At 37.4% G+C, this 144,179-nt stretch overlaps 1 protein-coding gene across 1 annotated transcript; it reads right to left on the bottom strand.

Annotated features, from left to right (window-relative positions):
• Positions 1-95,384: 95,384 nt before the first annotated feature.
• On the bottom strand, positions 95,385-95,981 carry LOC149172539 (uncharacterized). Its single transcript, XM_089426355.1, has one exon. The coding sequence runs from the start codon at positions 95,979-95,981 to the stop codon at positions 95,385-95,387; it is 597 nt and encodes a 198-aa protein (XP_089282481.1).
• Between the last annotated feature and the right edge of the window lie 48,198 nt (positions 95,982-144,179).

Below are 144,179 nucleotides of genomic sequence, written 5' to 3'. Positions count from 1 at the left end.
TAATATGTTATATATTAATTATAATTTATTTTTTAATAAAATATTAACTATATTTATAATATTTTTACTATTATATTTAATTTATACAAAAATTAAAATAAATCATAAATTTTATTATAAATTTATGTTATAATACATAAATATTTTTAATTTCTTTTGTTATTAAAATTCAAAAAAAAAAAAAAATCATTAAATATTATCATATACACTTTATATATACATTACATACATTATTTATAATGTATATAAAGTATATATTAAGTAGATTCACTCAAAGTTTTATATATATATTTTTTTGTTATTAAAATTCAAAAAAAAAAAAATCATTAAATATTATCATATACACTTTATATATACATTACATACATTATTTATAATGTATATAAAGTATATATTAAGTAGATTCACTCTAAGTTTTATATATATATATATATATATATATATATATATATATATATATATATATGAGATATGCATAATACGACTCGCCAAAAGTTCCACCAAATCACAAAGAGACTTTGGTTAAAAGGTTTAATGATCTTATCTTCTCCATTATTTGTGTTCTTCAATAAATCAATTTAGATCTATTTTAACCTTATATCTATCAAGAATCAAGAGGGATCAAATCTTTCGAGGTGAAAACATTTTCACAATTCTTGCACTCAGAAAAGAGGTTTGTGCCTCGAGAGGAGATAGACATAATGCGACTAGCCAGAAGTTCTACTAAATTACAAAGAGACTTTGATTAAAAGGTTTAATTGTGTTACCTTCTCCATTGTTTTTTATTACTTAGTAAGTCAACCTAAATTCATTTTAACATTGGATCTATAAGACATCAGGAGGGATCAAATCTCTCAATGTGGAAACATTTCCTCAAATTTTCACTCAAAAAAGAGGTTTTTACCTCGAGAGATTAAATCCCTCTTGGTTTTTAATAAATTAGGGATTAAGATGGATCTAGGTTGGTTTATGCATAATTATATTTTTTAGGGTTGAAATTATATGATTTGTTTTTATGATAAATGTTTATGTTTACAATCGTTTATGCCTATACATCTCCCTAGGTTGTAGAGCGCCTCTGGGTGCAATGAAACAAAATTGAATAGCAATTATAGTATGAAGCTTCAACTTTTTCATCTCATTAACATGTATAGGTTTGAATTTTTAAATGGTTTCCATCATAGCAAAAGTTGATAATTATTTGATAAATTAATTTTAATTTTAATATTTAGGAATGCTTTCAGATTTGAAAATATTCCATTTCACTTTTCCTAAAATTGCATCAATATTTGTGCATACTTTAATGAAATGGTATTGATGGAACATAAGAGAATACATAGATGCATACAATTGGTTTAATGTTGGAGCAGATATCATGTTGCCTGTTTTTATGGGGCAACAAATATCAATATATCTGTGGGCATATATTATCATGAATTTGAACCTATATTATCATTTTAGTTAGAATGGTGGTCTAGGTCATACAACCATGTTGATATCATCGCTCTTTGGGAAATATTGTTATGTGTTGAGGAATATTATATTTCCATAAATGACTATTTATTCAGAGTCTATATGTTTTCACGGATTGCAAAGTTTCCATTGAATGGATTAATGATAGATCCTCCATTGAAACTCATATGCTTATCAATGGGATAAACAAAATTCGATCGTTGACTCGTCATTTCAACAAGGTGACCTTTTCCCATATTTACATGAAACATAATAAGATTTTTAATGCAGTCTCGAAGATGAGACATAAATATTTACTAGGGGATCACTTTCTCTACATACAATATGCACAAACTATAAAGGACTAGAAAATTTCGATATACATGAGCTCTTTTTAATTTCCTATAATACTTTTCAATGCATCTTTTGAATACATATTTAGATAATGTGTTTATTTATCATATACATATAGTTATGATAAGTTTCTTTTTTCTATAGACTTCATAAAAGACAAATATTTAATAAAAATCCTCAATATGTGAATTTTGAATATATATATATATATATATATATATATATATATATATATATATATATATATATAGATATATATATATATATATATATATACTCTTTTTTAATACAAAAGCTAGTTGATTTTCCTTTTCTTAAAAAGATAGAGTAGATTAAACCAAACTAGCTAGTTTCAAGCGTATAGGGCCATCCAACATAATGAAAAATGTGCTATTTATTTTTAATGTTTTGATAAGAAACATTGCCCTTTATCTTTCACCCAAACTACAACATTAAACACAAAAAAATTATATATGAACGCATAAAAACCGTGCTTAATATTCTGCCCAAATTACATCATGAAAAACGAAAATTATATGTTTGGCATTTTTAGGGAGAAACTCCTTTATATTTTCGCCGTGAGCATCAATATTTAAAATGTGCTTTTAGAAGTAACAATTAAGACAATGTATATATGTTGTATAGTTTAGGGAAAATGTATGATACACAGTAAGTTTCTTTTTTTAATATATTAATAAAAAAAATCTGTGATAAATTTTTTTTTCTAAATAAGTCTAAAATTTATTACTGTAACAAAATGATACAAGGAGGCTCTAGTCTCTGCATTTCAGAGCAAGGTTCATGGCATAAAGTAGTAAAAACTAAAATTAAGATTGTCCAGAAGTGGGAAATCAGTAGAATCCAAAATAATTTTGTTTCCCACGCAGGGGAAACCAACATATGAACATGGAGCAATATTCTATTAAATTCATTTTCATGACTAACTATTTTGCTCAAAAATTCAAAAGTAAACCCATGGGCTTGGTTACCGGGAACCTGAAATCTGAAGATGCGTGGTGAGTTAGGTGTCATTTGGTGCTGACGGTTGTTCTTCGATAATGAAACACCTATAGGCGTTGAGGTCGTCCTCATCTTTTGGCAGTGCACCTGCATCATCCTTTGCCACACGTTCTCGATTCTGCTCCGCTGCAAAAGGCTTGCCCTGATCATTATCTCTCTTCTCCATTGTGCAAGTGGGGTGTCCTTCATCGCTAGAAGGCTCCTCTTGGGGACTGTGATGATAGCCTTGATGAGTGGACGATTCAAAGAGCAGTGGTAAATGAATTGAGTTGAATGAATGGATTGCTGAGAGCTACAAGGGATATCAGTAACTGGAATAGCGGTTTGCAAAGGCGGGGAGTGGACAATGCAAGTGCGGCCTCTACCACTGCGAGTTTCAATATAACGCACTGAGAAATAATTTGACGAGGGGCGAAAGGAGTCTGAGGTTGTTGAGGGCAGAGGACGGAGCATACTTCCTCTGCTGCTACCCCTTCTGCTATGCATTCGTTGGCACAGTCGAGGCATGATGGCGTGGGGATGAAGAAACTGCCTATGAGAGGTCGGAACTGAGCGGAGATTTGGGGTAGAAGGCTCAGAAGGATCAGAATCGAAAGTCAAGTTGCAGATCAAGCTCTGAGAGTAATGGTTTCCCTTTCCAAACTCTATGCAGCAGAGAATGTTACATCGCCTGCCCATTGCAGTACGTGAATTTGGCTCCACTGCAGCTAGGGGGCACTTGCAACTCAGAGGCAAAGGAATAGAAACAGAGGAAGTGGGTCGAATTTTACCTGAGGGTTCCATGATGTAGAGCCGAGGCGGGATGGCGCTGGTGAGTTGATTCGAGCGCCGCATTGAATGGCACTTACCGATGCTGTGAGGCCGGTTTATTGCTTTGTGTGCAGGCTTACGGGTGGCCATGTGGCTATGCCATTTGCAGTCCTATTCCGTTGCCATCAGATCAATCCTTATGTACACCCACATCCGGGAAAAAAATATGTGATACATTAATTATAATAGATCTTTTATATTAAAATATTAACTTTATTATACTTTTATATTTAATTTATAAAAAATAAATTACATTATAATTATAATTATAATTATTATTATTATTATAAATTTAAATTATAATACAAATAATTTTAGCATTTTTATTAATAAATTTAAAAATCATTAATTATTATTATAATCATGACATATGATATTTATAACAATATAAAATATAGATAGAATATGAATATATCTATATATATATATATATATATATATATATATATATATATATATATATATATATATATATAAATAATATGACTAGCCAAAAGTTCAACCAAATTACATGATGTTACGTTTTCCATTGTCTTTGTTCTTCAATAAATCAATCTAGGTCTATTCTAAACCTGGATCTATTAAGTTTGTACCTCAGGAGATTTGATCCTTCTCATGTTTCATAGATTAGGGGTTAAAAAATTTGCATCATAGTAAAAGTTCATAATTATGTTATAAATTAATGTTTATTTTTATAATAATACTAATAATTATTATTATTATTATTATTATTAATATATAATAAATATATTTTTAAATTAAAATTAAGTTAGATATTAAAATTATATAAAATATTTTTTATTTGTAAAACAAAAGCTTTTTTTATTTAGCTATTTTATTATTAAATTTTATTGAAATGTATTTATCTATTCTATTTGTTTATAATTTGAATTTATAAGTTTATAAAAGAAAATATATATTGCTAGCTAGCTCAGTATGGGGAGATGTACTATTTCTAAATGAGTGCAAACATTTTAATGTCAGCTCAATAAAAATTTAAGATTAGGGAAACGTTGTAATGCCTGTAAATGACTATAAACATTTAAATGTTGACTTAATAAATATTTATTTCAAAGATTATATATATATATATATATATATATATATATATATATATATATATATATATTTGGTTTAGATTTCATATTTCATATGACAACTCTTTATATCACATCAATTGATATGAATAAATAAATATGTACTCATGTAAATAAATATATTTACTTATAGTTACTACCTACCATAATTTAAGAATCGCTTCCACCAAATTAGGTAAAATTCATATGTAACCAACCTAGACCCACCTTAAATTTTGGATCTACCAAATGCCAAGAGGGATCAAGTCTAGAGTTAATATGGATCTAACCCGGTACTCTTGCATTCCATAATGTATTTCCTCAAGCCCTTAAATAGGATTCAACATAACAAATACCATGGGCTATGCAATATCATGAGCTTGTAAACCATAGTAATTTTATAGTTTAATTTAACACTATAATTTATAGTTAAACTTATAACTAATAATTTTATTTTTTATATTTTTATAATCTTAATTATCAAGATATTTGCACATCTTATTTATTTATTTATAATCAAGTCATAATGATTTTGTTGACATTACAACATCACTGCCATTATGGGTTGGAGAGTATCTCCCAATGCAATTAAACATACTTACTAGGAGTTACTACCAACAATTATTTATGTGTTTCTTAGCACAAAAATAGGTAGAAGTAAAAAATTGATCATTATTTCACTTAACATCTATTATAATGATAAAAAAACATATATAAAGTAAGTATGAAATAAAATAATAATTATTTTTTATTTATTAAGTTTTTACAATTGAAGTACATAGAAATGTTGATTTACACTTACCAATATATTAATGATGACATTTGATCTGTAAATGATCTGAGTTGACTCAACTTCTGGATTTAACGAAGACCTTTTACTCCTGTGATGTGGTTATAATTGCATTTTATAAGCACATAAATGAACATATATGCATGCTTAAGCAAATGGAAACATAAGGACGATCAACAAATCATAAACAAGAGACATTGATAACGAAGTTCGTCTAGTGTGGACTATGTCTCTGGGCCCGATGTCAAGATGGTGTTCGCCTATTCATTAAGTGTTGGAATGGTGAAGATGTACATGGACTATGTTTTCTGTCATATAAGGATATGTGCCCTCTACATGAGTGGAAAAGTCTCTCCATGAGACATTCCACTACAAGAACTATCACTCATAATAGACCTCCTATTAACATGACATAAACTTACACATGGTGATAATGAGTATCCCGCCATCATGACATCAAAGGGATCTCAACAAAAACACTCATGGTGACAACGAGTATCCCGCCATCATGGCAACAAAGAGATCTCAATCAAAACATACATAACAATCCATGATGAATACATCTCACATGAAATAGACACAAAGACTCTGCATCATACATCAAGCAGGAATTGAAACAACATAGTACATCTCACAGCAAATGATCAAACAAGTACATGACAACAACACTTCATATACCTCAACTCTGATGTTGGGTGAAGAATAGAATACTCGGCTGCTAGATCTAAATGCACCATCGAAATTGTGGGGTCGAATGGCATAAGATCAACTGTCCACACTCTGAAATCTTACATTGTCACTCAAATCTAGGAAATGGCTGAAAAATAGAAGGCAGCTGCAAAAACCGACTGCATCACTGAATTTTTGTCGTCGAGAGGTGTAAAATTGACTATCCGTTTATCGAATTCTGACACCTAAAAAATATGGTTTTGTAGGAATCGTTTAGATTCCCCCGTGATTCTCTAAAGATTCCCTCCTCTGGGTTGAATGGAGATCTCGAACTCAAATAAAAAAATGATCTCGTCATTCTGAGAAGAATGAGTATAAAGTTGGTTGCATTCTGGATCTAGGAAATTTTAGCCTCCAAGGAATATAGAAGATTCCCTTAAGATTCTTGAAGATTCTCGAAGGCTAGGAATCTGCAAATCCACTACTCAAAAGGTGAATCCAACCTCGCCATTGCATTCCTTGCGAAAATTTGAGAAAAATTACTGTAAACTTGATTACATTTTGACAAAATAAATTTTTACCTCCCAAGGAATCGTTTTAGTGTTTTAAGATTCTATGCAAAAATTCTGTCTCAAAAAGCATGTCAAGGTCCCTCCTCCTGGAACTACGTCATGGTTCCACTACACGAAACTCCGTTCTCAACACCTCCGTTCCATTTCATCCATGTCTTCATTCCGTTCCCTGTCCTCTTCTCTCTCCATATGAGAAAATAAAGGTTTAAATATAATTTCATGGACAAACATTTTAAAGAAGCACCATTGGCGCATTGGTTAGGGCAGAGTGTTGGAGGCAGAGAGGTCGAGGGATCAAATCTCGACCCCACCAAAATTCACGTCATGTTTATTTTGTTTGTTTGGCATACGGTTTGTGTAACCGTTATTATATATATGGTGGTCACGTTGTTATGGTTTCGTGCTATGGTGAGGGTGCGTTTTAAGTGGAGGCGCCCGAGTGGTGGGCTTGCTAGGTTGGCTAGGGGGGTTCAAGCCCCATCGCCTCTGGAATTCTTACACATGGCACATGGTGTGGGTCAAGTCCACTAGAGGTGGCCCGCCCATTACACAACGTAATACACACACACACACACACATTCTATTACATTGGCTATATGTTGGTTGGGTCCGGCGGGGGTCACGACCTGTCGGCCCTTTTTTCTTTAATATATGGTGGTTTTGGGTCCGATGGAGGTGGCAGGCATCATGGCCCACCACCTATATATATATATATATATATATATATATATATATATATATATATATATATATATATATATATATATTTTAGTAATAATATGTCTTTCCTGATTCATATTAGACAAATTAAAGAGGAAACAATTTTGCCTGCTCTCGGGAGCTAAGTTTCCACGCCGGTTGACGGTGAATTTGTAGGAAACTTAAACCTGGCCCACTACCCAACTTTGACCGCAACTTTGATTGGCTTTATCTCCTCCATACAAGCTCAGATTTGAGCGTTGTTCACACCGTTCGAATGAGGGCGCGAGCACTTCTATTTGGTTCTGGTTTGGGAGCAATCTGACCACTTTGAGTTCTGACCCTTTCTGAGTCCTCTTGGACTTCTGCATGTGTCTTGAGCCACCTAGACCAGTAAACTACCATGGATATTCCACCAGATAGTTCATCATAATAGATCTAATAAAATAATATTTAAAAAAAATAAATTCTACATTATTAAGTTATATTAGATTTCTAGACCTGTAGATTTTACTATTAATATTCCATGCATGTGAATGGAAATTATGCATAAAATAAATAATGTCAAAATAAAAGCTCAAAAACATATTTGAGACAAGATATGCTAAGGGAAATCCTTTCAGGAGAGAAACCTAGCTAGAAGGTGAGATCACTCCATTCTCATTCTCTTAATGGAAATATGGCTGCAAATATAAAGAAGTATGGTTTGTGGCCCTTGGGCTATTACAATGAAAAAATAATCTTTATGTGTTCTATATCATATCCCTCTTGGCTATTTTTTCTCAGCTATGGAACAAATTCACTTGAAATAATTGAACCCCTTTTCCTTCTAGTGACTTAGTTATAACATAGCCTGATAACCTACTAATGGTTACATTGGACTACCACAACTCTTAACCATAGTTACAATATTAACTCTTCTATATTCTTCGACATCATAATCACATGGCTAACCCCTTTTTCATGAATAATGGAGGTTGACATGACATCCTCTTGAATTATAATGGTGAAAATAAGAAGGTAGACTTCTGAGTGTCATAGCTTTCATATACGGACTCTTATTGATGCAATTCTTGCATCGCTGGAAACATCTTTGTGTGTAGAATAGTATGAAAAGGTGCCATGCTAAAGAAGGAAAATTTTACCCCCAAAAAATATCATTTTATGCCTCAAAATTTTCTTGGAAGGTTTCAAGCCTTGTTTTACCAAATTGGGTCCCATGGGTAAAAATGGTCTCGTGAGCTAATTCGTCCACTTTTTCCACTAAAAACATTGAGATGGATGAAAAAAATATAATGACCCAATCTAGATCATACCTCCCCATTTTGGGAGGATTTTGGTCCCCAGAAGCTTATACTAAATGAGTTGAGGAAATTTTTCCTCCACCTTCTCTCTGGTGTACCATTTAGCGTTGCCAAGAATTTGTCCTTTCATCCCAATATGCCAAAGGTGAAGTTGGCATTGTCTTGTAGTTTTGGACCTCTTATACAAAATTGTGTCTTCTATCAACTCTTCCTGAGGATCTGGTGTCAAATCCTCCACAAATGGTAGTACCTATTCCTCTTCCTAATCTAGCATGGAAGGCTCATATAGTTTCACATTCTCTACCTTCACAATTGAGTAGATGTGCATATATGGTGGTAAATTGACTCGATATGAATTATCACCCACCTTCTATAGTATCTCAAAGGGACCATACCTCAGAGCCTTCATTTATTACTAGGTCTTTGTAGCCTCTCCTTGTTCAACTATAACCATACTTTGTCTCCCATGGTGAACGATTTCTCTATCCTATGTTGATCATTCATGGCCTTATAATTCTCCTACAACTTTGGTAGTGTCTCTTGTACTTGTATATGGATCTACTTGATCTCTCTATAATTTTTTCTTCCCTCAAGGCATATCTTGTAAGATCTCCCCTCACTCCTCCTTTTTGTTCATATCCACTATCTAAAGGTGAAGGAAACAAATAACTAAAACAAGTCTCAAATGGGGACTTTCCTATAGAAGTGTGGACTGATTTGTTGTAAGAATATTGTATATACCAGATTTTCGTCCTAGGTCATCATATGGTTCTGGTTGTATCCCCTCACAAGTCACACCAAAGTCCTATTGACAAATTTTATTTATCAATATGTTTATGGATGGAATGTTGTAGATCTCTTCAACTTCATGTTCATGTTCTCCCACAATGTAGTCTAGAATGCACTGAGAAATCTTGTATCCTTTTCTCAAATAATGCTCCTTGGTATCCCAATGTGCACCCAAACGTATTCAAAGAACAACTTTTATGTTTCCTTCCCACTGATAGTATTTTTACTGGGCATCAAAACACACATCTTGTTGAACCTATCAACTACCACGAATAGGTACTCATGTCCCTTCCTAGGTTTTCGTAAACCTCCCACAAATTCCATGGAAATTCTTTCTCGAGGACGAGTGAGTACAGGTAAGGGATGATATAGACCATGTTTCTTATTTCTAGGCTTGTCGATACAATAAAGTGGCATCTTATGATGAACCTAGCTACCTTCTCTTGCATCTTAAGAAAATACACATATCTCTACATGTTGACCATGGTCTTTCTTAAACCCAAGTTATTTTCAATATTGGAGGTGTGAACCTCTCTAATCAACTACAATCGCTCAGCTTTAGGAATAAATTTCTTATGTAATATGTAGAGTAAATCGTCTTGGAGAAGGAAGTCAACAGTGTCGTCACCATTGTACACATAACTCTGACTCTGCAACTGTTGAAACACCTCCCTCAAGTCCTCATCCTTTGAATATGACTCTTTGTATGCATCATGGGTGAACGGATCCATGTGCATAAGAGTCCCAAAGTTGTGATCTTTGATGTAGGTGTCCTTGAGAGCATATCAAGCGACTTGTTTTTACTACCCTTCTCTTACTTGATCACCAAATGAAATTGTTGTATAAACCCCATACACTTGTAATGCCTAGTCTGTTGTAGCCTAATCTAGGATTTCAAGTATTGTAGTGGTTGGTGATTTGTGTGGATTACTATCTCCTTTCCCATCAAATAGTGCTTCCACTTTTTAACATCTTGCATCGGGGCATATAGCTCCTTGTTGTAGGTAGGGTAGATAAGAAATGCCCCATGAAATACTTCAGATTGGAAGCCATTATGAAACCAGCTCAAGAAAAGATAGAAAAGATAGATCAACGCCTTAGAATTCAGCCTCTTCGAGGGGGCAACCTCCTTTACATTACATAAATGAACAATTTTTGGATGATTCAAATGAAAAAACCTCCTTTCTATATATAGGAGTCTAAGGAGTCACAATATAATCCAGCCAACCTAACAATAATAATATAAAGCCACAAAAATAACAATAGAGGGATTCTATGGGGCACAGTACTAACAATATGGGGGAAATAGGGGCACAACAATATTAATAAGGGGTATAAATACAATAGTAATGGGGTAATCACTAGTATTATAGGGACCCAACTGATGACCCCCAAATTTGGTAACATTTTGGGCTCATTTGGCCTAACTACCTTTGCTCAATCCTTCATTTTTCATAACTTATGCATCATTTTTTAGTATGTTTATGTCATTTGTACGAATAAGGGCAGTCACTATTCCTAGGTGGCTAACACGTGCTCATTTCAGGTTTTTTGACACATGATTGGAACAAAACCGAGCAGATAAGGGCCAGGAGACAGCCAAGATGGGGTTGAGGATTCGTAGGAGGGTTGTCCACAGCATTAAATGGCCTTCCTCGGGATCTTTACCCCCAACTCCAAGCTCCAACAGCGATCACAACCGGATCTAGAAGGTAGCCAAACGGATTTTGAGGAAGCAGCTGTTCACTCCTAGTTTGGTCAGCCAAGTCCCACTGATTTAGGAGGCCAGCTTGGGGCCTCGTGATGTATAAATGATAAGGCTTTAGCCTTCGAAAAGGACTTTTGAAACATTGTTGCACATTCTGCACTACGAGCTGCTAGCTTGGTTTTGCTATTTTGTAGCCATTATTGGCATACGTTTTGACTTATGATTATTATTTCTTAATGGGAAGCAGTCAGATTTGATCTCTGTTCTGAGTTTTTAAAAGGAGCCATAGCTCTCGAGGTTGGGCCCAACCTGAGAGCCTAAGGCCTCCTTCTTCTGTATTGTTATCTTTTCTTTCAGCATTATGGTTCTCTTTACATGCATTTGAAACACAGTTTTTTGGGTTAGATTTCGTGGTATGGTTAAGTAGGTTATTGTTAGAAGATAGAGTTGCTCCAGATGTTTAGAATAGAGTAAAGAGATTAGAATTGATAAAAGCTCCAAAAAAAGGGTTGACTGTACTCTCATTTTCACCTCTTTCTAGGGGTTGGAATTGCAGACAATGTTACCCACCAAAAACATTGGTTTACGTACTCATGCAATCTTTGGTGCAATATTTTCGTTTGTAGTAGTTTTCCATGCGCTCAGACCTCTTGGAATGTTTCTTTTCTTCAGTACCATACATGGTTTTCTTTAGAAATAACGTTGTTGTTCATTGGTTCCATTAAACAGTTAGGACAAATTAGGAATGTTTTGATTATGTTCAGGACGTGGATGATTTGGTTTAGTTTATATTGTGCAGTGCAACTCCATCCCTCTCTCGTCCTTCTAAGCCTTGCCCAGGCCAACTGCTCATCTCCAAATTCGACCCCTTGTCTCTCAATTACTCTACTGCCCACGACATCCTACCTCTCTTCTCGGCCTTCCACTCCCTCTACCCTCTTGAAGACAAACTAGTTTTCCACATCCTCTCATGACCTCACCTCCCTGTCACTAAGTCATTACAAACCCCTCTCATATCTCCCTATCCATCCATGCAGCCTTTTCCACTCACCCATCATCCAAAATCCAATCGTAGAACATCCTGTAGGAATTACTGAACATCCTGTAGAAATTCTGAAACATCCTGTAAAACCCCTGCAGACTTCCTGTAGAAGCTCATAAACTCGGTTTCTGGCAGCCAAACTTTGTGAAACTCTCTGGAAGGGTGTTAGGAACCCCTTAGAACCTCTCTAAACCTTCCCAACCTTCTACAAGCCCTTCTCCTCCTTGATCCACCTCTGCACAGTAAAAACCTAGTTAAAAGCACATGCATGATAATTCTAATAACTGAAACAAAAATACAAACAATGTTTTCTTCAGATAGAGGTAGTCTAGACACATGCATTTTACCTTCATAGAAGTAATGACATCTCTTTCACTAGTTTGCATTCCCATCTTTGCATCAGTAAGACTAGCTGGTAGAATTAGGGTTTGCTAGGGTTTGTGTTTCTTGCGGCTTTCACTTCCTTTCTGCAAGTAGATCAACTTCCTTTGAGTTAGCTTTCATCCATCAGTTAAAAATCTTCTTCTAATTGCTCATAGAAGTTGGCTTGAGCCCCTAGCGGACTTGTGCCAGCTGACCAAGTGACAGTTGCGGCACGAGCTAGTACTTGTGCATACAGCACCGTCACTTCCAAGTTTGTTACGAACTACCGGGTTGATAAAATTAAAGAAGGAAGCTCCAGGAGTTGTAGCATTATTGCTACAATACTGGAGCCCACCATCTTTTTGGCGCCGTTGCCGGGGAAGCGTCAGAGTATTAGTGATTGTTGCTTTTCTTCTATTTTCCTACTCTCGCCTTCTACTAAGTAGTTTATTTCATTTCCATTCTGCAAAAGTAGCATAGACATTTCCTGCTTTCATAGATTAACATTTCAATTCCGCAATTTCATTTTTGCAAGCGTAGATTAGCATTTCAATTCCGCAAGCATAGCCTAGCATTTCATTCCTGCAATTTAATTTGAGCAAAATAGATTAGTTCTTTTATGCTTTTATTTCAATTCTGCATTCCCATTTTAGTAAGATAGTTAGTTGCAGTTCAATTTGTTTTAGTTTTGCAGGTACCAGAAAAAACAAAAGCAATCAAAAGCCTTTCCATTTCATGCCTCGTAGAAATCGGGATAAAACAGGAAAATTCCTACCCAACACCCCCACCACATCACTGAGTCACCCTTCTCTCTTCTTTGGTGACAGTGATCCATAAGAACCTATAGACGAACCTCCTGAGATATACGAAGATCCTATAGCAGAAGAAGAGTTAGAGAACACTCCATCTGAAGCTATGGCTGACAATAGGGGAGGAGATGAGAGAATTGAAGGCGCCTTCCCCATCCGAGAGACCAATGGAGACATGAAAATGAAGAACATCAGCCCCTCCGCTTTACCTCACTTCCATGGACTGACTACTGAAGACCCTGATACCTTCCTGTTTGAGTTTGCCGTCTTTTGTCGAACCTATGACTATACTGAAGATGAGCAAAAACTTAAACTCTTCCCCTCTACCCTTAAGGATGCGGCATTACGCTGGTTCATGGGCTTACCTGGGAACAGTATCACCACTTTGGCCTAGATGCAACAAGCTTTCAATACCAAATACCGGGACTACTGTAGGTTCAAGGAAGCCAAGGGAGAAATCTTTCGGATGACCATGGGGAATGATGAGTCTTTAGAAGATTACGAGGAAAGGTTCCAACTTAGCTATAAACGGGCCAGGTGCACACTTGACCCTGAATCCCTCAAGTTGGTCTTGCTCCGAGTCCCTGAAGACCTCCTAGATACCCTTCACATGCTAGCTAGAGGAGATATTTACCAACTACCTCATGAGGACATAAATAATGTGTTTAGAAACCACTCTAGGGCAGCCCAGAAAAGAGGTAGAGGAAACCTCCTCTCAGTTGGTATTGCTTTCTCCAAACATGAGTTTACAAATCAATTAGAGGACCTCAAGTGTGAGGTGAGACAGACCATCGCCATGCAACTTGATACATTCCGAATCCAGCAGAAGAAAGAGGAAGCTGAGAGGGCTTTGGATATCTTCTGCCCTAGGTGTACAAGGAAACACCCCAAGAACGAGTGCCCATTACATTCGATTGAGGTATGTTTTGTTTGTGAGGAGGACCATCCCACAAACCAATGTCCAACCTTACCTAGGCTTAAAGCCATGTATCAAGGGACAGAAGCGCCCACTGAACCTCTATCTTTCCTCAACCAAAGGAGGCCACATGGACCTAGACCTTACCAACAGGGGATGCAAGGGACGCCCCACGCTTATTACAGCCCCAACCAATCTGCTCCTATGCCTTCCTGGGGTCCCCCTACTCATCCTTCCTGGTCTATGCCTCCTCCATGGTCTTACCCACCTGAGTACCATACTCAGCCCACTACTCACTCGTTTCACTCACATGCCCAGTCACAGCCTCAGTGGAATGCACCTCAATCAGGGTGGAGGCCCCAGTACAATACTCCTCCCGCCATTTTGCCTCCACCACTAGCTCAACCACAACCATTACCTCCTTCTCCTCCAAGGCAACCCCAAATTCCTGCTCAACCGAACCCAAACCCCAAAAACCGATAGGCCCAACAGGTATATACTGGGGAAACATCATGCCCTACCTATGCTGTGGAGATCCAGGAGATCAACCTGCGATCTAGAAAGACTCTTTCGGATCGCCAACCTCCTCCCTCGGAGGATGAGGAAGATAAACAAGAAAGTGAACCAGAGGCCATTCCACCCTTTCTGAGAGACTAACGGCCACCACACAACCCAACCCAGAGGAGGATGAGCTTCTGGGAGAACTCAAACAGTTGTGTGTGAGAATAGCACTTCTCCAAGCCATCAAAGATGTACCGATATACAACAAACAGGTTAATGAAAAGTGTTTCAGACACCCAGGCAGGCGAAAAAGAGATGCTTCAACCATCAATGTCATAGGACAACTGTCTGATCTTATGTCGGGGCACGCCATCTGCCCAAAGTATCTGGATCCTGGGAGTCCTGTAGTCGATGTCCACATCAATGGGACCATCATACCTCACACCTTGATTGATCTGGGGGCTGCCATTAATGTGATGACCAGGGATACCATGCTCAAACTCAACGTTCAGGGTTCCTTGAGAAAGACCTCGACAGTCCTGCAACTAGCAGATCGCTCCACCGTGACTCCCGAAGGGATTGTAGAGGATGTCTTGGTCTCTGTTGACTCTTGGGAGTACCTTGCAGACTTCTTGGTTCTGCAACCAAAGGCAAAACTTACTGGATACCCTCTTATTTTGGGAAGGCCCTGGTTAGCCACTGCAGATGCTTACATAAGCTGCCGTGCAGGAAACATGACCATCAAAAATGGTCCTATGTCCAAGCAGCTAGTCCTGTACCCTCCTGCCCAACCCCTATTAGAGCATGACTTACCACTTTGGTTGGAGGAAGGAGAAGAGGATGAGGTGTACTCAACACCTTTGTGCACCCTAGACACCACTAGGGGAGGCCCCCCAACCGAGGATGATTTGATTGAGACCTTGATCCAGAATCCACCTCCCACTACATTTTCTTTAGAGGAATTGGTGGAGGATGCCCAAGCCAGCACCTTAGTGGACCTTTGTGTGACCAACCCTGTCCCTCCCAGAGTAAAAAATGTGGAGTTCAACCCTGAGAGAATGTTAAATATCAGCTCCTACCTATCTCCTTCCTAGGAAAAGGATCTGTGTAGTCTATTGGCCAGTCATCTAGATGCTTTTGCTTGGAGCTATAAGGAGATGAAAGGAATCCATCCTTCGGTCTATACCCATCACATCTACATCAAAGAAGATTTTAAACCGGTTAGGCAACCCCAAAGGAGAATGAATCCAGCCCTTAAGGACATCGTCAAGGAGGAATTGTAAAAACTGTTGGATGCCGGATTCATTTACCCCATCTCGGATAGCGAATGGGTGTCCCCTCTGGTGTTGGTTCCCAAGAAAAATGGGAAGTGGAGAATCTGTGTGGACTACCGAGAACTGAACAAGGCCACCAAGAAAGACCATTTTCCTCTACCATTCATAGATCAAGTGTTGGATGGACTGGGAGGAAAGAAGTTTTTCTCTTTCCTAGATGGGTTTAGTGGGTATAACCAGATCCAAATCAGCCCGGAAGACCAAGATAAGACCACCTTCACTTGTCCTTAGGGTACCTTTTCTTACCGAGTTCTTCCCTTTGGACTATGCAATATTCCTGCCACCTTCCAGAGAGCCGTCTTGAGCATATTTTCTGAGCTGGTCCATGAATTGGTGGAAATCTATATGGATGACTTCACTCCTTATGGGTCCAACTTCCAGGAAGCATTGTCCAATCTCGGAAAAGTCCTAACCAAGTTCATTGAGATGAACCTATCCCTTAGTCCTGAAAAGTGTGAATTCTTGATGACCGAAGGGACCATGCTAGGCCATACCATTTCTTGCCAAGGGTTACAGGTGGATCCTAACAAAATTGCTCTCATCAAGAAGGTTCCACCTCCTCAGAAGGTAAGAGATGTTTGAAGTTTCTTAGGTTTAGCAGGGTATTATAGGAGATTCATTTAAGAATTCAGCAAGCTAGCCTCGCCATTGTTTAGCCTCTTGGCAAAAGATGTTGAGTTTAAATGGACTGACGATTGTTAGAAGGCTCTGAATGAATTAAAGGACAAGTTGGTGTCTGCCCCAATCTTGAGAGGTCCAAACTGGGCCCTACCTTTCCACATCCACACTGATGCCTCGAACAAAGCCATAGGGGAAGCCTTAGGACATGTTGAACAAAAACTTCCATACGCCATATACTTTGTCAGAAAAAACTTATCCAAGGCATAACTGAATTACACTGTAACTGAGAAAGAATTCTTGGTCGTGGTCCATGCGCTGAACAAATTCCGACATTATATCACTGGATATCAAACATTTGTACATACTGATCATGCTGCAATTAGATATTTAATGAATAAACCGGATGTGAATGCTCGTATTATTAGATGGTTACTTTTGTTGCAGCAGTTTGATTTGACTATTGTTGACAAGCCAGGTAAAGAAAATGTTGTTGCTGACCTTTTGTCTAGATTGGATTTACCTGCAGGTGAGGATGGAACAGTGGATGACCAGATGCCAGATGAACATATGTTTGCTATCTCAGTACTCTCTCCATGGTTTGCTGATATAGCAAACTACCTTGTCTCAGCATAGTTCCCTCCGAACCTATCCTCAAGAGAGAAGAGCAGGATCGTCAGGAAGAGTGCCTCATTCACTTGGACCGGGGGCAACCTGTTCAAGCTTGGCCCTGATCAGATCTTAAGGCGTTGTGTAAGGGAGGAGGAAGTCTTTGATATCCTCCTAACCTGTCATGACGGACCTTGTGGAGGACATTTTGTAGCCAAAAGGACTGCCTTCAAAATCCTGCAGGAAGGCTACTATTGGCCCACGCTTCATCAAGATGTCAGAAGGTATATCAGCCAATGTGACTGATGCCAAAGGATGGGGAAACCGACTCCAAGGGACGAAATGCCTCTCCAACCTCAAGTGACTCTTGAGCCATTTGAGAAGTGGGGTATGGATTTTGTGGGTCCAATCAATCCTCCTTCGAGGCAAAGTTCCTACATCATTGTGTGCACAGACTACCTGACAAAGTGGGCAGAAACCAAGGCAATCAAAGTAGCGACAGAAGAAAAGGTGGCCGAGTTCTTAAGAGAGAACATCTTCTATAAATTTGGCTACCCAAGAGAGTTAGTCACCGATCAAGGAAGCCAGTTCACCTCCAACTTAATTGAAGACCTACTCGCTCATCACAAGATCAAGCATAGGACTTCCACCCCCTATCATCGTCAAGCAAATGGGCAGGTGGAAGTCACCAATAGAGCATTGGAAGGGATCTTGACTAAGGTGGTGAGCAGCAGTAGAAAATATTGGGCAGATCGCCTGGTTGAGGCCATGTGGGCTTACAACACCACTTGGAAGACCGCAACCGGCTTCACACCTTATGAGCTGGTCTATGGGAAGAGAGCTTTGCTGTCAATTGAGTTCGAGTATAACACCTTGAGGATGGCAGCTCAGCTGGACCTGGATCTCAGCCATGCCCAACAAGAAAGGTTATTGCAGCTGAATGGATTGGACGAGCACTGAATGCAGGCCCTTCTCCACTCCGAAGTGGTTCAGCTTCAGAGGAAGGTGTGGCATGACCAACACCTCAATGACAAGCAATTTCAGCTGGGAGATTGGGCGCTGTTGTATGATTCCAGGCATAAGGATTTCAAGGGGAAGCTGAGAACCAGGTGGCTGGGACCATATGCAGTGGAAAAATGTAATTACAATGGGTTTGTTCTTATTCGGACCATTGATGAGGAGGCCATCCCCATGCTTGTCAATGGGCACCGACTAAAGATCTATAGGAAACCTCTTTCAAGGCAAGAATTCATCAAAATTGTGGAAAAATCAGTGCTGGTCATAGAGAAGGGTTCTGCCTCTGTTTTGGGCATACCCTAAACATCTCAAAAAAAAATAAAAAAAAAAATAAAGATCCTTGGGTGAAAACCTTTCTGAGGCTCCCAAGGCAGATGGTAGGGGTGAAAACCTCATTGAGGTGTCCCTGCTGTCTTCTGAAAATGTGTGAAAAAAGACCCTTGGGTGAAAACCTCTCTGAGGCGCTCAAGGCAGATGGTAAGGGCGAAAACCTCATGGAGGCGCCCCTGCTATCTTTCAAAAAAAAAGAAAAAAGCAAGCAAAGAAACAAGGAAAACAGGTTCAAGATTTGATAATTCATGCAGGTTGCAGGTGTTCCATGCAGGAAAAGAGGTCCCTCAACTCAAAGACAAGTGTCCCTACTATGCTACCAGGTGACCTCACTAGCACTCCCTCCAGAAACACTCATCTCTTCCAAGGTCTGGGCATGATTTGATCACAGTTTAGCCTTCTACAGGAAGCTACAGGACTTTCTACACGAAGTTCTGTATTTCTACAGGAAACTTCCTGTAGAATCTTTGGATGGCCCAGAACCGACTGTGTGGGGAGATCTAACGCCCGAGGTCCGATACGGAGGCATGCAAGCTAATTTTTTCTCCATCACGCACTGCTGTCGCCTCCTTCTACCTCCCAGTTGCCATGCAATGGAAATACCTGCACAGTCAAATCAGGACATTGAATTATCAGAGGAAGCGATTCTCAAATGGAATAAAGGATGTAGAGACCCCATGCGCTACTTACCAAAGCCATCCGAGGACCCTGCGACCGTGACTGTGATGCCACTGTCTCCACCGTTTCGGCATGCACCCGAGGAGGACAAACTGCTACAGGACATCCTACAGGAATCCCGTAGCCGTTCATCCAGCTAAAGTGTACACCATCAAGGCGCCTGCAACACATAGAGCGGGCACATGCACCATCTGCAGCCAGGTAAAAAGCTTCGTAATCAGCAGCAGTCTGCAAGGAGGAACCCCCATGCCTGTGCATGAAGCAGCAACGAACTAATCCATCACTCTCGTCCTGAAACCTGAAAATAACGTCGTGGCCGCACAGGTAAGTGCCTCACCCTTTTTTCATCAAATTACATGAATAATACTATAAAATGTTTGCGAGTGTGGAAATGAATGGGTTGAGCAGTCGGGTAGCCATTCAACTGGCCACAATGACCAGTCCGATGGTCTCATCAGATTCGGAAAGTGTTGGTCATGTCAAGCAAAATGGGAAATGGACACGTGGGAAGCGTCCAGTCGGGGAGAAGCGGCGTTTTAACAGAAATGGCGGCGGTAGATATGCAGGGAATGATGCGGCGGTTAGGCAGACTTTTAGTGAAATGAATAGGTGACGTCGTCCAATGGTCCGGAAGGGACAGCTCACCCCCGCACCATGAATTCTGTAGGGATTCAAATCTACCGGCTAGATCATCACTCCACTCATTTATCATCAACTGTTTTGCAGTCGAGTAAGCGTCCGAATTTCTCTGAAGATCATTACTCCAAGTCTTCTTCTTGTTCAAACGTTTGGTGGTTGCACAGAAGGCGCAGAACCACTGACGTGCTCTTCGGAACCTCTGCGCGACTTCTACAGGAAGCTGCGCTACAGGAAGCTCGCCGCTACAGAGAAAATCGATCTGTTCACGTCACAGGTGGCGAATTGGGAAAGGTAAGCCTGAACCTGTTCCTCCCATGCCATTGGTTTGAAGGGTGGCGAAGTCGACGTCCTCAAAAAAGTAAAACTACAGTCTGGGCACAAAATTGCAAGCGTCGTCTTCCTTTTGCATGAAAATTGTCGTCGTAGTATATGCGGGATTTTCTACAGGATGTGTTTCGTAATTGAGCCCCTATTGTTATAGACATTTTTGTGCCTTAAAGCATTGAGCATGAAATTTCCATAATCTAAGGGATCCAAAGTCCCTAAACATGTTGTTCCTACCCCTAGAGGAACAAGGCTAACAAACCACAACAATTCACAGAAGTTCTCCACCAGAAACTGCTCAAAAACAAGTCAATTTAGGATCATTTCAGTGGCTACACTAGCTGTTTGCGCTGAATGTCAAAGCCAACACTGGCTACCTGTGCTAAATGTCAACTGGAACACTGGCTAACTGCACTGAACGAGAATGGACATGTGGCAGGCTCATTTCTCAAGGTGTCAAAACCCAGGAAGCTTCTAAAATGACACTTGCCTCAGGGAATTCAACTGGTGATGAGTAAGAGGTTCCAAATCTCCAAGTGGAAGGAAGAACCTCCAAGTGGACTCAAGAACTGACAGAGGGAGAGGACACTAGTCAGATCTCAAGCTGACTCATCCTCTCTCCAAACATCTATATATGGATCTCTCCTCCATGAGATCTAGAGGCTGGAATTTTGTTATTGCAAAGAATTGTTGTTGGTTTGAGAGTGGAATCATTGGCTGCTTAATGCTTTGAAGGGGGTGAAGATAGGAGTTCCATTTGCTGGGAAGGAGATGCTGGATTGGAGCCCTCTGGGTTGTATCTCTTCTTGAACCTTGTTATTCATCAATAAAGCTATCTTGGTTTCTCCTATATGCTGATGTATTTTTGATGTATGAATGCATTAGTATGTTTAGTTTATTTCTAATCCTAAACTAGTTATGAATGTGAATATCTGTCTTTGTGTAGTGTTCTTCTCTTGTCGCAAGTAGTTGTTCTCTTGTCGCAATTAGTTGTTCTCTTGTGATCTTGCAGGAACTCGTTGAAGCTGGACAAGCAAGAAGGCAAGTAGCTGTGAACACCCAAAGAGAAGAGAGACCGGATCGAGGGACAAACGGAAGACACCGGTAAGTCTATTGATCTCTCTTCTTTCACATTTCATAAAGGAAGAAACCAGAATAGTTGTACTCATTTGTTGCTAAGGCACTGTCACACCTTAGGTGGATAGGATCGTCCTGCATAGGCATTTTTCCCCACAACAAATTTGTGACTCCACTGGGGAAAATGTTTAGTCATTTTATTTGTGTTTCTATCATTGTTTGTTTCATAGACTTGACAGCAACAATCGAACTGCATCTTTCCTGGATGCAAAGTAGACAGTTGCTGCTTTGATCCAATTGTTGGACTTGTTTATGATCTGAACAATGGACTCACAAATGATTTGATGATCCTTGTGATAGATCTTAGTAGCCCCTCAAAGCATCCCTTTGATTACACCTTGCTTGTTGCTTTTATTTGGCCTGAAACAGTGAATTAAATAGCAATCTGTGACCCAGAACCTGAGGGAAACGAGAGTTTCTCCTTCAGCGCAGACCCAGTGAAGGGATTCTGCATTTCAACGCAGGTCCCGTGAAGGCTACCTGCGCTGAATGTCAAAACCCCTATGTTGAGGTTGCGCTGAACCAGTTTGTCCTTGTGCAGCTGGGGTTCTCTGCTCTGTTTTGCCTTGTTTTGATCTCTTATTTTTGTAGCCTATAACCAGCATAGGTATCAGTCTGATAACTCCTTTTCTCTGCTTAGATTCCGCCTCCTTTTGTACAAAAATACTGTGAGTGTTTTTATGTGTTTGTGGCATCATTTACAGTTTTCCTTTGCATGAGTGAAATAGTCATCCTGTAGCCCTTGATTCAGATCTATTGATTGTGATCTTAGAAGAGAGTTCAATGGCTTTTTGCAGATTGATTATACATTTACTTTTGCTTATTGGTTTGAATTTGTCTCTTTTAAGTGTCGAAACAAGTCTTTATTTCGAAAATCGTTAAGTGTTGTAATCTCTTCTACCCTCTCTGATTTCGAAAAAGTAAACTTGTTTGTATTGATCATTTAAAAGCAAATTCAAAGTTGTACAAAAAGATTTCTTTGTAGGCATCAATACTAAGAAAGCGGAAAACAAACACCTGCATTGTGCATTTGCATTCTATAATTTGCATGTTGGATTGAGGAAAAGTGCATTAGAGTGTGCTGATTGCTCTTTGAGAAAAGATGGTGTCTTTCTTTTCCCTTAGTAGCTAGGATTTTCAAAGTTGAAAAGATATAAAGCTTGCTTATCATCTTTAGACTGCATTTAGGAATTTGTATCATACATCTGGTGGTGAACCTTGAAAGGCAAACTTCTAAAAAGATCAACCTAAAATAAATTGAATGAACTTAACAATGCTTTGCAACATAACACACAACATAGAGGTCTAGGCTAGAGACGTGTTCCGGCGTCGTTAAGCCTGGTGACTGTCGATCTCGTGGATGGTGGGTGATTCCTCCTGAGGGACGATAGCGCCAGTACGGATTGTGCTCCCACGTAAAGTCGTTTATATATTGGGAGACCCCTATAGGCATAAAACCTTTATCCTTAGGAAGCCGTGTCGGCCGCCCTACTGATCGCAATGCACTGAACACAGCATTCAGGAAGATCGACCGCCCGTACCCTAAAAGGTATTCTGTAGTTTTGCGAAAAGTTTGGCACACCCTCTGCCTAGAACTCCATAGCAGTTCCTTTTGGCCTTTTTCAGACTCTATAACGGAAAAAGTCCATCCGAGCATTTGTCACTTCGGGCTCGTTAAAACATCGAAGGATACTAGAGTCATCTTTAGCTTTTTCTCGACTCTTTAAAACTGAAAAAGCAAGTTGTGTCTAAGCGTCGTTAAAAATTTATTTTAAATGGAACAATCACCCTTTATTCCTGCGTTGATCTTTAGGTTGAAAAAATGGAGCACACTAACCAAGGAATTCCCCTTGGTGAAAATCCTAGTCCCTTCTCCTCTTGGGGAGATGTTGGTGCACCCCACATCGCCACATTGTCGCTTCCAAGACTGACAATTGGCCTGCCAGTCTGGCTCTTTTCAACCAATGTCATTCAAAACACCACCATTCCTGAACAGTCGAGTCAATAGTTATACCAGACCAGAGTTGCCCACCAGCCTTCTACTTCATCTTCCTCTCCTCCTTCCTCTTCGCTTGACGGAACTGGTAAAACAAAAAACCAGGTTCCTAAGGAGAAGAAGGAAAAGAAGAAGAAAGAGAAGAAGAAGGAGCCAAAGGTGACTGGGGGCAAACAAGTGTTGTCTGACAAAAATCCACACACAACACTGACCAGGCCTAAATCGCGATGTGTCATATGCAAGGGAGACCACTTCCACAGAGATTGTCCCTGCATCCCTCAGATACTAAGGGGCTGGTCTCCCTGTTTGCACAATTCGGTAGCGTCGACCTCTGATAGCCATGTTGACAGCTTGCCGTCGACTAGTGAAAGTGAAGTCCCAGGACAGAGAGGGAAAGCTAGATTTCCCTGCAAACTGTGTGAAGGCGATCACGCCATCCACCGCTGTCCCTTCTTAGACGAGGCTAAAAGAGTTTTGGAAGATCGCCCGATTCTACGAGCGCAGATTCCTCGTGGATATCAAAAACTCCTGCCAAGTCCTTCACTAGTTGAGAACCCGGCTGGCCCGCCCAGGTGGTCAGACGAAGCACCTATCATTGAATATGAACTGTCTGGATCCATGCCTGACGAAAGTCAAAAGGTTGAGATGACAGTTGACCCGGTTTTGCCTTCAGAGGCTCTATCTTCGAATGATACCATCACAGAGGAGAATAAAGACGACACCGTCCAAATTCTCTTCATCAACACTAACTCTGATGAACAAGGGGGCAATGCCTCCATTACTTTATCGCAGGAAGGAATTTCGTCAGAGCGATATCCGGCCGTTTATTAGGTCCCACCACCAAGCAACCTGGTTGTGTCCTTTGACTGGAACCAACTAGGCAGACCCCGGTTGCCAGCAAGCATACCATTCAAAATTATCGTTCAAATATACAGAATGGTAATGGCTGGCACTATCATTGATGAGGGGGCATCTGTGAGTATCCTTTCCTCTATTGCTTGGAAAGCGCTTGGTTCGCCAGCGCTTTTGCCTGAAATGAGAAATCTACCAGGCTTTGATAAAGGAACCAGTCGACCTCTAGGGATCCTCCCCAATGTGCCCATAACATTGAAAGGGAAGACCGTTCAAATGAACGTGATGGTCGTTCAAGGACCCTTGGATTATAACCTACTCCTTGGACGAGACTATATATATTGCATGAGAGCTATAGTCTCCTCACTCTTTAGAGTAATGTGTTTTATGCACGAAGGAAGAATGGTCAAGCTCGTAGACCAACTTTCATTTCCCGGATCACGCATCGCAAATAGTCATGTACCATCCCTAAATGGTCTATTCACGCAAGAAGTGTCTCAACCCACGGTCCTTCCTCCTGATGAGCGTGAGTAATCTGGGAGGATATGACTGGAACCCAGGGGGCATGCGTCCTGGTCTGCTTTGGCAGGAAAACTTTGGGTATAGGGTAGGTTTCCGTGGGGGAATATGACTAGTCCATACCCCGTCCGTCTAGGAAGAGGGGTTGTTCTAGAATAAGATTCTTTTGTCAAAGTTATGTGAGTTGGCGGGCATCGTCGCTCACCTTTGTCTATTTCAGTAGACATTGCCGAGGAAGTGTTTTGTTTGAAAGATTAACGAGACAATCTTTGGGTAACCTGAAAGAGGTAAGCCTCTCTCGTTAAAAAACAAATTTTTTGATGGAAGAGAAGTAGAGGTAACCTTGAAACTATATTTTATGCCTGGGGGCATGCAAACCTTTTGGAGTGCAAGCAAGGGGCGGCTATTTATTTTTTTAAATTTTTAGGTCCTCCCTTTAAACCTGTAGGTCTAACCCTTTAAACTCGTAGGATTAGTCGTTTCCGAACTTGCATAACGAAAGGATGCGGGGCATAGCTTTGTGAGATGAAGCTCCATAAAAAATAGAATCTCAATGAGACACTCATATCATATGACTGGGTAATCGATCTGTTTTAGCACAAAGTTCATGCTCGTTAAAAAATAAACGCAAGATCCGAGCAGTTTTAGAACATAGTTCATGCTCATTAAAAAATAAACATAAGATCGAGCAAATGTTTCCACCCGCGTTTAAGCTCGTTAAAAAATGAACTATCCCGGTAAATAACCACTGTGAATGTAATATCATCAGCCATTAAAGCCTTGGTCGTGTTTGCACCGTCACCTCCACTTTTCATTGGCCGATCGTTCACCTCCATATGTTTGTTTACCCATTTTGAGGAACAACTGCGAAGAGTGACTTCACCTAGCCATCCTTGTGACACTGCTGTGATTGGAAAATTCCAACCTGTACCTAGAATCAGCTGCTAACCCTGTTTATCACTCGTTCCTCAAAAGACGAGTCTTCTTTAAGCTCTTTTCAACTGACTCGTAAAATATGAAAAGATTGCCGAGTCCTTGGGCTTCCAGCTCGTTAAAGGGACAGGAAGAGCTATCCCTCCTCTAGATTTTAATCTTTTTGGACCTGAGGGATTATTGCACAAAAAGATCGAGCGCTTGTTTTATTCGGCTCGTTAAAACTATCGAAAACTCATCCCTTCTGTATTGTTTTATACTTTTTCGGACTTAAGGGATTAGATGACGAAAAATGAATTTTGGAGTTAACTTTATGTACCTTTTCAGACTCTCTAAAAATGAAAAGGACCGAGTTATCCTTGTCGTTAGACTCGTTAAAATCATTAAATAGCGACAAACTTGTCTTTAGACGAGAACGAGTTTCACTATCACTAGGCTCGTTAAAACATAGCGATGGGCTTGCCCGAAGAGCAAGTTATAGAAAAAGCATATGTTATCCTCCTCAAGCTTGAAAAAAATAAAGAGGTACTGGTCAGCAATGACTGGGGAAAAAATGGGAGAAACTAAAGAAGACTTTGATGGTAGCAAGTCGCTCTTGAACATGACACTTTTCCTCCGTACCACAATCAGGTTGGGTTGTTTCATTCACCGGTCACATCCATGGTCTTGCCATACCATCCATATTTGGGGTAATGCTACCGATCCATCGTATCAGTGTCGCCACATGTTCAAGAGAAGTCGTTCAGAAAAAGTCAACTGTGTCCCATCCACTGCCATACATTATCCTTCATCCTTTCATGACCGCCACCCTGAATCATATGTCACAGATCGTTTTCACCTCCATTAAAATCATTAGCTCCGTTCCATGTCACTGATGTGGGATTCATTAAGGCCCTCCTTTGACGGATCGCTTCTTGTCGACATCAGCTCATTATCCAAGAAGTTGATCTAGGAACAACCCCTTCAGTACTTTGAAGCTTTCATGCCTCAATGGCAAGTTTCTCACTTCCGGCGATAGGTATACATCAATGACCTTCGACCGAAAGATTTTACATGGTGTTCGACGCCAAGTCCTTTATTCACACCACGTGAATTGTACTGCAGTACCTTGAGGGCCATTATCATTATCGGTGATTCCTCTCGCGCTTGTTAACGGTTTACATCATTGACCGGTAATTGAGCGATGTCTTTCCATGTTCGACTTCAGAACATTTCTCACATGGATCGACTTGTACTTAGAGTGAAGATCGAATGATTTTGAAGACCTCAGATCTAGTTGCATCCATCCGGGCTGCGATATATATTCAGGAAAAGATAAAGACATTGACATGTACATCATTGCAGCAGATAATCATCCTACTCAAAGGATGATAATTTCATCAAAATTATCAGTCTACCATCAGACGGTTGTCTGTTCTATGTACAGAAAAATGAATTTATAAAGCTGAGCATGGGAATGCTTGCCTCAGCTAGATCATGAAAGCAGTATGAAAAATAATGTAATGTATTGTATTGTATTACAGGTCTCCTCTCAGCATTGGATGAACTTCAGATCCCCCTGATAAAGCATTTCACCTGATAAACAGCCTCATAGTTTAGGGGGAAACTGTTATAGAAATTTTTGTGCCTTACAGCATTGATCATGAAATGTCCATAATCTAAGGGATCCAAAGTCCCTAGACATGTTGTTCCTACCCCTAGAGGAACAAGGCTAACAAACCACAACAATTCACAGAAGTTCTCCACCAGAAATTGCTCAAAAACAAGTCAATTCAGGATCATTTCAGTGGCTACACTAGCTGTTTGCACTGAATGCCAAAGCCAACACTGGCTACCTACGTTGAATGTCAACTGGAACATTGGATACATGCGATGAATGAGAATGGACATGTGGCAGGCTCATTTCTCAAGGTGTCAAAACCCAGGAAGCTTCCAAAATGACACTTGCCTCAGGGAATTCGACTGGTGATGAGTAAGAGGTTCCAAATCTCCAAGTGGAGGCAAGAACCTCCAAGTGGACTCAAGAACTGACAGAGGGAGAGGACACTAGTCAGATCTCAAGCTGACTCATCCTCTCTCCAAACATCTATATATGGATCTCTCCTCCATGAGATCTAGAGGCTGGAATTTTGTTATTGCAAATAATTGTTGTTGGTTTGAGACTGGAATCATTGGGTGCTTAATGCTTTGAATGGGGTGAAGATAGGAATTCCATTTGCTGGGAAGGAGATGCTGGATTGGAGCCCTCTGGGTTGTATCTCTTCCTGAACCTTGTTATTCATCAATAAAGCTATCTTGGTTTCTCCTATATGCTGATGTATTTTTGATGTATGAATGCATTAGTATGTTTAGTTTATTTCTAATCCTAAACTAGTTTGAATGTGAATATTTGTCTTTGTGTAGTGTTCTTCTCTTGTCTCAAGTAGTTGTTCTCTTGTCGCAAGTAGCTGTTCTCTTGTGATCTTGCAGGAACCCGTTGAAGCTGGACAAGCAAGAAGGCAAGTAGCTGTGAACACCCAAAGAGAAGAGAGACCGGATCGAGGGACAAACAGAAGACACCGGTAAGTCTATTGATCTCTCTTCTTTCACATTTCATAAAGGAAGAAACCAGAATAGCTGTACTCATTTGTTTCTAAGGCACTGTCACACCTTAGGTGGATAGGATCGTCCTACATAGGCATTTTTCCCCACAACACCTGTCAAGGCTCACCTGTAGATAGCCGAGAAGTCACGAATTGTGTGCTTGATAGAGGCATAATTCTATGCTTTGTCTCAAGAAATCCGAAAGACCCATCTTTTGATATGCACCAGCCACCTCCAGCTAACATAGCAAGCTTTCACCATGTCGGGTGGATTCATTAGGAAGGAACCGACAGACTCAAAGAAACTAAGGGAAAACCCTGAGGTGGTAGAAATGTTCTCTTGTGCATGATGGATGTCGTTCTGCGACAAGCTTCAAGGGTATGATGATGAGGTGGTAGAGGAATTCCTGCGAGCTTTGAAGCCAAAATAAAAAATGCTGGCCGTTGTAAATTTCAGGGGTTTGAATCTCAGACTCACCCCACAGTTCATCAGCAGAGTCACTGATCTCCCAATGGGGGTACCGTAGGATAAGGAGGAGAGGAAATTAGGCCAGAAGGCTAAAAAGGAGTTCTTTCTGCCAGAGGAGAAATTCTCAGAGGATAAGAATGAGGTTCGCAGAGCTATACTACAGCCACTTTGGAGTGAGGTCAGCCTCCAAATTATGAAATATATCACGTGCGAAGGACGATTCAACATCATATATGGGTACCATTTCCGGCTGCTCACAGAAATGAGGCACCAAATGGACCTACCTTCAGAAAACAAGCTAAGTATTCCTTACTTCCTCCTGCAGTCCATGACTGAATGTGCCACCAAATTACGAGAGGGCACGCCAAACCAGGTAGCCCATCATGGGCTCATTAAGCTCCTCGTGGAGGATGCACTCCACACATACATCGTCCCTCTCTCGTGGGAAGCCTTCTGAAATCTGACTAAGAATGGCAATATCAAAACGTTGACCGAGGAACTCACTTCCTCTAGCAGCGAGGAGAAGGAGCCAATACACACAAAGAAGAAAGGGAAAGGCCAAGAAACCGCGGCCAAAGCACCGAAGAAATAGCAAAAAGGGAAACAAGAGAAACACCAGCTTTCCGAAAAGGAGGATGACAAATCCACATTGACACCCAGGGAGAAAAGGTTACAGAGTAGGGTGGAAAGGACTGAACAAGTCCACGTCAGTAAAGGCACCTCGAAAGCAGCCTCAACCAAGTCAAAAGGAAAAGCACCCTCAGCCAAACAGGCTAAAACAGTGGCACCTGTTTCTACAGGAAAACCAAAAACGGCTTCTACACGAAGCCAGAAATCAGCAACTACAGGGCCTTCTACAGGAAGCCCTGAGGAAGGAAAACCAAAGGAGAAGACAGCTGAAATTCTTGCAAGGGAGGCAGCAGTCGTGCTGGCCACCCTTAGTACCCCTCCTAGGCTGAAGGAAAAATGAAAGAGGGAGATCCCTCTGTATTTCAAAGCCAGGAGAAGTGTGAGAATCAAAACAGGCAGGCCCCAACCTCCATCCAGTAGCCCAATTACTATAGAAGACACCCCTACCTCGCCAAGGGAGAGGTCCCCCTCAAAAATATCAGTCACTTATGAGCGGGGGAGCCCGAAGACAACTGCTTGGAAGGAGAGAATGGACAGATTGGCTTCAAAAGCCCGGTTACAGGATGCTGAGGTCGTTCTACAGGAAACACTGGTCCGGCTTAAGGAGACAGAGAGGATGGAGGGAGAGGCACCCACATCACCACTTAGGGAAGTCGAAGTAGAGCCACCGAGGGAGGAAGCGAAAGAGCATATTCCAGAACCTAGTCCCCAGCCAAGCTTGAGCTCATATTATAACTTCTTAGAGGCTGGAAAAATTATCCCACAAAAATTCACTATGCCACTTTTCTTTGCGTTGGAGGAAGAAAGAGTGAGAACTCACACGTGGATGAAAATAGCTAAATCAAAGAGAGTGGCATATATAGGCCCCTTGGAGGAACAACTCAAGGAGGCACGAAAAGAATTAGCTATGGCCAAACACGTGGCAAACAGCCAGCGGGTGTTCCTACAGGAAGAGAATGAGAAACTTAAACTGCAGCTACAGGAACTGAAGAAGGAAAAGGGCACATCATCAGGGGACACTACAGCAGAACATCAAGGCAAGGAAGGACTGCAAGTTCGTCTTGGGGAGCCAACCTCGCATCTACAGGAAAGGGAACTGCAAGCACAAATCGAGATACAAGCTCTCAAACAGCAGTTGCAGCAAAAAGAGGCACAATTGGCTTGCATGCCCAGTTGGGCCATGGATGCTCTACAATGTAGACAACCGGCCAAATATTATGGCCTGTACCTATGGGACCAGTGGCTGCAGTTTCAAATTAATGCATTGGCACAGAGGGGTATCTCCCAACTCCAAGACCTCTAGCAATTCACAGAGTTATGCAATAGTGGTTCATCAGAAGACAAGGCCCTTCCTAATGTGACTTCATGGGATCCCAACACAGTTGTAGGGGATATGCAGTTGATGGCATTTGCCTCATGGTTGAACCATGAAGAAAAGAGGGCAGCAGAGGTCAAAGAGGTCATGGACCGAGAATTACATGAGCCACTGCTGATTAGAGTAGAGCCATGGGATCCCACTTCATTGATATCGGCCCACCAACACTTAGCCACCAACCCTCAAACTTTATTGTAATACATGGATCAGTAGGATCAGGCCATAGCACATTTCGAGGATATGGAGCGATCATTAAGGGACAACTGTGTTCATGCTTGCACCTGTCGATGGAACGCATTGTCCCACAGCCTTAAAATCAGAGAATATCACACTCCAACTCGAATGAGGGAAGCTCTAGCATGGGTGCCCCTCTACAAGAAGTCCATATAGAACCTCCAAGCCAGCTGGATTGGCCTCAAGCTAAGCCCACCTCTGCTGTTAGGATTCATGGAAGGCAGCACAGAAAAAGAAGAACATAAGCAGTGGGAAGAGGTGGAAAGGAAGGCTGGGTTCCATGCCAGTGAGGAGGAGACTACTTCAGAACCCTGGGATGTGAGGGTGGCGGTGGAAGCAATGAAGGACGAGGAGCTGGATTAGTTGCTCAGGGATGAGCAATCATTTTAGCTGGGAGGTGATGATGAGCCCCAAATTTGGTAACATTTTGGGCTCATTTGACCTAACTACCTTTGCTCAATCCTTCATTTTTCATAACTTATGCATCATTTTTTAGTATGTTTATGTCATTTGTACGAATAAGGGCAGTCACTATTCCTAGGTGGCTAACACGTGCTCATTTCAGGTTTTTTGACACATGATTGGAACAAAACCGAGCAGATAAGGGCCAGGAGATAGCATGATGGGGTTGAGGATTCGTAGGAGGGTTGTCCACAACATTAAATGGCCTTCCTCGTGATCTTCACCCCCAACTCCGAGCTCCAACAGCCATCACAACTGGATCTAGAAGGCAGCCAAATGGATTTTGAGGAAGCAACTGTTCACTCCTAGTTTGGTCTGCCAAGTCCCACTGATTTAGGAGGCCAGCTTGGGGCCTCATGATGTATAAATGATAAGGCTTTAGCCTTCGAAAAGGACTTTTGAAACATTGTTGCGCATTCTGCACTACGAGCTGCTAGCTTGGTTTTGCTCTTTTGTAGCCATTATTGGCATACTTTTTGACTTATGATTATTATTTCTTAATGGGAAACAGTCAGATTTGATCTCCGTTCCGAGTTTTTAAAAGGAGCCATAGCTCTCGGGGTTGGGCCCAACCTGAGAGCCTAAGGCCTCCTTCTTCTGTATTGTTATCTTTTCTTTCAACATTATGGTTCTCTTTACATGCATTTGAAACACAGTTTGTTGAGTTAGATTTCATGGTATGGTTAAGTAGGTTATTGTTAGAAGATAGAGTTGCTCCAGATGTTTAGAATAGAGTAAAGAGATTAGAATTGATAAAAGCTCCAAAAAAAGGGTTGGCTGTACTCTTATTTTCACCTCTTTCTAGGGGCTGGAATTGCAGACAGTGTTAACCACCAAAAACATTGGTTTACGTACTCATGCAATCTTTGGTGCAATATTTTCATTTGTAGTGGTTGTCCATGCACTCAGACCTCTTGGAATGTTTCTTTGCTTCAGTACCATACATGGTTTTCTTTAGAAATAACGTTGATGTTCATTGGTTCCATTAAACAGTTAGGACAGATTAGGAATGTTTTGATTATGTGCAGGACGTGGATGATTTGGTTTAGTTTATATTGTGCAGTGCAACTCCATCCCTCTCTCGTCCTTCTAAGCCTTGCCCAGGCCAACTTCGCATCTCCAAATTCGACCCGTTGTCTCTCAATTACTCTACTGCCCACGACATCCCACCTCTCTTCTCGGCCTTCCACTCCCTCTACCCTCTTTAAGACAAACTAGTTTTCCACATCCACTCATCACCTCACCTCCCTGTCACTAAGTCATTAAAAACCCCTCTCCTATCTCCCTATCCATCCATGCAGCCTTTTCCACTCACCCATCATCCAAAATCCAATCGTAGAACATCCTGTAGGAATTACTGAACATCCTGTAGAAATTCTGAAACATCCTGTAGAACCCCTGCAGACTTCCTGTAGAAGCTCATAAACTCGGTTTCTAGCAGCCAAACTTTGTGAAACTCTCTGGAAGGGTGTTAGGAACCCCTTAGACCCTCTCTGAAGCTTCCCAACCTTCTCCAAGCCCTTCTCCTCCTTGATCCACCTCTGCACAGTAAAAACCTAGTTAAAAGCACATGCATGATAATTCTAATAACTGAAACAACAATACAAACAATGTTTTCTTTAGATAGAGGTAGTCTAGACACATGCATTTTACCTTCATAGAGGTAATGGCATCTCTTTCACTAGTTTGCATTCCCATCTTTGCATCAGTAAGACTAGCTAGTAGAATTAGGGTTTGCTAGGGTTTGCGTTTCTTGTTGGCTTTCAGTTCCTTTCTGCAAGTAGATCAGCTTCCTTTGAGTTAGATTTCATCCATCAGTTAAAAAGCTTCTTCTAAGAGCTCATAGGAGTTGGCTTGAGCCCCTAGCGGACTTGTGCCAGCTGACCAAGTGACAGTTGCGGCAAGAGCTAGTACTTGTGCATACAACACCGTCGCTTCCAAGTTTGTTACGACCTACCGGGTTGATAAAATTAAAGAAGGAAGCTCCACGAGTTGTAGCATTATTGCTACAATGCTGGAGCCCACCACCAACATGCCCCTCTCCTTCAAAAAAGTGTTGTCCTCAACACTTGAGTAGTTCTTGATACTTCTGCATAAAATTCTCATCCTCCCATGTGGAATCTTCAGCGGATAAGTTCTTCCACTTGATAAGATACTCTGAAATTGAACGATTCCGTAGCTGTCGAGTTCTTGTTTCTGTGACTACTTCCGGTCCCAATATAATCTTTCCTTCCTCGTCAAGTTCTGGCAATATTGTTTGAACTGGGAGCTTGTCGCCTATAACCTTCTTTAAACATGAAACATGGAAAACTGGGTGCAATCGAGAAGCTGCAGGAAGCTCCAATTTGTATGCCATAGTACCAATCTTTTGCAACACCTTGTATGAACCATAATACTTTGGTGATAATTTATTATCCTTCTTAGCTTGCTTGAGGGACATTTTCTTATATGGTTGTAGCCGTAGGAATACCCAATCACCTACATCAAAACTTCTTTCACTGCAATGTTGATCTGCCTGTTGTTTCATTCTAGTCTGTGCCAACACGAGGTTATCCTTTAAGAGTTGGAGGACTTGTTGCTGATGTTCGATGTGATGTTCCACTGCCTGAACCTTAGAATTTTCTCTCAAATATGATGTGATGGATGGTGGTTGATACCCATAAAGTGCCATAAATGGGGTCATTTTTGTTGTTGTATGGAAGGAAGTGTTATACCACCATTCAGCTAGAGGCAACCATTTGACCCATTGTGTCTGTTTATCAGATACAAAGCAACGAAGATATCCTTCCAAACATTTGTTTACTATCTCAGTTTGCCCATCAAATTGAGGATGATAAGATGAGCTATGAGCTATCTGAGTACCAAGACAAGAAAATAATTTTCTCCAAAAATTTCCAGTGAAAATGGGATCTCTATCACTTATAATAATCTTTGGGTTTCCATGCAGCTTTTGAATTGTTTCCATAAATGTAGTAGAAACTTTACTGGCTTTAAATGGATGTGATAATGCACAAAAGTGTGCATACTTGGTAAGTCTGTCAACTACCACCATGATGAAACTTTTTCCCTCAGACTTGGGTAAACTTGTGATAAAATCCATTGAAACCTCCTCCCAACATTGGCTTGGAATGGGTAAAGGTTGTAATAGACCCGGTGTCTTAATTGTTTCCACTTTATTTTGTTGGCAAACCAAACATTCCACCACAAACTTTTGAATATCTGATTTAAGGCCATCCAAAAAAAATTCCTTCTTAACCCTGTGGTAAGTTTTTAGAAATCCTGAGTGCCCTCCTAAGGGAGAAGTGTGCAATTCCATAAGAATCTTTTGTTTTAGCTGGGAATTCTTACAGAGGTATAAGTGATATTTGTACCATAACGAATCATTTTTCCAGCTAAATGTATCAGTCTATCAGACGTATTGGAATCTTGTTGTAGCTTTCGAATAAGTGCCCACTGGTTGGATAATAGAAATGGCACACAACAATGCTTCCACATCCTCATCCTTTCTTGAGAGTGCATATGCCACCACATTTTGCTTTCCTTTTTTGTAGATGATTTCAAAGTCATAGCCCAACATCTTTGTGACCCACTTTTGCTACTCTTCAGAGGATAATCTTTGTTCTAAAAAGTATTTAAGGCTATCATGATCCGTTTTTACCTTGAAGTGTCTTCCCATAAGGTAGGGTTGCCATTCCTTAAGTGCATGGAGTATTGCCAACATTTCCTTCTCATAAATAGCTTTGCTTAAAAACTTTCCCTTGATTGGACGACTTTCAAAAGCAATGGGTCTTTCATCTTGCATTAGAACAACACCAATTCCATTTCCTGAAGCATCACATTCCAAAATAAAGGTTTTTGTGAAGTCTGGTGTAGCTAAGACGGTGCTTGGCACATTACCTCTTTAAGATGTTCAAAGGCCTTTGTTGCTTCCGGAGTCCATGAAAATGCATCTTTCTTCAATAATGTTGTTAAAGGTGCTGCTATTCTCCCATAATTCTTAACAAACTTGCGATAATACCCTGTCAACCCAAGAAATCCTCGCAGATGCTTTATGGACGTGGGGATCTTCCATTCCTTAATGGCTTTAATTTTGCTAGGATCTACCTTAAATCCTTCATGAGATATAATATGACCCATATATTCCACCTCCTGGACTCCAAAGAAACATTTGGATCTTTTTGCATATAATTGTTTCTCCTCCAATACTTGTAGCACCCTGCCAACATGTTCAACATGATCCTTCCAAGACTTACTGTAGATTAGTATATCATCAAAAAATACTAACACAAATTTTCTAAGGAATGGTTTGAAAATTAAATTCATCAAACCTTGAAATGTTGAAGGTGCATTGGTAAGGCCAAAAGGCATGACCAAAAATTCATAATGACCCTCATGAGTTCTAAATGCTGTTTTCGGAATGTCTTCAATCTTCATTCTGATTTGATGATATCCTGAACGAAGATCCAACTTGGTGAAGTAAATTGATCCATGCAATTCATCCAGTAATTCATCAATGATAGGAATGGGGAACTTGTCTTTAATAGTGAGCTTGTTGAGCTCCCTATAATCCAGACACATGCGCCATGATCCATCCTTCTTGTGCACCAATACTACTGGAGTAGAGAAAGAACTTTGACTCGGTTGAATTATACCAGCCTCTAGCATTTCTGTAACCATACGTTCAATTTCACTCCTTTGGACATAGGGATATCTGTATGGCCTGATGTTTGGAGGAACACTTCCTGGAATCATATGAATAGAATGATCATGATCACGCATAGGTGGGAGACCTTTGGGGGTCTCAAATACCTTGGAATGATTTTCCAGGACTTTTTGGAGATCTGGAGAAATAGATGATTCCGATGTGGAAACATCTAGCGAACATAATTGTGCAATTACACCTCTTTGCTCCTTTTTTAGAAGCTTTGTCATACCATTAGAGCTGATTATATTTCCTGGTTTCCCTGCAATACCCCTCAATTCAACTTCCTTGCCTTCCGCGGAAAATTTGATGAAAAGTTCTTGAAAATTAAAAGCTATTGTACCCAAGGATTGTAGCCATTCGACTCCTAGTACAACATCAGCACCTCCCATTGGAATGGAAAGCATTGGGCTAGTCAATACATATTCTCCCATTGATAGCTTGATATTATGGCACTTTCCAGAGCAATTTATTGTTCCTCCATTTGCAATCATCACTTGACACTCTAGTGCTGGATATAGGAAGCAATTCAATTCTTTTGCTACCCTACAATGAATAAAATTGTGGGTGCTTCATGAATCAATTAACACTATTACCTTTTTCTTCTTGATTTGTCCTTCTATCTTGATGGTTTGAGGAGTGGTAATTCCCGCCAATGCATTACAAGATATGGTTGGATTTATTTGTTCTTCATCTAGGCTTTGTTCATGGAGTATATCTTCTTCCTTTGACCTTTCTTGCTCCTTTTCTTCTTCCTCTTCACAATTTATGTAGAATAATTTCTTCTCAGCACACGTATGACCTTTAGTGTATTTGCTATCACAACTGTAACAAAGCCCTTTTGCTCTTTTTTCTTCCAATTGTTGTGGTGTCAACCTTATAGGTTGTGGAAGACTAGGGGCAACAACACTTCCATCTTTATAGTTGTGAGTGGTATGCTTCCTAGTTGCCATAATTTTGCTTTCCATTTTTCTTGCCAACCTGAATGCCTTCTCTAATGAATCAGGTTCCCAAAGGTGAACATCATGTTGGATATTATCCTTTAAAGACCCTATGAACACATCAATCCTATGCTCTTCTGGAATATCTTTTACCCTTATGTTCAATTTTTGGAACTCCTCAGTGTGCTCCATTATTGAACCATTTTGTTTGAGACTTATCAATTGGCTAAAAAAAGTGTTGATTTTTGTATCCTCATAATGTGCTACCAATTCTTCCGTAAAAATTGCCCAAGTGATAAATGGTTTACAAGAGCAAAGCCATTGATACCATACAAACTGATTTGGTTCCAAATATAAAGTTGCCATACGTACCTTTTGTGTGTTTTGCACATTATTGAGATCGAAGAATTGCTCCATCTGTAATATCCATGTGGCGGGATCCTTGCCATCAAACTTCCTCATATCAATTTTTTGAATATGGTGAGTCTTCAATCCAACATTAGCATCTATGGAATCATTATTAACATTTCTTTTGTTCTCATCATGAGTTTCCTTTAGTACCCTTTCACCCTTAGGGACCATTTCTTGTAGCAACCTATTCATATTTATCTTCAATTCGTCCATGTCTCTCTTCAAATCTATCTTTAAATCATCCATCTTAGCTTCCACGTCAATCATCTTAACTTCTACGCCTTTCTTTAAAAAATCCATCTTAGCTTCTACACCTTGCTTTAAACCATCCATCTTAGCTTCTTCATCTTTCTTTAAACCATCCATCTTAGATTTTGTTCCTTTTTGTGCAAGGGAAATTTTTTTCACTTGGTCTTGTAATTTTAATATATCATGTTGCATTTCTTCCTCTTCTTCATGAGTCATGCTAGAGCTTTCAGGTTCCTTATTAGGTGTTTGAATTTTCTTTCCTCGGGGCATCAGTTACCGATAATAATGCTCTACTATGCCCTTTGAATTCCTTCAAAATAAATTTTCAAACCAAGCTTAAGCAAAAATTTACGAAAATCTACACACCTTTTTTCACATTGTAGGAGCTCGATATTACCTTTGATTTATCTCTGTACTTTCCAATCATCTAGTTCTAAATTTGTGAACTCTAGTAGCCCTCTGTGTCCTCTTTCCAATGCCACAAGTCTGACCCAAATTGGATTCTCCAAGGAAGAGTTATGTGAAATATCCCACAGTGACTTGCTTATAGACTAGTTCAGTAGAGCGAACTTGTATGGCGTGACACGTGTCACTGTTTTGACCTTTGGATCTAGAACATGCATACAAGAAACTACAGTCCATCCTCTTTCTATACCTTCTTACGAAATTTCAATCCGATCCCCAGAGAGAACGTTATGACGATTTTCCGCAGGTCACCAAGTTTGAATGAAATTTAGGAGTCTGCAAAAAGACCAACTTCCTCAGATCATATCTCCGCAAATATCGCGTGAAAAGCTATGAAATTCGGACCCATTGTTCAGCGTGACTTCTTCTCAAATGGGTCTTTTTTGTGACTTCTGAAACGTCACAGAAAAAAAGTTATAGCGAACATTCCACGATGACCTGTTTGGAGCAGCGAAACCCTAGAATCCAAAGCTCTGATACCAAATGTTATGAAACCAGCTCAAGAAAAGATAGAAAAGATAGATCAACGCCTTATAACTCAGCCTCTTCGAGGGGGAAACCTCCTTTACATTACCTAAATGTTCTTGGATGATTCAAATGACAAAACCTCCTTTCTATATATAGGAGTCTAAGGAGTCACAATATAATCCAGCTGACCGAACAATAATAATATAAAGCCACAAAAATAACAATAGAGGGATTCTATGGGGCACAGTAGTAACAATATGGGGGCAATAGGGGCACAATAATATTAATAAGGGGTATAGCTACAATAGTAATGGGGTAATCACTAGTATTATAGGGACCCAACATGCCCCTCTCCTTCAAAAAAGTGTTGTCCTCAACGCTTGAGTAGTTCTTGATACTTCTGCATAAAATTCTTATCCTCCCATGTGGAATCTTCAGCGGATAAGTTCTTCCACTTGATAAGATACTCTGAAATTGAACGATTCCGTAGCTGTTGAGTTCTTGTTTCTGTGACTGCTTCTGGTTCCAATATAATCTTTCCTTCCTCGTCAAGTTCTGGCAATATTGTTTGAACTGGGAGCTTGTCGCCTATAACCTTCTTTAAACATGAAACATGGAAAACTAGGTGCAATCGAGAAGCTGCAGGAAGCTCCAATTTGTATGCCATAGTACCAATCTTTTGTAACACCTTGTATGTACCATAATACTTTGGTGATAATTTATTATCCTTCTTAGCTTGCTTGAGGGACATTTTCTTATATGGTTGTAGCCGTAGGAATACCCAATCACCTACATCAAAACTTCTTTCACTGCGATGTTGATCTGCCTGTTGTTTCATTCTATTCTGTGCCAACACGAGGTTATCCTTTAAGAGTTGGAGGACTTGTTGCTGATGTTCAATGTGATGTTCCACTGCCTGAACCTTAGAATTTTCTCTCAAATATGATGTGATGGATGGTGGTTGATACCCATAAAGTGCCATAAATGGGGTCATTTTTATTGTTGTATGGAAGGAAGTGTTATACCACCATTCAGCCAGAGTCAACCATTTGACCCATTGTGTCTATTTATCAGATACAAAGCAACGAAGATATCCTTCCAAGCATTTGTTTACTATCTCAGTTTGCCCATCAGATTGAGGATGATAAGATGAGCTATGAGCTAACTGAGTACCAAGACAGGAAAATAATTATGTCCAAAAATTTCCAGTGAAAATGGAATCTCTGTCACTTATAATAATCTTTGGGTTTCCATGCAGCTTTTGAATTGTTTCCATAAATGCAGTAGAAACTGTACTGGCTTTAAATGGATGTGATAATGCACAAAAGTGTGCATACTTGGTAAGTCTGTCAACTACCACCATGATGACACTTTTTCCCTCAGACTTGGGTAAACCTGTGATAAAATCCATTGAAACCTCCTCCCAACGTTGGCTTGGAATGGGTAAAGGTTGTAATAGACCCGGTGTCTTAATTGTTTCCACTTTATTTTATTGGCAAACCAAACATTCCACCACAAACTTTTGAATATCTGATTTAAGGCCATCCCAAAAAAATTCCTTCTTAACCCTGTGGTAAGTTTTTAGAAATCCTGAGTGCCCTCCTAAGGGAGAAGTGTGCAATTCCATAAGAATTTTTTGTTTTAGCTGGGAATTCAAGTTAGAATATCTGAAGAGGACATTTCCGAAACCACATTTAAAACTAAACAAGGATTGTTTGAGTGGCTTGTTATGCCTTTTGGTCTTACAAATGCTCCAACTACATTCATGAGAGTAATGAATGATGTATTGAGATCACTTCTAGATGACTTTGTCATTGTGTACTTAGATGATATACTCATATTCAACAAATCCAGAGATGAACATGTCATGCATGTAAACAAAGTACTTGATGTCTTGAGAAGATAACAATTGTTTTTAAAGATGTCAAAGTGTGAATTTGGCAAGACTTATTTAGTGTATTTGGTACACATTGTTAGAGGAGGTGAGTTGAAGATAGACCCCTCTAAATTTAGTTAATTCTGAATTGGCCCAATCCCAATATAGTTAGAGAGGTAAGAGGGTAGCACAATATTGGAGAAAGTTTATTGCTAATTTTTCTTCAATCGCATATCCATTACATGCATCGACAAGTGTCAAGAAAGTCTTCCATTGCGGAGATGTACAACAGAAATAATTTGATGAGTTGAATAAAAATATTAGTTCAATACCGATATTGGCTCTTCTGGATCTTAGACAACTATTTGAGATTCAAACGAGTGCTAGTGATTACGCCATGGGAGCAATTCTTATGCAGCATGGTAAGCCCATTTCATTTTATTCAGAAATTTTTAATGGAGTTGTAACTAACTATCCCACTTATGACAAAGAACTTTACGCATTGGTACAAACTATCAAAAAATGGAAGCACTACTTGATGGGAAAGGAGACCATTATCCATACTGACCATCAACCATTGTAGTACTTACAGTCACAGTCAAATTTGCAGCAGACACGGAATTTCAGATGGATGGGTTTTATACAACAATTTTATTTGTTTATTAGGTATAAAAAGGGAATCTAGAATAAGGTAGCTGATGTTCTTTCAAGGCCTATTGTAAATTCATCTATTATACTCAAGCATAATTCTATTTTTCATGAAATTTACATTGAACAATATCCATATGATAGTGACTTTCAAGATGTGTATGCAAGCTTGAGTTAAGGAAAACAAATTCAAGAGTTGGATTATCATGTACATAATAGTTTGTTGTATCACTTGGGAAAGTTGTGTATTCCACAAGGAGAAAGAAACAATTTCATAAGGAAGGTGCACACTTCATTGATTGTTGGACACTTTGTCTAGGCAAGACAATAGTGAATCTCCAAAGGTATTGTTATTGGCCACACATGTTTGAAAATGTTTCTCATTTCATAAGAGGATGTTCTTTTTTTGCAACAAGTAAGCCTAGCAATAGAAAACTTGGATTGTACACTCCACTTCTGGTACCTTCACATCCATGGGAGAGTATCTCAATGGATTTTGTAGAAGGTCTTCCATTGTCAAGGAAAGGTCATGATTACTTGTATGTAGTTGTAGACATGTTCAGAAAAATGTGCATATTAACACCATGTAAAAAGAAAATTACAGCTGAACAAACAACTCATCTTTTCTTCCAAAACATTTGGGTTCATTTTGGTCTTCCTACTTCTATTGTAAGTGATCGAGATTCTCGATTTTTTGGGAATTTTTGGTCAAATTTGTGGGACATGATGGACACAAAGTTGAAGAAGAGTACTACCTTTCATCCACAAATAGATGGACAAACTGAGGTGGTCAACAAAACATTCATTCATCTTCTTAGAGGATATTTCAGCAAACATCCCAAGTTGTGGGATGAATAGTTGCATTAAATAGACCATGCATATAACAGGGCAAAGGATTCTTTGAAAAACACATCGCCATTTGAGGCATGTTATGGGTACTTGCCAATATCGCCATTAGGCTTCATATTTGAGAAAGATCTCGCCATCAATGGTCACAATTAGATTGATAAGGCAAGCAAGTTCAAGGAAAAAATTCAGTTGATACATCATACAGTGCAGGAGCAGCTTGAGAAAAGTCAAAGCAACTACAAAGCAAGGCATGACAAACATTGGGTTGATCATAAATTTCAAGTTGGTGACGAAGTTTGATTATATATTAGCAAGGAGAGACTTCAAGGGGAAGGTAAAAATATTAAGTCAATCTATTATAGTCCTTTTATAATTCTAGAAAATATTGGTAATAATGCATTTAAGCTTGATTTGCCTCCTTATATGCAAATATACTATGTTGTTAATGTTGAGAATTTGAGATTGTTTAAGCCTCCTTTGATTGATGATCAAGGAGAGCATGTTCAACTACCATGAATAGATGATTTCTTTCCAGAATATATTGATGAACTTCAGCAAGATCTCATACTTGACAGAAGAACCAGGACTTCGAAAAGAGGGGATGTTGAATACCTTAGAGTGGGATTCAAGGGACAAAATCCTTCTAAAGCCAAATGGTTGCATATTGAGAAGGTGAGGGAGTCGTACCCTCACTTTTTGAACAATTAATAGTATCTTTTGGGGTCCAAAAGGCTTCCAGTGGGGAGAAACGATCAAGTGCTCAATATTTAGCTCAAAAATCAAAATTCTTAGAATGGATTGTAACCTAAATGACCGTGTCCATCTTAAAAAATGATCCCAATGCAACTTGTTTGACTGAAAACCGAGTTCGTATGAGGAAGTTATTTTTTTCTATTCACTTTGCTAAACATGTGAAATTTGCAAAAAAAATACACAGTCATTGCACAGCCAGCAGTCTGTACTGCTGATGTGGAAAGTGACTGTGTAGGGTCAATTTGGTCAACATTCAATCGCAGTTTGAGAAATGACATATTCTCATTTGGTTTCAGATAGGTGTGTTGGCATAGTTTTGATTGGTTAACATTTGGGCCAATGAGAGAATGCCACTTGGCAAGCCCAGAGGCCACCATGTGGCACCTCCCAACAGCCAAGGAAAACTCAATCGTGGAGAAACTTTTTATTGGAGGCATTGGGGTTCAACCCCTTGACCTCCCTCCGCAGACCAAATCCTTCTACCAACTTCGCTACCAATTGTTTCTTACCTCTATAGCGGACCATATATATTTAAACAGTAATGATTATTGGTATTATGGTTAGGGGAGGGACAGGCCACAAGCCAACCCTCCCCATGTGAACATAACGATAGTCACCACAAATAATTATGGTTATCTTAACCGTCGAGCTCCAAAATTATAATGATCTCCCCATGCGAACGTGACGATGTCACACCCAATAGTTAATGCGGCGGCTCCAACGTAGACCATGACTTTGATGGTTAGTGCAATGTGAACGGATCCGACGGATATGGTCAAGGTCATCTAACCTAGTGGTCATCACTACGAATCCGTGATGTTAACAAACCATGACATATGTCACCTCCGACAAAGCTGCCAATGGTTTCAAAAATGGTCAAGTTTATTTGTGTAATTAAGCGTTAAACCCGGTTTAGTATTCAACTAATCTAGAGTTAAATATGAGATTAAATTGGTGGAGTTTTGGTGGTTCCGACATTGTTGGTGCCAACTCCTAGTTTAGCGGCCCTAATTGGAGTCATTCCAGTTTTAGAGTAGCTTTTCAGGGAAAAAACTGTTTCATTCATAACTGGAGCATTTTTTGACCAAATTGAGCTCAGGAAAAGGTGTTCCTATCTAATTTTGACATTCTGAACAAATTGATGCAGGTATCAGGAGTTGTAGATCTTTGTAAAAAACCATTTTTTCCATATTGAGCTAATACAAAGGCCCAAGCCATGGAAGTTGGACCAAGGAGATGTAGCCTAAGAGGGGTGAACTCCTTCATCAAAACAATGTGTTAAAGTGTCTCTTTGATGGTTTTTTGTACTTCGAATGTCTGTTGTTTAGTACTTGTCTTTGAAGCTATTTTTTTCATGTATATCATATTAAACTTGATGAAATTTACTTATTTCAATCACTAAACAACCTTAGGAAACTCATGCACAAGAAGAAATGAACAAGAGCATGTTTATAAATCTATAATTTAAATTAGCACAACAAAACTAACATTTAATAATAGATGATTGGGCCTCCTGTTTTTGAAATTATATGTATACTAGCAATTTCGCCAGTTGTTTCAAAGGAAACGTCATAAGGAATAAATTCGAGAAGCATTGTGACATATAGAAAACCATTGAAGATAAAAATTAGTAAACAAAATATATCCATGTAAACAGTTGAATCCATGAAAGGCCCAAGTATTGGCAGATGAATCTTATGTAAGATGGGTTTACCTTGAGCATGTATGTGACAGCCTCAAAACCTGAACAACAAAAGGAACGACGAAAAGGACCTAGACTTCCATAGGATACCACACACCCAATGGGAAAATAAAAGTGTTATTGAGTTTTAAAATAGGAAAAAGATTGTACGTCTGTGAGGATGGTCTGGAAAACGAGCAAGAGGAGAAAATACAAGCCAAATGAAATTAACCATTAAATAGATAGTTCTCTTGACAAACCACATTAGCAAAATGACAAAAATTCAACTCAAAATCAACAGCTTATGTTATGATTTGATCAAGACCCATCATCTCTATCGTAACCCAACTGTAGCCCAAGAAATCTCAGAGGATTTTTTTACACGAGAAGGGAAAGAGTTTGAATCTCATCATCTGCTATCTAATTGGGTTCAATTAATTGCAAATTCCTCAAATAAAAAAACTAACTTGGAAATTCGTCCATCAGAAGAAAAAGATCCATATATGAAAATAGGCAATGCTAAAGTTTTCCAATGTTGCATTAAGAATATGATCTGGCTTTAGAAATACTCCAAAGGATTGGCATGGAGAGCTACCAGACTTATAGTCTCATAATCTGTTAGTGATCCTTGAACATTATGCACAACACATGCAATGGCCATACGTAGGAAAAACAATTTACCTTTCACGAGAAGAGCTTGGGGAGATCTTGGAGCTTTTAGGCAAAGAAAAAATGGGTTGAGTGTATCATTTTTCACAGTTAATCATTATGTTTCTTGAAATTTATGGAAATAAAATATCTAAAAACATGTGAAATGTCCAAAATTTTTTGGGCATTTTGTACCTAGAAAGCTCAAACAACAAGTGGTCTTTCTAAAAATAAATATACCACTTTGTAGTTGTTAGAAATGAAGATGTTCCATGGTCAGATGGCACAATATGAAAAAATATTGCAAATAATCGAAAGAACCAGTTATCAATAATAGATAAATGCGGTCAAAGATTCCAATTTGCCATTAGTAACCAACATACTCGCAAGTACAGTGGAGGAAAATTAAAATTTATGGGCTAGTTTAGTATATTATTTTAAGACTGTTGTTTGCTAATGCAAATAGATAAGAAAAATCACTAAATATTGTTTTAAAGGTATGACATGAAGCATCAAATTTAAGAACAATAGTTTGGTTAGAGCACCAATATGTTTTACTATTAGGCCCCTATAATACACTAGTATTATGTTTGGGGGAACACTTCCTGGAATCAATTGAATAGCATGATCATGATCACAAATACGTGGGAGGTATTTGGGAGTCTCAAATAACCTGGAATGATTGTCCAAAACATTTTGTAGATCTGGAGAAATAGATGATTTCGATGTGGGAACCTCTAGTGAACATAATTGTGAAATTACGCCCCATTGTTCTTTCTTTAGGAGCTTTGTCATGCTATTAGAGCTAATTATCTTTCCTAGTTTCTCTGCGATACACCTTAATTGAACTTCCTTTCTTTCCAAAAAAACATTCCATGGAATGTTCTTGAAAATTATAAGTTATTGTACCCAAGGATTATAGCCATTGACTCCTAGTACAACATCAACACCACCCATTGGAATAGAAAGCATTGGGCTATTCAATACTAGTATGAAGGAAATTCTAAGAGGCTACCTTTATGAACATATTTGTAGAAAAGGTAACCAGAATATGTGTCTAGAACAAGTTCCAAGAGTGTCAGGATGTTGGGATGCCTTACCTTCCCGTGCTTCTCCAGTTATGCACCAAGCTTTCAGTAGCTTCCATATTTGAAAATTTTGTCACTCCAGTTGATATTCTTCACTGAATAACTAATTCCAAAAGGCATGAAAAATTTGTAATAGGTACTAAACTTGTTCTTTAGGAAGACATTTTCCTGATCCAGAGTGGATTCAGAACCCTTTTCAAAGGCAATACTTAGCCTATGGATACTATTTGGATGAATAAAATGGCCTTCAATCTTACGGAAAGTCAATCATTAGCTTGTGGATACTATTTGGATGAATAAAATGGCCTTCAATCTTATGGGCTAGTTACACTTCTGGGATTTTCTGATCACCGGCATGAAATTATTTTCTGACCAAAATGAACAATCCAACAACCACAACTGTGAAAAAAACACCTGTAACAATCCAATCCTTCGTCTAACAACTGCACCATCTCCTTCAGGCTGCGACTTGGAAAACAATTTAACATGCAAGGCCTTTCAAATGGGTTGATATCATTGTTATTCATTTGGAATGGAAAAATATTCTTTATCTCAACAACACCTGAATTTGAGAATGAAAGACCAATATGGGGCGTAGAATTAAAAACAATATTTGAGGCAATTTTGTGCAACAAGAAAACTGGTGCAGAAATGAACATAAGAAACTAACCTAAATTAACTATTAGGTTTTTTATTATCCTAACTATTAATCCATGGGTCTAGAACTTTTCAATCATTTAACTTTCAATCGAATGGTTCAGACAAGTACACGGTGGCAGTTGGGGGAGTTGATTTCCAAGGGGAATGCCTTACGACATATTTAATCTAGCATAGTTAACAAAAGTCAACCATAGGAACCATGTTTTGGAAATTATATGCACAATAGTCAATTGTAGTTAAGCATAGTCAACTATAGTCGACATGGGCATAAAAATTAATATACTCATAAAAGTTACTCACCAACCTTTTTGTATATATGTTGAATTTTCAATAGTAGTTGGTTTTGTGTGCATAATCGAAAAGGGTTTAGTGTTTTAATAGAAGTAGTTTCTAGCGGTTGGTGTCATGGTTTGAAGCCTATGGATACACATTACAATGATATATCTATGAAAAAGTAAGTAGAGTAATAGATCATTTCACTTATGAGCTCATTTTCATATTGAAATCCAATACTACTTCCTTTCTTGTGAGTGAAGATGAAGGTGAGTCTAGCCCTAATTTCACTTTTGTAACAAGGTATGAAACATTAATGTTTCCTCTATGCACTTTGGAATTTCAGTATTAGTTGAAACTGATTGATGCTTTTTTTCCTTCTAGCTAATTGCCTATCATTTTAAACCCTTGTTCTCCTTGTTTTTAAAGTTAAAAACCAATGAGTTTCTAGAAATTTAGTTTTTGGAGTTGATCGATCCCAAAACTTTGTTTGTTGAGTATCATCTTATGCAATGACTATTATTTTTAGTTGAAAAATTAGTTTTTCCCATCTTTCTATAAAGCCTAATATGAGCAATTAGATCCTGAAGGTTGGAGCATTCTAGTCATATGATAACTAACTAGTTTTCTCTCTATGAGGAGGCAGTGGTATAGTGGAATTCCAGAAACATATAGGTATAAGCTACGATTCGTATTCTCATCCAATATTTTCCTAAAGAGAATGAAGATTGTTATCAAGAAATCTATAGCTTTTACTTCGGAGATATGGCCACATCACTATGCAAGTAGATCATTCTATTTTCTAAATCGATTCAAAGATTATATTTATATAAAGTAAAAAGAATAATAACTTGTATTTAGATTTGTTGCAAAATTTATCATAGAAATTTTTTATTGGTGAGCATTAAATGTTTAACATTACATTTATGGACATTTCAATTTATGTGGGTGCTTAAAATTTGACTTTATATCTAGCTTAGTTTTCAAATTTGACATTGGATTTCATTTTATGTTTCCAAGATTTCAAATTCCACATTTGATTTCATATTATACTAATGAGAATCCAAATTCCACATTCAATTCCCAATGTTCAATTTAAATTCATATTCACATTCTATTGCATAGGTACAACTTGGACAACTAGGTTGCATTTTATTTCGATTTCACAGTGAATTAACTAAGAATGACATTAGGAGGACACATAAGAGGCTTGGATAGTCAAAAGGTGGGGTTTTACCAGGCATGAGGTTTGGAATTTTTCTACTTTCTTATGAAAGCTCATAAGGTGGATTTGTTTTGTTCAATTTTGATTAAGCACATAGTGGAATCTTTGAAGTGAATAAGGTATGTGAAGTTCACAAATGTAAATTCTTGAACAGTAACAAATTCCTAGAGGTTTGTACCTTTTTTAACTAAAACAAGTTCTTGGTGATCTATAAATTCTTGAACTCCAACAAATTTGAGCATATAAAAGATGTAGTCAAGCTAAATTTTTTTTCCTATGTGTTTTCTGTTTCACTGCAAGTTAATATCTTAATGATAATAGTAATTCTTAAATTCCATTTCAATGTGTTGTGGGTTTCATTTCAAGTTAATATCTTAATGATATGAGTAATTATTATGGGTAATATTGATAGAACTGTGAATTCTTATTTATGCATAAAGATTAATGATTTACAAAAACATTAATAACGAGATATATTAACCAGTACGCCCAATAAACTAATGAGGCACATTATCTAATAAACTTGTAAATTCATCTTAATAGGATACATTAATAATTGATAGATTAAAATTATGGTCATAAATGTATTGATAATTTGTGTTGATAGTCTCCCATTAGAGACAATACTTGTGTCAAATGCACCTAAAAACCCAATAAATTTAATAGCTACAAAGTAAAGTTAATATCTACCAAGTGAAGTTAATATCTTGTGTTATGTATAGCTTAATTTAGTGGTTTGTAGTTTGATGATTGGTACTTCTATGCCTTGCATTATATATTGACACTTTACAAAACCTAGTATTGAAAAATTCATCATAATAGTTTCATTTATTATTTGGTTCTTCTACACAATTTTAGAGTTCCAACCCATTACTTGAGCAATGAAAGAATTTCAACAAACCAATTTTTTCCCTTAAAAATGAATATTTCAAAAATGGAAAACATACATTGACCAATGTAAAATTTATGCAAGTCATTGTGCTGGAGTTATTAATTAATTTATGCACTTCACATATCAATTCTTTAGTTTCTGCTAAAGCAAGAACTTAAGATTTTATTTGTCTATTGATCACTATTAATTTGGCATTGACAAATGTAGGTTATATTTGTTTATGCAAATTTTCCCAAAACATAATTATGTCGTAACATGTTCCATTGGGATGAAATCCCCTCCTATATTCATTATCTTCCGTATGCTCGTTTCATATAATGTTAGACAATTCAAATGTCCCCCACCATTAATCCACAACCTATGAACTGTTACTTGACTCCTTCATTTAGAAAACCTTAACTAACCAACTCCTTTGATATGAACTCCCCTCGTCTTCCATGTTATTAGTTTTCATGTTTATGTACACTAAATTGGTTGGATGAAGATGTTTTGTTTGTTTATTTTTTCACTTATTTATTTGTTGCAGTGACAAGTAGTGGCAAGAGGAAAATAATCTTCTTTGAAGGGTTGGTTGTGTCAGAGTACTCATGAAGATAACATGATGAAATGAAACACGAATTTTGCAGTAAGTGTCTAATTTGGTTGGTTGGGAGTTATTTTAGGTACAAATTATCATGACAAAAAAAAATTGGAGCCCATTTTTGTGGAAAGGTTCGACAATGGACCGATCTACTTCGCCTGCCACTCTTGGGTTCATTTAAAGAAGGATAATCCTGAGAAGATAATCTTCTTCAACAGTTTGGTTAGTTAGAGTGCTCAAACTAGACATTAGATTTGCATATTTTATAATTTTTTTAGAGACGAAGTCTACTAGGGTCTACCTAGTTTGGTGCATAGTGTCATACTAGTTTTCCATGGGTTGCATTCAGAACATATGTCAAGTAAATTTCCCTAGTAAGGAGGAATAAGGGATAAGGTTACGAATTGAAATTATATTCATGAACTTAGCAGGCCCTATAGAATCTATGAGAGAAAAAAAAATATAGGTGGAAATTTTCTTTGTTCTAGCAACTGAACAAGCTACACACATTTTGAATAATTAGGAAACTATGTCTTGATTGTGCAGATTACAATCCCAACATGGTTCATGTCAAATTTTCATTTTTTCTTGTCAAAAATTTGGGAAGACAATATTACAATTTTTTTCTCTTTTTGAAATCAAAACAACCATAAGTTTTCTTCAAAAACTATGGATGGGCTAGAGGATCTCCAGTAGAATGACTTGAAAGATAATAGTGGAGATGGAAAAGGTGAACATAAGTAGTGGGATATAATTTATGACTATGTGAATTACAATAATTTAGGGAACATTGATAAAAGTGAGGATCTTGCAAGACTGATTCTTTAGGATGGTGATATAGCTTATCCAAGATGTCGTCGCATTGGTCGTCCTCCTATGAATACAGGTGAGGGTTTCTGCTTTTCTTTGTAGATGTAGGTACTGCATGAATATTGGTTTTAGTGATAATAGGCCTTACGATTCATGATACTAACATGATCCAAATTGATTTTACTTTGATTATGCATTCTTATATTCAAAAATCATGTCATGCATATTTAAAAGGTTCGAACGAAGGGTTGAACTAGTAAATGAATAAAATATTAGAAAAAATAAAAAATGTACCACCATTGACCATGAGAACTACCATAAAGTTTCCATGATACTTTGACATGATCAGACTATAAAGTAAGTAATTGAATAGTGCATGATTTAGATGTTTGACTGAACTTGACCTTACCTACTTGGATATTTATATGACTATTTCTAAGAATTCCCTTAAATTGTATACATTTTTTAGACTAATTAGTTATTCTCAAGTTTATCTATTATTCATCCCAACTTAATTAGAATGGCATTAGTCTTTCATGTTTTAGTAGATTTTTTCATTATGTACGAATTTCAATAGTGCACCATACCTTTTCGTGGTTCATTTGTATGAAACTAAGAGCTTGAAGCTATGATTTTCTTCAACTTTATGGGAATTTTTAAATGGGCTGCATAAGAGTTTTCATAAAAGCTCATTTTATAGTGTGATATTATGGTTTATGCCTTCTGTTCTCTTTCTGATATGATATGGTGATTACAAAACTACCTTTAGGTTATAATTGATTCTTGTTTTAACTTCAAATTGTTAATATTTGAATAACATACCAACATATTTTGCTACCTTGCCTTACTTATACTATTCTTTTACATAATATAGCCATAGTAAACAAAAATAAAGTTAATAATCTTTAACTACCTTAAACAAAGAACACCATCTATTGGGATCTAGACAACCAGATCTAGTGTGGGTTTTCTCCCCATCTATCATGAGATTTTCCCATGAAATTGAATAGAGATATTCGCATGAAAGTTTCCTCTTTGGATTCTGTTCACACAAAATTATAAATGGCCATATCAATATATTATTTTCAACTCCTTTTTCTTGTAATTTCTAAAACTGGTTATGGATTGGAGACCCAAAAAATTATTGTGAATGAAAAACATATAAGACTAATAATGGACATGGAGATTAGATATTTTTGACATTTATGGGACTCGTCCCCACATAATTCGTGTGCATTGGAAGACGATCATACTCGAAATTCGTAATATGTGAATAAGTTCCCACATCCAAGTCTTAAAGAAGTGTAGAAGACCTATCATGCTACTTTATATCTTTCACAAATAAGATAATGGAACTGAAATATCTTCATAATTTTTTAAAAGATGGTCGTTCTTTAATTTTTGTTTTACCAAGCTTTTTCATTTTTCTTTGGTAACTTTCAAATGCAATTTCAACTATATGGGGTTGAGCAATTTAGGGTTCCCTAATAGTAGTACAATTCTTATAGACAAATCCATCTACATAAAGGAGACACAAAAAACTTTCTACTATATATTTTCCTTGGGATTATTCCGTAACTTGGTGATAAATGGAGGCGAAGTTATTAAATCTTGCTTTATACTGGAGAAATACTCCATGGAGTTAAGTGCATCTGCATATGATAGAAAATGGTGCTTTAATATGCATGCCTTACATGTAGACTTGCTTGCAAGGTATGTGGTTTGATTTGAGACACTTAAGACATGAATTTACTTTCATATTCCATTCTCCATGAATACTTGATGAATCTGATGGGATCTAATATTGATAGAAGGAACAATCAAATCCTTTGATATGAGATGCTACATTAGTTGGAAAAAATGGAGATTTATTCTATTGACGAGCACATTGTAATGTATTGATGGATCCCTCACAAATAGGTCTTCATTTGACAATAATTTTAGTTTCCTAAATGAAAATTTAAAATTTTTAACTCTATCACTTTTATATCACCCATTTTAAATCCCATGTACACCAAGACCTAAACTTCGGAAAACAAAACAATATTTTCCTTGCCGTATCCAAATTCCTAAGGGAAAAGGAAGTGGTCAATATGCTCCAAATTGCATTAAAGGAAATATTTAACCAACCTTAAATCTTAATCGGAACTAGTCTAGTTCTTTAAAAATGGCCATTAATGCGAGGAAATGTTCTTTGGATTGGAGAGTACTGCCATTTGCCTACTCATTTTTATCAAGAAAGTAGACACTAATGCATTGGTAACTTGTAATGCTTATTTCTAATCGATGTCTACTAAAATCATTGTAGAATATTAATGTGTTTCATAGTCTGTATTATTCCTTCCTTTAGTTAGGGTACTCTACATAGGATATTTCCTAGTAGCTAGGACATTACATATGTTGTCATTGCTGCTCCCATACTTGTATTTAAGTGATTTTCCCATACAACTTATCAATTAAGACACTAAAAAGGGTGTGTGATGGTCAAAACTTATTATCTTAGTATGAATTTCAATAGAAACACATCCCTAAAATTTTGTCATCTTTTTACACATTCCTACCACTTTTATGATCAAAATTTCCAATTACTTGCATGGTGCAACTACAAGTTGTCTACCTCAGAATCCACAACAATAAACCATGGTAGCCACAAAAATATCATAGCATAACTTAATGCTTTATATATGATAGAAACTAAATGAAACCAAAAACCAAAACAATGTTATTCTTCTCATTACATCACAACCTCAAAATGTCACTCAGTCACATGCAGACTCATCATCAGATCTACTGTAAAAAATTAATGCTCCAGATCCTTTCAACTTCTATTATTCTTCCAATATGGATCATCTCCATGAGTGAACCCATGATCTTAAAGAGCTCTCTAAACTCTTTTCTACACTATAACCCAAGATCTTATTTCCCAACCTCCTTTGTGAAGGGATACACCTCTTCTCTATTTTAGATCCCCATGGTGATCATCTTCTCATTTTCTTGGATATCCCAAAATTTCAACTATTGAGCTACCACAATTTATCCATAAATGAATTTGGATGCTCCTTTCAGAGGCTCTAATCCTCTATAAAATCTGATCATATAGTTAACTATGCCAACTAGGTCAACATTATCACCAATCAGCAATTACCATTTGGAATATTACCCAACTTATTCCTAGGTATTTGTGATGAGGTCCCTTTGTCCTTCTACTGAGTGCTAGGAACTATAGCGAGAATTCAATAAACTAGGAATCTGGAATGGAAATATTTTTGGGTGATGCAGGATAGTTTATACAATTCTATCAACACTTCTTAGCATACTTGTTACATACTTGTCACAAAAGCCTCATAAATTGATCCAATGGAAAATTGCATCAACTCATGGTATTAATCCACCCATGTTATTCATCCACCGATGTAATTTACCCATGGTATTGTAAGTGGCATCCACCCATGGTATTTATCCACCCATGGTATTCATTCACCCATGGTATTTTCCCATGGTATTGTGGCATCCACCCATGGTATTCATTCACCCATGGAATTGACCTGTGGTATCGTGACATCCACCCATGGTATTCATTCACCCATGGAATTGACTCATGGTATTGTAACTGAAAAAATACTATTGTAAAAACTACATTTTCCTTTTACAAAATGTGACTTGTTATTTATAGTATTTTTCAAATACAATACCATGGGTCAATTCCGTGGGTGAAAAAATACCATGGGTGGATGTCACAATACCACGGGTCAATTCCATGGGTGAATGAATACCATGAGTGGATGTCATAATACCAAGGGAGAATACAATGGATGAATGAATACTGTGGGTGGATGTCACTTACAATACCATGGGTGGACAAATACCATGGGTGGATGCCACTTACAATACCCATTTTAATAAAAAACTTATTTGTGGGGGACAAAAATTGTCCTTTTACAAAATGCGACTTGTTATTTATGGTATTTTTCAGATACAATACCACGGGTCAATTCCATGGGTGAATGAATAACATGGGTGGATGTCACAATACCATAGGTCAATTCCATGGGTGAATGAATACCATGAGTGGATGTCACAATACCATGGGTGGATGTCACTTACAATACCATGGGTGGATGCCACTTACAATACCATGGGTGGATGAATAAGATGGGTGGATTAATACCATGGGTTGATGCCATTTTCCATTTGGATCATAAATAACCACCCAATACTGCCTCAAGTTGGCGTACTCTCCTATGACATATTTCTCTTTAGGTACAACTATCATTTCTTAAACATATTTTTTTGTTGTACAACCTCAAATTCCCTACCTCTATCATCTTCATGCATTGCATTGTCCCCATTGTTCGTAACCTTCGAATCTATGCACAAACTACATGCAACGTTCATCTCATCGCTTTGAAGGAAATACTCAAAATATTCTTGGTCACTGATCTTTTGTACTTCTTGATCATAATAGAAAGCATTTACATACTCAATCTTTCATATTTTCAAACTCAACACAAAACGTATTAGAATAATCAGAATTTCCCACATGCATCTTTTACAATGGTTCTATCTCTTTAACTCTAGTTTTCTAGATTTTTTCTTGCAAATTTTATGTTGTAAGCCCATTCCTAATTTCTTCTAGAATGCACATAGCCACATGCCGTCTTTACTCATAATTGGCATTCTCCACAACAATCTGGGAACAATCTTTCTAGATATTATTACATTCATGTACTTTATTGTTAATTTTGTCGTCAATGTAGACATACCATTCTATAGATTTTATTTTCAACATTCTAATAAATTCTTCACATTTTATTTTTCCTTCTCCCTTCACATCTTGTTATCTTTTATTCAGCTTCTACTTAGCTTCTAAGGCAATCTGATGTGCCTCTCTATGAGACACCTCCTCCCACTTATCTTCACTCTTATAAGCCATCTTTGGATTTTCTTTCTGCCATGCCCCATCCAAGGTATGCATCTCTTTTATATAATATAACCTCATCCTCATCTTCGTGAAGTTTTCTCTTACCTCCTTGGACTCATTTTTTATCTTTATCTATTATATTACAATCACTTTATTACAATTTTCTTTACAAATCCAAACACATCTTACCTAGTCACCACGTTGGAGTTGTCTCTTTCTTGAAAAATTCTACAAGACAGTTTTTTTGTTAGTGATATGCCTTCCTCCAACACAATTTCCCAACACTGTCCTTCTTGGAGCTATTCTCATTGTAGGTTCTTCCCACTTTGATATGTACATATTCTTTGCATATCCTTCCCTTGTTGCAACATTGAAGTGACAAGTGCATCTAGCTTGGCTTATTTCAATAGCTCTATTTGTATGATTTTTTTTATCAAAATGGTGTCATTAGCACTTGTTTCTACAATGTTACTTCCATTTCACTTCTCATTTACATAAGATAGATTGTCTTATCTCTAATGGGAAATTTCACTGAGTTCTATTTCAAATAAATGATATGGTAATCCTCAGCCATTTTTCATGTTGGTTTAATCTTCAAAAAAAGGTTAGTTTGGTTCATTTGCTAATGTTTTTACTTCTTGATGCACTATTGCTTCTATCTTGCGAGATTTTCACATTGTGTTTATGTTCTCTTTAAATTCTTCTCGGGTTAGACTCTAGGGAGTGAGAATCCTTGCATATTGTAGCTTGATTTACATTTTTATTGGAGTTATTTTGTCAAAACTAATTTTATTTCATAATGTTGTTGAACTACTCTTTCAACTATTATTCAAATAAATCTAGACTAGTTGAAACACATATTTTTTCAATAGATGTAAAATATTCATATCTCAAATGTTGTAGGTCCAACACAAAATGGTGCAAGTAAGGAAAAAAAGGCCCTTCTTTTCCATCTTCTCACCATTGCAAAATAATGTTTCTTTCTTTCTCTCTTTCTCTTTGTGGCCTCTTGTAGTTTAGTTAATCACAAACATGCCTACAGTTCATAAAAATAAAATATTCAAAATCAATGGTTCCAGTTCTTCGATTAGAAAGAAACACTCAAGAAAACAAACAAGGAAAGAGGAAAACAAAGAAGCTTGGATTTTCAAAATATGCATGTATATGTTTGTATGTACACATCCATGTGTCAAAACACATGTTGGTTGTTATTTCATGCTCATGTTGTTTTCCATTTTCTCTAGTCACAACTACTCTACTACTGACAAAAATAAATGAAAGTCAGCTAGAATTTAGGATTTTTCAAATACTTTTTTTTATCATCACATGTATCAACCTAACAAGTGATGGCTCCATGTTAGGGGCATGGGTGTAGAGGATCCGAGTCAACCCCATGGTCTAATACTTGTAATTAAAGATTACCCATATGTTGCTAATAGTCTTTTTATTTGGTATACCATAAAGGAATGGGAGGAAGACTATGCTTCCATCTATTACTTTGATTCCAACATCGTGTAAATTGATATTAAACTTCAAGCATGGTGGGATGAAACAATAACCAAAGGGAATTATGATAAAATAAATGCATCTTTTTTGCCAAACGTGTAGGCAAAGGAAGATCTAATAGGGATCTTAACTACAATAATCTAGGTGGCATTAGAGTAGCATGATGCTTTAAATTTTGGACAATACCCATATACAGGGTATGTACCAAACAAACCCTATATTATGAGAAAGTTTATCCGTAATGAAATAGATCCATTGTGTAAAATCTTTCTTTCAAATACTAAAAAATTCTTCTTATCATCAATGCCAACTTAGCTCCAAGCCACCAAAACCATGGTTGTCGCTGACACTCTCTCAACACATTCACTAGATGAAGAGTACTTGGGCGAGATACATGAGACTAAGTGGACTAATGATGGAAGAGCACTAGAGGCCTTTTGAAGTTTTTTTTCCATAATTTAGGGGGTAAAGGAAATCATACATCAAAGAAATGAATATTTGAGTAACAAGAACATGAATGGGATTGGCGTACTTCCTTACGATTTATTGCTTCCATCATCAAGTCCAAGGGTAACTGGTCATGGTATCCCCAATAGTATTTCAATTTAGTTATCAGGATGAACGTCTGATTTTTCCATATTTTGGGTTTCAGAACTTGTAATGCTATAACATCAAGATGATTCTATGTATACATATATGTCTAAACCAATGAAATGTGTTATGTCCTATAGATAAATTGAATGTTATTATTCATCTCCTATTCAAAAACATGTACACAATCCAACAAGATTCAAATGCACCAACACATCTTAAATTTCATCAAAAATGAAAAACTTTTGTTTGAAGATAATTGTTTGACACCAAAATTTTTATAATGTATAGATTGTAGTTGCATTCATATTTAAGTCTATGCATAAATTGAGCCTACTAATAATTTGAGAGTCAAAGTGTGAATGAAAGAGAGGTGATGAGAAACAAAAGTACACTAATAACAATCTAACACAACACACTTCTTTTACTAGAATGTGTAACAAGTACATTATTAACAATCTCAACTAACGTAATTATGATAAATGAATGTGTATTACAATGAATTATGTTGTATGTATTTATAAGTGTCTATAATATCATCACCCTACAATTCCTTTTATAATAAATCCTTCCAAATTTTATAGAGAACCATTAAGATTTATCTTACCTTATCCATTTGATGCCTAAATTCAAATTTAACTCAAGAATTATTTATTTCCCATGCTCGAATTATATGTTGCATTTTTGTCATTTATCAAAATTAGCGCTAACATAAAATTTATTTTGCATGATCATGAACGTCTTGTGAGCATCATTACTAATAGACACACATAATAAGATAAAACACTTTATATCATATGGCATTATCATAGTTTCTAAAATTTTAATTCAGAATGATTTCTTTTAATTAATACATATCTTTTTAAATTGTTTTAATGTTAAATGCGTATAATAATGATATGGTAGTTGTATAGTTCCAAGGAGCATGGTTTTATGTGGTAGAGAAAGTGTTAAAAAAACATTTCTTATACATTGGCCACTTACTCAACACCTAGTAGTGGTAGGATTTTTTGAACTTCATAGATTTATAAAATGTATATGGATCATCTTGTTGATACTTTCTAAGTGAAAATATAACTCCTAGTTGCCCAAGTAGTTCCATAATCATGAGTTAAGGAATAAAGTCTTGATGATTTGTCCTTATGTTTTTAAAGGTAGAGTTGTGTTTGTAAATTAATATGGAAAACTTTTTTGAATTCAAGTGCGGAAATTAATTTAACAATAGCATTAGTTAACATTTGAACTTCTAATTTTCCATCATTTATATATCTAAAATTTTTAATTCTCCATTTAAATCCTTACAAGATAAAGGAAAGAAAGAGATCCCAATTATAAAATATTACACACTGACAACAACATTAATATTTCTCTTTTACTTAAATTGGGCTACATTCAGATCACATAACATATCAAATCACTTTTCATCTATGCTCTTTTTCATATGCTACATGTTTCCTTTGCAACATTTGGTGCAATTTCTAGTTTCTGTGTTCAATGATAGGGACTATGCTACCTTGCACCACTTGTTTAATATGAAGATGTCTTTGGGTATATGGAATTAAATACATAAATGCATTGTCAAAGTTTTGATTAGAATTGGCATTTTGAGTTATCAAGCACCCAGAGGGATCAAATCACTCATGCAAACCTATTTTTGGAGTGCAAAACTTGAGGAAAGGTTTGCTAATTACAAAATCTCTTCCACACACACACACACATATATATATATATATATATATATATATATATATATATATATATTGATTGAAATGAGAGATAGTTTTTGGGCACCATGTGGTATTTATGAGCTATGATATTGACCCATAGTATTGTAACAAAGCCTATTTACAAGTTAATAATATCCATGGTAATGTGAGAGTAAATATACATGGTTAAAACTATTGTTATATTATAAGTATTAAGTTTTAAATATGATTACTTAATTATCATTTTAATTTCTATGGTAAAACTGATCTTAATTTATAGCTACTATTTATATCTTATATATGTTAATGTGATAAAGTGTTTAGATATATTTCAAAAGTAATTATAATCATTTTTTTAATATTTAATTAAAAAATTGCTATAAACTTAAATTCAAATAAAATATTTTGATTGCGAAATGAGATATGGTTTTTGGGCATGTGGTATTGATAAGTCACGATATTGTATTGGACCATGGCATTGTAACAAACGTCTATTTACAAGTTAATAATATCTATGGTAAAGTGGGTGTGAATATTCATGATTAAAAATATTGTTATACTATAAGTTTATTGTAAGTGTTGAAGTTTTTATGCACTTATCAATTAAATTCAGATATGGTTATAGAATCATTATTTTAATTTGGACTTGTCTTTAGTGTGACATTTTTAACTTTCCGATGGAAACACTTGAGGTGAAATCTTGATTGGTGTCATTTAACCTGGTTTTTTTCACTATATATATGGATTTAGCACCGTGAAAAACCTTGGGGCACTTGGATTGTGCAACGATTACCCATCAAACTTGTAATTTCAATAAATTCCTGCAGCATTTTAGAGAAATTAGACTGAAAAACCCACAGGAAAAGGTTCCAAAAGGTCTCACTAAAAACAACTCATTTTCATTTATAAGGTAAAATGAATCTTAACGTATAAATACTAATATATTTTAATGTGATATGTATATTATGATTTTTTTTATCTAAAAAATTATTCGTAACTTTATTAAAAACAAAATTAAAATATTAAAAAATTGAATTTTATTATTTTAATTATTTTTAACCTTTTACACACATAACAACATCTCCCCCATGTTGGGATCTATATTACTTTTAATTTCTTGTTATTATTATTTAAAGGGTTTGTAAATATTTACAATAATAAATTGAACATATTAATATACATTCATAAAAATGTTTAAATATTTCTTACATTACATCTACACATCTCCCTTATAATATAGGTCATTACATCTACACATCTCCCTGGGTCATTACATGTTCACATCTCCCCTATAATACAGGTAGAGCGCATCTCGCCACAATAAAATTTTGATATAAATTAATAGTTGGTTTATGCTCAACGTTCAATGGACATTCATGAATTTCATTTATTGAATATTATATTATGTCTATTGGCCATGGATGGATTCAATTAGTGAGTGATTTGTCATGAAATATATTATCTTTCCTTTAGGGAGAACTAAAGGGTGTTAGTAACTTCAATTTTCATTGCAAGTGATAGACCAATATAGTTTTATGTAATAAAAATATGGTTGTTGTAGGTCATTTTTTACTTGGAAATAATGCTTACATTAGTAAATAGGTAGATTAGTTTGTTGGTTTTGTTGAGAGATTTTCTTAAGAAGCAATTCCTTGTACTGAATCTATTGGATCTCATGGCCACTATTTATGTGGCTTGTAATTTGGTTTTTTGTTGTAGAATACGAATTGATTTGTGAGTGATTGTTTGCACCATGTCTACCCTTCCAATTTTCTTGTTGGTATCAGAGCTTATACTAGCTTAATTACCTTATGGGAAAGCTAGGAACATGTGAGAGGCATGAGAGCTAAGTCTTTGTACATAGGTTAGTTTTACAGTGTGTGAAAATTTATTATGTTGTGAATTTTATTTTTTCGTGTAGATCTATGCGCTTGTGTCGATGGTGCATGTGAGAAAGGCCACCTGGAGAAGGAGAAAGTGATTGTATGCTAGCTCTGTTGTATGCATAGAGAAAAGAGTCACAAGTTATTGGCCCTGTATCTCTTGTGTGTGGGAGCTGCTAATAAGCCATAATCATTTCCTTCAGACGAAATCAAACTCATACCCAGAGGATGTTATGAAGGGAAGAATCATATACAGTGATATGGAGACTGGAGCCCCTCTACCATAAAATCTATTGTTATGGTTTATCTTTCATTTCCTTTGTGTTTCTCAGAGAAAGTGCAGTGGCACCATCAATTGCGCCCTCTCCTCTCTGTATAGATGTTCCAAAAATTAAATGGTGGAAATGGCAGCGAGATAATATGGGTTATGAAGCTACAAACTTGCATCTGTGATTCACCTGAATTTGGGCTTCATAGAGATATGGGATAGCCATTGAATGCCTTATATCAAAAACAATAGGCAACATCACTGTCACCATCATTATCCACATCATTCTAGAAATCAATCATTTTCGTCTGTTCTGTTCGATGCAATTTGTATGTTGACTAAAGACATGGTAGCCTCAATGGTGTTAAAGAAGTGTGGTAGTCGTGAATAAACGAGAAATGATTTGTGAAGCTTTATTTATTTATTATTATTTTTTTTCTTCGACAAGTCATCGGTTGATACAGATTGAACTATAGTGATTTCGGTCACAAAATTTAAGATCTGAATCATGTGAACTATGCATTACGCACCAAAGTAGATGATGATTCAACACTTGTTATCAACATTGATAGGAACTTGTGGTTGAAGCAAATTATTATCTATGGAAATTCAAAGGCAATGGTAACATTTATCATCAGGCTCCAACAAATATACCACATCCCCAACCAATTTTAGTGCAATGTCCAAAAACTTATTATTGGTACAGAGAATTGCATGGGAATTATTATTAGCCTATACACTACTATGGAATTAAGTATGAGGGATATCCTTACTAGTATTTAAGGCATGTGCACAGTTGGGTGTTTTGAACAAGACCTAAGTGCATGTGCACAGTTGGGTGTTTTAAACAAGACCTAAGTGCATGTGCACAGTTGGGTGTTTTGAATAAGACCTCAGTGAAAAACATTCAGTAAGGTTCAATATTACGTGGATGTATTGCCAAGAAATGCTTAAGTGGAATAATTACTTCTAAATGGAAGGAGTGCAACATAGGAAGTCACTTGTAGGTAAAGAGAGGAATCCAAATTTGCAACAAATTTAGATTAATGTATTTATTATTTTTTGTTGTGAGTTTAATATTTAGTGATGTATTTTAAATTGTGAGGTGCAAAACCAAGTAATGAACAAAAGAATATAATTAACTTAGTGGTTCTCAGTGTTCCTTGGTACTAAGAGAACGCATCGCTAGATTAATTTTGTGAATATATTATATGTTGATGAATCTTGTTGTGCTTCGGGCATCAAGAGAATCGGTTACAGGTTATGATAGGAGATTCATGTGTTTATAAGGGTCACATAAAGGTCAACTGCATAATTGACTGTCGGATACAGTCCAATATCGAGATTGTCCTTTGGGAGATCGAGAAGCATCAATTATAAAAAGTTCGTCAAAGATGGTTAGAGGTGGTTATGTCTTAAATGAGTTGAATGGGAAGATAAAAAATTATGTTGGTGAAAAGAGCACTGTCTGGGAGACTTCAGAGTGGGGATAATTACCGAGGAAGACCAACCAGATAGATGCGACTATATGCAATTTATGTTTCTTGTATTTATCTTTGTAATGATCTGATGTAAGAATTAAAGGGGGGAATTGGAAATAATTCTTACATTACACTTAAATAGGTTGATTATTTTTTTTGTTTTGTTGATATATTTTCTCAACAAGCAATTCCTTGTTTGGAATCTATTGCATCTAATGACCACTATTTATGTGGCTTGTAATTTATCTTAATGTTGTAGAATACAAATTTATTTTTGAGTGAATTTTTGCACCATGTCTACTCTTCCAATTTTCTTGTTTTTTAAAAACAAGAAAGGAAAAAGTTGGTGGTTTGAGGTCTATGCAAAGTTTGGAAACTTGATTGAAAACTAAGTAGTGAGATATTTTGGCAATGGAATTATAGTGGCACATTGTCTGAGCTAACCATTGAAAACATAGTCAAATTTATGTTAATTCAATAGGTCCTTGGTGCTAAGGTTTGTGCAAAATAATGGTGGTTCTCATAACTAAAGTTGTGTAGATGATAAAAATGGTGATATGAGGTTTATGCAGTAGTTGGAAATTTCTATAAAGAGCCTGAGGTGAGATACTTTGTTTTCTTTTCTTCTTCATTTTTAATATAAATTGGAAGTTTTGTTGATGTGCAAATGTTTCTGAGGTCCATGTAACCAATATTTATTTTTAGAATGCAATCAAATTTTCCTTTTGACCTAACATATTTTTCTAATAGCTTTCTCACATTTACTTGTCATTATTTTATCTATATCCAAACATAGTTAGACAATTGTTTAAGAATAATGTAACCTACCTTGTAAGACAAATTATATTGTGGTAATTTTGTAACAAAACTAGTTTCAATGATATCACCCTCACATCTAATTCATTTAGTTGTTTTAGCATTCGCATCCACCCGATTTATTATGGGCATGAAAATCTAGTAATGTGATTATGTCCCAAGCTCTTTTAATAAGTTTTGAATGTGTATTAATTTTCTAAATTGTTTGATAGTTTATTAGTTTTTCCCTAACAATGTTGTTATGTTGTCTTTCTAGGTTCCTCATTAGGCATGTTTCATGTCATTTGGTTTAGACTGTCCTTGTCAAGGCTCTTTAATTTGGTAATCTTTTACTTTGATATGATGGATCATGCCCTATATTTTTATCAACTATAGGCCCTTTGGAAAGCTTATCGGGACTTGGATGTAAAATATTCATTATTATATGGAGCTTATTGGGTCTTGGATGTAAAATATTCATTATTATATTATTTATATTAGAGCAGGTTTATTAGACCATTATGTTGTTGGGGCCATATGCACTTCTTATAGTCTTAAGGGGATCTCTCCAGTATGATGCTCTTGTTAGAATTCACACCATTTAGGATAAGAATCCCATCGATATTGTTGGTATGACTACCATATTATGCCTTGTGAAAGTTAGATTTTGGACAAATTAGATATGAAAGGGAAACCCAAAATGGAATGCAAGTGAAATCAACATTAATGAAAATACCTTAAGCGAATTTATACAAGGAATGTTACAATATATTTTAACCTTAAAGAAAGAGTTATAGCAATATTTGATTAAGATACACGATGAATACATTTACTAACTATAAATTGTGATACAATTTAGAATCAAAAACTCGCATAAGAACATGTAAAAATAAATAAATAAATCTTAGAAATATAAAGGTTTTCAGTTAAAAAAAGTGTTCATTACCCTCACATGTGCACAATAAATATATACTACCAATAAAAATAAAGAAAAATATTACAATAGCTAATAACACATGATGGAAAATCGTTACCATGTCCCTTTGGGCTTCTGAGTATTAGTGCTAAAACATCTATACAACTTGTGTACTATTACATTGTGATGATGTTGATGTATGTGTAATTACTAAATAAATGAATTATGCATATATGATGTTGAAGTAAAGAAGATAAATTGTACTTATGACTGGTTACTTGTTTATCATGTATACATTGTTAACTAATCACACAGACAAAAATATAGATGTAGAGACATAGTTCAGGTGTAGTACTCACATGTTAGTCATGCCATTGATGAGGAACCATAATAGGGTTGCATGCTCAGATGTCAAAATGCGCCTTAACTCATGGGAATAACTTTGGGTATGATAGTGGTATTAGAAAATTTTCTATGAAGGGCACCCAACCACCAAGGGAGTTAGATATTAGAGCTCATTTGTGACACATTTTTTGGTGAAAATACTCTTATTCATCAATGAGATAGTGTTGGAACAATTTGATATGGTAGGAAGTTGATTATATGAGGAGGTGTTTTACAAGTCTTACAAGTTGGAGTTTGTTTTCTATTTTGGGTGGTCATGGTATATATGTGACTAATTACTTGAAGGGAAAATAATGGGTTTGATTCTGGTTTTTAATGGGGCTTGGTTATTAGAGGCTTTTGTGTAGACCTGGTGACTGGGTTCCTTATAGAAAATGGAGATGGTTGTTCACATGTTGTGAGTGGTGGTGCATCAAAGTAGAATCTACTTGATATTCTCTCTCAATTAGTTGATAGAAACCATATATATGGAGGTAGAATGCATCTACTTGAAGATAAAGTGAATGATTCGTTGATTTCATAAGAGAGACATTTGAGACGATTGTAGTATTGAAGAAGGCTATGGGATGAAATATGTTCAACACTTGAATAATAGAAAAATCGAAAGAACCAAAGACATATGACCGTACGAGGAGTGAAAATGTACTAGGTAACTTTTGTTGGGATACAAAGTGGTATTTAGGTCAGATGTGTAGATGCTTAGACAAAGTGAAAGTTGGATGTTCTGCTACATATTTAATAAGGGAAATGAAGCTTTGGTGGAAATTTAAGATGGAAGGCTTGGAAGACTCGGAAGCCTCGGAAGCCTAGGATGGAAGTAAACTTTTTCAATATCACACACACACACATAAAAAGTAATCTTATTTTAAAACATTTCAATTGTCTACTTCTCAATAAAAGGGACAAGTTCAATTCCTTCCATACTCAATATGGATTTGACACATAATAAATCAAATGTTAAAATTGATTTACATTTTTGCATAAAAAATAAAAAAATATAATACTTTCCTATTTATGTTAATCTTTTCAATATATATATATATATATATATATATATAGATGGTGACCCTTTTTATATTAAAGTACAATAATGTGTTTTCTAGTTATATCATATTTTTTAATCTTATAATAAAGTTGAGAGTGATTTTTTCTATCATGATTGTTTCAAATCCCATCTTCCTAGTAAAAACAAATTTCTCTCTCTATTTATAATTATATAATTATAATTTTGAATAAGAAATTGTTAATGATACGATATTATTACTAATATTATTATATGGCTTTCCCTAATTTAAAATTTAATTTAATAATATAACCTCATAATCCAAATTTAAATATGATATTTTCAACTAATTTAGAAAATAAAAATAAAATTTTAGATAAAAAATAATATATAACAAGTTTTGTATGCAATGTAATATCATAGAACAAGTTTGAATACAAAATTACTTAAATGTTTCTTTGCCCTCAAAATAATTTTTTCACGTCTCTAAATTATGGTAAAGTAGAGATTTTGTTTTTGAAGTAATTTTCCTCTTATTTCATTATTGTACTAAAGAAAACTATTAGATTGTTATGGTTCCATTGACCTTTATAGGAATAAAGGAACATTGTTAATTAGTCCAAATGAATTACTAGAAAAAGAGTTAATTACTCCAAATGAATTACTAGAAAAAAGAGAGAGTTGATTAAAGAGAGTATAAAACTAATATTACGAGGGTAAGAGACAAAGAATATGCTCATTTCTAATATAAAATTATGATGATCTTCTTTATATTGAATTACAATAATGTTGTGATCACTAGAGAATTTTCTTGGGGACGATTCGACAGAGCTAAGGAGAGCAGAGCAAACAGCTAGGGTTACTGATTTTAGCAAGCATTGATCTCTATGGAAGGGCGTAAAGGAGGGAGCTCCACTCCCTCCTATAAGCAGGCTATGGCCATTAGAGGTAAGAAACCATTAGAAAATGATAGAGGTCCTTCAGAAGATGGGAAAAGGAACATTGAAGGGGAGCAGGATTGCACCAAATCAAGGGAGAATAATAGCACAAACGACAATGAGGAAGAAGACAAGGAATAGGGAACAAAAAAAAAAGCACAAAAGGGACCATGCAAACCCAAAGCTGTGATCACACCTAGAGTGGTTTTAAATGATCCTGCTTTGTAGGCGCACAGGGACCACATGTGGACATATGCAATTATTTGTAAATTCTTGGGATTATGGCCCACTGAAAAAGCTTTATAGACATGGCTTAAAAACCACTGGAAACATAAAGGAAGCATAGACCTACATCTTGGGTTTAAGATATTCTTCATTGTGGTCTTTACAAATATTGAAGATAAAGACAGTGTGTTTGAAGGAGGGCCCTATTTCTATGCAGTAGTAGGCCTCTATATGTGGCGATGGATTATGAATTTTGTCCCGGACGGTGAGACGTTCACTTGGGTCCCAGTTTGGGTAAGACTCTACTCTTTACCTCTTGATTATTGGCAAACAGAATTGTTATCTACCATAGGAAATAAATTAGGGTGTTTTGTTAAAGCTTCGAAGGCCACTAGAAGGGGAAAATACAAATCGTTTGCAAGAATATGTGTGGAGATGGATCTCTCTGGAGATTTATCGAATGAGGTAATATTGGAAGTTTTTTATGAAGAATGGGTGCAAACAGTAGATTATGAACATATTCCTTTTAGATGCCACAGATGCCATGAGCATGGGCATCTTTTCAGATATTTCCCTCTTAGTAAAATAGAGAACATGAGTAAAGCTAATACTATGAAAGATAATCAAATCTTTTAAAAAGTGGTACACAGAGAAAAAGGGGGCAAAGGGGGGCCTAAGCCACATCTAACAGAAGGGCAACAAATAAATCAGAATAGGTTCCAAGTACTTGAAGAAGAAGAGGAGATAGCAAAAGAAGAAGAGATAACAAAAGTAGATCAGACAATGGAAGGGAGTCCAGTGGAGAAAGAGAAAGAAGAAGAACATGATCAAACACAGGGTAGTAATAAATAGAAAGAGGCCATGATGGGCGATGCAGAACTGGAAATGGATCAGGAAATGACATAGAGTGAGATGGAAATGGACGATAATGAACTAAAAGAGATTCTTGACAGAGAACACTTAGACCTGGAAGGGTTCTTGAAGCAGGGAACAATGGGAGGGGTAGAATCGTTACCTCAAGAGGAGTTCAATAGAGTTCAGCAACTCTTCCTATGGAAAACTCGGGCTAAAGGGCTGGAGAGGTAAAGAAGCAATGAAAGCCAGGGTAACGAAGGTGTGAAAACTATGAAAACCACACCAGGATTAGCAACTAGAAACCTAGGAAAGAAAAGAGGCAGGAAAAAGCAGAACGAGCTATTGATGGAATGTGGAAAGCTAATGATTGATTCAGGTAAGATGAAATACCTAACCAGTTAGTCCTTTACAAATCTTTAATGATGAAGTTCACGTCTTGGAACATCAGGGGTCTAGGTAGTAAAAGAAAACAAAGATTACTTAGTAATAGAATGAAACAAGCAGCTCTAGATATTATCTTGATCCAGGAAACTAAACATTCCATTCAAAAAATAAAAGAAATTCATAGAAAATGGCTTAATCGATTTGAGTTTCTAGAAGTCAAAAGAGAGAATACAGCAGGAGGTATACTCACTTTATGGAACCCCCAAAAGATTGATATTATAGATGCTGACGCATCAAGAAATTACTTAGCAGTGGTTATTCAGCCTGTGGGAAACAGGGAGATCTATCTGGTCATGAATGTTTATGGGCCCCAAAGAATGGATGATAAACTTAGGTTTATAGATTATCTTGTGGATCTCAGAGACAGACATGCAGGAATACCATGGATCATGGGGGGGGGGACTTCAACATGATCAAATCACTTTTGGCGAAAAAAGGAGGAACCAAAACTCTTAGCAAAGACTCTTTAGCATTTCAAACTTTTATTGATAATCTGAAGTTTGTTGACACAGATATGAGTAACGGTCTCTTTACTTGGAACAATAAAAGAGGAGGAGAGTCTCATGTAGCCTCAAAGCTAGATAGATTCTTAATCTCAGAGGACCTTATGCTCACTGATAAGGAAATCAGAGCGATATTTCTCCCTTTTGGAGGATCAGATCACTAGCTAGTTCAACTGGAGGTGCAGGCTATTGGTATTCCCAGGAATAGACATTTTATATTTGAGAATATATGGCTTTCACACCTGGATTTCATTAGCAACATTGCAAATTGGTGGTCAGAAGAATTGCATATTCATGGTAGAAGAATGTTCCTTCTACACAAAAGACTAAAGCATATCAAGCTTAGGCTCAAAGAATGGAACAAGAATGAATTTGGCAATATTTTTGAAGCAAAAAAAATCTGCTGAAGATAAAATGCAGGAACCCAACCATGCCCTTATCATGGATGGCTATGATAAAGTCAAAAGTGATCAAGTCACCAAACATCAACAAGACTGGGAAAATGTATGTAAACAAGAGGAAATATTTTCGAAACAAAAATCTAGAGTTCAATGGCTAAAAGAAGGAGAGCAAAAGACTAGATTTTTCCACTGATCCACCATGGTGAATAGAGCTTACAATAGGATCTCTTTGATCAAGGATGAGGGAGGGAATCTTTTTAATACCCATGAAGATCTAGAAGATGTGTTAATCCAGGATTTTCGAGGCATAGCAGAGGAAACCATTTTAGATAGAGAGAACTCCATCAGGGACTTAACAAGACATATACCTAGGCTGGTGTCTAGAGAGAATAATTTCAACCTTAATAGGCCAGTGACTGAAGAGGAGATTAGTGAGGTCCTCAAAGAAATGCAGAATGGCAAAGCACCTAGCCCTGATGGTTTCAATGTGGATTTTTTTAAAGCTTGCTGGAATATTGTCAAACATGATATTCTGAATGTAATGGAAAATTCCAGAAGGAATAGAACTATTTTGAAGGTGCTCAATGCCTCCTTTATATCCCTAATACCTAAACATGACAATGCAAAAACTCTAGAAAATTATAAACCAATAGCTTTGTGCAATGTGGTTTACAAGATAATATCCAAGGTTGTTTCCAATAGGCTCAAGCCTCTTCTTCCTACACTAGTCTCTGTAGAACAATCTAGTTATGTGGAAGGCAGACAAATTCTAGATAACATCATTCAAGTGCATGAGGTGGTGCACTCATTCAATAGCAATAGGAAGGCTGGAGTGATCATGTAATTGGACCTTTCCAAAGCTTATGATAAGTTGAATTGGACCTATATCAGGAAAGTTCTTATTGCTTTTGGGTTTGACCATAATTGGGTGAGGTGGCTCATGGCCTTGGTGACCTCTTCCAACTTTTCAATTTTGGTTAATGGCTCTCCCTCCGAGAATTTTATTCCTTCAAGAGGTCTCAGGTAGGGAGACCCACTCTCACCCTTTCTTTTCATCCTCATGATGGAAGGACTTGGCCAGTCTATCAAACACACTAAGGAAGTGAGTAAGATTAAGGGTCTCCAACTTTTTGAGAATGGACAAGCCTTGACTCATCAACAATTTGTTGATGATACCATGATGCAAGGAATCCCCATAGTCAAGGAAGCTCTTGGGTATAAATAGATCCTAAACGATTTTTCCATGGCTACAGGTATGGATGTTAACCTCTCCAAATCTAAGATTTTTTTCTTTAATACCAATATTGCTATTCAGAGGAATATCTCCAGAATTCTGGGCTTTCAAAGGGATGTCCTTCCTTCAAAATATTTGGGAGTTCCTCTAACTGCTAAACCTTTACCCAAAAGTGTTTGGGAGCCAGTGATTAATAAGTTGCAAGTTAAAATCAGGAAATGGACTATTAGATATTTAAACTTAGATGGTAGGTTGGTGCTTACAAAGACTGTTCTTCAATCCATCCCAATCTTTATGCTATTAGCTCTACCAACACCAAAAGGAGTCTTTCAACAATTTAGAACCATCCAAAGAGAATTTCTTTGGGGCAAGGGGGAAGAAAGAAAGAAATGGGCCTTAGTAACCTGGGAGAAAATCTGCAAACCTAAAAATCATGGAGGTCTTGGATTGGATGATCTAGAGATTCTAAGCAAGGTTCTAGGGGAAATATTATGGTGGCGTTGGGTAAAAGACCCAAAGGTTCAGTGGGCTACTATTTGGAAAGAAAAATATGCCAGTAATTGGCAAAGTTATGATCATATAATGATGTTTGGAAATATAAAGGGCTCACAAATCTGGAATAAGGGTTGGGAGAATAGGGACTTAGTTCAAAAAAACAACTTCTGGGAGATCAGAGATGGAGATTTAGCTTTATTTTGGGAGGATAAATGGAAACAAGAACCTATACTATTAACAGAAGACTTAGTGGACCTCAAGAAAAAAACAGATAACAAAGGGTTATCCAAGGTAAAGGATTTTTGGGACAAAATTAATGGAACAAGAAAATGGAGAACCGGGAGGAACTTGGATTACAAAGATGATATCCCCTTGAAAGCTAAAGCAGAGGCACTTACGAAAATTTTAGAGCAAAGGAAGATTTTAGTGTCGGGGGAGCATGACCAACTGAGATGGGGCTACAATAATGAAGGCAAATTTACTCTTAAGGAGGCAAAACTCATACTCCTTGACCTGGATTCCATGTTCTGGATAGGATTTGGCATAGACTATGGAGGCATCAAGGTTGGATGAATATTAAGCTCTTCATGTGGCTAGTTCAGCATACGAAAATTTTGACCTGGGATAACATTCGGAAGACGGGTGTTCTAGGGCCTTCCAGATGCCAGCTCTGTGAAGCCCAAGAGGAAACAATGGAGCACCTTCTCAACAATTGCATTTTCACCTCCAGGTTGTGGGATACTTTTGTCACCATTTTCCAACAGACTGATACGGACAAAGGGAGTATTATCAATACCCTAAACAATTGGAGAAGAAACTTTTCAGATTATGAATTTCTTGACTCAGCTTGGGCTCTTACGCCAAGCTTCATTATTTGGAATGTTTGGAAAGAAAGGAATAATAGAATCTTCAATAATGTAAAAAAGTCATCCTATTGCCTTTATGAGCAGATCTTAAAACAACTTAAGGAGACGATTGGCACTATTGTACGAAAGCCCCTTAAGAACCAACCTTCAGAAGCTGATTTGAGGATCCTCAGTCAGCTGGGTTTGCAGGGTCTTATTCATCAAGGCCTGGATAGGAGGGTTTTAGCAATGGATTCTGAGCAGGATTTCTGGCATCCTCCCCCTAAAGGTTTTTTGAAATACAATATTGATGGGGCTTCAAAAGGCAACCCGAGCACTATTGGTTATGGAGGGGTGTTAAGGGATGAAAATGGAAGTATTCTTTTCATCTTCCATTTCCATTTAGGAAGATCCACTAACAATATGGCAAAATTAATGGCTATGGAGCAATGTTTAGATTTCGTGGTGCAGGATAACCACAAAAATGTGATTGTGGAAGCTGATTCTAAGTTAATCATTAACTTAGTCAAGAGAATCAGCTGGGGCACATTGCCAGAAAAAATCTCGAAAATGGGGGGTTGATCCAGGTCTTTCAACGGATTCAGCTTCACCTCCAAGGCCTTCGAACAATTAGTTTTAACCATGTGCGCAGAACGACCAATAAATTGGCGGATATTATTGCGAATGAAGGAGTGATTTGCATAGCAAACAGGGTTGTGATGGGTTGGCAAGAGTTGCCTTAGAACAGATTAAAGGCGAATTGTCACGACCAGGCGGATGAAGACTGTATGGTGTTTCAGAACAGAGCCATGGAGGTGAGGTCTAGATGACTCAGTTTCTTTATTCGTAGCTATTTTATTCACTGTCTGGTATTTTGTGGGTTGCAAGCCATTTTTGGCCTTCGCAACACTGGTAAGTACATTCACAGAGGTTCCAGGGGGAAGCATATCGAGAGACTCTGTTTTTTGGATGGGCAGCTGGATGGTGGTTGCAATATATTTCATTGGATTAGGTACAGGCGTAGAGGGGATGTTGCGAGAGGCCGGAATCCAGAATCTATCGGCAGCCTCAAAACCCCTGGTTTTCCGTCGGTGCACGCCATACCGCGTTTGGGGTGGTTTTTTGGTGATTGCATGCCTTGCAAGTGGGAAGTGGTTTTTCTAATTTGTGAGTGATTCCACTCATCGGGCAACACATGGCCAAGGGGTAGGATTGAATACCGCCCTCATCGTGCGCTATTGTTTGGTGATGTAGACCTGTGCAATATGATCCTTAGCCATCGGATCAAGAAAGGCGGATCTACGGTCAGGAACAATCGAGCTTGTTGGTGGGTCCATGTGGGTAAGCGTCGTGCTTCTATGCAATGCAAAATCCTCCACAGTCGTTGGATCGGGCGGGGTGATTTGATGGTAGAGATTGAAGATGCATGTCCAGTTGAAGGCGGGAAGCGTGGTGACAATTTAGTCTTGGCGGCTGGTAAAATGTTCTTGGTGGGAATAATTGATTATAGTACGTTCTATAGGCTCGAGGGTTCGTGAGTCATTCGGACCCAAAATCCTTATAGATTGGTAGTTTTTTTTCTCTTCGGGTCGAACTCATTTTTATAGTTAGCCTGCTTTCGGTGGTTTGACTGTTTGGTCCCAGCTTTGTATTTCTTTTAAGGGTTTAGAGGTTATGTTTGTAGGGGTTGGGGCTTTTTCCTTTGGCTCGGTGGCAGTTAGAGAGTGGTTTTTTCCTTAGACTACAGTTCCTAGTGAACTGTTGTATTTTATGTAATTCATATTACGTTCTAATGAAATAGAAGGTCTGACTCTTGCTTCAACAAAAAAAGAAGAAGTACAATAATGTTGTATTTTCTAATTTTATAATAAAGCTGAGAGTAAGTTTTTCTCTCATGATTGCTTCAAATCCAATCTACCTATTAAATACAAATTTGTTGATGGTTGCATTCTCTCTCTCCATATGTGTATATATATATTTCATTAAAAAAATGTTAATGATACGATATCATTACCAATATTATTATATGGCTTCCCTGGTAGAAATATTAATTAGATAATATAACCTCATAATCTAAATTTAAATATGACATTTTCACCTAATTTAGAAAATAAATATAATATTTTGGTTAGAAAACAATATATAGTAAGTGTTGTATGCAATGTAATCTTATAGAAAAAGTTTGAACACAAAAATAATTAAGTGTTTCTTTTCCCTCTCTCTCCATATGTGTGTATATATAGATTTCATTAAAAAATTGTTAATGATACGATATTATTACAATATTATTATATGGCTTCCTTGGTATAAATATTAATTAGATAATATAACCTCATAATCCAAATTTAAATATGATATTTTCACCTAATTTATAAAATAAATATAATATTTTGGTTAGAAAACAATATATAGCAAGTGTTGTATGCAATGTAATCTCATAGAAAAAGTTTGAATACAAAATTACGTAAATGTTTCTTTTCCCTCAAAAAAAATCTTGTGTCGTGTCTCTAAATTGTGGTAAAGTAGAGATTTTTTTTTAAAGTAATTTCCCTCTTCTTTCATTATTGTACCAAAAAAACCTATTAGATTTTTATGGTTCCATTGACCTTTATAGGAAGCAAGAAAACATGTTAATTACTCCAAATGAATTACTAGAAAAGAGGGAGTTGAATAAAGAGAGTATAAAACTAATATTAGGAGGGTAAGAGACAAATAATACCCTCATTTCAGAAATAAAGAATAAAGTTTTAAACACAATAATTATAGATAAATTTGTAAGATTAACTTAATTATGATTTTTATTCTTTATTTATATCTTATACCAGTGAAACCATTGATCCAAATCTTTTACTTCATCGATGTATTCAGAATTGAGCATAAAAGCCACATGTACATACACTTTAAAGAAGAGGAAAATTAAAGGCAACCATGAATACAAGGAACACATAAAACTTGATAATAGAATTTGACCAATGTGGACTGCATCTCCAGGCCATGTTTATAGTGGGGGGGCCTCTTGCATTAATCTCAGCAAAATAAAAATGCATACACGGAAAAATTACACATTATGCCTCCAAATCTGGCGATGGCCTGAAAATGGGCTGATCAGATTAGGAAACTGACTGTAGCATCATATTTTTGGTGAGAAATCATGAAATTTGAGTATAGAGTTAGCCAAAAATTGTCACTCTGACCTCTAGGGCTCTAGGAAATTTAAAAGATTCCCCGTAGATTTTCTATGGAATATTCTAGGAATATTTTGTCAAAGATTCCACTATAGATTTTTCTCTTGAACTTTGCACCTAAAGTGGCACGATTTTGACGGTGGAGTGATCTATAACCTAGTTTCATGGCTTGGCTCTTGTTGTTCCATCCTCTTCGAGGCCAAGTGGATTTGTATGACTTAAATAATAATCATCTGACAAAGTTTTCAAAAGCATTGACTAGAGCATTCTTAATGACCAACAAGCGGGGTCATTGTGCCACCAACCGACCACCCTCTAAGTATATTTTTATATGTAAAATAAAATACAATGGTTGTATTCTTTAATTGTTTGGCAAATCTGTCTATCCTTCCAACAAATTTCTCTTCTAAACTAGCCATTGGATTGGGGGGTCCACCAACTCTATGGCCCACCAAAATTATCTAGCTACCCTAATACACCCACCAAACTTAGTAATGATTTCCAAACCACTACCAAAATTAATAGAATGTACCAGACTAGCTGTAACCAAGTTTCTTGCCAAGTTTCCTACCATATTTGGCCTGGTCCAGGCCCAACTGGCCAATTGTGGGGTGCCATGTGACACCTTGTAATTAGGCCAAATGACACCCCTGAATTGGGCCTTATCCAACCTAGCCAACCTTGCCACATTTTGACTCCGGACTGGTATAGAATATTACCTGATTCTCCTGACCATATTGCCACATCACCATCAGTATTGCTGACATCAGCTACCATGTGGCAGCCTGTGGGTATTTTGTGGATAATAATTTTTAATGTTTGCTAAAAACATCAACTGGCCATAACTTTCACATATGGTGTCATATTGAGGTGTCGTTTGCACCGTTATATTCAGAATGACAAGCTCTTTGATTTGAGATGGGTTTTGTTGATATTCAAAGACTTAAAAATTTTGGTCTTTTTGGATACTCTTAGATCATTCCTTCCAACTAAAGAACATTTGGGCCACTAAAAGCCTTATCAGTCAACTAGCAAGTGAGGGAATTTCTCCCTTACTTTCTCATTTTCAATCCAATGAGCCTTACATGGATGCATCCCATTGAAACCCACACAAAGGTACTCAACGTCTCCCTGGCTTGAAGTCTTGGTCCTCTTATCAAGAATGATGTCTTCAGGAAGTTTGTCCAAGTACTCTGGTTAAAAATCATCCATTAAAGGAACCTATCCAATATATTTTGAGTTCATGATCATAGGAGGTCATAGAACTTGAAGTTTTCAACATTCACCATGGAATACATTTTCATGTATGTTGGCAAGTCAAGGAAAAAATTATTGTCTCCAAGCTTATCCAAGATGATGAAAGGACCATATCAAATTGGTCTCAATTTCTTGTCTTCTCCCTTTATTTTATCCTTGCTAATATGGAGCCATACCCTATCTCCGACCTAGAACTGGTGATAAAATTGGTGTTTTTCATGTCGAGCCTTGTATCGATCCTGACTTTTCTCCAAGTGTTCCTATACTGTCTAATGAATCATTTGGATTCGTTGAAGGAAATTTCGTTCTTTTTCCTAGTCACCTTGTTTGTTGGAATCTTCATCCTTCCCAAAGACCATGTCTAAGGGATCTTTCGGCAGGCACTCAAAGTAAGTCTCAAATGGTGAGCTTTGAGTAGATGAGTGCATGGCGCTTTTGTATGCATGTTTCACATAAGGAAGTTTTTGATCCCATAACTTAGGAAGGTTTCCACAATAGCCTCGAATAAAATGAACCAATATTCAGTTGACCAACTTTGTTTGTCCATTGGTCTACAGATGGAATGCCCTACTCCTCTTCAATTTGGTGTCCATCACTCTCTACAAGCTTGCCCAAAAATCCCCAAGGAATTGAGAGTCCCAATTAGATACAATTGATGTTTGGACAGCCCAAAGTGGACCCAAACATACTGAAAGAAGACTTGAGCAGTTTGCTCTGTAGTAATTTTCTTCTTATAAGTAATTAAGATACACATCTTAGTAAATCAATCCACTATGACATACAAATAGTCATGAACTTTTCTAGATGAAGGGAAAACCCCTAGCGAATTCCATAGGAACACTTTCCCAAGGATGACAAGGAACTGGGAGAAGTGTGTATAGCCCTAGTTTTCTATTAGTAGGCTTACAAACAAAACAAATCACACATCCCTTTACATATTTTGACACAATTTCTTTCATATGAGGCCAATAGAAAAACCTCTGTAAATGAAAGATAGTCACCCTTACACCAAAATGACCTGACACAAGAAAATTATGTTCTTCTCCGATTACATGGACTCTTTCATTGGTGGGAATACAATTTTTTCCAGGCTGGTACAAGAGCTTTCCTTGCAAATGGTAATTCTCTACTTGTGATCCATGGGTTAGCTTCTCACAAATATCCTTGAAATCTTCATCAACAACATAATTTTCAACATAAATTTAATGAGACAATGAAGCATTTTGAAAAATAACAGATGCAAAAATAGGAGGACGAGAGAGCATATCTGCTACTTTGTTGCTAGTGCCCTTTTTATATTTGATTACCAAGTGAAAGTGTTGAATAAATCCCATCCACCTAAAATGATGTTCCTGTTGTAATTTGGTTTGAGATTGTATGTATTGTAAGAGTTGGTGATCTATATGAATAATTGTCTCCTTACCAATCAAGTAATGTTTCCATTTCTTGACGCTTTGCACCAAAGCATACAACTCCTTGTCATTTGTGGGATAATTCACAACAACTTGGGAGAAATTCTCTAAATGGTAACATATCGGTTTCCTTTGTTGCATCAACACTGCACCCATGGTGTAACCACGACCATCTCTCTCAATTTCAAAAGATTATTGGAGGTTAGGTAAGGCCAAAACTGGTGTGGTCCTAATCTTCTCATTCAGGTTATCAAAAACCTTCTATCACTTTCCTCCCTACTGAAAGGTTTGCTTCACACCTATTAAAGCATGCAAGGGAGATGCTATAATAGAGAAGTTGGCAATGAACCTTCTCCAATACTGCATTGCATCCAAAAAGCTTCAGAATTCTATAATTTGGTAGGCTTAGGCCACTTAACAATCACATCAACTTTTGAAGGGCCAATTTTCATTAGTCCTCCTCCAACAATATGACTTAGGTAAACCAAAGAAGTCTTTCCAAGTTCACACTTGGAAATTTTTAAATATAGTTTTTCTTTTTGAAAAAAAAATAAGCACCTTCTTAGCATGAGTCACATGATCTTCCTAACGTCTACCAGAAACAAGTATATCATCAAGATACACTACAAAAAATCATCAACAAAAGGTCTAAGAATAGCATTCATCACCCTCATAAATGTGGTCGGTGCATTACACAATACAAATGGCATAACCAACCACTTGAGAAACCATTGTTTTGTCTTGAATCCAGTCTTCCAGACATCATGCTCTACAATTCTAACTTGTTGGTAGCCACTTCGCAAATCCAATTTGGTGAAATAAATAACATTTTTCAACTAATCTAATAAACTATCAATGTGAGGGAGAGGGTACCAATTTTTCACCTTAATATTGTTGAGTTCCCGATTTTCCACACATATCCTCCGTGTGTCATCCTTATTTGGCACCAACAATATGGTTGAACTACAAGGAGAAGATCTGGGTCTTATGACCCATTCGTTCAAAAATTCTTGCACTTGTTTCTTGATCTCTTCCATTTCAACAAATGAAAAACTATACATATCTATATTAGGTAAAGGGGCATCCTATTGGAGATGAATTTCATGTTTGATCTCTCTTTTTGGAGGAAACCTAATTGGTTCCTAAAAAATCCCATAATAATTAGAAAAAATTCATACAATGTTTCTTGTGAGCAAGATCACTACCCTAGAGACCTTAAGAAGCCTCTACATTTTTTGATATCACAACCATCAACATGCAACCTTTGATGTAGTTACTAAGCCTCTTCATTTGACTTGAACTAGAAATATTTGCATTGATATTCACATGATGGGCTCTGACAATATACTCCACCTCATCTTGTGTGAGATGGTATTTGTTTCCATGCCAAAAGAAGACCGCTTTCTTGACATACAAATATGAACTCCCCAAAGCAATGCCACATATACCCAATGGTACAACATCCAGATAAACCTCATCTAGAAGTTTTGATGCAATAACAAACCTAACCCTACATTGCTTGGTTACATGAAGTTTCGCTTTGTCACATACCCAACCAAGAGGGTAGGGTTTTTGATGAGGCTTGGTCTATAATGCCAACATTTTAACTATAGATTCTGAAGTCAAGTTTACTTAAGAGCCTGAGTCAAATAATGTTTCCACTCTATGATGTCTCACCACAACCCTAATATGAAACAAGTCACTCCTCTTCCATTCATCAACAAGAGACTCATTTATAGAACTTGAACTTGCATGAATTGCAAAGCTTGAATTAATATGAAGAGAACTATTACCATATATGGCCACTATTTTAATCGACATCACATCACCGAAGTCAGATTTAAGGTCCCGTTGAACATTTTCCACCATCTTTTTCTTTCCCATTCCACCAAATCTTTCTGTATTCAACTCTAGATGAAACTTCCAATAATGTTCATTATTGTGGCCTTCCTTTTTACAACATATACAAGATGGCTTTCCTCCTTCCTATTTCTTGGTTGTAGTTATCTTCTTGTCTTGTCCATTTCCTTTTCCTTTGAATTTTCCGTTACGAGGTTTGGATGATGACTACCTAGGATGATCATCCTTTTCATGTTTACCCATGCTTTCAAGATGGATGGACTTCACACTCGTTGCATCAATAGTAGTAGGTTCAAACAACAATAATTTTTTTATTGATATAACTATGTAAAGCACCAATATACTTCATCACAATCTCGGGTGAATCTAAAGAAATTCGCAATGTTAAATCTTGTTTCTAAATTATTCTATGGAACTTTGCACACTTTGGACCTTTCCTTGCCTCAAATATTATCATTCCATCATGGAATTTTTCCAATAGCCCAAAGGATAGAAATGGTATTTTAATGCATAAAAAATTTAGACCATGAGGAAAGGAGTTTACCCACATGTTTACTACCTTTCTGAAGCTTGTTCTCTCACCAGATGAGAGTGATTCCACTCAACCAAAGAGATGCCAACTGGATCTTGGCATCGTCTTCTTCAATATGCTGAATCCAACAATATACTTCAATATGTTTGATCCAATTGTTTAACTTTTCTGCACTCCATTCTCCATTAAACATGGGCAAGTCAAAATTTTCATCTAACTTTAGAAAAGGTTTTTTAGGCATTCCTATGTTTCCTATTAGAATGAGAGGAGTGAGAAAATGAAGAAGAAGAACATTCACTAAAAGATGGAGATGGAGGTTCAGGAGGCTCTCCTCCTTCTCCTTGATTTATCGAAGTGTGATCCTTTATTGGTTCTTTCTTCTTCTCCTTCTTTACCACTGCCTTCTCATACTCTATAAATAATTTGTCAACTTTGTTGGCCATGGTGTAAAAATGTGTGCAGAAATCTTGCTCTTCTTCCAACTGAGCATCATGTTCTTCCATTTTCCTTCTTTGTGCTACATACCCCACTTCTAGATCAAAGGACTTAAGTTTACCTTCACCCTTTTGAATCTTGTTCCTAGTTATCATTCACACTCGCAATTCACATCAAGAAGACCTACTCTGATACCAAACTTGATCCAAATATTTTACTTCATCGATGTATATTCAGAATTGCATGTAAAAAGAGCATGAAAACCACATGTGCATACACTTTAAAGAAGAAGAAAATCAAAGGAAACCATAAAGGCAAGGAACACACATGACTTGATAACAAAGTTTGTCCAATGTTGACTACATCTCTAGGACATGCTCAAAGTGGGGAGGCCTCTTACATTAATCTCAACAAAATCAAAATGCATACGTGGAAAAATTACATTTTATACCTCTAAATATGGGGATGGTGAATCGTGAAATTTGAGTATAAAGTTGGCCAAATTATGTCACTATTACCTATGAGGCTCTAAGGAATATAAGATATTCCCCATAGATTCTCTATGGAATATTTCAAGAATATTTTATAAAAGAATCTCGTGTAGATTCATTCTCAAAATTCGTTTCCGAGGTGGTGTGGTTCCACAGGCGACTAGTTCCATGGCTTGGCTTGCACTATTCTGTCCTCTCCCTAGCCCAATGAATTTTTATGGCTTAAATAATAATCGTGCGACGGAGTTTACAAATGCATGGACTCTTGCATTGGTAACAACTAGAAAGTGGGGTCGATGGGTCACTTGTTGGCAACGGGTTCGACCTCGACAACCCCCATCCATGTATATTTTTATATGTAAAAGAAAATACAATGGTTGTATTGGTTCACTGTTTGACAAATCCGTCTATCTATCAAACAAATTTGACTGCTAAATTGGTCGTTCGTTTGGCGGGTCTGCCAACTTGGCGACCTGCCTAACTGATCTAGCTGCCTCCAATGCACCCACTAAACTTAGAAATAACTGCCAAAACCACTACCAAAATTAACGAATTTACCAGACTAGTTATAACCAAGTCGCTTGTTAAGTTCCCGCTAGATTTTCTTGGTTCAGGCCCAACCGACTAACTGCAGGGTGAAATGTGATACCCTGTAATTGGGCCAAATGGTGCCATGTTAAATTGCAGCAAGAAAAGGCTTCATTTGACTTATGCCATAGTCAAATGGAGAAATTTTATTTTCCACATCAGCGGGATGACTTGAGTTGCATTTAGCAGGAGTAGCAGGGCCAAATCACTAAGTTAAATTAGTCAATGCAAGTTTGTAGGCTAGAAATGGAGTTGTGCATGAGTTGATTGCTAAAATATAGCAATCTAGTGGAGTTATTGTTAGTTAAACTCAATTATCTTAGCTCTAGTATAGAATAGAGTCAATAGGAGTTCAGTTGAGTAGTAGTAATTGTTGTTAACTCACTCATCACTTAGTTAGCTCATTAATTTACTAAAAATAACCCTAGTCATGCGTGGAATTCAAATTTCCTAGTTGAGGGGGAGGAAAATACACATTGCAATTATCAATTGTGTACTAGTTGAGTGTACAAGTTTTTCATTGGAGCAGGTGATTAATTTTTTCAGGATTTGTGCAAAGAATAGTCTCCTATTTTTAGGGTTTCCTGAAGGATTGCACAAGGAAATATGAGGAAGGCTGAGGCCTATTTTGGCTAAGCATTGGTCATAGCAGGAGATCAATATTGCAGTGCTAGTGGTACTTAAAGGGTTGAAGTTGTCACTGTAATATGTCCATATTCTATCTAATTTAATGCAAAACAGAGGAGGGGATTTTCCTAGTTGGGTTCCCTAGTAAAAATACTTTGTTCATTGTGATTGAATGCTTGCATGTTATTGCATGAGTTTCTATTATATGTTGGCATTATGATACAAGTGTTGGCCTTGATGGAAAATCACACTGATGACAAATCATAGTGCAGAAGGATAGCAGCAAGGAATTGATGATCAGACTACAAGTATGAAGAGAAAATATATACACGCTGGTTCGCTATATACCAAGTCGCGTGTACACGTAGGTTGGCTTCAGTAAAAGAGCGTGTATGTGGAAAACTTATCTTTGGTCCGTGGCGGTTATTCCTTGGAAGTTGTGCCTATGGTTTTGGACCATGGTGTCTCGACGGACGTGTTGATCCCTAGTTTTGAAGCTGATGGTATTGGATTTCTATGGTTTTGGCCCTTGGTATTGAACAAGGCCTAAGGCTATATAAGGAGAAGAAGATCATTAGGCAAGTACAATTGAAAAATCTTGAATATCTGAAAAAGAAAGAGATCTGGTATGCAGGTTCTGGGTTGCTTGATCTAAGCTAAGGAGAGATCTCACCGATTGATGGAAGGCTAGATCTAAGGACAGATCGGGATCTAATTATTCTAATGTTGTGCTTCAGGAATATCGAGTCTGAAAATGTATGAAAAGTGGTACCTGAAGGAAAGAAGATTGTAGGCCAACACGTACGTACTAGTATTTTAGCTAGTACAAGAGCAAAGGGGGTTGGAGCTCCCTTCCAAGGAAGTTTGGAGAACGAGAGAAGGTTGAAGCCTTCAACAGGTTGTAGCCTGCGTACTGGTATAAGGCTGCACCAGTACAAAAGATTGTAAACTGAAGTTTCATATTAAAGAAAGATAGAGACGACTTGCAGTAGGTGGTTTTCACCCACATTGGGTTTCCACCTTATATCATGGTGTTCATGTGTGTGTTTTCTGTGTGATGATCTGTTCTATTATACTGCACCTGTTTTACTATCATGGTTAATAATGTACTGATGCATTCACTGAAGATAAGCTACTGAATCATAATTTTTCTTGTTATACGCTGGTTTCTTTAGACACAGTAGCGTGTACACGCTGTTTCACTTAACTGAAGTAGCGTATATGTTTCTGAGCATAAAATGAAATTTTTTTTCTGATAATACTAATTCACCCCCCCTCTCAGTATTATTTCCAACATTATATGTTTTCCTTTCCGTAGATTGAGTAGAAGAAATATGTGTCTATTGTTTTCAATTTGAATTGATTAGCAACTACAAATTGCAATCCATTTCTACATGCCCTTGGATTGGGCCTTATTCAACCAATCTGGGCTTGCCACGTGTCAGCTCTAGATTGGTCCAGAATACTCCCTGAATTTGTTGATTTTACTTTCATGTCATCATCCATACTGGTGATGTTCGCTACCATGTGGCAACTTGTGAATCTATCCTGCAAAATAAATTTTATTGTTTTCCAAAAACTTCAAAGGGCCATAACTTTTACATACTATGTCAGATTGAGGTGTCGTTTATGACGTTGAATTCAGAACAACAAGATCTTGGATTTGAAATAGATTTTATTGAGATTCGAAGACTTAAAAATTTGGTCTTTTGGGATCCTCTTTGATCAACCATATAAATTAAATGGTTGATAAATGTCTCTAGGTATCAATCCATAATAGACATTGAAACACTTCATCATGCATCTCAAGTTGTAAAAAAAAACTATAAAAATTAACATAAATCTATTATTATTATTATTATTATTATATTAAAAATAATTAATATATTAGCTAAACATATATACATAAAAAAAAATAAAAAATGTAACAAGATTCTTAACTACGGAGATTCATCCCCCACATTGTTATGAATATTTTTATTTTATAAATAGGCTTCATGACAATATCATGGGCCAATACCATGGTTTCTTGATCCCACATGCCAAAAAAACCATAACTCAAATCATTTGACACTTTTCATATGAAATTTTTTAATTAATGAATTTAACTAAAAAGGAAAAAATGCATAACTACTTTGGAAATAAATTTCCATCTTTAATGTGTATACTACAAAAATGTTATAGAATATTTTATGGAGGTTAAATCCCTACATCCACTTAATAATTATTGATCATCAAATTAAAATTGTGGAAACCCAATTCCAAAATAGACATCCCTATCAACATTATTAGTAATAATACAATTATGCATTAATTAATCAATAATTATGAATTTCTTATTAATTATAAATTTCTTAAATTGGAATTATAGCGTTGAGAAAATGATAAGTGGAGGATGGAAAGCTTTTTATGGGTTTGAAGACAATTGTAAGCTAACAAATCTTTGTCTTTGGAATAAATAAAAATCCTCATTGAAAGTGTGGTCACCTTTGCTATTTTATATGGATGTGAGGTTTGGGGTTGTAGTATATCTAGAGGATCATGGAGGAAGATTGACCAAATCCAAAAACACTTTATAAATTATAACCTCAAGATTAAAAGATGTACTAGTTACCTTATCCTCCTTATTGAACCTAACCTTCCCCTATTGAAAGCATGGCTATTACTAGGTATATCATATATATGAAGTTATGCAACATGAAAGCCAAGAGGTTTCCTGAAATTGCTTCTAATGATAGCTAGAACCCTGACCTAGCGCTCAAGCGAGGATAATGCTCAATCTTGGCTAAACCATTGGGGGTTAGAAGAGATCATCTTGCAGAATAAAGATAGCATTAAAAATAGTATTACGTCCAATTTAAGGAGAAGTTATGGAGCAATAAAGAGTTAAAGGGGAAAAGGAAACTGAAATATTATAACAAGGTGATAAACCCAATCTTGAAAATCAGAACTATTTCTCTGTATTGACTCGTGTTAAGAATAAAATGAACATTGTGAAGATAAGAAGTTGTTCTCATGGGCTTTATAGTGAAACTAGGTGTTGGCACACTCCCAAAATACCAGGGGAAGAAAGAGTCAATAAGTTGTGTGATACTAATATGGTTAAAGATGAAAAACACTTTCTCTTAGATTTTCAAGCTTATAGTCAATTCAGTTTTGATTTTCTAAATATTTATCACACTACCAGCCTTCAAGACCAACTAACCAACAAAAATATAATAATTCTGAAAACTACAGAGGCACGTGATAAGAAAAGGGTAAATAGTTATACCCTAAAGGCAATTCATTCAAGTGAAAGTGGTATAGTGAGTCGGGTAAACAACCATCAATATGCTATGGGGAGCAAGGTAAACAACAATCGGGGCTCGATAACATATTAACATATTTTAGGTGAATTTTATAATAAAAAAGATGAAAAATAGTGACATTAAAAAAATGAAAAATAGTAACATTATAAAATTATTGAAATTTTATATTAAAAAATTGAGTTAAATAATGACAAGTGTTTTTGTTAGAAAATGAAAAGCAATGGTTTCTATGTTAAAAAGACTATAAAGCTTTTATATTAGAAATAATAATAAGTATTTTTATTATAAAATAAGAATGAAAAGTAATAGTTTTATATTAAAAAATTTATAATTTGCAATTAAATAACGGTAACTTTTTATTAAAAATATAAGTTTTTTTATTAAATTATTATAGAGAAAGATAAGTTTTATATTTAAAAGAAATAAAAATTGTAAAACCCATATTTTAATTTTTCTATTTTTTTAATGATAGCAATTACCATAGCTATTAGATTCACTGTAAATTTACAGAGGATCTGTAAGGTGGAATTAAATTAGAAAGATTTATTTTCTGTGATCTACACAAAATATAATCTGCATACACACTTATTGCTAAATAAATTTGGATCCAATTTGAAAACAACTTGGGCATATGTAACCAGAGTCTGTTTTAGTAATCTCTTTTTTCTACTAACAAAAGATATTGGTTTTTTCTACTAGTAGTCCCACCCCAGTGCACATCGTGAGGATTCCCTTTGTCAACTCTATTTTGTAATTCTCCTAGAGAATTACAAAATATGGCTACTTTGGCCTCTCCCGATTTCTCATATTTTAAGATTTCCGTCCGTATTCGAAATTGTTGTCAGTTTTCACATTTCAATGCAACCAGGGAATCCCAACGTATGCGGAAGTGTAGTTTCAATGCAACCTTGTTTGTCTGGGCAAATCCCAAGTGAAGGCACATATTCAATACTATGTTAACAGCTTATAATAACCCATTGACCACAATATAAATAATGTTTCTAACCTAAATGGACTCCTCCCATTGCTATTTTGACTTTTGTACTTGCTAAAATAGACTACAATCTATTATCATATTCATTGAAATACACTAACATCCATGCAGCATTATAAATTATATAAAGCTCTCAATTCAAAACTCAAGATTCAGTTATTTCCCAATAAAGTAATGGTTTCATCTCATAGGGGTTTCATTCAATTATTTCCAAATAAAGGGAAACCAGAAAACTTCGTGTGTAATCGTTTAGGCGTCATAGTTATTAAAATATCCTCGGGGCTGTAATTTTCAACACACCTCACTTCCTACATTTACTCACAATCGTCACATGCATTTTCTTTCCGTGTTGTTGACAACGATGCCCTATGCATTTTTCTTTCCTGATTTCGTAAAAAAAGAGCACCATGTGTAAAATGGCATCATTCAACTTTTAATTATTCCACGTTCTTCTGTAACTTTCTTGAAATTTGAGTTAAATTGATATAATGTTATAAAATTTCGAATGTATGCATTTTCTCTCCATGGCAGTGATGGCGATGTCCCGTTCATAATTATTACAGATTTGACTTTAAAAAATAAAATAGAATCCTGAAATTTATGTTATTTAAATTTTTTAGTGTAATTTATATAATATTTATTACAATAGAATTTGAAATTTTATGTTAATTAAATAAGATTAAAAATTCACATATACAAGTTGAAATCAATATATTAAGTGCAATCATTCAAATAAGATTAGAAATCAACATTTACATTGAAATAAATATATGTATTTCTAAAAAAGAATATTAATATTAAAATAATTTAAACTCAAGTTAAGACCTTACATATATTTTTACTCTTTTAATTTAATAAAATTTCAAAAAAATTTAGTATCTTGTTTTTTATGTGAATTTAAGATTTTGATAAATTCAAAATCTATTGAAAAGATTTACTTCATCACTTTCTATGGTTAATAATGTTTAATATTAAATAATATCACTTAATATTAAACATATATTAGATAATATTATGTTAAATACTTTACCATGATTTATTCTAGACATGACACTATTATGCTTAATAGTATCGTATTATAAAACTATCTCTAATATAATTTAATATATTATTATAATATTAATATATTATAATATTTTGTATTATAATATATTGAACTTAGTATTAGATTAAAGTTAATATTATATTATATAGAATTATTAACTCTAATATTATATTAAACCTAATAATATTAATATAAGAATATATTAATATTAAATATCTAATATTAATATTAAACCCAATATTATATTAAAATTATTTATATTATTCAAATACTTAAACTTGTAGCCATTTTTTTAATTACAATAAGGGAGAATTGGATAGAATTGTCTAAACAAATCCTCGATGCCTTCACCTCTTTTTCTATTATTTTAAGTTTATTCCAGATAAACTCCTTATGAATTCTATGGTAGAAGCATTGCCTTAATTACCAAGAATATAACAATCTTATTTCACTTAAATAACTTAATAGGTTTTAAAATATCCAACTTACCTTAAATTTATTATCTTAATATGAAAAATAATTATAATATGTTAATGGTTATAAAATAATCGTTATATAATGTTGATCTAGATTGGATCACTATATTGTTTTTCATCCTTCCCAATGCTTTCAGAGTGGAAAAAGTGGAGGAATCATCTTATGGGGTTTTTTTTACCGATGGAACCTAGCTTGGCAAAACATGGTATGTAACCTTCAGGGAGAAATTTGAGGCATCAAACGACAGTTTTTGGGGGTAAATGTTGTCACTTTAATGCGACGCTTTTTCATGCTATTCTACACACATATAACTTTCCAATGACGTAAGAATCGTGTCAATTGGTGTCTATATGCGAAATTTAAGCCACTAGGAAGTTTTCCTTCCTATTTTCACCACCATAATTCAAGAGGATGCCACATCAAACCCCAATATTCATGAAAAATGAGCTAGCCATGTGATTATGATGTAGAAGACTCTATAAGATTCAATATTGTAACTATGGTTAAAAGTTGAGGTAGTCAAACCTAACCATTAGTAGGTTATTGCGTTGTGTTATAATTAGGCGCTAGGAGGAAAGGGGGTTTCATTCTTTCGATTGCATTTGTTCCATAGATGAAAAAAATATCCAAGAGGGATAGGAGATAGAGTACAAAGAGAGGATTTGTGCACTGTAGCATCTGATGGGCCATTGGCCATACTTTTGTGTACTTGCATCCATATTTCCATTCAAAGAAAGAGAGTGAAGCAACCTCACCTTCTAGCCAGGTTTTTCACTCAAAAGGGTTTCCCAGAGCATATCTTGTGTCAGATGTGTGTGTGAGCTTTTATTTTTCCATTCTCTGTTTTCTAGATAATTTTCATTTGCATGCATGCACTATTAATAGTAAATCTACAGATCCAAAAATCTAATAAAATTATAATAGTGTAGAATTTCATATTTTTATTATTTTATCATATCTGTTGTGATGAACTTCCTAGTGGAATATCCATAGAAATTTACAAATCACATTGGTATTAGAGCAGGTTTCTTTGGGTATATTGTAGATAGTTGCATGGGATCTAGATCAGCAGGGCCAAAACTCATAAAACCTTAATCATGGTCGATGAATCTATGAATGACCCTCATGATCCTACAAAGGAGAGGTTTTTGCGGCTAGAATAACAAGTCACAGGTATAAATTGTAATGTAAATATCCTCATGGAATCCTGGAGAAATAAGATTGGGATATTTGGAGAAGATGGGGGTTCAAATGCAGAAGAAAAATTAGAAGGGGGGTCATGAGATTGGGAAGAAATGGAGAACAAGTTGAAGAAAGAACCTGAAAAAGATCAACCTAGTTCAAGTGTCATGAATCAATAACAGTCCTTGTTTAAAATGGAAGCAAAGGTTGATACCAAGTTGTACCATGGCGAGATTACCACTTTGAATCTAAATCACTAGTTATAGCAACTGGAAGTGTATTTCAATGTCCATCAAATTGAGGAAGGACAAAAAATCTTATTTGCACTACTATAATTAGAGGGCCATGCCCTGACTTGGTGGGAGAGAAACATGGAGACCCTAAGGTTCGAGGGAGATCCTCCAAGGACTAAGTAGGAGGACTTCAAGACCCTCACTAAGTCACAATTTTACCCTATTCTGTACATATAGGACCAGTGGATTTGGTCATCGCTACATCAAAAACCTAGGGCAAAGCATGCAGAAGTACACCACAAAGTTAAAAAAAGATGGCCATAATGTTGGGTGTCTATCCAAAGAACCTAGATGTACTCCTTAAGTATTTGGGGTGTCTAAACCACCATGTGCGGGAGGAAATGACATTGTTCAAGCCCAAATCAGTGGACGTTGCTTGTGTAATGGCATGGTACTTGAAGAGAAAACTAGGTTATATTGTGACTCCTTAGACTCCTATATATAGAAATCAGGTTTTGTCATTTGAATCATCCAAGAATTGCTAATTTATGTAATGTAAAGGAGGTTGCCGCCTCGAAGAGGCTGAATTCTAAGGTGTGGATCTCTCTTTTCTATCTTTTTGTGAGCTGGTTTCATAACGTTTGGTATCATAGCTTTGGATTCTAGGGTTTCTCTGCTCCAAACAGGTCATTGTGCCATTTTTGCTATAACGTTTTGTCTGTGATGTTTCATAATCTAAAAAAAAAACCCATTTGAGAAGAAATCGCGCTGAATCTCGGGTCCAAATTTCAGAGATTTTCACACTATATTTTCGGAGATATGATCTGAGGAAGTTGGTCTTTTTGCAGACTCCTGAATTACATTCCAAACAGGTGACCTGGGTAAAATCGTCATAACTTTCTCTCTGAGCATCGGATTGAAATTTCGTAAGAAGGTACAGAAAGAGGACAGAATTTACTTTCTTTTGTATCTTTTTTAGATCCAAAAGTCGAAACAGGGACTCGTGGCACATCGTACAAGTTCACTCTACTGAACTAGTCTATAATCAGGTCATCTTGGGAGATTGTGCATAACTCTTCCTTGGAGAATCCAACTTGGATCAGACTGGTGGAATTGGAAAGAGGACATAGAGGGCTACTATAAGTCACAATTTCAGAATTGGATGATCAGAAATTGCAGAGATACATCAGATTCAATATCAAGCTTCTACAAAGTGAAAAAAGGTGTGTAGTTTTTTTAAAATTTTTGCATAAGCTTGGTTTGAAAAATTAGTTTGAATCGGTAATTGATGCCCCGAGGACAGAAAATGCAAACACCTAGTAAGAAACCTAAAATCTATAGCATGACTTATGAAGAAGAGGAAGAAATGCAACATGATATATCAAAATTATGAGACCAGGTGCAACAAGCGTCACTTGCACAAAAAGCAACAAAATCTAAGATGGATGGTTTAAGGAAAGATGTAGAAACTAAGATGGATGGTTTAAGGAAAGGTGTAGAAGCTAAGATGGATTGTTTAAAGAAAGGTGTAGAAACTAAGATGGATGGCATGGAAGCTAAGATGAATGGCATGGGTGCTAAAATTGATGGCATGGACGATAAGATGGAAGAATTGAAGATAAATATGAATAAGTTGCTACAAGAAATCGTCACTAATGGTGAAAGGGTAGTAAAGGAAACTCGTGATGAGAACAAAATAAATGTTAATCATGATTCCATAGACTCTAATGTTGGATCGAAGACCCACCATATTGTAAAAATCGATATGAGGAAGTTTGATGGCAAGGATCCCACAACATGGATATTACAGATGGAGCAATTTTTCGATCTCAATAATGTGCAAAACACACAAAAGGTACGTATTGCAAATTTATATTTGGAACCAAATCAGTTTGTATGGTATCAATGGCTTTGCTCTCATAAACAAATTATCACTTGGGCAATTTTTACAGAAGAATTGACAGCACATTATGAGGATACAAAAAGAAACATTTTCTTTCCGTGTTGTTGACCACGATGCCCTATCCATTTTTCTTTCCTGATTTCGTAAAAAAAGAGGACTATGTGTTAAATGCCATCATTCAACTTTTAATTATTCCACGTTCTTCTGTAACTTTATTGAAATTTGAGTTAAATTGATATAATGTTATAAAAATTAACATTATATTGTATAGTTATGGTATAGGACTTTGACCGTGAAAATATGGAGGAGTTTCTAAGAAGATTACATACCTAAACTTCTTCTTTAATCGTTTAGGCGTAAACGATTACAGAAGAAGTTTAGGTATGTAATCGTCTTAAAGGAGAAACTCCTCCAGAACTGAAAATTAAGAGTTTTCAAACGATGTAGGTTTGTTGTATAGTTGAGTGAAAATGAACTTGGCTAGCTGGTAGCCGCAAGCGTTCTCCTAATGGGATTGCCAATTTTAATTATTTTCTTAATTAATTATTTTAATTGTAAGGTTTAGAATGAAAGATGTAGAGTTTAGTATGCGTATGTAAAGCCCGAGTAAATTGAAAATTGATGTGCAAAATGACAATGGTTGGGTTGATTGGTTTGATTAAATGTTGATCTTAAACGTTTTGATTTTTGAGTGTTTTACTATAACAATGGCCACTTTGATTGACATTGTATAAAAGGAGAATAGGTTTGAACGACATTGTATAAAAGGAGAATAGGTTTGAACGAATTTCCTTTTAGGAAAAAGGAAAAAAATATTTATGAATGATTTTAGTTGGTCACTTAATTGTTGGGAGATTTTATATGATAATGGTTGATTTGATTAAAATTGGAGTAATTTTGATCCCAATCAAAAGGCAAAGTAAATAAATATTTATGAAGGATTTTTAATATGTGGTGTAATTTGGATGGATTTTAAAATATAAATCAAATTTTGGAAATATGAATATATGGTCATAATTTTTATAATTTTTTTCTTAATAAATTATTGTATGGATGCACTATGTTGCAATTATAATTAAGAGTTTATTAAAATTTAACAGAATGAATGAATGCATGGATTTTTAACATTTTTTTTAGTTTATTTAATAAATTTATTTTAAATTTAAAAAATCTACTTAATCAATATATTTTAATTTAATTCAATAAATGTATATTTATATTATATTAAAAAAAACATTTAATCAATGTATTTTAATCTAATTAAATAAATGTACATTTATTTATTTAAATTATTTTTCATTATTTATTGCAATGAGCGAAGGATGAAGATTGCCTATGACCTCTTATCTATTTTGCAATGTCTGTAACTTGGTTTTAAAATAACACAATTTTGCTTGTAATTATTACCTGTTATAGTATATAAAAATTACATACTCCATTCTACTATCTTGTCAAATTATAGTATGTTTAAGCACCACACTATTAAAATAACACATACCTATTTATATTTATTAACCTATTACCGTTTATTAAAATGTATACTCCATTCTATCTTGTAAAATTATAGTATGTTTGAACACCACATGAAATTAAATTTCTACCATAGATACAATGTCACTGATTACCATAACTTAAAATTAAATTTCTACCATAGATACAATGTCACTCACTACCATGACTTAAATTTCTACCATAGATACAATGTCAGTGACTACCATGACTTATGGTTGGATTTGTGGTTAGATGTATATCTTCCCACAAATCTTCACACCATTTTTTCCCCTTCTTGAAATCTACGCTGGCAATGATGTGTTTAGTTTAGGGAAGAGAAACCTATTATTTAGGGAAAGCTTATTCTAATTAATTTGTGTCAAAGCTACCTTTTATGATGTATGTGCAATCTCGTGACCCTTCCAATTCTAATTTTGTCTATAAGAGACAATTCGCCACTACGTAATGTCGGTTATATGGGTTGTAACATTATTTAATAAAAAAGTATTTATCATGTAATTAAAAGATAATATAGGTTAATTAGATTAAAATCTTAAATAAATACATTAAAATATTTAATTTATTTTATTAATTATATATATATATATATATATATATATATATATTTTTCTTCACTTTAAAATTCAAATTGCATTTTGTATTTTAAAAATGGTGAGTAAGAGCCAATGTAATGTGGCGAAAAAATAATCTCGAATGTTTTCATGTCTAAATTATTATTTATGATTTAATAATATTAAGTATAATACAATTAGTTTGGGTGACTACTTTTAGGTTTTTTTAAGTGTTAATAATTTTTTCATTAGGATCTTCGATTTTATTTTAAAAAAAAATTAAATTATCAATTTAGTTTTTTATATTACTTTTAGGTTTTAAGTTATTTAGGCTTTAGCTTCTATTTTTATTTGTAATATAAATTTTACTTTTATTCTTAATATTAAATTTTAATAACAAGTTTAATAATTATAGTAGATTTTTTTTTTTTCACTGGAAAAATCATAATCTTTCATTAACTTTGAAAAATTACATATTGTAGATGCAGGATGCATATGTTGTATTTGTCAGCCTCTGTGGGCTCAGTCAAAATTTGTAAGAAGTTAAAAAAATAACAGTATATTGACCAGAAACATCACGCATGATGTTCATAAATAAGTCCTTCTATTTAGTGTGTATATTTGCCACGCAGGGCCATATATATATCCTATCCAATATAATCAAAAAGCTGTGCAAAAATTCCAAAAACAGATAATCAGATCATGGGCTCTCAGCCCTGTGGTAATGTAGGTCTATGTAAGGGCGGTGATAGTATTGGTATGCATTTGACCCACGCTATTCCTGGATCATCCACTCTCCTCTAGGAAGTATTGTGGCCACCTTGGATAGCTCATCAGCACTGCTATTATGTTCCCTGTAAATATGATTGCATGTGATAATATTAAAATGAGCCTTAAAAATGTTTATTTCATCCAAAATATTATTGAGTGTGTGAGTGTGACAAGCAGTAATATTATTGAACCAGTCTATAATGATCTTCGAATCTCCATTAATATTAATGCTCATGCAGTTATGCCCCAAAGAAAAATGCATGATGTGACGAAGAGTGATGAGTTCAGAAAAATTGTTTGTTCCAACCCTTAAACCCATCCTGACTTTGAAGTAATGATGTTCACCAATGTATAGGATGAAACCACCACCACACCCCTGTTGTTGAGCTGCGACATCAAAATATGCCCAAGGGGTATTTTTATCAATATGCAGAGGGGCATGAGGCCTGCGGGTTCGGGGTTGGGGAGGCTCAGGCATCTCATTAAAAGCCGATATAATACAAGTTGTAGTGTGCGGCCAGCACACAGGTTTGCTGTCAAAAATGTTGCGATTCTGGGCCAGCCAGAGATGCCAATAGATAATCAAAGGGAGACTTTGTATTTTTGATCCTCTATGCCGATGATACCAGCTTTCCCATGCTTTGTTAATGTCTTCACCTTCCCATGAGCCTGTGAAACGAATAGAAGAGGAAATATTTTGCCACAGGTCCATCAGGGCTGTACAATTCAGAAAAAGATGTGATGTCGATTCCACTGATCTTTTGCATAGTGTACACTAAGTAGGCCCATGGATAGATCGGTGCATAAGATTTTCGCCAGTGGGGACTTTGTCTTTTAAAATGCACCAGAAAAATAGTTTGATCCTAGGGGGCGCTGTGAGTTTCCATATTGACTTCCACCAGAAAGTAATCAGATCCAGAATCTTGTGTGAGATCAGTGCTAAATAACCCGACTTTGGAGTGTATAAACCGCTGTCAGAATGATGCCATATGAGTTCATCTGGGCCCTCTTTGATCCTAATATGAGATTCAGAAAGAGCAGTAATATAATCATGCCATTCTTGGTGCCAACATTGTGGTAGATCAATCTGTTGAGCAGATTTCCATCTTTGTGCAAAAATGGTAGAATTATGAGGGTCCGCGATGTTAGCTAGAACCTTAAGCTCATGAGAATGTAGATGTTGAATGAGATCTCTGGATAGCTGATGTCTACCACCGCTTCCAATCCATGGATCTAAACCGATGCGAGCCATAGATCCATCGTTTATTCTCCAAACCAGATTATCCCTGATGAGAGGCAAAGAGTGAAGAAGTGCCTTCCAGATAGATGAGATACCAGTTTTAGGCCAATTAGGCAACCGAATCCAATCCATAATATTCTGAGGCCAAATGTATTTGTAATATGAGATGGTAGTCCAAAGATTCTATCCGGTCAACAATGTCCACCCCATTTTTGCAGCTAGAGCCTGTGAAAATAAAGGAAGATCTTTTAGACCCCAGCCTCCCCATTTTTTGGGCAGCGCTATCTTGTTCTAGACAACCCATGCAAATATCTGTTTATCTTGGTTCCCATTCCATAGATATATGTTACAGATTTGATGTAGCCTGGCCAAGATGCTTCTAGGAATCCATGCGAGTGCCATCCAAAAGACAGGCATGGCCTCAAGTACAGATTTAACCAATACAAGTCTGCTAGCTCTGGACAAATATCGATGGCTCCATGTGGTGAGCCTTTTCTCTAGTTTTGTAACGAGCCAAATCCAATCAGCTATTTTCTAGCTGATAGGCTTAATCTAGAACCCCAGGTATTTAAGACCCCGGTCTAGTGGATTGATGCAGTATGGGAACACCTGGTGAGAAAAATGAGTCTCATGGATGGAGGTTCAGGCAAAAGTGATTGTAGATTTAGAGTGGTTGGCTAACATCCCAGTGGTGGATGAGAAAAGAGAGAGGATCTTTGAAAAATAGTGGGAATCCCTAATACTACCATCAAGAAAAATAAGAACATCATCCACGAAAAGTAGATGGGTGCGGAAGTTGTCATCAGATATCTTGAGACCATAAAGATCACCATCTCTCTTAGCTGATGCAATCAATCGACTGAGGCCATCCATGACAATCAAAAGAAGGAGAGGAGAGAGGGGGCATCCCTGTTTGAGTCCTCTTGCAAAGTCGAAAAAATGAGATGCAGACCCATTGATGAGCACACTGAAAGTGGGTGTGGTGATACAGGCCATGATCCAGGTGATGAAGTTGTGGGGAAAGCCCAGATGGATAAGAAGCATCTTAATGTAAAGCCAACTGACACGGTCAAACGACTTTGCCAGATCAATCTTTAGAGTGATGGCCTTTTGATGTCTGGTCCAGATAGTATGAATGGCTTCCTAGGCTGAGCCAATAGCTTCATGAATCTGACGATGTTCTAGAAAAGCAAATTGTTGAGGGGCTATATGACGGGACAGGATAGGGCGGAGACGATTTGGAATGATCTTAGAGATGATATTATAAAGACAATTACACAATGAGATGGGTCTGTAATCATTAAAGGAGGATGGGGTGTCTGACTTTGGAATAAGTGCAATGAAAGTTGATTTGATAGCATTGTACAGAGACCCAGATATTCTGCATTCTTCCACAACCCTCAGCAGATCTTGGCTCAGAAGATCATAGAAAGAAAGGTAGAAATCGATGGTCCAGCGATCTAGACCCGAACTCTTATCCTTTTTGAACCATTTTAACATGCCCTCAAGCTCCCCAGATGTCACATGGTCAAAAAGTGCCTCAGCCTCATCCTCATTTACAAATTTTGGGAAATGACCAACGATATTAATAATATCAGCAATATTTGAACCAAGAGGATTTTTGTAAAGGTTCTTGAAATGAGTAGAGCCAAGGTGGGAGAGCTTGTTAAAAGTATCAGCCACTCCTCCATCAGGTAGAGGTAGATTCCAAATGGTGTTTGTGACCTTTCTACATTTTTCATAGTTATGGAAAAACCGAGTGTTGTCATCCCCTGCTTTTAACCATATGGCTCTACTTCAAAGACAGATAGATTCCTCTCTGTCCTTTAATATCTGAGACTTCCGGTTCTCAAGCTCCACCAGATGAGATTTATCTTCAGCAGTGATAAACCCCAAACTTCGCTCATCGAGTAGGGAGCAGAGTTCTGATTCTATGTGCAGAAGAGTCGAATTCTCCCTCTGATGTTTTTCTCTGGCCCAATTGATAGAGAGGTGCTTGAGCTTGGATAGATTAGAACATAAGCCTTTTTCCAAGGAGTCTGATCTATCAATCGGATTTGTAGCCCAAAAATCCATTACCATACGAACATATGTAGGGTCCTGAAGCCAGACATGATTAAACTTGAATGGGGCTTTTGGCTTGTAGTGTGGTCCCAAGATCTCCATATATATAGGGGAGTGATCTGATATGCCTCCAGATCCTACCCATTGTTTGTAGTGATGCAGCTGTTGTATAAGGGACCCTTTCATGATGAATCTGTCTAGTCTACAAGCAAGGGCAGCCTCACCCACCCTTCTGTTCCTCCAAGTGGGGAGAGGTTTGTTCATAGGAACATCCATCAGATTAAATCGCTCCAGAAGATCAGTCATAAAACCTGAGATAGAGTCCACTTGGGCCATGGACCCCCAAGATTCACCATAACCTAGGGAGAAATTGAGATCGCCCCCAATAATGATATGATCAGCTGAGAAAATGGAGAGGCCAAGCAGGAGTTGCCAAAAGTGCTCCCTCTGTTGACATGGACCGTAGATGTTAATAACCCTTAGGTTGGTGCCAAGATCTGCCGAAAAGAGATCTAATCCCATAAAACCATGACCTCCCCAAGATGCTTGAACTCTAATGGATTTGGGGCTATATCCAATGGAAAGACCACCGGATCTCCCTGTAGAGTCCATAGCCAAAAAGTGCCAACTCGGAGAAATAGAGTTTAATGTGCCGGTGATGAGATCAGCCAAGCCTAGGGTTTCTTGCAACAAAATAATGTCAACAGGATCAATCTCAATAATTCTATGCAGGGCTAGTTTCTTAGAGGCACTAGCCATGCGCCTGCAGTTAAAGGAAAGACATTTCATGGGGGAACCCTACTAGGGGTATTCACTACTCTAAGAACCCCATCAAGAGTAGATTGGCGGCCAGAGGACTTCAGCTCCAATGCGTTTGATAGGTTTTCATAGATCAGATTTTCTCCCCCGAGAAGACAAAGGGGAAGTACTAGGTATTGAAAGACCCAATCCGACAAAATGCACCGAAGAGTCACTAGGTAGAATACAAGGACGAAGATTGTAATGATGAGATTTTGAAACCCTAGTCGATGATGGTGAAGAGGAGAATGTGGATAAAGAATGCAAAGAGGGAGCAGATGGTGCAATAACAGGGGAGGTAGACAAAGTGCAATGAGCAACAGAAATGGATGGTGCAATCAAAGAGGGACAGTGAGTAATACAAGAGATAAGAGGAGAGAGAGATGTACCTGAAGCTTTGGTGGCTTCCGCTACTGCCCGAGACCTGGTGACAGGCGGCGAGAGAGTTCTGTGATCCTCATCCACTACCTTAAGAGGATTGTTGGCTGAGTGAGTAGGTCTCGGTGCAGGTGAACACTGGATAGCGGGTGAATCGGTCCTGGAAGGTGTCGTGGAAGATTTAGGGGTATCTCTGGTTTCTTGTTAAGGGGGAAGTCCTTGAAAATGTGACCTACCTTGTGGCACCGTCGACATCGAAATGGAACCCCTTCGTAATCCAGAATCTATATCCTGGTGTATTTCCCCCATTGCAAAGTAATCTTCTCCTCCAAACCCTCGCGAGTGTCCATGTGTACTAGAATATGGGCAAGGGTTCTATTCCTTGATTACACAAAGGTGTGTTCATGGTCTAGATATGTCCCAAGGGAATTCCCTATATGAATGAAAACCTCCTCACACCAGTACTGAAGAGGGACCCCTGGCAAGCATACCCATAGTGGACCAGCCCCAATTTGTTCTCGCTCAGGATCAAATAGAGGGCTCCATCTCTTTAAGAGGACCGACGCCATCTCAATGTGCCAGTATCTGGCAAGAACCAAGTCTATGTAATTCTCCTTTGCAAAATGGAGGGCAAACCAACCTCTAGGTAGAACTTGTACCTTAGGAAATTCTTTGAGTATTCCACCCTAGATTTCCTTGACCCATAGAGTGAGTCATGTGGCTGAATATGCCCTTCCACGAACATGGCTGACAAGTATTGTGCTAGCCATGAAAGTCGCTTCCCCGATCGTAGAGGTCTCACCGAATCAGATCGTGATATCCTTTAAGGTTGATTTCACACACTTGGTTTTTCTCTTCCCCGAGCGAGGTGCAGATGGGTGTTCCGTCAAAGGGTCTGAGGTGCCTTCCAGGGGGATGGATTTAGCAGACTTGACCTTGACAGCCAGAGTCTCGAAACAACCCGACGGCGAATGTAGGGGGACAGAAGGGTTTGGGGCCACCGCAGAATGAAAACCCGCAGACGCCGTAGCAAAGAAAGATGAAAAGGGCGGATTTGGGTAGAAAGAGGGTGATGGAGGCGTATTTGTGGTCAGAATATGTAAGGTCCCAAGGGATAAGGGAGGTATGTCTAGTGCAGGGGATTTGAGGGAGATAGACCCAGCAAAAGGAGGTGTTGAACAGTGCTCCGGCAAGGTGACCACCGACGACGAGCTCGGCAGAAAAAGGGCTTGACTGAAGACTAGGGCCAGCTGCCGATGATGAGAAATAAGGGTGTTATAGACATTTTTGTGCCTTACAGCATGGAGCATGAAATGTCAATAATCTAAGGGATCCAAAGTCCCTAAACATGTTGTTCTTACCCTTAGAGGAACAAGGTCAGCAAACCACAGCACTGCAAATCAGTTCTCCACTGAAAAACACTCAAAAACAGGTCAATTTTGGATCAAAGCAGCTGCTCCAAAGGCTACCTGCGTTGCATAGCAGGTGCAACAAAGGCTACCTGTGTTGCATAACAGGTACAACACAAGCTACCTGCGCTGGGCGTACTTTGACATGTGGAGGAATCTTTTTCCCAATGTGCCAGTGCCCAGGAAGCTTCCAAAAAGGCACTTGATCATAAGATTCGCCTAATGATGAGTTAAGAGCTTCTAAAACTCCAAGTGGAAGGCAGAAACTCTGAGTGAAGGACTGAAGAACAACTGGAGTCGAAGAGGACAATAAGTCACACATCAAGCTGACTTATCTTCACTCCAAAACTCTATATAAGGATCTCATCCCATGGGATCTGGAGGCGGGAATTTAGCGCGAAGAATCGCTGTTGGTTTATAGTTGTGAGCATTGGGTGATTGCTTGAGGGAGGTGAAGAAGAGATTTCTCTTCGTCGGGAAGGTGATGCTGGATTGGACCTCTCATGGTTGTATCACCGCCTGAACCTTACTTCCATATATTAATAAAGCATTTGAGGTTCTTCTATTCGCATGTGTTTCAATGGTTGTATTGTCTTACTTGCGTCTTTGATTTATGCTAATCCTTGAATCAGTTATGCATGCATGCTTCTTGTAGTTTCCTTTCTTTGTCTTGTTTGCACGATCTCGTGTAGCTGGGCCCGTGAAAAGACTTGGAGCTGGGAGCAACGGCAATCAAAGGAGATTGGATCGACCATTTGCGCAAGACATCGGTAAGTGGATCTCTTCCTTTTATCTCTTGCATGTCATAAAGAAGAAACTTTAGATAGCTTTGCTTTCAGCTGTTGCTAAGCAACTGTCACCCTTAGAGTGGGTTAGGGTCATTCCGAGTTGGATACTTTCCCCCACAACAGACTGGCGACTCCACTGGGGAGGTGGGTGATTCCTCCTGAGGGACGATAGCACTAATACGGACTTGTGCCCCCGTGTACCGTCACGTATATTGGGGGACCCCTATAGGAACAAAGGCTTTATCCATAGGAAGCCGTGTCGGCCACCCTACTGATCGCGATGCAGTGAACACAGCATTCACGAAGATCGACCACTCGTACCGTAAAACGTATTCTATGGTTTCGCGAAAGGTTTGGCACACCCTTGCCTAGAACTCCAGAGTAGTTTCTTTTGGCCTTTTTCAAACTCTATAACTGAAAAAGTCCATCCGAGCATTTGTCACTTCGGGCTCGTTAATACATCGAAGGAGACTAGAGTCATCTTTAGCTTTTTCTCGACTCTTAAAACATGAAAAAGCAAGTTGTGTCTTAAAAGCGTCTAAAATTAATTCAATTCGAAAACAAATTTTACCCTGTGCATTGTTGGTTGATCAAGTAATCCGCAATCATGGAAGAAAGTCAATCGATGAACCGTCGTTCGCGGAGGAATACGAGACAAACGTCTTTGTCCCCGGAATTGAAAACAACCCGGGCAAAGCGACCTCGTTCAACTGGTTCCAAATCTCCTGTCAAAGTTAGAACAAGTGTTCCGACGACATCTAAGGTTCTGGTTACTCCAAACATTTCTGGAAACCCTGCCCCTATTGAAGAAGTTCAACAGCCCCAGAAGGACAGTAACACTGATCCTAGTCTGAGAGCAAATACTTGTGTTACTGAATCAGGTCCTTCAGTGATCGGTTCAGAGAGTCTTGCTCCTCAAACAACTGTCGCTGTCGAAACAACCCCAGAAATATTCTACGGACCTGACGGTCTTCCTCTTCCGCCCGGTCTGATCGCAATAGAAGAGATTGTAGAAGATCCGCAAGCAACTACTCCAACACATTTTGGAGCAGGGATCACTCTACTTCCTACTGCATCAGAAGCTAGCCTATCACCCAGAGAAGTTCCTGAAGAATCGCTAGGCAATCTACTGGATAGACTAAAAATGTCTGAACAACCGTCGACATCCAGGACTGTGCCAAATGACACAGCGACCGCAAAACTCCCTGCGGTCATTCCGACAATGTTCGTCGGCATACCATCTGTCCCTAACTCTCAACAGCTTGAGGGGGTCCCTTCAGGGGCCATGACGACAGTATGGTCTGTTCCTGTTTGTTCTCCTGGGATAATACCCGATAACTCCTGTGTTGGAACTCAACAGATTGATCCTTTCGGAAATCAGTTTGGGCAATCCGGTCCTCGAGGTGTAATAAATCCTCTCAGTTCCGGACCACCACCGTATGGGGGGCAATATGCTTTTTCATTACCCCCTCCTGGAGGGTACCCATACGGGAGTTCACAACCATACCCAAGTTATACTGGAATAACTACCAGTGGTTGGATACCTATGCCACCCCAGCAACCAAGAGTTGTGTATTCTATGCAACAACAGATGCCTGTGATGAACATCCCGACGACACCAGCAATTGTGACTGTGTCGCAAGTTCAAACAATACCTGTTGCATGTCAACCTCAGTTTTCTCAGGTTGTAATGCAACAACCCTTTGACCCTGCGACTCAACCACAATTGCCGAATGGCGGGGTGACACAAGCACAAACAGGTACCCTTGCCCCTCATCTTGGCCCAGTGGTAAGCATCACACAACAACCAATGGTATCACAACCATGGTTGGTGCAGTATCAACAACCGCAGTTCCAGCAAGTGTACCAAGGTACCGAGCAGCAAATTTTTGCGAACAATGGACAACCGTGCCTACAATACGGTCAAAACCAACCACTCTATGGTGGAGTAGTCCATCAACCGTATCAATCATATCAGCATCAATTACATTATGCTGGTATGCAAGGACCAACTGCTCAGGCGATTCCATCGTATCCTGGGTATGCTTCACCTAACTTGAGTCAGCAGCTGCCATTCGTGGCAACTCTGGAGTTACCCGATCTACATTGGTTGACAAACGATCCTATCGCCTACGCCCCTTGGTGGCCCATGATTCCTCACAAACTTCCATCGGACATTCCTAAATTCAATGGAAATCCAGGTGAAGACCCGTCGAATCACGTCATGACCTTTCATCTGTGGTGTTCATCGAACACTCTGAACGATGATTTGATAAGACTTCGCCTCTTCCAGAGGACATTAACAGGTCCAGCGGCTAAATGGTATATAGAATTGCCGAGAGCCTCTTTCGACAATTTCAGCTCCTTAGCCACGACTTTCTTAACCCATTTTCAATTACCTATCAGGTATGAAACAGGAACCGAGATACTGACCAACTTCAAACAGACGACAGCTACTCACATATCTGATCATATACATGAGTGGCGTCGTCGACGAAGGATGGTGAAAACATACGTTCCTGATCAGCTATTAGCCGAATGGTTTATAAAGTCATTACTTCCGGCTATAACGGAAGATGTGGCCAAGGGGGGAGTCGTAACGGAGGAGCAAGTCATTGCTCGTGCTCAATATTTAGACTTAGTATATACTCAGTCTGGCACGCTCTACGACAAGATACCTGACGCCCCTAGGCCCGAATTTTCAATTCCTCCCCCTCCTAAATCGAATATTGACTCTCATGCTGGAGATGGCGTGATTGGCACTGCAAGCGCGAAGTCGAGAAAGGCTTCACCTCAGAAAGCCCGTAAACTTCAGATCGAAATGCCCATGAAGAAATTCTTGCTTCGGAAGTAAATGCCATATCAGCAGATAAAGGCAAAGAAACCAATCAACCAGGAAGCAAGAAGAAACAAAACAAAGGGAAGAAGAAGCAACAGAATGATCCGTCACCTGAAAAAGCTTCTTCAAGCTCTCCTAGGAAAGGGAAACAGAAAGGGAAGCCACCTGGTCCATGTTTTATATGTGACGAGGATCATTGGACACAAGATTGTCCATACAAAGCTGAGCTCAAGATATTCTTTAAAAGTCCAAAGAACCCAGCTATGTTGACGGATCCATTTCCCAATCTAGGTCAAAATATGGTTGATAGTGGAAATGCTTCCCCGTCGCAAGTGCTGATGTTGTCGATCTCTAAGCAGCAAAATGATGCTTTGATTTCGACAAGGAGCAAAGATTATGGGAATCCGCAACTGTCAAACGAAAAAGGTAAAGATCAACCTAGTAGTTCGACAACAACTTCGACAGAAGTTGTCCGACCCATAATGCCAGAATTAACGATAAAACCACCTAAGGGTGTAGTACACAAGTCAACTTTTAATCCTCGTGCCAGAGCGGCGCAGCATTATAACATAGTGGAAGATTTGGCTCTATCGCCATCCGCTATGTCGACTCTAGAAGTACTACAAAATTGTCCATCCCAAAGGCAGGCATTGTTATCGGCAATAGGGGGGTTGATCCTAAGGATTCCAATCTTGTGTCCTTTGATCACAAAGGGTATGACCCTCAGTTACTAGCTCAACTAGCTTTCCTTATTCAGGTAAAGGCCCTCAACAAAACTGTTCATAGAACAATTATTGACGAGGGGGCATCGACATGTATTATGTCGATGAGCTGCTGGGAAACGCTAGGGTCACCAACCTTGTCGAGATCTTTGACAACACTAAAGGCTTTCGACGGTAGGACATATACCCCTTACGGTATCCTAAGTAACTTGAAAGTTGAACTAGGAGGAAAAACAGTAGAAATTGATGTTGAAGTCATAGATGGAAATCTGGATTACAACATCCTACTGGGAAGACCATGGATTTATGCCATGGCAGCTATCGTGTCGACTTATTTTAGGAAGATCGCTTTCCCGTTTGAAGGAGGGATTACGGTCGTCGACCAACATAACTTCCTCCTTAATGGTTCACAAGTTACGGGAAGCATTCCCATGATCCATGAGAGCGACCATTCAATTCAAGATGTAGGAGTAGGCCTGTTGAAAGACCCCACGATGATGGGGACTTTCTCGCTACCAAATCATATGTACGTAAGAAATGTACCATTGGTGGCTACCTGCAACATGATATCTTCCACGAAGGTCGCAAAAGACAAAGTCGTCATGGATCGGGCAATGGTGTTACACCCAAGCCCAATCGAAATATTGTAGCAATCAATGTTTCAGGCATGGGAGGCGCGCCCAAATCAATGCTCGTCAAGCGTTTGGGTAGATAGGTCAGGAGAATGTAGTACCCCCTTGGATCCTTGGTCACGAGTGCATGCAAGTGACGAAGGAATCCTGCAATCGATGTGGATTGAGGGGGCACCATGGGATGATAACCACCATCGTTCCCTTCCAAAGGAAGATACTCAAGGCGACCTGTATCACCCTTCAATATTTGAATTCCTAACAAATACTGTAAATACGGTGGACTCCGAGAGAAACCTATCCAATATAGAAGAAACTATAGCCATAAATATCTCGACCAAAACAGGCATTGTAGAGAATATTTATGTTGGCAAAGGTTGTTCACCTTCAGAACAAGAAATATATAAAGCTCTTTTCCGCAAATTTAGAGATGTCTTTGCTTGGTCATATGATGAAATGCCAGGCATTGACTCGAGTATCGTTGAACATGAAATTAAGATGTATCCTGATGTCAAACTAGTGAGACAACGGCTTCGGCAGGTGCACCCCAAGAAAGCCACTGCCATTAAGGCAGAAGTTGAAAAACTCCTCCATGCTGGTTTCATCTACCCGGTTCCTCTAACCGATTGGGTATCGAATATTGTCCCTGTTATGAAAAAACAAGGAACAATACGAGTGTGCGTCGATTATAGGGATGTAAATCAAGCCTATCCAAAGGACAACTACCCTACACCCTTCATCGACCAGATAATTGATGAATGCGCCGGATGTGAAATCTTTTCGTTTATGGACGGATTTTCCGGGTATAATCAAATTAATATCCGCCCACAGGACCAGTCAAAGACTGCATTTATTTGTCCATGGGGCACCTTCGCTTATCGAAAATTACCCTTTGGTTTAAAGAATGCAGGGGCGACGTTTCAGAGAGCAATGAATTATGCCTTCCATGACATCAAGAACAACGTTCAACCTTATCTCGACGATCTTCCGGCTCATTCGCAAAAGCGAACTGATCATCCGCATCATTTAAGAGAAACATTTCTACGTTGCCGACACTACAAGATAAGACTCAATCTGCACAAATGTGTTTTTTGCGTTGGTTCTGGTCGTTTGCTTGGCTTTATAGTCTCCAAGGATGGGATTCGTCTCGACCCTTGCAAGGTGCAGGCAATCATTAATTTGCCTCCACCTTCGAACTTGCTTCAGATTCAGAAACTCCAAGGGAAAGCAAACTTTCTGAGGAGGTTCATTCCAAATTACGCAGAACTTGCTAAAGGTTATACCCGTCTCCTGAAAAAGGATGTACCTTTCGTCTGGGACCAGGTTGCACAAGCTTCCTTTGATGCCTTGAAAGAAGCGCTAGTCAAAGCATCATTAATGTACGCCCCAGACTATCTAAGGGATTTTAACCTGTATCTGGCTGCAGTAGATACAACCATTGCAATGGTTTTAGTTCAAGAAGTCGATGGAATTGAACACCCTATATATTATTTAAGTAAAAACTTAAATGATACGGAAAGTAGATATTCTCATGTTGAAAAGCTGGCATTAGCAGCTGTTCAAGCGATTCAAAGATTTCGGCATTACGTCCTCTTTAGGAAGACCACTGTATTGTCAGATTGCAACCCCATGACTTATATACTGTCGCGACAGTTGCTTTGGGGGAAAATATTCAAAGTGGATAGCTATCCTTCAAGAGTTTGATCTGGAATTTGTGAAATCCAAGTCAAAGAAAGCTTTAGTTTTCGCAGAATTATTATGCGATCTCCCGTCATCGTACAACGATGAAACGTCCAAAGAATCAATCGTGGATGAAAGTTTGTTTCTGATATCAGCAAGTGATGAGTGGTATGGAGATATAATAGTTTATCTCCAAACCCAAAAGTTTCGGCCAGACACCACTCACTCAGAACAAAAACGCATTCGATACCAAGCAAAAGACTACATGATCGTCGGTGATACGCTTTACCGTCGTGGTATCGATACGGTCCTGAGAAGGTGTCTAACCCATGAGGAAGCCGAAAAAGCCCTGAATGAATGTCCTTCAGGCACCTGTGGGGGGCATCAATCTGGATATGCTACAGCACAAAGAATCTTACGAGCAGGATACTTCTGGCCAACCATGTTCAAAGACTGCATAACCGCAGTTAGAAGTTGCCATGCATGTCAGATTTTTGATAGCAAAACCAGAAGACCCCCCCCGCTCCTTTACAGCCAATAATAGCTGTGGGGCCTTTCGCCAAGTGGGGCATCGATTTCATGCAATGTAACCCCACCTCGACCGGGGGGCATGGGTATATTATAGTCGCAGTTGACTATTTTACCAAATGGTATAACACTGATGAAACAACAACCCTATTCTTTTTTAATCATGTGTTCGCCAGATTCGGCGTGCCGCAGGCCATAGTAACAGATCATGGATCGCATTTCCGCAATCACATGATGGTTGAATTAACTGCCAAACTAGGATTGTCTCACGGCAGCTCTACTCCGTACTATCCGCAAGCTAACGGACAAGTTGAAGCGATCAACAAAGTCCTGAAGCGCATGCTGCAAAGGATGGTGGGGGTTCACAAAAGAAGATGGCATTTGATCCTGTACTCGGCTTTGTGGGCCTACCGAACATCGGTAAGGAACGCCACTGGGTTCACACCGTTTCAACTGGTGTATGGCCTGGAAGCGATCCTACCAATCCAGTGCGAAATTTCGTCCCTTAAACTCGCAATTGATCTCCTCCCCGGAACCTCCGAAGAAGAAGCTCGTTTCTTGGAGTTAATCCAGTTGGATGAAACCCGTCGTGATGCCGCCTTGGCCAACGAATCCCATAAGAAACGAGTCAAAGCGCAGTTCGACAAAAATGTCAAACCACGTGTCTTCTCGGAAGGTGATTTGGTCTTGCTTTACGACCAAGAATCCGATAAATTGGGAGCTGGGAAATTCAAGTCCTTATGGATGGGCCCTTATATTGTTAAAAGTGTGTTAGCAAAAGGTGCCTACGAGTTGGTAGATTATGACGGAATTCCACTGGCACAACCCCGCAACGGGTTGTACCTTAAGCGTTACTATGCCTAATAGTAACCTGTATGCTTTTGTTACATTTTTGTTTTTGCTAAAGCGTTTGTTCCGGTTTAAGTAATCCGCTTTTTACACTTATTGCAGATGTCAAATCCATTGGAACCATGGGTTGGATATGCTGACGGAGCGAGTCGTAGTTCGAGGAACCTATCCTCAGCAGCATGGGCCATTTTTAACCCAAGCGGCGAGTTAATGAGTTTCAGGGGGGTATGTATTGGTCAATCAACAAATAATATCGCTCAATATAGCGCGTTGATAGAGCTCCTCTCTGATGCCATCACACGTGGCATACGCCGGCTAGTCGTCAGGCTAGACTCACAGCTCGTGGCACTACCGCTCAAAGGTACCTACTCTGTCCGAAATCCAGCTATTTATCGCAAGTTCCTAAGAGTTAAAATCTTGGAAAGACAGTTTGATTTTATCCAATATCAACACATTTCCAGAAACTTAAACACATTAACTGACTCATTAGCAAACTATGTGTTAGATAGACATTTGCAAATTTGATAAAAAGAGAAGCATCATCGATGTTTCATACATGGATCACATAAAAACTGGAATAAACCCCGAAAATCAAAAATATATATAACTGTTTACGGTTTACATATAATGTTCTGTAACCAAGACAAAATCGGTCATATGACCCCAAAACTCAAAAATGGCTGGGGGGCACCCTAGCCTAGTGATGCTCATGATAACATGCCATGGCCTCTGCAATCATGCGCAGAAGACGAGACCATCATCTAGGAACACCAGCAGTATGTCGCTGCAGTCGCAGAGGCAACTCGTCAATCCGTATATCCGGAATCCCGAAGGTAAGACCCTCGACCTGTTCCTGCACAGTAGCAAGAGTCTCAGCCAAGTCAAGGTCATGAAGAATAGCCCTCCCTAGAGCCTCCCCTGCTGGGGCAGCAGCCGGAACTCCCAGACGAACTGCTGGACGGACGGGGCCCACATCTGCATGCACACATGAGTTTGATTAGAGTCTTGATAGAGTAAAGCACAAGGACATTATAAATAAAAATAGTAAACAGTGATAAGGTCAAAATATTTACCAAGATCACCCCACTGCTCGCCATCCGGTAGTATCAAATCCGGATCACCTCGGAAGTCCATGCCAATATATGGATACTCGGAAAAAGCCATATCCTGCCGCTCGAACCACCTAAAGAAGGCATCAGTAAAAGTAATCTTAGATTGACCTGCATGTCTAGCCATGTGGTCAACCCACCTCTGCATGCGTGGCTCAGTGGGAGATGGCAAGTCGAGGACAATGTACTGAGGTTGCATCAGGGGTATCTTTTCCAAAGCGAAGGCAGTCAAAACTGAACCAAAGCCAAAATTGTTCAGTCTCCTGTCCTTTACTTTGGTCAACTGGTTTTTCATCTGAACCAGTACTGCATCACACCAGTTAAAAACTTTCGGCTCAAGACATTCCAGGGCGTGATGCACATATGACCTGTTGGAAACATGAGGGGATGCACTACCGGCCATCCTACAAATCGTGTACAGAATAGACCTGAGAGACCTGTCAGTGACATCACAGATAGAAATCTTGTCGTCTCTGCTCAGCTGAGATCCCTCCCTGCAATACTGACGAATATAATCTTTCACGGAATCACTCCCTCGGGCCGAACCGGACAAGGAAATGGGGGCACCCCGCCTTGACAACCCAGTCAAGAAGTAAATGTCCACCATGGTCAAAGGGATGGACTTGCCCCTAATCTGGAACACTTTGTTAACAGGATCCCAAGCATCAAGCAGGTACTGCAGTAAACGTATATGTGCCCTCATGCTAGATATACGGAAGAATTTTAGCAAGCCACAGTTCTGCAACGCGCTCACAGTAACAGGATCATGGAGGGCAATCATGTCCTCCTCTTCATGCTCTCATTCTCGCCACGTAAGAGTCATTCTGCTACAATAAACTCTGCAAAAAAAACAGGAGGAGGAGTAAGATCCCTGACTCGGTAAAGAAAATGGCAAAAATCTCATGAAAAATTGTGCAACCAAGAAGTTTTCTACGCCCAACGCAGGTAGAGAAGGGTCTACCTGCGTTGGGGAACAAACTGCCTTTGAAAAAGAGGACCCCCAACGCAGGTTTCGATATAGGGCACTTGCACTGATGGCAGAGCGCCCTAGAGAAACCCCAGGAGCTCATGGGGGCAGGAAAACAATAATGAAACTGGGAAATAAGACCATGAAAAGATAGAGCTAGGGTTTAGCTCCTACCTGGTGAAAACGGCGCTGAAAATCGTCCACAGAATCTCCCGAAATCAACTGGTGAAAAATCGAGAGGAAGAGGCACCTCCAAAGCTCCAACAAACCAAATGCACATGAAATGGTAAAATGAGAGGTAAAAACATCTTTTAATTGCTTTTTACGTAGTTCAAAGTAAAATATTAGTATTTTTACTTCATGTTATGCTTTTCTAACAAGTTTGTTGCAGCAAATTGATGAAAACAGTACTATCTCTGGAAAAGAAAAACTAGTCATGGTAAAATATGAATTTGACCTTATCAAACGAGCAGTTTAGAAAAGTTCATGCTCGTTAAAAAATAAACGCAAGATCCGAGCAGTTTTAACGCGGGAATTCATGCTTGTTAAAAAAAAAAAGAAGCTTGTGAGCAGGCTTTCCCCCAGAGTTCAAGCTCATTCAGAAAAAATGAACCGGTAAATAACCATTTGAGACCGTAAATTCATCAGCCATAAAAGCCTTGGTCGTGTTTGTGCACCGTCACCTCCACTTTTCATTTGGCCGACCATTCACATCCACTTGATTGTTTACCTATTTTGAGGAACAGCTGCGAAGAGTGATCCCACCTAGCCCTCCTTGTAATACTGCCGTAATTGGAAAATTCCAACCTGTACCTGGAATCTGCTGTTATCCCTGTTTATCACTCGTTCCTCAAAAGACGAGTCTTCTTTGAGCTCTTTTCACTGACTCGTAAAATATGAAAAGTTTGCCGAGTTTTGGCCTTCCAGCTCGTTAAAAGGACCGGAAGAGCCATCCCTCCTCTAGATTTTTATCTTTTTGGACGTGAGGGATTATTGCACAAAAAGATCAAGCGCTTGTCTAGTTCGGCTCGATAAAGATATCAAACATTCATCCCTTTTGTATTGTTTTATACTTCTTCGGACTTAAGGGATTAGATGACGAAAAAGGACCCCTTGGAGTCTACTTTATGTACACTTTTCAGACTCTCTAAAAATGAAAAGGACCGAGTTGTCTTTGTCGCTGGGCTCGTTAAAAATATTAGATAGCGACAAACTTGTCTTTAGACGAGAACGAGTTTCCCTATCGCTAGGCTCATTAAAAACATAGCGATGGGCTTGCCCGAAGGGCAGGTTATAGAACAAGCATATGTTATCCTCCTCAAGCTTGACAAAAATAAAGAGGTACTGGTCAGAAATGACTGGGGAAAAATTGGGAAGAACCTCAAAGCTTAATGGTAGCAAGTCGCTCTTGAACATGACACTTTGGCCTCCGTAAATATCGGGTTGGGTTATTATCATTCACCGGTCCCTTCACCATGGTCTCGCCATACCATCCATACATGGGGTAATGCTACCGATCCATCACTTAAGTGTCGTTATATGTTCAAGAGATGTCATTCAGAAAGTGTCAACCGGGTCCCATCCACTACCGTACATCATCTTTCATCCTTCCATGACCGCCACCCTGAATCATATTTCACAGATCGTTTTCACCATCATCACTAGCTCCGTTCCGTGTAACTGATGTGGGATTCATTAAGGCCCTCCTTTGACGGATCACTTCTTGTCGACATCAGCTCATTATCCAAGAAGTTGATCTAGGAACACCCCCTCAGTACTTTGAAGCTTGCATGCCTCAATGGCAAGTTTCTCACTCCCGGCGATAGGTATACATTAATGACCTTCGACCATGAGACTTTGCCTGGTGTTCGACGTCAGATCCTATATTCACACCACGTGAATTGTGCTGCAGTACCTTGAGGGTCATCATCATTATCGGTGATTCCTCTCGCACTTGTTAACAGTTTACATTATTGACTGGTAATCAAGCGATGTCTTTCCATGTTAGACTTCAGGAAATTCTCACATGGATCGACTTGTACTAAAGTGAAGATCGGACAAGTTTGAAGACCCTGGATCTAGTTTCATCCATCCGGGCTGCGATATATATTCAGGAGATAAAAACATAGACATGTGCAGCAGATGAGCATCCTACTAAAAGGATGATAATTAAAAGCAGAGAATTATCCGTCTCTTATTAGACGATCGTCTGTTTATGTACAACAAATGTATTTATAAAGCTGATCATGGGAAATACCCGCATCAGCTAGATCATGAAAAGGAAGTATGAAAAGATAATGTATTGTATTGTATTTTGTTACAGGTCACCTCCCGATGATTGAATGAACTTCGGATCCTCCTAATAAAGCATTTCACCCGATAAAAGACCTCATACTTTAGGGGGCACCTGTTATAGACATTTTTGTGCCTTACAGCATGGAGCATGAAATGTCAATAATCTAAGGGATCCAAAGTCCCTAAACATGTTGTTCTTACCCTTAGAGGAACAAGGTCAGCAAACCACAGCACTGCAAATCAGTTCTCCACTGAAAAACACTCAAAAACATGTCAATTTTGGATCAAAGCAGCTGCTCCAAAGGCTACCTGCATTGCATAGCAGGTGCAACAAAGGCTACCTGCGTTGCATAGCAGGTACAACACAAGCTACCTGCGCTGGGCGTACTTTGACATGTGGAGGAATCTTTTTCCCAATGTGCCAGTGCCCAGGAAGCTTCCAAAAAGGCACTTGATCATAAGATTCGCCTAATGATGAGTTAAGAGCTTCTAAAACTCCAAGTGGAAGGCAGAAAGTCTGAGTGAAGGACTGAAGAACAACTAGAGTCGAAGAGGATAATAAGTCACACATCAAGCTGACTTATCTTCACTCCAAAACTCTATATAAGGATCTCATCCCATGGGATCTAGATGCGGGAATTTAGCGCGAAGAATTGCTGTTGGTTTACAGTTGTGAGCATTGGGTGATTGCTTGAGGGAGGTGAAGAAGAGATTTCTCTCCGTCGGGAAGGTGATGCTGGATTGGACCTCTCATGGTTGTATCACCGCCTGAACCTTACTTCCATATATTAATAAAGCATTTGAGGTTCTTCTATTCGCATGTGTTTCAATGGTTGTATTGTCTTACTTGTGTCTTTGATTTATGCTAATCCTTGAATCAGTTATGCATGCATGCTTCTTGTAGTTTCCTTTCTTTGTCTTGTTTGCAGGATCTTGTGTAACTGGGCCCGTGAAAAGACTTGGAGCTGGGAGCAAGCGGCAATCAAAGGAGATTGGATCGACCATTTGCACAAGACATCGGTAAGTGGATCTCTTCCTTTTATCTCTTGCATGTCATAAAGAAGAAACTTTAGATAGCTTTGCTTTCAGTTGTTGCTAAGGAACTGTCACCCTTAGAGTGGGTTAGGGTCATTCCGAGTTGGATACTTTCCCCCACAACAAAGGGCGCCTGAAAATGACACGATCTAGCTGAGGATCCTCGGTATAATCGACCTTCTCAATTTCCATTGTATCCCCCAATATACCAGATGAGGAAGACATTCTAAAAATGACGGATGAGCCAACAATGGGGACAGGGGGCGCTAACTGTTGGCAATGGGTACGCTGCGCAGTAATTGTAAAAAGCCTGCAGTAAAACCTAGGGTTTAACCAAAACCCTTACCAAATCTTGCAATACTCAATATTAGATTTATATTAAGGTTAATTAATAATTATAATACATTTATATTAATTTTCAAGTTAAAGTTATGTGGCTCCCACGCGCGCCCATTGATTGCGACTGCCATCGGCCGTCTGGGCCTCGGCCCAGCCATGGATCCTCTGGATCCCCCCTCGGAAGGGTTGGACCAGCAAAATGCTTTCTTAGCCTTGGTGAAATCGTTCCCTCCGCAGTGCCCCAGACCTGCCCTATCAAAATTTGTAAAAAAATTAGATGGGATTAAAGAGGTTCAGTTGCCTCGAGTCTTGCCCCACATGGCCACCCTATCTCTGGCTGAAAAGGGCCTCGTTGGCCAATTCACAGGCCTCTTGCCTTCTCCCCGAACCGTTCAAAGATGGGTTGAAAGAAACGGGACTAATAAAATCCAAGGGAAGATCTCCATAAGGTTTTGTGGGAAAGGATATTTCACATTCCACTTCGAATCTAAAGAGGATAAGGACCTAATTTTCAGAAATGGGCCCTATTTTATGGATTCTAGAGGCCTGTACTTGAATAAATGGACACCAGATTTTGATCCTGAACTAGATGTCCCCAACGCTATTTTGGTTTGGGTTCATCTTCCTCATCTCCCTCTCCACTGCTGGGGAGATGAATCTGTTCGAGCCATCGGGAACACAGTTGGCAAATACATAGATCGCAGTGAACCGAAAGAGAACATGTAGGCATGTGCAAGGATTTGTGTTGAAGTGGATTCCGGCAAAGGACTCCCTGAAGCGATAAAACTGAAAGTGGATGAATGGAGCCATATCCAACAGCTCGACTATGAGCAGATTCCTTTTAAATGCAAGGTATGCCACGAATATGGCCACTTTGCCAATAGATGTCCTAATCGTGTTGTTGCAGAGAACGAAGATCAAGAAGGCCATTGGGAACCAGAAAAAAAGAAGAAGTTTGCCCTAGCATCCAAAGCTCCTCTAGAATCCGATCCTCCTGTTCCCTCTGCTCCTCACCCCTCCTCATCCTCCATGCCCCTTCCTACTCAACCCCCTCCTGATATGCCCCTCCCTTTCTCTTCCAACCCCTTCTTTGTTTTATCTTCCCTCGACCCCCCTCCTGAGGATCCCTCTCTGCTCCCCTTGATCCCCTCTGAACCTTCAGATCCTTCTCCCTCCCTGATCACCCCTTCGCAGGCTTCTCTCGATCCCCCTCTCCCTAGGCTCACCAGAAGCTCGTCTAAAGATCATGGATCCTCCGGCGACTCTTTCAAGAAACCAGGTCCTGGAAGAAAATCGGCCAAGCAGCACAGAGACGAGAACGCTCAAAAAGACATAGCCATGGGCACCCAAACCCCTATAGAAGCTTTCATCCTGGGGCAACATGAGAAGGAGACAACACAAGAGAGGCGAGCACCTCTCTGTAAACCAGTCACCCAATGATGAAAATGCTGTCTTGGAACAACAGGGGTCTAGGGCACCCCTCAAAAGTATTAGCCCTCAGAGATATTATACATAGTGAAAAACCAGACATAATTTTGATTTAGGAGACAAAACTAGAGCAGCGAGAAATTAGAGGAATTATTGATCAGCAGAAACAATACAAAGGCTGTATCAGTGACTCAAGAGGAGCCTCCAGTGGAATTGCCACCCTTTGGGACCACATCAAATGGAACTGCACAACAGTTAATTTACATCAGCATTGGATCAGAATGGTCCTGGAAAACAAAATCGATAATTAAACAGCAGTTGTCTACAATGTTTACACCCCCAACCACTACAGAGAAAAGGAAAGTTGATGGGACGATTTAAAGGCTACTATCGATATAGAAACGACCTCAAACATTATAATGGCAGGCGATATCAACCTGATATTACACGCCGACGAAAAAGGGGAGGCTACTTTTCGCCTGACCCTTCCAGAGGTCGTTTGGAAGCAATTATCCGAGATCATGAACTGGTGGACGTTGTACCAAAAAATCGTAGGTACACCTGGAGCAACCGCAGGCTTGGCAACAACAATATAGTGGAAAGGCTGGACAGATTCTTAATTAATGTATCGTTCCTCTCCTCCTTTTCTATGGGGTATGCTAGCATTTTATCCACCTTAGCCTCTGATCATTACCCCATTACACTTACGCTGGAAGCTCACTGTCCTCTCGGGCCAATCCCGTTTAGATACAATCCTCTTTGGAATTAGGATCCGGTGGTCAGAGAAATTGTACAGGGATCCTGGAACCAACACATTGAAGGCTCACCAGGTTTCATATGGGAATCTAAACTGAGAAGAACCAAACAGGTCATGAAAGAATGGGCTAGAGCCAACTACAAATAACCTGAAGAGACCAAAAAGAAAATTAAGACTGAACTTGAATGCATTCAAAGAACAATAGAGGTTCAGGGCCTCTCTCAACAAAATAAGGAGCAAGAAGGATTACTCTATGCACAGTTGAGTCACATAAACAGAGAAGAAGACCTAAAATGGAGACTAAAGTCAAGGTAGCTCTGGCTTCAAGGCGGTGACAAAAATACTGCCTTTTTTCATAAACAGGCCATGGCAAGAAAACTCAGGAACAATGTCAGCTCAATTTTCGACAATGAAGGCATCCAGCAAAATACCCAAGAATCCATCAAAAGAGTTGCCACTGATTATTACAGAGAGCTTCTAACGGAAACCAAAGGAGAAGAGGATTATGGTGACCTTCTTCAATACTTTCCCAAGGAAATCACCATATAAATGAACGATAGCCTGACAAAGGAAATTGAAGAGGAAGAAATCAGAAGAACGATCTAGTCTATGAATCCTGATAAGGCTCCTGGGCCTGATGGATTCCCCATTTGTTTTTACAAGGCTTTTTGGGGTTTAATAAAAAATTGACAAAGATGACCAGATGGATCCAGAGAAAAGGAAAAGTAGGAGGATACATCAATGCCACTTTTATGGCTCTCATCCCTAAAGAAAACAGGCCCACTTCCTTTTCTCGGTTTAGACCCATTTCCCTCTGGAACTCCTCCTATAAAATTTTGTCGAAAATCCTTGCCTCCCGCCTCAAACCCCTCCTCCCTTCTCTGACCTTGGACAATCAAGGAGGGTTCTTGGCTAATAGACAAATTACTGACTCCATTCTCTTAGTCTAAGAAGCCATTCGCTCGAGCCTTTCTTGGAAGGATAAAGGGTTTATCCTTAAACTCGACCTTGCTAACGCCTTTGATAGAGTTAGGCATTCTTTCCCTATTGTTGTTTTAAAAAAGATGGGATTTGAGCTGCCTTTCATTAGTCTCATCACTGCTTGAATTTTTGGGCCTTGGATCTCCCCCTTAGTTAATGGCAGACCGAGAAAAGCCTTTCAATCCTCCCAAGGTCTCAGACAGGGTTGCCCCCTTTCCCTGTATTTATTCATCCTTATGGCTAAATCCTTCAGCCAAGCTCTGGACTACAATAGAAGAGTGGGCCTCATCACTGGAATCAAATACGGAAATGGAGTCGAGAATATCAATCACTCTCAGTTTGCAGATGATACCTTGTTAATTGGAGCAGCCTCCACCACTATAGCAAGGAGATTCAAGATCCTTCTTGACAAATTTATGGGGTACTCAGGAGGTTCGATTAATCAGTTAAAAAGTTGTATATATGGATGGAATGCAACAAATCAGGCCATCCACAATATTCCAAATATTTTTGGAGTCCCTTGCAACCTTGAGTGGACGCATTTCTCATATTTGGGTATGCCTGTAAGCGTAGGACCTCTAAAGGCAAGAACGTGGGACATCATCATCGACAAAGTGAAGCGGAAAGTGTAGCAGTGGGGCTCAGCCTGGCTCAACCCAGCAGGATGGCTCATCCTCCTTAAATCTGGTATTACCTCTCTCCCCCTTTATCGATTTTCCTTATATCAAGCCCCAGCTTCCTTTCATAACAAAATGGATGTAATCCTTCGCCACTTCCTTTGGCAAGGAGGGAAAACCGATAAAAAGAAATTCAATCTAGTCAGTTGGAAACAAGTCATCCAAACCCAGGACAGAGGAGGTCTTGGAGTTAGATCCCCCAAATTTCTTAATCTTGCCTTCGGAGGGAAGATCGTTTGGAGGCTCATCACTGGCTCTTCTTCCTGGTGGAAAAGGGTTCTGGAAATCAAATATTTGAACTGCCCGAGACAACACCTGCTAGACTCAGTTATACCCAACAGAGATTCCTCAAAAATCTAGCGCATATGTAAAAAATCCATTCCGTTCATCGCCTAGAATACTTCCAAAGTGCCTAAACGAGGAACTAGCATTAAGATTGGAGCTGATAAAATCCTGGGGCAGCAACTTATAAACAGTCATGATGAAACCATTCCTATTCTCTCCTATCTCAACAACAAAGGTATCCATTACCTGAATCAAATTTCCAGCTGGGATCCTCTATCCCATCTATGGCTTGGTTGGTCTTTTCCTGATGTTCCCATCGCTCTCAAACCTAGTCTTTCGATTCTGCAGTCTCTCCTCCATAGAAAATCTCCCGTCAAAAAGAACGAGTTGGATGTCTTTCGATGGGACCCTACTGGCTCAGACTACACTATGAAAGAAGCCCACCAGTACATTTGCCACAACACGTTTCCCATGCCAATATGGAACCACTGGAAAATGGTTTGGAAGTCAGAGGCTTTTCCAAAAATTAAGTTCTTTGTTTGGACCTTTCTAAAAGGAAAAATTCTGACAACAGAGAACTTACAAAAGGGAGGGATCAACGGACCATCACGCTACCCCAACTACTACACTGCGGAAGAAACCATGAAACACCTCTTTGTGGATTTCTCCTTTGCGATAGACTACTGGAAAGAACTGTATCCCACTATCAACCCCCCTGGCATTTCCCAGCATTCCATAGGAGAAGTGGTTCATCACTGGAAAAAGAAATGCCCTTGGAAAAATAAGAAGACAAACTTAGCGTAGAGGGTCTGGAACACTCTTCCATACACCATGCTATGGAGTATCTGGCTCGTTAGAATTCGAAAAATCTTCAAGGATAAGAACGCGACTCCAAGATTTGCTTGTAGCAAGGCCAAGATTCTAGCACTTGAAACCATTGCGGTCAAAACATATGGCAGCATTGATGCAACTCTATAAAGTGTGGAAGAAAGGAGTTTTATCAGCTATATGCTGGAAAAAAACCATAGCAATCAGAATGGCAGTATTAAGAGAGATCAGCGCAATCAAGAAACACATAGTTGGAAGATAAGGTACAAAGAGGAGGAATTTGTAACTTGGCTACAAAATTGTAATATTTTCTGCCTTTTTTTCGATGGGGCATCCAATTCAAACCCAGGCATTGCTGGAGAAGGGGCGTGGATCTCCAATGCCAATGGGGAATGTGTTATCTATTTTGAATCGGGTTTAGGGAAGATCTCCAACAACAAGGTAGAAGCGATGGCCCTGTATCAAGGGCTAAAACAACTCATCAGACTAGGAATTAGATCAGCTAAAGTTTTTGGAGACTCTTCGATAGTAATTAGTCTGATGGCTCAGAAGAAAAGCTCTCTGAATGCTCTCCTACATCATATCATCCGGCGCTGCCAACTCCTGCATCAGGAAATGGGAAATTGCAGTTTCATCACATTCTCCGCTCCTTCAGCAAGCAAGCAGACAAGCATGCCAAAAACGCCTGCGACAGAGCAACGGGAAGTCTGCTGTGCAACGCCGAGGATTCTTTGCAGCCATTGCCATGAACCGAAACAGCTCACTCAACATCACTTCAAACAGCGCTATCAACAGGAACTGCCCTCAGGTCATCATCCGCGATGGAATATGGTACAATTTTTCTCTATCTACAGCACTGACTAATTCAGCGATGGAATCATCAGCGATGGAATTTCCATCAGCGATGGAATCGATCCCTCTTGTATTTGCTTTGTGTAGGATCACAGACTCAATTCAACCTATGCTCCAGTCTAAGCTATCATATTTTAGAAATTCTATGCAAATGTAAATTTCTTTTGTTCCAATTTGTCAGAGTATATCTCAGTTCAGAAATTCTCAAAGCGAGGACTTCGAGGACTAAGGAGAAAATTTCTTTCTGTAACTCCTCTGCTCCTGAGCCATCCCGGATCGTCATGTACCACAGGATTCAAATTCCTGCCTTCTATTTTAATATTTAATATAGCAACCGACTTCGTTAAAGAAAAATTCAAGTTAAAGTTAATAATATTAAAATTTATATTTATACTAAAGTAAAGATTTTTAATAATAATGTTTATTAATTTAATTAATATTAATATTAATAATATTATTTATAATATTAATATAATAATATGTAGAAAAATAATGTTATTAATCATAACAAATTTTTAAAATTATTACTATTTAATGTTATTAATCTAATAACAATTAAATTATTATATTAATATTAATATTAATATTAAGAATATCAATATTATTAAACCTATTGTCACTCATTGCATTTATTATTACTTAAATTATAAGCATTTTTAACATTACATTAAAGTAATAATTATTAACATTATTAATATTAACATAATTTTATTGACATTATATTAAAGTAATGCTAATTAATATTACTAATTTTTTAACATTAAATACTATTAATGTTAACAGAATATTTTTATATAGCTTTAACATTAATCATTTAAGACATTAATATTATTAATAATATCATTAATATAATAATATTAATAATATCTAGAAAAATAATGTTATTAATCTTATTAATTATAACAAAATGTTATAATTAATAGTTATTATGATAATAACATTTAAACTATAATATTAATATTAATAAAATTTAATGAGTAATGACAATATTATTAAACACTTAGTCCCTCATTGTTCAAATATATGAAAATATGGTCAATTACATTCAACCATGGGAAACCTAGATTAACCATGGTCAATCATGATCATATTTGAATATTATTGCTATTAATATTAACTATTATATAACATTAATATTAATAATGTTATATAATACCATTAGTCAATCAATGTCAACAATGATCAAGCATATTCAACATGGTGATAACCCTCATCAACTATGGACAAACAATGTTGCTGATTAATTATTGTAAGTATTAGTATTGATCATTTAAAACATTAATATTACTAAAGTTATTAATATTAATGATTATTAGCATTATTAATATTAGTAATATTTTAACATTAAATATTAATATTATTAATATTAATTGTTATATAACATTAATATTAATCACTTAAAATATTATTATTATTAACAAGAATATTATTAATAATATTGTTAATAATATTACTAATATAACAATATATATCATATCAAGACAAATAATGTTAATAAAAATATGAATCATAATATTCAGTTTGGTTTATAATATTAATATCTAATATGTATAATATATTAGGGCTTATAATTTTAGTGCTCATAATATTACTGTTAGGTTTTATATTTTGATCCCTTATGTTTATAATATTTATCCTTTGTGTTTATAATATTAATGATTTGGGTTTATAATATTTATCCCTTGGTTTATTAATCCCTTTTGCATGAAAATCGATCTAATGTCGCAGTGTGATAACAGTCATCCCAATGTGACAAGCATATTGACAACCATTGTCAAAATGATACATTACATTGCAATTTATTCAATGTCACATTGCGGCATTGGATAAATTAGGGTTTAATATTCTACTTTATAATATCAAGCTTAGGGTTTAGGTTTTATTTTGGTTTATAATATTAGGTTTAGGGTTTATAATCATAGGGTTTATTATATTAATCATAGGGATTTTAATCCCTTGGGCTTATAATACTAATCGTAGGATTTATAATCCCTTGAGTCTATAATATAAATCCTAGTGTTTAATATTATTCCCTTGGATTTAGTATGCATTGGGTTTATAATATTAATCCATTGGGTTTATTAATCCCTTGCCTTTATAATATTAGTACGTGATATGTATAATAATATATTAGGGTTTATAATATTAATATTAGAATTTATAATCCCTTGGTCTTATAATATATATCCTAGTGTTTGATATTAATATTTTAGGTCTATAATCCCTTGAGTTTATAGTATCAATTTTAGGGTTTATATTCCTAGTGTTTAATATTAATCCTAGGGTTTGTAATATTAATAATATCTTGGGTTTATAATATTAATTCCTATGGTTATTAATCCTTTGGGTTTATAATATTAATGTCGAGGGTTTATCAATCTCTTAGGTTTAATAATCATGTGGGTTTATAATATTAATCCCAAGGGTTAATTAATCTAGAAATTAATATTAATGTTGGGGTTTATAATCACTTAGACTTATAATATTAATCCTAGGGTTTATAATATTTTGTATTGTATTAGGGTTTAATATTGTGGCACTAGAAGGGTGCATAAATCTATTAAACATCATAATTTGACAAGCATCATCAAAATGCAACAAGTGTTTTGATAATCACTCACAATGATATATTACATTGTAATTTATTCAATGTTACATTGAGACATTAAATAAAATAGAGTTTAATATTTTAGTTTATAATATTGGATTTAGGGCTTATAATATTAATCCTAGGGCTTATAATATAAATCCTAGGGTTTAATATTATTATGTTGAGTTTATTAATCCCTTTGGTTTATGATATCAATGGTCCCTTGGGTTTATAATATTAATCTCTAATATGTATAATATATTAGGGCTTATAATTTTAGCATTTATAATAATAATGTTAGGTTTGATATTTTGATCCCTTGTGTTATAATATTTACCCCTTGGGCTTATAATATTTATTCCTTGGGTTTATTAATCCCTTGGGTATGAAAATCTATCTAATATCGCGGTGTGATAACGATCATCCCAATGCGACAAGCAGAGTGACAATCATTGTCAAAATGATACATTGCATTGCAATTTATTCAATGTCATGTGTGACATTGGATAAATTAGGGTTTAATATTCTCATTTACAATATTAGGCTTAGGGTTTACGTTTTATTTTGGTTTATAATATTGGGTTTAGGGTTTATAATATTAATCCCTTGTGTTTATTAATCTCTTGTGTTTATAATATTAATCCCTGCTATGTATAATAATGTATTAGGGTTTATAATATTAATCATATATGTCTGGCCACATTAGCTTATGGACTCGATATGTTTTCCTACCTCGCAGCGATCTAGGATATCAATGGTTTGGCGAGCGATCCTACACACCATCCCTTCTATCAGGAATGGACTAGCATGGAGAATCAACAATGGCTCATCCATTTGCATTGGTATCAACCCTTGGTGGGGTTGTGGAAACATGTTCCAACTACCCCTTGACCTCATACAATTTCTCAAACACAAAAATATAAATGTGATTGCTCAAGTTGTTGATCTGGGAAATAGCATAATCTTTTCACAAGCCTGGTTTTCAGCGGAGCACTTGGGCATTATTGTTCATTGGTAGCAAGATTGGGAAGGCTATATCACAACACTGACTGAATCATATGTCCGAATAAAACATGGGGCAGATGAACTCATATGGACCCTCGTTGAACATGGCACATTCTCCTCGAAGGCTCGTTATCTCGTTATTCATATTGCCCATAGTCCACTTGTGCTTTTGGATTGGTGGGGAAGCTATGGAAGCTTAAAGCACCTCTGCGGATGAAGTTTTTTATGTGGAACATCATTTGGAATAAGACACCAACAGTGCATAACTTAATGCATCAATCTTTCTTCGGCCCCACCTGGTGCATGCTCTGTCATCAGGCAAAGGAAACAAATGACCACCTATTCCTATCTTTCTCGACGGTAAATCACATTTGGGAACAGGTCCTTGTTGCCCTATCCATAACTATCAGATGGCATGGACTCAATGTAACAAATGCCTGGGATCTTTGGCGAGTTGCATCCCTGAATACAATAGTACACTGTGTTCCCCCACTTATTTGTTGGTCTATTTGGCTTGCATGAATGGGATTATTTTCAGAGATAAAATGGCTCGATGGCAGTCCTCCATGACTAAAATTGTTGTTGCATATCACGAAATACAAAATGAAAATCATACATGTGTTGGTCATGTTGTCTTATCTTAAACCATTGATCGCACTATTCCCTTGGCCTATTTTGATGGTGCACCACAAGCACAACAATGTGGAGGGATTTAAAAAAAAAACATATCTATTTCAAACATATCTATATCAAAAAAAAACATTCTTAAAAAAATCTATACTAAAGGGAAAAGGGATTTCACTAAATTCTTCACTAAAACTAGTTTTCTTTGTAATGGGAGTTAAAAGTAAAATTAATTGTTTTTAATCATTCTATAAGTTAAGAACATGTCTTTTTTTCTTAAAAGTTACAAGCTCAATTGCAAAGAGAAATAAAAATTGTATAATTGGTCTGTAAACTATGGTGGATATTCCATTGGACAGTTCATCACAACATATCTACTAAAGCTATATTTCTCTTTAGATTTATGGACTCCACTCATTACTATTAATTGCATATACATGCAAAATAAAATTATGTAGAAAAAAAAAAGAACAATGAAACCATGATTTGACACAAGATATAACTTGGGAAACCCTTTTTGGAGAAATATCAGCTAGAAGGTGAGGTTGCTCTACTCTCTTTCTTTGAATAAAAAATGATTGTGATTACAAAGATGTGTGGCTTGTGGCTCGTGGGCTACTACAATGCACAAATCCTCTCTGTGTCCTCTATCTCCTATTCTTGTCAACTATTTTTTCTCATCTACATAACAAATGCACTTGGAAGAATGGAACCCCTTTATCTCCTAGTAGCCCAGTTATAATAGAGCCCAATAACTTACTAGTGGTGAAATTTGACTACCTCAACTTTTAACAAGAGTTAGAATATGGGCTTTTCTAGAGTATTCTTCATGATAATCAAGTGGCTAACCTTTTTTCCATGAATAATGAGGGATGACGTGACATCCTCTCGAATTATGGTGGTGAAAACATCAAGGTCAACTTCTAAGTGATATAATTTTTTCATACGAACTCTCATTGATATGATTCTTGTGTTGTTGGAAAGGTATCTATGTGTAGAATAGGAAAAAAGGGTGCACACTAAAGAAGCAAAATTTTACCCAAAAAATGTCATATCGTGCCTAAAAATGCTCTTAGAAGGGTTCTCACCTCAATTTGATCAATTGGGTTGCACAGTCTTGTGAGCTGATTCCTCCACTTTTTCCACTATGAAAGCATCCAGATAGATAGCAAAAAATATAATGATCCAATATATATAGATAAGTATATAAAGTAAGTAGTCAAATCATTATATAAAAGAGATCCATTATCCAATAAAAAAGTGTCTCATATATCAATTTAATATCTAAATACACTATAACTTTAAAATTGAATAATTATTATGAATAAAAAGTAATTAAAAATAAAATATTATCATTTTTCCAATTCCCATAACGCATAATATGTAAACATGCTTAAATCTTTTACCTTTTATATAATGATTTTTTTGCTTGAGAACATACTTGACAAGTTTTAAAAATGTAGCTCATCAAATATGATAAAAATAATAAAAAAATTGGTTTGATGTTAAATGGTTCGATAATCCGTTATAAATTTGTATAGGTATTTGGTATGGAAGATTCCTCTCTACTATAATATATGTGGTATGGTTTTGTATAGGTATCTAGTATAGAATATTCCTCACTATACTATATGTGGTATTGCGATTGAGTTGTAACATTGGTTTGGAGTTTAGATTTTAGACTCAACTTAATTAATAGGTTATTATTGGAATAGATTTTGATAGAATGTTATGAATTTAGCTCATCAAATGTAATAGGTATAAAAATAATTAAATCATTGGTTTAATGTTAAATGGTTCAAATAATCCCTTATAATTTTTTTGGAAAATTTGTTTAATATATAATATATGTGGTAAATTGAAATATTGATTTGGGATTTAAATTTTAGAAATAATCTAATAAATAGATTATTGTTGGAGTAGGTGAATTTGAAAAATGAATTTAATGACGTCAACAGTAGTTAATCATATGAAAAAAAATCATTTATAAATTTCCCTAAAACATAAAATGAAAGGAATAAAAACCCATTATTGTCAATAATTTTGTATTTAATAAGCAATGGGATTTGAAATTCCAAACATGTATACGATGAGACAGCTTACTCTGAATTTTGTTAGAAAATAAAAAAATATGATAAATAATTAAAAAAAATAAAGGAATGTCGTTGGCATACTAAAATTAATTATTTCATTTATAAATATAATTAATCAATTTTATTGTCAAATAATCAAAATTTCAAATTTATTAGTGGGTCCTACCGAAGCTTACAAAAAAAATAAAAAATTATTAGTACATCCAAAATTAAAAAGAAAATCAAAATTTCAAATTTATTAGTACATCCAAAATTAAAAAAACATCTTTGATAAGTAAGAATTAGATTATAAGAGACATTTAAAATACTATAAGGTGGACCTTAATTTACAAGATTAAAAGTTTCTTTTTATCTTAATTAATATGGAAAAAAACAATATTGCTAAAATAAAGACAAGTTCTCACAAGTTTTATAGTTAATTAGGATATTGGACAACTCCTAGATGTTAAAGGTTGAAACTTTTGTCATCTTTATAAAAATAACTTTATTTTAGAATATCTTATATACACTCACATTAAATAGAAATTTTAAAAAACATGGTACAATATAAATTTTATTAATATTATATCTTATTAAAAATGCACTAATTAAAAAAAAAAAAAAAAAAAAAAAAACCTCTAAAATTATGTAGGTACAAAAATGAAGTTCCAAGACAAAAAAAAAATCATTTACTTTTTAAAAATTAGAAAAATAACTTTAATAAAAATAAATATTAATAAACATTAGTATCACTATCATATAAATTTAATTGAATAATATTATATCAACTATATATATCCTTCTTGGGATCATAAAGAAAACCCTCCACACGATAATTCATCCTGAAAAAACCATACCCTACCTTGTCTTCATATTCCCTACCACTCATGCCATATCTATAATTCATACCGCCATGGCTAACACTATAGGAGGGAGCAAAGCTCCTCCTATGAAAATGCTCACGGTCATTTTTTTCAAAGTCTTGGAAGGAAGTGAACAAGAAATATGTATATCTTATGCTTGCATATCTGTATACATGAATATCTCAAAGCCCCTTCCCGATTCAATTGATCTCTACTATCAAGATGAACTCTAGAAGGAAACCTTGGATGATGAGCACATTTTGTTTTTCTACTGTAGTTGTCACAAATACATGAATCTCTAAAAAAACTTACCCATTCTACTTCCCAAGCCCACTCTAGTTCAAGTTCAAGTTTTAGATCAAGATGGATTCTCTGGACTGGTTCATTGTCATTGTGGACACATTAGCCTCAATTCTTGTAGACAAACCCTGGAAAAATCCTTGTTACTAGCAATTTATTTGAACTACTCATAAATATCGAATCTCAAACACCTCCTCTCAACCCTACCCCCCCAAAGATAGACGTGCCTAATACTAACAACCCCGAAGAATTATTTAAGGTTTTGTTGTCATTGCGATGAACACTCTCCAAAATTTTGTCTACATTTCAATTTTCAAGCTTGGTACGGATCTTGGGATCATTCATTCCATAGTCACTTTATGGTCGATCAGTGTGTTGTTAAGTGTCAAAGGCACCTTCTCACACATGCTAAATCCACAACAAGTTCATGAGTGCATAACACATGTCCATAACATAGTTCTTGTGCAATATTCAACCTATGTCGAAATTTAGTGCACACTCTCGTCAACAATCTCTCACTTTTGGTTGCGATTGTTCTTTTATTTCAGTGACTTTTCCCAATCGTCACTTTTTCACACCTTCGCTTTCGCAAGTGTCACTTTCATTTTTACGACTGTGAATTTTGCTTTCCCTCACTATAATAAGTGTTATTCTCATGTTATCTTCATACTCGCATGTGTCTCTTTCAATATTGTTCGCATTTTGAAAGTGTCGTTTTCACTTTCCTCTTACTGTTGTAAGTGTCACCTTTTAGCATGGAAAGTGTCACATATCATAGTAATGTAATTTGGGTTTGTTTCAACAGTTAATATTGGTGTTAATTATTCATACTTATCCTGTAGACATGTAACACACTCATTCCCAAAATTTAAAGCACTGTCACACAAGTGGCATCACTGTCATCACAAAGTGTACCTTTAGTTTCGCACTTGGGAAACGTTATCGTAATGTCGTCGCATTGAGGGAAGTATTTTTTGCAAGTTTTCTAAGTGATCAATATTATTTCGTCAATTGTGCTATGTTTGTGATCATGCTTAAGTTTTTTCCTTTTTCACTTTGGCCTCACTGATCCAACAATTAGCCAAGTCCGAAAAACTTCATGCCCGAGTAACTTGAACCCACTCAACCTTTTTGACTTGCACATTATGCAGTCTCAACCCTCAATCTCAAACCTTCCTATTGGCGCTATCTCCTAGAACTACACACTACACAACCACAGTTCTCGGCCTTAACCCTTGAGCTCAAAAACTATGCAGACCCTACCTTTAGTCACCCTCTTCTACACATTGTGTAATCTCAAGCAACAAACCTCAACCTTGACCTCTTTAACTGCATAATTGTACAAGCCCTTGACCTCTATCTTTGATAATTACGTAGTTGGAAACCTCAAGCCTTTAGCCTGATCCCCTGAACCCCTCAACTGTGCAATTGTCTTTCCCTAGCCTTCCTAAACTATGCTTTGCGCAGTCTCTAGGCCTAGTCCCAATGCTTGAACTCCTGAGATATGTAATTGTGAAATATTTGAAACTGTCTCCTAACCTATCACCAGGTTCTTCTTAGTCAATGTTTGTCACAAAGCATGTTAGACTAGGGGTCTATCGAGCATATGGAATATTTTTATGAGTGGATTTTAGTTCTAGGTATTATATCATGTTATCACAGGATGATGATGAAGGAGATGAAGAAGGAGACACTTCTAGAAGACACCTTTGTAGCTACAAAGGCAAGTTGATCAATCAAGAAAGACAAAGGGAAACCAAATAGCAACAACAACTAGAAATCAACATCATATATAAGATTCCCTACCTTAAAGCATTAGAAAGGAGGAAGAAGAAGAACATGTACCATCTCTTAAGAAGACACAAATATAGCAACAACAAGAGTGGCTTGACATTGCCAAATCATCATGCAGTCCATGTCATGAATGTCATGTCATGTCTTATCAAAGTGTCATGTCAAGATGTATATGAGTCATCATTTTCCACATCATTTTTGGTTTATGTATTTTCAATATATGAGAAATGTAATGTAAAGTGGAAGTCCAAGAGTCATCTATAGAATGTGAAAAGTTGTGGAGGAGTCAAAAGGTCATAGAGAAGTCAAACAATCATGAGGGTAGTCCAAGAGTGACAAGGGAGGTGAATGGTCATCCCATTTGTTATATACACCCTGATAGCTCATGCAAAGGACATTTTTCCTTGTCTCCTTCTACCAGGAATTAGAGAGGAAAATAGTTCTTTTGGAGGAGAAAGTGGTTGCTATACTACTCCACTATTGGAGCTAGTGGTGTTCACTGTACTAATATATATTGGAAAATTTTCTTAATTTTGAAGCTCATTGAGCCAACACATTTTCATGTGTATGTCGTAAATATCGTAATACTATTCTTTCAATGTTTGTGATGTATGTTTTTTCCACCTACACTAAGGAAATTGAACTATTTCGGTGGCTTTGGTACCCATATTGTTGAAGATGTATTGTATGTGTTTTAAGAATCGTTGCTTCTATGTGAACTATTTCGCTATTTTTCCAACTATTCATTTATACATACATGATGGCCTATCTCTACTAGCTCAATATTATTACTCTTCTTTTAAAGGCTTACTTTTCTTTCCCTTTTGGTAGAAGAACCCTAGTACATTCCACAGTTGAACATTCGACAAGTCATACTCACTTGTTCATCTGAAAGTAAATGCGCATTACTCTCTTGTGCCAACCATTGTAGACAAGGTAAATCTCTAGGAACATATGGTAGTCGGGCCTTATCTACAAAAGCATTGCTACACCAAATGGTGCAAATTCTAATTGGGATTTTTGATCTGGGAGACCCCTTGTTTGACAAATTTCCAGCACCGTCAACAAATGGTGCTAGAGGGAGGGGTAGATGAAAAGCTATGCTTGTTGAGTCTATTTTTAACCTCCTATCTTAAATGGATATTCCCCAAATTATAATCCCAAAATGTTTTTCTAACCTGTCTCCTGGTAAACTTTTCATCTCCACAGAACAACTTGATGACTTGTTGCAATTTAAGTTTGATAGTGAGGGTCATACATCCATTACCGAACATGCATCTCTTTTTCTAAAAAAAATGATCACTACGAAATTAATTGGGATGATGTCGCTTGTATTATTTTATTCCTCACTTAAAGGTCGAGTTAACCAATGGTGTCATACCCTACCACCTTCTTCCATTCATTCTTTCGAACACCTCATTAAGGAGATTCATATAGCATTATATAGGTATGATTATCGATATTTTCTTAAAATAATTGATCAAATAATAATTGGGCCTAATGAATCAATTGAGGATTTCTTTGATCGATTCCTTCACCTTTATTATGAATTTTCTAAAGAAGACATAGATTGGGATTTCTTTAAACAAAAGTTTGAGGATTTGGTTCATCTCTCTTTGCACAGTGAATCTGGACCTCCTAATGTTTCCACTTCCCAAACTCTTGTAAATCATTAGACACCTCTAATTTTAGAGGAGAAACCTATCACTCCTTTTGTTCCTTATCCTCCTTGGTCCTCCTCCTTTTTCAATACCGACCGAGGTGCCTCTATGAGTTAATGTTGAAGTTGGGAAATTCGTAAATTAGATTACCAATCTGCCTCTTCAACCTTCACCCAACTCTCATGATTCCGATTTAGTGGAGGAAACCTTGGAATGGTTCATGGAGCCTAGGGTGAAGGCTAATTCTTTCACTCCTCAAGATGGTACTAGAGTTCTTAACCTCAATCTTGAATCTGGTTCCACTAAAATTACTACTTCTTCAAGGGACATCGTTTATCCTCTATCATATACATGTTATGACTCTTTGTATCATGATCCACTTGATCAATCTGCTCCACCAAATAGTTCTTTGCACTCTCTTTATTTTCAAGTTGTTGGTTCAAATTGCGATCAGGTACAAGGTAGTCACATTACACTAGTGCAAGAGAAGGAAAGTGAAGAGACTTTTGCTATCTCTTCTGTTTTTGAAAGTTTCACATATCAAGATGATGTGCTTCCATTATTGGATGATTTTCATTCTACTAATCTCAGTATTAGATCAAATGAAGTTAAATTGCTTAATTAATCTATAGCCTTGGGAAAAAATAATTTTGATGATGATTACTTTGTTGACTTCTAGGATGATGAGTGCCTAAGTGCACCAGCTAATCTTTTGATTCCTCATGAATATTTTGATTTGAGAGATTTAGATATAGAATTTGATTTGGTCAAAGAATATGTTCTTCTTTAAACTTCCTCTCCATCTTGCTATCCCTTGTGTTCTACCGTTTTTTATGCATCTATATGTGCGATGAAGATACTCCATGCTCTGTAAGTTATTTCATCAGATGGGTTAACTTCTCAATTGAAACAAGGTAGTGAGGTTATCCATGATGAAACGTAATACAATCAAATCATTGAGTATTCTTTCCATCCCTCATAATATCCTATTTTGCATGATGACAACTATTCAAATTAGCTTGCTCATGAAATTTCTCTAATTCATACACATCTAGATTTTTTATCAGAAGAATCTTTTGACTTGAGTAATCAAGGTTTTGAAGTGGTCAAATTCTATCAAATCGGTGACAAATATGGTTTCCATACACTTAGTAATGGCCTCATTGAAATCAATGGCAGTATCTATCCTTATACCATGCATGATTTTTTTTAATCTTCAAAATGTGATTTTACAATCCTTGAAAGTTCGAGGAATTGTGAGGAAGTCGAGGCACTTCAACTTTCATTGATGGCTATGTGAGGATCTTGTGACTCTAGTAAGATCCTTGAACTAGGTCAAATCTAGTTTTTCTTGAAAAAATCTTTTCTTTGCATGGTTTCAGTCAATGTAAGTTCATTCATAAAAAATGTTTTGTATTTCAGATATAGTATTTCAAAATTTCAAGTTTCAATTTATGATCGAATTCAAGATTCTATTTCAGTTGATTCATCTTCATGCAAGGCCATTGTACTTAACTCAGGTTTGGAGTGTGTATCTTTCATAGAAGCATGGAACTATGAAGTTGATCATTTCAAAGATTATCTCTAGCCGAAGGAATCATGTCTATTAGATAATTTTCAGAGTAATCAACTCTTGGTTTTTCTTGTGAATGTTATATGTCTAATATTTTTCTTCATCGCACCTGAAATCCTCATCTTCGCTCATTGTATCCTAACAAGTCTCATGTGTTTTCTATACTTACATTCCTTTTCACTTCTTTCGACGATTACAATGCTAGTGCAGTGTAACTAGTTACAAGGAAATGGTTTGTCATATTTATCGTGGATGATTCTATGGCTCAATGAATTTGTAAAACTATTCAAACTTATTTATCATTTTTGTCTATTAACTGAAAATATCATGCCAAAAATATTCCATATTATGATAATATTAATTGTCATTCGATTTATCATTTTCCCACTAGTATATCCGATGATAGCTATTTCACATTGATTAATATTTATGGTTTATCTCACTATTTGGATACTTGCCAAGTAGTTGAGGTGCTATCTTAACATGCCTTCTGAATATCAGAATCATTTTCTCTTACAATATTCTCATCCTAATCCCATGCTTTTAATTGAAAATTCATCTTTTCAAGGATCTCAAGGTTTTCAAGAGGACTATTTTGAATTTCATGATCCAATTATTAAATGGTTGGAGCAATCTTTCCTAGCAAGCTCTGTCACAAATAACAAGTTTCGATATTTTATCACGCTTTTTAAGGAGGATAGTACATATGAATATATATTCACAAGAAGCTTCTAAGGTTTGATAAATTATGGTTTTTATCGAAAAGGTAAGATAGTAAGCTAGTTACAAGTAGTGGCTATGACATATCTCTCTAATGACATGCAATGCCTTCAATTTGTTGGGTAAGTTATTCAATCACTTATCTTTCCTATTTCACATTGTTTTATACATGTTTTAACTACTTGTATCTTTGTGTATGTAGGTCGAGAGAAATTGTGGTGGCTACTTGGAAATTTCATTACACTTGACCCTGACCTTCTAGCCGGTTAGGTCAGGAGTAGTTCTAGTTGCATACTAGTCTCCCTTACATGCTCATATTGAACTCACTCTTTGTAATCTTTCTTGTGTTTTCTTAGTTTTGTCTTGCATCCTATTTTTGGTTAGCTTTCATTTTCTTTGTCGAGGTACTATCCAGGTTCACTAGCAGCAGAGAAATGCTTGTGTTCCTGAACTGGCTCCGCCAAGTTATTCTCCAGACTTGCCGGGAGTAGAGAAACACTAAATATGAAAACTCATACTCTGAATATCTTAAGCTCGCGAGTTGTATTATCCTTCTCCTAAATCAAAAAATTCTGATATGGTTGGTCATATGAATGTTGAGAAAGAGATCGAGGGGAATATATCTATAACTAGGTTAAGTGTGGAAGCCAAAGTAATATGTATGATGAATCAATACTTCTTGAAAAACTAGACCCTACACAAAAGATTTGACCAAGGTAGAGAAGCTATAGTTCTACCAGTGTGTCACCAAGTGTTGTCGTTGCGACAAACAACCTCCAAAATTTGGTTTACACTTTAATTTTGGATCCTAATGTGGATCTTTCGATTGTTCGTTCCATAGTCACTTTATGGTCAATCGGTGTGTTGTTAAGTGCTAAAGGAACCTACTCACACATGCTCAGTCTGCAACAAGACATAAGCGCACTCTTTTATGCAATCTTGAACAAGCATAACAACAGTCCATTAAAACAATGTATGTGCAATGATCAATATATGTCGACAGCAAGTGCACACTCTCATTGACAGTCTCTCCCTTTTGGTCATGATTGTTCTTCTATTTCGGTGAGTTTTCCAACTCTCGCTTTTGCAAGTGTCAATTTCATGTTTATGAATGTCAATTTTTCTTGTCCTTGGTTTAATAAGTATCATTTTCATGCTATCTTAATTATGACATGTATAGCTTTCAATATCGTTTGCATTTTTCAAGCGTCATATGCACATTCCTCTTACTGTTGCAAGTGTCATCTTTTGGCATGGAAAGCATCACATATTGAATTACTGTATTTTTGGTTTATTTCAAGGGGTAATCTTGGTTTTAACAAGTCATACTTATCATGAAAACATGTATCGAACTCATTCCCAAAGTTTCAAGCACTATCTCACAAGTGTCGTCAATGTCATCAAAAAGTGTACCTTTAGTGTCATACTTGGGAAAATTTGTCGTAATGTCATCACATTGAGGTAAGTATGTTGTTCATGTGTTCTGAGTGATCAATATTGTGTCTTCAACTATTATAAGTGTGTCGCAATTCTTAAGTTCTATCCTTGTTCACTTTGGCCTCACTGATCCCACACAGCCAAATTCAGAAAAAATAATTCCCAAGTAACTTGACCTGCATTAACCTTCCTGAATTGTGCATTGCATAGTCTCAACCCTCAATATAATACCTTGCCTCTTGGTAGTGCACAATGTGCAGCCCCCGCCTCCTAGAAATATGCATTATGTAGTCTCATTTCTCAGCCTCAACCTTTGAGCTCTAGAGCTATACAGCCCCTAACTTCAGTCACCCTCTTCTGCACACTATGCAATCACAAGTACCAAGCCTCAACCTTGACCTCTTGAACTGCACAAATCCTTATCTTTTGTCACTCTGGAACTGTGCACTGGGTAAACTCAAGAATCAAGAAATCAACCTGATACATTGAGCCCCTCAATTGAACAGTTACCTTGTCTAGATTTCTTGAACTATGTATTGAACAGTATCAAGGCTCAATCCTAAGCCCTGATATCCTAAGTTGTACAACTTCACAATCCATGAGCTTGTCTTCCAGCCTATCACCCAGTTCCAGCTCAGTCAGTGATTGTCGTGAAGTATTCTAGACTAGGGGTTTATCAAACTGTTGTCTTCTTATCATGAGTGGATTTTATTTGCAGGTATTATATCATGTGATGAAAGAGATGATAGAGAAAGAGATGAAGAAGGAGACACTGCGAGAAGATACCTTTGTAGATGCAAAGAAAAGTTTATCAATCAAGAAAGAAAAAAGGACACGAGATTGTGATGGTAGTTGCAAATCAAGATCATATAGAAGACTCCCTACCTAAAAGCCTTATCAATGAGGAATAAGAAGAACATGTAACATCTCTCAAGAAGACATGAAGATAACAAAAACAAGATTGGCTTGATATTGCCATATTATCATGAATTTTGTGTCATCAATTTCATCTCATGCCTTGTCAAGGTGTCCTATCAACAAGTATATGAGTCATCATTTTCCACATCTTTTATGGATTATGTATTTTCAATATGTGATAAACGTAATGTAAATTAGAAGTCCAAGGGTCATCTATAGAATGTGAAAAGTCATGAAGGAGTCAAAAGGTCATAGATAAGTGAAACAATCATTAGGGTAGTGCAAGAGTCACAAGGGAGGTGAATGCTCACCCCATTTGTTATATACACCCTCATCGCTCATGGAAAGGACTTTTCACCTTGGCTCCTCCTACTAGGCATTAGAGAGGAAAATAATTCTTTTGGAGGAGCAAGTGGTTGCTCTGATGCTCCACTATTGGAGCTAGTGGTGTTCATTGTACTGATGTATCTTGGAACATTTTCTTAGTTTTGAAGCTCCTTGAACCAACACACTTTCATGCATATGTCATAAATATTGTAAGAATATTCTTTGAATGTTTGTGATGTATGTTGTTTTCACCTATACTAAGGAAGTTCAATTTCTTCAATGGGTTTAGTACTTATATTATTGATGGTGTTTTGTATGTGATTTAATAATCGTTCCTTTTATGTGAACTATTTCACTAGTTTTCCAATAATTCATTCATACATATATGCTCGCGTGTATTAAATTACTAGATCAATATTGTTACTCTTCTTTTAAAGGCTCAATTTTCTCCCCCTTTTAGTAGAAGAACCTTGATACATTTCGCAGTTGAACATTCCACAAGGCATACTCACTTATTAGTCTGAAAGTACATGTGAATTACTCTCTTACATTGACCATTGTATCCAAGGCAAATCTGTAAGAGCACATGGCAGCCATGCCTTATTTTCGGAAGGGCTCCTACACCAAATGATGCAAAGTCTAATTGGAACCTTTCCTTGGGGAGACCACCTTGGTTGGTGGATTTCCAACACCGTCAATAGATTCCTTATGTTACATCCTAAAAACCATAAAATCAAATCCTCAGGAACCCTTAGAGAAATATTTTATGTTTCTGCAAAATAATGAGAACACAAAATAAATTAATTTGGAGGCATGGAAATATAAATACCCAAACATGCTCCTGAATCATTAAGTCAAAATACTAAGTGAATCCATTCTCAAATCAAGGAAATTAACTCAAAAAGCATCGTTAGGAAAAACCAGGGCCAATAATTTAGGGCTTCATGTCCAACCTATAAAAGAGACTAAAAATTAACACAAGGATGACAAGGAAAAAGGTTGTAGGAGCAATCAACAAATTATGGAGGAATTGGTTGTCATTCTTGTCAAATTAGGTAGAATAAAGATGATCTTAGAGGTTTATAGCTCCACTTAGTCATCTCCCCCATGAAGATAATCCATTGGAATATTAGGGCCTCAAATAAAGGGAAAACAAAGGCTTCTCAAAGACAAGTGGCTCATGGAACATCCAACCTTCTTTATGATTTAGGAAACCAAAAATTCTTGTGAAGTTATATGTAATTTGGCAGAAAAATGGGGTCAATTTACCAATCAGTAGCTCTTGAAGTCTAACATCAATCTAGAGGTATCTCTATCATCTAAAACTCTTGAGAGGTATAAATCATTAACATGTTCGCTTCTTTCATAATTCTCACTATACAATTTTAGATGATAGGTTTGTGAAGAATGTGTTTTCTTTCAAATGTCTATGTGGCCCTCCAATACCTAGAGAAAATTTGCATTTTCTTCACTCAATAAACAAACTTAGTCTTCTAATCTCCCCATCTTATTAAATCCTTAGGGAAAATTTAAATTGGATATAATATTTAGAAATAAAATGGGTGGTGTTAGAAGGCTAGAATCATAATCCTTCTTCTTTCAAGATTTCACGACTTATTCTCATTTGGTTGACTTCAACACCATTAATTGCACTTATGCATGGAAAACCATAGAGATGGATCCTAGCAAATGGATTCAAATATGGATAGGTATATCATCTCTAGAAATTTCATATCCAAGGACATTTTTTCTAGAGGATTGTTTCCTTCCTAGACATTGCTCATATCACTTCCTAATCAAATTAGACATCCAAATAAAGTCCCACCCCATAAATAGGTCTTTTCATCTATAATGGTTTTTGATCCAACATCCCAAATTCTAATCCATCATCAAGGATTGGTTGGATTAACTAGCCAACTTGGAAGGATTATTTATGTTCCTCCTACAAAGGAAGTTATATCACATTAAATATTAGCTTAAATATTGGAATAAGGAAAAAAATGGGATCATCACTAAGGACAAATAGAACCTAGGGACCCAAATGGAACACATCCAATTAGAAGCCATTCACCAAATAAGATCAAAGGTCCTAATAAAAAAAGAAGCACTTACTCTCTCTACTTGAAGAAATAAAGAAACAAGAAGAAATGCTTTGGAAACAAAACCATAGAATTATATAGTTGAAAGAAGGAGAGTGAAATATTGCTTTCTTCCACAATTCAATGTTTCAACATCAATACCAAAATTGTATTTCTTCCTTAAAAAATAGATAGGTGTCAATGCTCAAGATCATGAAAACATTGTTACTGTTCTAGTTCAATATTATAAAGAGCTACCATCTAAAGCCAATTTGGACCACTCACAATCTATATAGAAACTAGTTTAGCACATTTTACCATGGTTACCAAAGAGAAGAATGAGGCTCTCGTAAGAGACATCTCTATTAAAGTAGCAGAAGAGGTGGTAAAATATATGCCTTAGAATATGGACCTTGCACCAAATGAATTCATTAGTATCTTTTATCTCGCCTACTGGTCAATAATTAGACATGAAATCCAACAAGTAGTGGAGGAATCAAGGAGACTGAAAACCATCCTAAAGGCTATTGATGCTACCTTCTTCACTTTAGTTCCTAAAATGGACAAAGTTGAGGACCCTAACTTCTTCCATCCCATTTCTCTACGTCATTTAATCTAAAAAGTGATGATCACCAAAATAATAGCCAGTCACCTCAAACCCATAACCTCATCTCATTTCGATGAAACAAACTAGCTATGTGGAGTGGTGTCAAATTTTTGGACAACATAATGGTTGTGCATGAAATTATTCACTCTTTAAATTCCTCTAAGAAACCTAACATGCTTCTAAAACTTGATCTCTCTATTAATTTTAATAAACTTAACTAGGGATATTTTCAACATTCTCTAGACCTTTGGTTTTTACGATGACTAGATTGATTGGATCAAGAGCCTTAGCTCTTCAACCCGGTTCTCTATTTTTATAAATGAATCACCAAATACACCCTTTATTTCCTCTTGTGTTAACTGGAAAGGAGATCTGATGTCACCTTTTCTCTTTATTATAACAGTGAAGGGTCTCACATGGGCATTCAAATCAACAATTGAGAAAAGAAGATCAAAGGATTGCATCTATTTGATGACGATTTCGTCTATCACAACAAAATTTTTTGGATTATACCTTGGGTATCAATGTTCCAAGTATTCAAGAAGCCAAATGATTTTCTCAAATTATAGAGGCCATCTCTCTTGCCTTAGGTGTAGAAATAAACAAATTTAGATCCCATATTTGTTTCTTGAAACCGAGTAATACAGAAACATATTGTACAGACACATGGTTTCCAAATCAATAAATTGCTAGTAAAATACTTAGGAGCCCTACTTGTGGAGGATTCCCTCGAACCCAATTTATGGGAGGATCTAATTAGAAAATTCAACAAGTTACCCATCTAGAACTTTCAATCACTAAACATGGTAGGAGTGATGTTGAATTGTTGGGGCCTGACACAGGTTCAGAGGTGATTTAGCCAAACAAATCTGGGTACTACTGGCCCTTTCAGCAACAGTTCACGGAGCACAAACTGAGGTCTCACCCGAAGTAGTATGGGAGGGTGCTAGAACCAGGTTTCCACACCCTGGATATGTCTGATGGTTTCAAGGGATCTAAGGTTCGGCCTTCTGTGCACGTCACTACGTGCACTTACCCGTACCTCATAGCTTGTGATGTTGCCTTCGAATAGCCCTACTTGGGGGCCGAACAGTGTTATTATCCTTAACAATATTCATAATTCATACAAGTTCGCGCAGTAAATAAACAATATAATTGAAAATGATATCAAACATGTAATAACTCAAGAACAAATACATGGAATTTAGATAAAAATTCTCTTTATTATTCTCTCCCTTCGGTTACAGACTCTATTTCGCCCTGTGGAATTAGCTACAGGGGTCCACGCACTTAGCTGCAGACTCTACTAGGCCTCTGTGCACTCAGCTGTAGAGCCTCTTCCTACTACTACGACCCAAGACACACTTAGACTCTTATTCTATGCTTCATTATCTCATTTTATCCATTACATTCTATGATGATCTTCTTCTCTTTACAACTTAAAGCCTTGCTCTATTTATATAATCCCATGGTCCGTGGACCATGGGTAGGCTGACATTACCTTTGAACTTAGGGCAAATATCCCTATGACTCTAACACACATTCTGCGCCTACAATTCGTGTAGATTTACAATAATATCACTCAAAACTTGGGCCTTAAGCCCCAAAACATGTTGTGGGGGGATTCCATGCCCAACAGGCCCCCAACACAAACATCGTGACTCACCCTCGAGTCATTCTGTCAGTGCGGTGATCTTGGTGTGGAGTCCCTCCAACTGTTCTCGTACGGTGCTGACGTCTACAACGCATTGATCTGCTGCTTGCTGAACTTGCTGCATCCTTTGTTTTGAGACCTCCGTGTTTGAATTGTTTCGTTACATTTTTACCAACATCTACTATGTATGTTTATAGTCCCGTGCCCTTGTTTGACTCCTCGCGTCGCGAACACTGTGCTTCGGTCGGCTAGTCAAATAGCTGCCCACCCGTGTAGGGCTTCAAGTGGCTGCCATTTACTTTTCCTGCGAAGGGTTCCCCATTTAATTTGACTAGCTAGACTGCACCTCTGTCTCTGACCTCCTTAACCACATATGGTCCTAGCCAATGCATTCTGAATTTTCCCAGAAATTTTTCAAACTTACTGTCATACAACAGCACTAAGTCATTTACCTTGAAGGTGCACAACTTGATATGGCGGTGGTGCCAAGATTTTTCACACTTCTTTTGTACCTGCTGATGAAATCCAGCCAAAAATCATTCTTCCTCAAGTTCTTCCAATTGTGCAGCCTTTCCTCCAGAGCTTCGTAGTCTGTCATACCTGTGAGTGTTGTTATTCACATAGTAGTTACGTGATATATTCCATTGACATGATAGCTTCCATGCCATAAACTAATCGGAAGGGTGTCTGTCCCGTCAATTTCTTACACGTTGTCTTGTAAACCCATAGCACAACAAGTATGCGTAGGTCCCAGTTGTTTCACTACGCGTTGCAGACTTTGGTCAATGCAGTCTCCAATATTTTGTTGAAAGCTTCGACAGTCCCATTGGCTTCTGGGTGGTACGGTGTACTTTTATGATGATACACCTGGAACTATTATGTGAGCACACTGATAGTTTCGTTTAAGAAATGTGGTCCACGATCACTCATCAGGATTTTCAGACAGCCAAAGCGGGTTAATATGTTTTCGAATAAAAAATTCATAGCCATAGTGGTTGTGCAGTCTTTGACTGGCTATGCTTCTGCCCACCATGTCAGATACTCTATTGGGGTGATGATGTAGTGCACGCCCATCTTTTCCTGAGGTTTGATTGGTCCCACAAAGTCGATTTCCCACTTATAAAATGGTTGCAGTTTCATCTATGGATTTAATGCAATCTCGTCCCTCCGTGATGGTTTTCCAGTCCTTTGAGATATATCGTAGACCTTACAGTGTTCTTTCGAATCCTGGTGTAGGGTTGGCCACCACAACCCTGCGTGGAGAATATTTTGTGTAGTTGCTCGTCTGGCATAGTGTCCCCCTGCAACATCCCCATGTGCTTCCATGAGTATCTGACTTCTTTCAAATTCGGGTATGTATCTTCACAATATCTCATCACTTCCCATTTTGTATAGGTGCCCCACGATGACATAAAAATCCATCGCGCACACCACCAATTCCTTCTTCTGTTGGACTGAGTATTCCTTCGGCGTAGTCCCTGTTGTTAGAAAATGGATTATATCTTTGAAGTGCCTATCTGCAATGTGCACCGCAATGAGTTGTGCATCAGGTAACCCTTCCTCTAAATTAGTGGGTTCCTCGCCTGTCTCAATGCGCGATAAATGATCCGGTCTTGCATTCAGGCATCCCAACTTTACTACGACTTCAAAATCATATTCCTGGAACAATAAGAGCCACCTGCCTAGCAAATAATGTTGATATTTTTGGAGCGCGTACATCATCGCCAACTCCTCACGCTCGATGGTGGAATAATTCTTCTCTACTTTGGACAACCTCCGACTTGCAAATGCAATAGGGTGATCGAAGCCTTCCCTACCCTCCTGTGTGAGCACTACTCCTAGCACGATACGTGACAAATCCACATGGAAATGAAACTCCACATCCCATTTTGGGAAGACCAGGATTGGAGGAGAGGCCAATTTCCCCTTTAGGACATCCAAAGTTTTCATGCAATCATCATTCCAGCAAAATGTAACATCCTTTTTCAACAGTTTTTCCATTGGTGCGGTGATTTGGGCATAGCTTTTGATAAACTTTCTGTAGTACCCGGTGTGTCCCAAGGTAGTGCGCAGCTGTTTAACACTTCGCAGTGCTTCCAGATTTAGAATAACGACAATCTTCACAAGGTCCACCATCAATCCCTGCTTCAGACCACATGTCCCAATAGGTTTCCAAAGGGAATGAGGAATGTGCACTTCTTAAGGTTCAACGCAATTTGGTGTCATTGGAAAGTTTCCAGCATCAAGCGTAAGCTTGCTACATGGTGCTTAACTAACATGAACACAATCCAATCATCCAGATAGACCTCCAAGAATTTGTGGATGTACTCTTTGAATGCGGCAACAACGATGCATGAAAATATGGTTGGTGCATTCTTCAATCCAAACGACATAACATTGTATTGAAAGAAACCCCATTCTATTGCGAAGGTTGTTTTTCTCTTGTCTTCTGGTGCGATCTTAAGCTGGTGGTACCCAGAGAACCCATCTGTGAACTAGTATTCTTCTTATCTGTCGAAATTTTCCAATACTTCATCTATGAATGGTGTCAGGAATAGGTCGTGTACACAGGCATCGTTCAGCTTCCTGAGGTCCACGCATATTCTTATTTTTCCCTTCTACTTTTTCTCCTGCACTACCATAGGACTCACCCAGTCAGATTCTTCCACTGTCTCAATAATTCTGGCTGCGAGCATTTTGTCTAATTCTATGCAGGCCTTTTCCTTATATTTCGGATTCAAGTGGTAAGGTCTCTGCTTAACTGGCTTCGGGTCGGGTTTTAGGGTGATCTTCATCATCCCTAAGTCGCTAACTATCCCTTTTAAACCTGTATATTTGGTCGGGAATAAGTCTTGGTATTCGCGGAGTAACTCAGTGTTATAGACATTTTTGTGCCTTACAGCATGAAGCATGAAATGTCAATAATCTAAGGGATCCAAAGTCCCTAAGCATGTTGTTCCTACCCCTAGAGGAACAAGGTCAGCAAACCACAACACTAAATATCAGTTCTCCACCTAAAAACACTCAAAAACAAGCTAATTCTGGATCATGTCAACTGCTCCACTGAGCATCTGCGCTGAATGTCAACTGCTCCACTGTGTACCTGCGCTGAATGTCAACTGCAAAGAAGGCTACCTGCGCTGGGCGAGTTTGGCCAAGTGGCACAGTCATTCCTCAAGGTGTCAATGCCCAGGAAGCTTCCAAAATGACACTTGGATCAGGGAATTCGCCTTGTGATGAGTAAGAGGGTCTAGATCTCCAAGTGGAAGAAAGAACCTCCAAGTGGACTCAAGAACTGAAGAATAACTGAAGTGGGAGAGGACACTAGTCAGCTTCATGCTAGCTACAAGCTGACTCATCCTTTCTCCAAAACTCCTATATATAGAGCTCTCTCATGAGGTCTAGGGAGGCTGGAATCTTGTGAATGTAAGGAAGTGCTTTTGGTTTGAGTATAGAACTATTGGGTGATTTGCTTGAAGGAGGTGAAGAGGAGATTTCTTTCTGCCGGGAGGTGATGCTGGATTAAGCCTTTTATGGTTGTATTACTTCCTAAACTTTACTTCTTCCATTAATAAAGCATTTGAGGTTCTTCTATATGCATGTGTCTCAATGGTGTGTTGTTATACTTGTGTATTTGATTTATCCTAATCCTTGAATCAATTATGAATGTATGCTTCTTGTAGTTTCCCTCTCTTGCCATTTTGCAGGATTTTGGTGTAGCTGGGCCAGTGAAAGAGCAAGGAGCTGGGAGCAAGTAGCAAAGAGAGAAGATTAGATCAATCATTAGCGGAAGACAACGGTTAGTGGATCTCTTTTGCCCCTCTCTTACATCCCATAAAGAAGTAATCTCGAATAGCTTTGCTTTGATTG

The sequence above is a fragment of the Pinus tabuliformis genome, chromosome 4_2, assembly GCF_031772625.1.
Source record: "Pinus tabuliformis cultivar Carrire ecotype Pingquan chromosome 4_2, CPIR1, whole genome shotgun sequence".
NCBI classification, from domain to species: domain Eukaryota; kingdom Viridiplantae; phylum Streptophyta; class Pinopsida; order Pinales; family Pinaceae; genus Pinus; species Pinus tabuliformis.
The sequence above is the reverse complement of the archived record's forward strand: the minus strand, read 5'-3'. Positions and strand labels throughout refer to the sequence as shown.

Bases quoted from the DNA above. Each gene is read 5' to 3' on its own strand.
- LOC149172539 (XM_089426355.1), bottom strand. From the start codon at position 95,981: ATGGATTGGATTCGGTTGCCTAATTGGCCTAAAACTGGTATCTCATCT.